Source organism: Bactrocera oleae, chromosome 3 (assembly GCF_042242935.1).
Source record: "Bactrocera oleae isolate idBacOlea1 chromosome 3, idBacOlea1, whole genome shotgun sequence".
In the NCBI taxonomy this organism is placed as follows: domain Eukaryota; kingdom Metazoa; phylum Arthropoda; class Insecta; order Diptera; family Tephritidae; genus Bactrocera; species Bactrocera oleae.
The window spans coordinates 28408190-28552368 of record NC_091537.1 but is presented as its reverse complement, the minus strand read 5'-3'; the positions used below and the strand labels follow the sequence as shown (position 1 = coordinate 28552368).

General features: G+C 34.1%; 1 protein-coding gene across 1 annotated transcript; it reads right to left on the bottom strand.

The window, feature by feature from the left end:
• Positions 1-29248: 29248 nt before the first annotated feature.
• beat-IIIb (beaten path IIIb) lies at positions 29249-102905 on the bottom strand. The gene is made up of 7 exons (XM_036375412.2): positions 101809-102905; positions 93629-94280; positions 61157-61365; positions 54668-54803; positions 36121-36383; positions 33885-34023; positions 29249-33702 (listed from the first exon to the last, which is right to left on the bottom strand). Exons 2-7 carry the CDS (start codon positions 93762-93764, stop codon positions 33419-33421), a joined length of 1167 nt encoding a protein of 388 aa, XP_036231305.2. The 5' UTR covers positions 93765-94280; positions 101809-102905; the 3' UTR covers positions 29249-33418.
• Between the last annotated feature and the right edge of the window lie 41274 nt (positions 102906-144179).

Genomic DNA, 144179 nt, shown 5'->3' with positions numbered 1-144179 from the left:
AAATTTCAAAACCGGATTATAACTTCTCAAGCCCCCAGTTACCGAATATGAAGACCCCGGTGTCTGGAGCTAACTTCTCACCGGAAATAACGGTAAGTATGTGAGATATATTATTTCAGTTCGGAGATGATCACTCTTTGATAGTAGTATATCTGTGTATCAAAAATCGATAGAACCGGGTCAGTATTCCCTTAGCTCCCATATAGCTAATATCAGAATTTTCAAATATCCGGTTGACTTAACTTCTTATATATCGTTGATGATATGTGAGCTACCTTAATAAAACTCAGTTGGCATCCTTTTACGCTAATAATATGTAGTAATGACAAAATCAGGTCAATACTACGCCTATCTCCCTTATAGAAGATTTTCAAATTATAAGGTTGGCCTTATACCGTACAAATCGCTCAATATGTAACATACTTTAACCAAACTAACTGAACGTCTAATATTGGATATATATTTAGTTTAATGCCGAAAATATGTGAAATGATATTATTATAATAAAATTTTGCCAACACTTGAAGGTTTTGATCCAGGCAAGTTGCAAGAGTATGTTATTTTCGGTACACATAAACATTGCCCTTCCTTATTACTACTAACTAACTAACACTAACTAACACGACTTTCTTTTATATATAGATTTATTTCAACCTATTAATATAAATATGTCATTAAACAAGCAAAATTTGTTATTTGCGAAATAATAGACTAGGTCAAGTAGTTCTGTTAAATAGTCCACCATATATATTAGTTTTTTTGGTTACGACCTTTATTACCGAAAATAGACGAAATGGCATAGAGCTAGTTAAATTTTTCCATAAAGAAGTTTGCCCATTCCTTTTGGCTTGCGCTCTTCAAATCCAATAATGCTTGGTATTGAGCCCCCTTGGCATATAGCTTCTTCAATAGAATGCCCCATAGATTTGCTCCTTAGGTCCGGACTTAGTGCCCGCCATTCTAATACATCAATGTTTTTTCTTTCCGAAAATCACCGAGTATACGTAACTCGATAGAATAGTGCGGTAATACTGAAAACCGTCGAAACCATCTAAATTAAACTTTTTTTTTGTCACTTATTATAACTCAATCTAAAAAAGGGTACTTTTCAGCATATTAAAGTCGCGCCAACTTGCGCCTTTGCAAAAGTCTAGATTAAGCACTTCTTTTTTATATAGGGTAGTGCTACATATCTGCCCTCAGGATTTGTTGTTCTTGTCGGGTAGTGACCGGAAGAGATAACTGATATCGAATTTGCGAGGGCCTTACGTTCCTGCAATATTAACCGCCAAACGCTTGATTTGTCGAAATACCCTATCATTTATTAAGGGTGGTTGGTCGAAGTGTTTTATCATAGTTCTTGGGATCTTTTAGAAAATTTTCGATAGTATTCTTATTTCTTTTCATCCTGATCATGAGGACGAATAAGATTAACATAACTATTTGAATATAGAATATGCAATGCAAAATTTATTGCCATTGTAAGTTATTATTTACTCTAAATAAGTTTCATTAGACGATTAACCAGCCCATGCAAAGGTTTTTTATGTCCTTTATCGGAATATTCCTCAGTGCCTTGGTTATGACTGCTGGAATGGTTGAAAAATCATCAAAAATAGTTTTTTTCATGTTGGGTTTCAGTTCTGACACAAAATAATCACATGGTGATAGATAAACCGAATACGGAGAATGGCTATGAGCGATATTCGTTTTCGTAGTTCGCTATGATATTTCTAACACCCGGAAGGAATCGTCAGAAACGCTATAAAATATATATTTATTGTAAATAGTCAGCGTGACGATATGAGTCTATGTAGCCATGCCCGTCGGTCCGTCTGTATATACGCGAACTAGTGCCTATGTTTTTCAGATATCAATCTGAAATTTTGCAAACGTTCTCTTCTTTCTAAGAAGCTGCTCATTTGTCGGAACCGCCGATATCGTACCAAAATAGCATATAGCTGCCATACAAACTAAGCAATCAAAATTAATTCTTGTCTGAAAAACTTTTTTATTTGACAAGATATCTTCAAAATTTCACATAGATTATTTACAACGGTAAAGTCTCCGAAAATATGTTCAGATCAAGCCACTGATCGATCTAAATCAAGTTCATGTCTGGAAACTTCTTTGTTTGTGAAGGGTATTAAGCATCGGTATAATTGAAGTAACATTTTTTTGGGTTTGAGCTTAATATAATTCATGTTTTCTTTTACCCACATCTTCAGCTATTATGATCCAAACAGTGTTTTTACTCATATTAAAGCTCTCAGCCAGCATTTTCATAGTAAAATTTGCCTCGGTCCCAATAACACATACAGACCTTTTCCACCAATCCAGCATCGTTTCATTCTAACGACCATATTTAAATCGTATAAATCACGTATAAACTTGAATGCAACTGACAACTCATACAATCTTTAATAAAAAATTATGTAACCTTTCAATAAATTAAATAATAGGCTCGTAAACTTCTAATGAGCTTATATACAAGTTTTAAAAAATTTCTGATCTGATCTGGAACTGCGAGGTTCATTTTTGTTTCAAAAACACTCGTTTCAGATTTTTTTTGAGCATGTTGCTCCTTTTTGACGATTTTATCAGATTCTAATTAAAGGGTTAGGCGAGTATAGAGTCGGACAAAAAGGGGCTAAGTTGACACCATATTCTGGGAGTATTGAAAATAAAAATCGAATTTCTTGCTTTCTGACTAAACATCAGTTTAAGTGTATAAAAAAATTCATATTGACAGTTTGATACTAAGCAGTTAAAATTTGTGGGACCGAAAATATGCAATAATATGTTTAAAAAAAAGTTGAAGTAAAAAAAAAAAAAATTGTAGGTAATTAACTCGACAATGCTACTGTGAAACTATATTTATTATTGAATTAAAAGTTTTATGTGCTGAAGTTGACTCACTTCAGCCCTTCGACATAACCATTGGTTAGATATTTTTCACTATTCTACCCATTTAGTGATGTCTTGAGGACCTTAAAGTATACTTTAAGCCAAGTTTGTATATTTTTCACAAATTTGACACTGGTCTAACTACTTAAAGTATAAACAGCTGTTCTCCTTTGTTTTTATTTCACCAATGTTGCCATTGTTCTGTTTGTGTGAAAACACATTTAGTTTTTTAGTTATAATATTTCATAATGTAAAAGCTCAAAACTAAGTCTACCTATTTCTAAATAAATGTATTTGACTGTGATTTTGAGTTATTTGAGGAATATTTTAAATATGCTCAAGTTTTTTTTTTTTTAATTACCACAATATATTGAGGCAGGCAGTGCTCTCTCACACTCAGCTAACTCGTTTCTACGGGAAAAATCCAATTTTCGCGGATACCCTACCGTACGGTCTGTGGAAGCGAACGGAAGAAGCGGTGGTGAGTGTTGATTTACATTGCGCTCTCATAAGATAGGTCGTATCAGCTGAAGTACGGAAAGGACGAATGTCGGTGACTGTTTGAGCTATTAGTCCCACCTCAGTCACATCCATAAGACGGAGAACGCTGTGAACCACAAACCTCACTAATTTTCCGCACGTACGATCTGCAACAGCACTTACTCACCGCATCAGCGTGCTTGGGTAATATATTTTGCGTTTAACGTCGCCGCCGTCGCCTCGTTGAAATTTATGGTTACGCATTTTGTTTACTAATTTTCTTTACGATTTCGCCGCTCATGGTTGTCTTCGGCATCGATTCTTCCACATTTATTTGAATCGCTTTTGCGTGCTTTCATTTCGATTGGTCACTTGACCAATCGGCGCATCTGTAAGATTTGCTGGTAGTTGTGTGCCGCAAGGACAATAATTGCTACCTATCTACTCATGCCCTCATCAGGTGTACCGTTTTAGTGGCAATCTTAACAATTATCTGTTATCCATTACAGTTGTATGTGCGTTGTCTGGCTTATCTATCCGAGCCCGTTACGAATGTTGCTCACCTAAGCAATAATAATAAATTATCTGGGCATCGACAAGGACATCCATCTTGTATGGTGCTCCATTTCTACATTCTTGTAAGGCAGCTCGTTGATTCACTTATTTCTGTCTTTTTATTCGCTTCGTTGGCTCACTCCGCGTGCACATTTTCTAGTTTACTGTTAATTTTTAATGCCTTCGCATACACATTTGTTGTTCTCTTAAAATATGTTGGAAATTGGATTGCTTCGTTATTTTATTTAGTGTAAATTGCTTGATTGCCTTCCCAGCTACTCCTCGTAACTGTTGCGTTGGATTCAAGAAAATTAGCATTTTATTTCGATCGTGGGCGAATCATTTGCTTTAACGGTAATTAAAATGCATCAACCACCTTGTTGATTAATTTTTAATTAAAAATTAGCTGGAGGCCACTTACAAGCATGTCTAGTATCTTAACTACAAGTAACTGTCAGAGATAAACAGGAAAGGCTGCAGTGTGTAGGTGGTTATTTCTAAACAAAACCTAAAATAGTAATAAAAAATAAACTTTTATATAGGCGTTCCTTCCATATTTTGTTAATAACATATGTTTTATGTCACAACAGATGCTCAAACAAAATTAAAATTTTCTTGCCAAGTTCTTATTTTGACTGAGAGTGTGATTAAATACTACCCTTCTTCAACAGTTTTGTGTAGAAATAATTAATCTCCTTATTTTTTTCTGCTCTTTTTTACACACCGAAGCAATTTCGAACTCTGAAATTTTGTTAATTGCTACTTTCTGCAGAAATTTTAATCAAAAAGGAGGACTAAAAATATTAAGCGATTGTCATCTGTGGAGCTTTCTTTACTCGCAGTTCATGTGCTATTTAATCTAAGATAATATTAACTAAATTAGTTTGAGGATAGCTGCTAAGTCGATTGTATTTGGCCCGATAAAAACACGTGTATTTCCTAATTCTCATCGCACATGATGTGTTCGAAAAGATTCGTCTACTGTATTTTGGCTTATTCAATATGTAATATATTTGTAGTTGTAAGCTGATAGTCTGTTGAACCTCTCTAAACTGTAGCCCATTTGGTGTTGTAAAAAAAAATTGCTTTGAGTGCTGCCCGACTATCGCAAATTATGACTACTTATAATATTGCGATAATTATGTTGAAGATGAATCCATGAACATCGACTAATTGCGAAAACTACCACTTGAAATATAATTTTTAACTTTGTGAAAGGAGGTCGGCTCTTAAAATTTTAAAATCATTGTTCTCGAAACGCTGTTTCAGAGTCGATAAAAAAACGCGTATACCGATCGACTGAAAACTTTTGCACGACCTTTTTAAATATATTTGGAACGAATAAAAGAATAAAATTTTTGATATCAACTTCGAGTTTCTAAGCCACTCTGAAATGTAAAGTTATGCGCAAAATTCTCAAAGATCGGTAAGGGATCAAGGGAATCAAGAATTTTTCAATATGAATCATCGATTATTAAACTATATTAAATTTTGTAAATGTAAATAGTTTTATTTCTTTATTAAATATAATGCCTCTTAAAAAAATCACAAAAAACGCGTTTCTTCTAACTTTCAGGTGAATATCACTAAACTAAGTAATTTAGATCATAGATTTCTTTATGGGCATAATCTCTTCAACTGATAGTAGTTTCTAGCCTGTAGGGGCATTAGCAGCAGAGCACTTTCTGCCCGATTGCATAACGCTCGGTAGAAGAGGTAGCAAAACCTTCGTACAACCAAAACACTAGTGGAAGAAAATTTGGTAAGGGCAGGGCACGTTAGATTCCAGGTAGCAGTGCAAACTTCCATCACATTTATATTATCATTTTACATAAATAGAATTTTTACGTAGAAGAGATGGTATACATACATAAATATTAATGAAAACGTAATATTCTCCTTTATCCCATAAATTTTAGTTTTTCGAACTCTCGTTAAACTATTGACCGATTGTTTTAATATGCTTAAATTTTGAAACATTAAATTAGATATCATTGGCATAGTGGCGTCTATTCTCCATATACAAATTCTAGGTTTAAGAGAAAATAACTATCTTAAAATATACTATTATTTTTTATATATACATATAGATATTCGTGAATATATACATTAACTATTTTTCTCACAAATACTTATGATATGGCTTACAACACCCATACTGTCAACTAGAACACGGCATTTACTGAAAACAAAAATTCATACCAGCCAAACAATATACTCTCGCACAGTTTGCGAGATACTCTAAATATTTACGTTCAAGGTGTTAGTTATAGGTTAGGTTAAAGAGCCATTAATTTTATGTGCTTATATGTTAAAGGTAAGAAATACAGTATCCAGAGACAGAGGTATCAACTTGAAACCTTTAACTTAACGCGTTACGATGTGCACACCAAAGACTGTCTCAGAAAGAAAATGTGGGTGCGTAAGAGTGTGCGTGTGTGTGGAGGGCAGCTGACCGATGATTCTTATGCATACCTACATATACACAGTTAACAAATTTATTGACCGAGTTATAGGCATTCTTTGGCCACCATGCCTTCAGTCTTTTGAGTGTTCAAGGTTTTGAAGGAGATGTGTGAAGTGCGGAAACTGTGTAGGAATAAGAAAAGTAATAAAATTTTGCCAGGAAGAAAGTTGTAAAATTAAATTCAGCTTAAATCAGCAAAACTTTCTTTTCTGCATTCAACTTTGAAACTTTCTTCTCAACTTACTTAATACTTATGTACTAGTGGGGGCAGATTCATACGCACATGTATGCGCGTCACTACTACAATTGCGCACAGGTTTGCCTTTGATTGCTGTTTCTTTTACAGTTTCTCCAAGTTTTGCAGAGAAATCTTTAAGACATTTTTATATTTCATTTTTATTGCATATGTAATATTTGATTTCAGCCATTACTTGCTCTCCTCGTCGGCGAGTGGACTAGTTTCACTACATATACAAATGCTTATACAACGCATATATAGTATTCCATAAATAAATATACTTGTATATGAAATGATAAAATTGTATCGATGTATGCTCATATCCTCTCTCAATTGTAAATATCCACAGTTTTCTTCTTTTCACAAGCGACTCTGGGTTGTTGTTGCATGAGTGCCAACAAATAGCATATGCATTAAAGTTATAGGAGTACATACATACATACATTTGTATTGGCATCAGACACTTCAATTTCTTACTATTTATTTTCGTTTTTCTTCACGACAAATTTTCGATTACGCTGTCACAAGATTACCTTATTGTGCTGTTGATAGTCTTTGCTGCGTTCGCAAAGAAGAAAGAATTTTATAAATGTTTGAATTTGTCGAAATCTCCTTCGTACAAACATATACAACGTGAAATGTATTCTGTCAGCTTCTTTAAAAATATTATTTTTTTTTATGCAACTTTTAGTATAACGTTTTAAGGTAATGTTAAATTTTTCTAAAAAAAAGCTCCCAAAAGCGCTTGTAGTTTTACCTTATAAATTTAGAAAAACATTACTTGTTAGTTTCTATTGATTAGTCGCAATTTAATGAAATGAAACGCCATTACTTTCTTAGATTAACGAAAATTAGTATATGCAGTATAATATAATTTCATACATTTTCGGCATTAAACTAAGTATGTATATACTACAAGTATTCTACGTTCAGTTAGTTTTACTAAAATATCTTACATATTGAGCGATTTTTACGGTATAATGCTAACCGATATTATTTTTTTTTTGGCATTATTAACAATTATAAAGAGTATCCTTTACTTTCTGAATTTCATTAAGGTGCCTCACATGCCATCACCAATATAAACGGTGTAAAATAAACCGTAACATAGGAATATCAGAATAATATTAGCTACTAAATAGGTTTTCACTTAAATGTGGGCGGTGCCACTCTCATCGTCCAAATGACATCGGCTCCTTTAAGGCCTTCTCATATCATTTCGGGTGTAAAATGTTATGTCTCTTACGCATTTGTTTGTAGATTTACCGCGCTTTTAGTAGTTTTTAACAGTACCGTTATATGGGGAGTGGGAAAGGTTTGCATCCGAATTCACTTCTTCAAAAAGTTTTAAACTGAGATATAACAGTTTTGTATCTATTTGTGAAGCTTAATTATGGCGATTTATTGATTTTCGTTTAAGGTCGTATTGTGGGCGTGGTAACGCTCTGATTACGCCCATCTACAATACCGTAAACCTTATTATGTAACCCTACGTTATATCTATTTTGATTAGTTTAGGGAGACACAAACAACCGTTAGGTGAACCAAACTATTATACTATGTAGCAAAATGTTGCAATAGTATAATAATTTTCTTCCTAAATTTCTTGCTTGGAATTGGAATACTCAATTAAGAGTCCGCAATTGTTGAACAATGCATATAAAGACTACCAGAAATATGGTAAAGTCGTTACAATTATTGCTACAAGAATTACAATATTCAACCATCGTTTGGAGCGAAGCAGAAAAACTAAAATCTATCGTTGCATATTGTACTCTTTACTGCATCCTCGTGCTTACATGGTGTGTGCATGTTGTCTGCTCTTTATTGTGCTATCGTAATGTTGTTTGTGTTTGTTGTCATTGATGTCAGCGCCATTTCTCGTGTGAATGTTATTGTTATGTCATTCTTGTTTTGTATTTTTCCACTTTATTTTTTTTTCATATGGCTTGGTGTGCTACTTCAAAAAAGAAGCGTTGAGTTTTTGTGCATTTTTCAATTATTTCACACGTTGTTCAGCTTTGTGCAACACTATTCATTCAATTATGTGCACATGCTATCATTCATTCGATGTCTGCCGTTGTTTTGTTGGCGTGCCAAAACATTTATCTGTTGTTATTCTTCTTCACCAGGTTTTCCATATTGTCTAGGGTGGGTATATTTCTAAGCAATGAAGTATTTTTTTAGGTATTAAACTTATTAATTATAAGTTTCACTTTCGCCGATTGGTGGAATATTTTTACCATTATACCTTGAACAGGGTATATTAAGTTTGCCACAAAGTTTGTAACACCCAGCAGGAAACGTCGGAAACCCTATAAAGTATATACATATACTCGTATAAAAGATCGACGTGACGAGCAAAGTTAATTTAGCCATGTCTGTCCATCGCTCCGTTTGTTTGTATATATGCATTAGTCTCTCACTTTTTCAGATATCAATCTGAAATTTTGCACACGTCCTTTTCTTCTTTTTCTATTTGACAAGATATTTTCAAGTTCCAATTATTATCTAAGTCCAGTATAGCATATAGCAGGCATACTAATTGAACGATCAAAATCAAATTCTTAATGAGAAGCCTTTTTATCTGTGAATTGTAGTCTGGCTTTCATGCAACCGATCTTAAATTGTTTTATTGTTATGAACTAAACCTAAAGGTCGCGTTATAAAAGGAGGAGGGATGGATGAGGCATCCCGATTGACTTCCAGTAAGCGCCTAGTGAACTAGAGGGAAGAAGCGAACAATATTCTTTGAAAGAGTCCGACACTTAGCATAAAGTAAAAGTGCACATCACTAATATGAACGGTCCAGTTAAGCCTTGGTCAAAATACATCCTTGGGACAATTGCCCGCTTGTCGTAGCTCGCTTTGGAATGGGGTGCATGATTAAGCAGGTAAAGTACGCAGATGGAGGAATGTGGGGACTTGGCAACTGGGGCAGTACTGACTTCTTCTCAGGAGGACAGACTCGTTGAATAGACCAATCTAGATTAACTGTCACTGATGGAACTTGGCGTCCGCAACCCTGGTCGACAGATAAGTAAAAGGTAAGTTTGACATTGCCTTAACTCAGGAGCTTAGTACCTTTGAATGTCGAGTTAATATACTAAGCCCAGTCGATTTAAAGATATTTTATGGCAACGACAAGGCCATTCCAAAGCCCTGCATAATATGCAAAAACCAGTATAACTTCTCTCTTCTATCAAACATGTTGACATGCAGATGTTGTTGATAGCCAAGGTTATAGAGCACTTAAGACAGAAGATTCAATAAACATACTCATTTCCAACAATCTGATGAGAAAAATTACAGTCAATGGTTCATCTAAATTGATTACCAAAAGTTTAAGTAATTTCAAACCTTGTAAAACAACCGGTACATCTGGTATATTTCCCGATATACTGCAGAATACTGCAGATCATCGCATTGTCAGTACATACACGTATAATGCCTGTGTCCGTTTAGCGTAAACACCAATTTTGGCGTCCTGCCAAATTGTCATCATACCGCAACTATGGGAAAGATCTGCGACGACCTCATCAAAAGACAAGTCCCAACCAAACCGTTTGTCCTTCGGTTATCACTAGATTACTTATGGCACCCCGAAAGGAGGCATCTTATCACCCTTGACAGAGAAAACTTTAAGTTAATCTGCTATGCGGACGCACTCGCTTATTTTTGTTCAGGCATGAATTTTGATCGCCTTTCTCAGCTTACGTCCCTTGACATCTCCGCTAACTGAGCGTAGGAAACAGAAATCCGCCTTTTTACAAGAAGGACATAAGTTTTGCTATTCAATCCTCTTATTAAAAGGAGTACAACTATTGCACTCTTGAGTTCTGTCAAAAATTAAGCTGAAGGGAACACAGTCATATAAGAATAGAAGGAAACGGAAAGGAAATAATTTCCCTAAGCTACCCTAGACCATTCAGCTTCTTCCAATATTACTTGAAGCAATGGACCCTAGAGGAAGGTCTAGCAACACAAGGTGTACTACAAAGATACTTTGGGGTAGTGTTGATGGTGGATAGACCAAAAATCTTCTGCTTTTAGGTAAGAGGGTTGGTAACATTTTAGCAGCCAACACCGGGCGGGGTAGGCTACCAAGATTTCACCTTCAGAAAATGGGCGAAGTAGATTCGGCGGAATACAGAGAATGCGCCTAGGATCAACGCTGGAACATAACCTTTGTGAATGTCCCAGAATGAGGGAATCACTTTCTTGCGGAGTTATAACCTAATTTATCACACCGTTCAATAAAATTGCACCATTTCAGGTGTATACCCAGTTAACTTTAGAAGTTTCTGAGTCTCTTACGTTAAAGTTTTTGTTTGGTTGTTAAAGAGAAGTTATCTCCGAAGCAGCATTAATCAACTTGATGGGTTTCTCAAAATCAATTATATTAAGTCTTAGTTCTCGCGATCACACCCAGCTTTCGCACCACATATGGTATGCCCATTCAATCCGCGGTTGTCATCATAACATACATGGTTGGGCACCTAGTTGGTTTAGGAGTTATATTTGATTGTATTAAGAAACAACCGATTTGTCGGTAGAAAAATACTTAGGCCAACTAAGTTTTGCAAAAGGCATTTACTTACTGTATCACTCAACCACTAAGATGCGCAAATGAAATGATTGAAGAATTTAAAAATTTATATTCATATAAAATGCAGTTAGTACAAAGAATATCACCGACCAACATCGCCAAGTTTCATCTGCAATTTTGAATTACTTGACTCCTGTAATGTAAAAAATGAGGCATTAAAAGCTCATACGCGCATATTTCAATGTGACTTCAATGTTATCAGGGAAGAAGGTTGCATGACCGATCCAATATAGTCATCGGTCCACTTTGCCATCGACTTCACCATTTCACCATTTCCGTGTTGCCAGTCCGCTAATGAATGTTCCGTGAAATATTAAATGAAATTTACTCTTACTTTTAAATATTTTCTCCATTTATGTTATATATTTTAATGAATGTTTGTATGTTTCCTAGAGAACACCTGCTGACTGGAATATATTAAGTATGCTAGCTGCATTTTAATTATAATGGACATGTACAAACACCGTCCCACCCCCCATAGATTTCTCCAAGATACTTAGTTACGCAGTATCTGGAAATATTTTTTGTTTGCTAACGCTGTTGATGGGAAATGCTGCAGACCGCAAGTGGTCTTATAATATTAATTTATTTTTCATTCCAGCGCACGTTTCACTGCTCTAACAACACATTTCTGTTCGATGGAATTATCTTTTTTCTGCTGCAAATTTGCATATTACTCTTAGCCAGCTCCTTGACGTTTCTCTACTTTCGCTAAGCTAAATTTAAATTTTTTGCTTATTATGCTCATCTTTTTCCAATTTTTATTTTATTTTTCGAAAATATATTAATATTTATGAAAACATTTCGAAGCCAGCGTAAATAATTGCAAAGTGCTTAAGCACAATATGCGCTTTTCGGTTTGTGGTGGGAGTTCTTTTATCCAGTTATGAATATTTACTTATTTCGTATGGTATAAATTTAAATTATGCAGAACAGGTGCCTACCATATTTTTTCAGACGTCGTAGTTACCATTATACATTTTTTTTTTAATGTTGTACATTTATGGTGGTTCGAATTGTATTTCTGATGAAAGCAGAAACTTTTATCTTTTTTAAACTGTAAATCTTCCATAGTGAAAAGGAACAAGTGACTCAAGAGTGATAAAGGTATGCAATTTTTCCCTTTTTTTTTTAAAACTGAAAGTTTTAAAACTGTTTTGCAAAATAACTTTCTTTCGACAGAAGACTTAAAATAGCATGTTGAATTATTATAATATCAATTCTAGCCCAATTACTTAATTTATAAAAGTTTAAATTAAACGATTTTTCTTCGGACTGTCTCCATTAAAATCAAGCAAATTCTGACTCTTCCGCACATAATTAGGTATATAAAATTTAAAAGTTAGAACATACAAACATTAGGGGATTAAATATTGCCTTGGAATACTAAACTTGTATGAATAATTTGGTTGAACTAAAATTAAAGCAACGTATATAGTATAGTATATATTATATATACTGAGTTGAAATCTGGCATGAAAGAGAAAATTCGGTTATTTCGACATATTCGACTGGTCACTAGCGAATGGCAAGCGTGATGTTTTGCTCCAAGACCTGAAACGAACTGAGATTGTCCGCATAGACTTTAGATTTTACATATCCTCACAGGAAAAAGTCTAAGGTGTGATATCACACGATCTTGGTGGTCAATCGACCGGCCCAAAACGTGAAATTTTCTGATCACCCAAGTCTTGTTGAAACCAAATGTCGCCCAGATTACGAGCTTCAATTTCAGGCATCAAATAGTCGGTTCTCATGGCGCGATAACGGTCGCTTTTGACGATTACGTCCTCACCGGCATCATTTTTGAAGAAATATGATGATTCCAACGGCCCACAAACCACACCAAACCGTTGTTTTTTCTAGATGAAATGGCAGCTTTTGAATCTCTTCAGGTTGTTCTTCGTCCCAAATGCGGCAATTTTGCTTGTTTACATACCCATTGAGCCAAAAAAGTACCTCATAGCTGAACAAAATTTGGCTCAAAAAGGTCGGATCTTTTTGGTACTTTTCAAGAACCCATAACGCGAAGCGATAGCGCTGGGGACTGAAATCAGTTCTTACACAAGCTGTATTTTGTACGAACGGCGCCGAATCGAATCTCCACATTCTCAGCTACGGCGGCTATATTTTATTCACTGCGTGCTGGAGGTGATCTATTCGGTCTAATATAATATTATCCAATAATGAATGCTTGGTTTCAAGATGGGTGATGGTGTTCCGAATAGTACACTCAGTAGGTCGATTATGTTGACCATAAGTTGAGCGAAGCGCGCAAAGCACATTCTTTACTGAACTTGAATTTTCGTAATAAAGTTGAACGAATTGTAAACGTTGTTCAAGCAAAAGTCTTTCCATGAAATGCCAAACAATACTGAACAAAAATAACATGACAGCTTGACACGACTCAAGCGTGATCAGTCGAAAAAAGGCTATCGAAAAAAGTACCTATATTTCGATCATCCGTTATATTTATGTGCAGGCTAGGAAATGCTCGGATAAATGTTAGCTATTTTAACATCAACCTGCATCATGATACGTGTAGCGTTCAGTATAAAGTCAAAAGTATAGTGTATGTGTGCTAGAAGAAGGGATAAACCGTTTTTTCTCATATAATTCTATTAAAACATTCAGTATTTTGACAAAAAAAAAAAATGATAACTTCGATTGCACCAAAACTGTAATACGCTTTACAAGTGCATTTATTGTATCATCTAAATGTAAAACTAAATCTGAAATCGCAACCGGGCAATAGTTTGCATCCTTCGAAAAACATTTCATCATTTATGAAGGTTCGGTCAATTTGAATGTATATGCCTTAATTCTCCGATCATCTATTAACAATTTTTTGGACAATAATCTATGACGAATTTCGTGAAAATATCTTATCAAATAAATATGTTTGAATAAATTATTTTGGTCGATTAGTTATATGGCAGATATATCTTAAAGTATCCCGGTATAGGTTCCGACATATGAGCATCATACTCAGGTGAAAATTGCTAAAAATTATGGATACTTTGTTTAATTATGTTATTTCTTAAAAAAAATTAAAGTCTAAAATTAAATCTTATTAAATTTAAAGAAGCTAATGGAATTTCTACACGCTATCTTTAGAAAGTTGACACTCTTATGATCTATGAAGGTTCGGTCAAAAATGATCATTGTCTAATTTTTAAAGTGAACAGTTTGGAAGACTCACACACATTTTTGTCTAAAAAATTTTATGGCTTTTCTTAATTTTGAACATAACGGTTATGGTGGATGTGGTTATTACCTCAAGCTATATGTACATATATACATATGAATGTGCTTACTTGCAAAGTTAAATTTAAAGAAAACCAATAAACTTATCGAAGTTCTGTTTTTTATATTTTATTATTCATATTAGCAGTCATCTATATATATAAAAATTAAACCCGTTTCCCGTTGTCACGCCATAACTTAAGAACGGCTAGACCGATGTGGCTATTTTTTTTTTGTTTTGTAGTTTTCTTATACTCTGTAGAATATTAAGAAAATGTCTCAGAAAGATTGAAAAAATACATTTAATTTTGCATATTTTAAAAAACGCGCGTAACCAATGTCATCGTCATTCACAGCCATTGACTATATTGAAAGAGCATCGTTTGTTCAGAAATGTGGTTACTTAATTAAATTCTATCGCACTAATGTACTAATTTTTGAAAATTACTCGCCACAATTTAATGTACCGACTTTGATAATAATAAAATAGCATAACCTATTTAGTAATCTGTGGTAATCTGACACACATAATCTAACATAACGCTCACAATAATTTTTTAAGTTTTTGATAAAGTTTGTTTTGTTTTGAAGACTAAATGCCACCAAGCAGACGTACAAACTTAGGCCGCAGAACTCGAAATACTGCAAGTCAAAGATATATAAGAGCAGTGAAGGGAAGTGTTAGCTACAATATTTATAACTTATGAATGGCTTAACCGATTTGGCTTTAAATTGGTGAGAGGATAGCATAGAATCTTTTATTTTAAATAATTTGCTACTGTTGTTAATGTAAATTATCTAGATATACTTGGAATGACATCACATAATCTTTGGTTGAAAATTATTCAGAGCTATTTCAATTCACCTCAATTATGCAAAGGTACAACTTTGATAATCAAAAAGATTACAAGAAATATTATTGTAGCAACTATTTTGAGTGGAAAATTTAATGAAGAAATGGCCTCTTGCCACGTTTTCCAACTGTCAGAACGTACGATCCAAATAGAGCTTAATTAATTGAATTTGAAAATTATTTTATCTTAAAAAACTTGAAATTTTTGTATATTATATATTTTCCTTTTTAAATAATTGTCTGATCTAAACCACATTGAGTTAAGTTGAGAGTTTAGGATAAGTGGACTAATATTATTCTACTCCTGTACTATTGCTTTTTTAACTGTAAGAGGTCTCGAATTGTCACCTATTCTTGTAAATTCTTGCGGAAAATTTACTTCAGATCAATCCAGTAACGTATAATTGTATGAGGTATCAGTTTCACACCGTGGCATACATACTGCATAGTTTCGGTGAGATAACATAAAATAAATCGTTCAAATAGCGGCGTCATGCCTACTTTCCACATTTTCAAAAACACTTTAGAGCTTGAACTTAATTAGTTACGGAAGTTAGGTACTTTTTGTGATTTTAATTGGGTTGTTTATGAAAGCCAGCTGTACTTTTTTGAACACTGTAAAATAAATACAATTTATTAAAATTTTAGATTTTGTTCAAAATCGATTAGTCGATATGATCATCGTATTTAACCCGTGTACTTATTGAATTAAACTGTCTTATAAAATTAATTGTTGTACATTATGAATTTTACTGCTAATCAAAAGCATAATTCCAATTTTATGGTGTACCCATACATATAACGTAAAATCAAAAATCACAGCTCAGAACTCAAGCTTTACTTAGTTGCATGTCAATACTAAATACATATCACCTTTTCTCTTACTCTCTCTCTTGAAAGAATTTATAATTCAACGATATTTTCAGCTTTATGACTGCCACAGTGGAAGTAAACAAACGGATGCAAACGTGAAAGTTTGTTATTGCTGCAGTCTCATATCAACTTTTGCAGGTGTCTACCTCCTAGACACTGCCAAATGCTTGTACTTATATGTGGTATGTGGAGGTACTAGGTAAAATAATATTTTTACAAACAGTAATGTGCATTGCTGTTGTTGTCCCAACTGCATGGACCTATGCAATCGCTTATTGTCACAGATTGTGTCCTCAATTCGAGGGCGGCGCCGATAGTGTGGCATTCAGGCTGACTGCAAGTGCATTGACGTGTCGTCAACCTGATTTCCAGCGACAGCGTTGTGCCTGTCGCTTCATGTGTCACTGCATACAGCGAATATTCTTTTCGTTTTTCAATCGGTATGAGCTCAGTTAGTGCGTTGTTTGTGAGTGGCATACACGTACTCATACTATACGGTACTTTCTTTATTTTGGCATTTTATATACCTTTCTTTTATTACCGACCTGTTATTTTTCTGATTATTATCGTATTTTCAGCATATGCTTTTGTTATTTTCATCTTACTTATTATCAGCTACATGATTTTAATTTTAGGATGCTTTTGATATTTTTACAGAAGAGCTCTGAACCTTAATATTACTTTTAAACATAACTTAATTGAAAGTGTCAGAAACCAAATTCTTCTAAATAAAAATATATTTCTGAAATACTACAGGCACATAAACTAAAAATATAACACCTTTAAACTCTTTTTGTTATTTAACTACCTTAGCCTAGTAATGTAGAAATATCGGAAATATTATTTACTCCGACATGAGCATATTTAGTGTACAACTGAAGACTGATTAGTTGTCAATTGTTAGAGCATTTTTAAAATAAATAAATAATTAGGGTAAATGTGATTAGCGCGCAAAAGTTTGAAACCTAATAATCCTTTTTGTAGCATTTCGGGTATATAAGGGATAAATTAGTCTTTTCATAGAACATGCTCAAACGAAAGGGTATGTGTTCTTTACAAAAAATATTAAAAATGCTATTAGTCAGATGTTCCACTCGCAAGGTGATCTGGAATTGTGCCAGATTACTACCATATCCTTTCACCGATATTCAGGAACTTCAACAAAAATAAAGCTTAAATGTTGTAATCAGAAAATCAATATTTAATTCAACATATATTAATTTATTAGATATAATATTTTGATCGTAAGTGTGTGAACGTCCCAGCCGCCGCCGGGTTCCTATCATTTTTTCAAAACCGTTCAGCTGGCTCTTCAGGTCTTGCAACAATACCATGACTTTAGAGTAGTTTAAAGATTTGGATAGATCAAATGGCATTTACTTTAAGGAAAGAGTAAACTGAGTATTATATTAAGGTTCAAAATGGGCATTTAGCTCTGAGATCTTCCTTTCAGAATTTGGGTAATTTGGAATCAACACAATGCAAAGCATTCACAGAAAATGATGACACAGTGGAGAATCACCTTTAAGTTAGCCCACCCTTCAGCCAGGTGAGACGATATATATTTAAGTGGGATAACTCCCAGGATTTCAATTTAAAAGGGAGTAGGTCATAGTGGAAAAACGATACAATATATCGAGTTGTTGAATGGTAATTAGTTGCTTCAATCTTTAGTTCTTAAAAATGGTGAAGGTTTCTAGAGTTTTGCTCAACCTAAACATTTTTGTTTAATTTTCTTAATATATTTATATTGATATAAGCTTATTATGCTAGCTCATTTTAAAAATCGAGATTTGTTTAATAGTCCCCAACCTATATAAAATACGACGATCTTCGTCCCTACGCTGATGTATAATGGATGTGTCAAATAAGTATTTTTTGTTGGCCACATTATGACCAAAGTGGATATACTTAGTACAAGCCTTTACCTCATCTACATATGTACATATATCAGATGTAATTATTATTTTCTTTGAACCTAAGATACAATTCTCGTTTAGGCAATGCTGTTTATATAACAGATGTTTTTTTAGACGACGAATGACACAATACTTTTTCCGGAGGTGGTCTTTTTGACAGGTGTTACTTGAGTTAGACTCTAGAGATGGCGATAAAATTTTGTTCAGCGTTGAAGCTTACAAGCCATTGTTATGATGCCGTTACATCCTCAAAAGCAACGTGGTGTGTTCTATGAACAGAGGGAATCATTGGTAGTCCAGTCATTTAAGCTTAAATTAGGTAAGAATCTCGGAATTCAGATACCAGCTGTAAGTCTGTAAATACTTGTATATTGACACCCTAAAAGTTGTCTCAAAACCTACATATGGTAGGGTGTACGCAACTATTAAATTTCAAGGTCAAAGGTCACAAAAATCGGTTTTTTGCGCTTTTTTTGTAAATATCTCATTTCCTATAGGCTTTTTGCTATTGGTATTTATTATCAATATTGTAGAATACAAAATTCTCTACAAATTTTTTCATACGGTGAACCGTTTTCGAGATAGAGGGCTTAGAGTGCGCGGTCTAAGCATCACTTCAGATCAACCGGTGCCTCCGATCAAAAACGCGCCATATATAGTTGATGAACAATCGATAAATCAATGATTATAAATATTTGTCAATTTTTATTAACTATTATATTATATTTTATCATTTTCTTCATGCCTTAAATCTTTATCTATTCAATAATACTGATCACCGTTTCCTAAAATTAAAAAATAATGAAGGCAAAAACTTAAATCTTACTATAATTATATTCCCATTAACACTAATGACATTTTAATTAGAAAATAATTAAGTGCATCTTTTTTAAAATCTGTAAATTTGTAAATAATAGGACGAGATATTGATTTACTCATCATTTTAATTGGGCGTACACTGTCTTACGAACAAGAAATTTTCTTTAAAAAAGTTGGGAAAGGCAATGTAAAAACGGAGATATACTCGACTAAAAGTTTTGATAATTATCCTCATTCCAAAACACATATTTTATTTCTGCACGCATTACGTGGATGTGACACAACTTCTGCGTTTTTAAAAAGGAAAAAAAAACATTTTTAAAAGTTTTTGAGAAACTGACCAATTTGGATGAACTAGCTGCATCATTTGAGGTAGAAAATTGTTCGGCCCAGAGATTATTAGAGAGTGGAACTCAAACCTTATTGGCAGTCTATAATGCTGCGAAATCTGTGAAAAGTCTCGATCATCGTCGTTATATGCATTACGTCAAGTCTACAACACTTAATAAACCTGTGCAGCTTTCAAATATTCCACCAACAAGTGAAGCTGCTCATCAACATTTTGAACGTGTATATTATCAAGTTCAAACTTGGTTAGGGCATGATTTGGAACCCCAGATATGGGGTTGGGCAATGCGAAACGATTTGCTGGAGCCTATAATGACAATTTTACCACCTGCTCCAGAACATTTGCTAAATACAATTTTCTACAACTGCAAGAGTGGTTGTGGTTCGCGATGCAGATGCAGGAATGCGGGCTTGCAATGCTCTTTAGCTTGTGGCCAATGTAATGGGCAAGCTTGTCTCAATGCTCTACCATATCAGAGCGACATTAACGAAGATGGAACTTTTGACCCCTAAATCATGGAAGAACTTGAAACAAATGTCGTTGAAGACGATAATGAAGAGCAGTTTGAAATTTACCAGCAGCCGGAAGACGACGATGAAGAGGAAGAAGATGATTAAAATTATAAATTGTAGTTTTTGTACCCTTTATTCCATTTTTTTACTTTTAATAAAAATAAATGTATTGAATGATATTTTTTAATAAATTTTTTTTACTTTTTTTTTATCATGTAAGAAGTTATTAATATTAATAAGGTTTAAATTCAAATATAATTCCTATATTTTCATTAACAATTCTGCAATTTCATGAGCAGGTAAGTGTTGTTAAATAAATTAATACTGAATAAAAAGTGGATAGGTTAGGAAAAAATGATAAAATATAATATAATAGTTAATAAAAATTGACAAATATTTATAATCATTGATTTATCGATAGTTCATCAACTATATATGGCGCGTTTTTGATCGGAGGCACCGGTTGACCTGAAGTGATGCTGTGACCGCGCGCTCTAAGCCCTCTATCTCGAAAACGGTTCACCGTATGAAAAAAAAGAATTTTGTATTCTACAATATTGATAATAAATACCAATTTCAAAAAAAACCCATAGGAAATGAGATATTTACAAAAAAAGCGCAAAAAACCGATTTTTGTGACCTTTGACCTTGAAATTTAATAGTTGCGTACACCCTACCATATGTAGGTTTTGAGACAACTTTTAGGGTGTCAATATACAAGTATTTACAGACTTACAGCTGGGTATCTGAATTCCGAGGTGAACTTACTATAATGACTGGACTATGGCCAATATTTCTTCAAAAATGAGGCCATTCACAGTGATGTATTCAGTCGGAAAGGCTATAGATCCATTTGTCCTCTCGGCTGGAAAAGCAAATTTCTTGTTATTCCAATCGAAGTTACAGTTTGGTGAGGATTTATAAATAAATTATTCAACTTACTGAAATTCGAATAAATAGTTTAGACGCCTCTACCCTGCTTACCAATCAGGTCTTAGATAAATACATATGTACGAAAACTTGTATATGTATAAGAATAGTCATTTCGTCTGCATACATTTAACTGCAAACGCTAGTTGCCTCTGCATGCAGCTAAAATTCTTATACCTTGAACAGGGTATATTCAGTTAGCAACGAAGTTTGTAACACCCATAAAGAAACTTTGGAGACCTTTAAAATATATATAGAAATAATCACCATGACGAGCTTAGTCTGTATATACACGAACTATTCCCTCATTTTTGAGGTATAGTTTTGTAATTTAGCTTCTTTCCCCAAGAAGCTGATCATTTGTCGGAACCGCCAATATCAGACCACTATAGCATACTTGTATAGCTGCATACAAACTGAATGAGGAGAATAAAGTGCTTGTAAGGACAACTTTTTTATTTGACAAGGTATATGCACGAAATTTCGCAAACGTTATTATATTGTATAAACCATAACTACAATATCCGAACAAATTGGTCAGATCAGAACATTGTAGCATATAACTGCCACACAATTCGACAGATCAAAATTAAGTTCTTTTATGGAAATTTTTTGATTTGTGAAGGGTATTTATTCTAGCTTCGGTGCTATCGAATTTAAAAATTTTCTTGTTTTTTACCATCCTTGCCACAAAAAATCTTGTATCCTCAGTTACGTCATATATTTTTGAAGGCAAAATAATTTTGCGAACAAGATTCAAATCAATAAAACTAAGCTCCATATTATTTCACCTCTTTGCGTACATAGAATGAGTTAAAAATTAAAAAAATTATTTTCTTAGTAAATACTGATTTAATTCACAGTTACGCACTTGACAATCTATTTTTGTGATGCAGGCAAAATTTCCCATGAAGACACTCAACTAAGGTTCGTAAAAGTATTGTCTGCTAAGCGTGTATTTTCTTTCGGTCCTGCGGCAAAAGATTTGACAAACACAATTGCCAAACAAATTTAATACAAATAATCAGATATCAATATATGTGTATGTATATGAATATGTTTGTGGCCACCCATAAATACGAAAAAATGCTCTCTGTTAAGCAACCGTAGCACATACGATTGAAAGCAGAGCACACATATGTTAAAAAAGTTCCGTTAACGTGCAGTTTCAGACGATTGACCTTACTTTTGTCTGGCGAGCAGCAAGTGGAGTGTCATTTGCAAGAGGCTGCTGGTGTTTTAAACAAGACGATAGTGTCATTGTCATATCTTAAGCGACAACACGTACAGACGTACAAACAAGACGTACAACACTGGCGGTTATCAGCCTTGCTCAATTATCCCACACTTTGTCCGATCTGCTTTTCATATTACTTCTGTTTTGCTGACAGTGGTGTTTTACTGCTGCGTTTCATGTATTTATCAGCTCAATTGTTTGTAGCACTTTTCGTGGTTCTTTGTGAGTTCGGTCTCTCTTTCTCAGCTTTTTTCAAGAATTACTAATATGTAGCTTAACTGTTGCTACAGAGTATAATAGTTTTGTTCACCTAACGGTTGTGTGTATCACCTAAAACTAATGGAGTTAGATATGGGGTAATGTATATATAAATGATCAGGATGAAGAGACGAGTTGAAATCCAGGTGACTGTATGTCCGTCCGTCCGTCGGTCTGTGCCAGATGTAACTTGAGTAAAAATTGAGATATCTTTATGAAACTTAGTATACATGTTTCTTGGTACCGTAAGACGGTTGGTATTGCAGATGGGTGTAATCGGATCACTGCCACGCTCACAAAGTGCCATTGAAATAAATAAATTGCCATAACTAAGCTCCACAATAAGATACAAGACTGTTATTTGGTATACAAGATCACATTAGGGATGGGCATCAGTTTAAAATATTTCTTAAAAGTAGGCGTGGTCCCGCCCCCTAATAGGTTTAATGTGCTTATCTCATACACCGCTAAAGTTATACTAAGAAATTTCACTAGAAACAAATGTTTTTAGCACCCCTATCGACAGTGTAAAGATGGGTGAATACGGGTGACAACCCCGTCCACTCCCCTCATTTTGAATATTACCCATTCTACATAATTTTATGTTAATAAAATGTTCATAGTTTGAGTTTCTATTGTAGAAAATCGTGCAAAAACGAAAAAGCTTTTTATGATATTGAGCGACTTAAAACAACTCAACTCTATAATATGATTAATTTCAAAATTAATACAATTTTTGCATCTTAATCATCACGTTATTAACCCTCAAATATCCTCAGCTAGTAAAACTATTTTCGAATACATTAAAAATCTTAAAATCTTCCTTATCAAATTCTCAGCATCACCATCTTTTAAATCACATTGAATGATCTTTACTCTTTAACAAACTTTACGCTTTAACGAGATCTTTGTATCGTTAGTTAGTTTTTAATAACAATCAATTAGCTACAAACTAATTTTTAACTAATTGTATTGATCGCAAGCCAAGACTATAGTTCTTTTTACAGTAAACTCATATTTTTTACATGTTGCTGTCTTTGAGATGACAATTGTCTGATCAAAGTCTCTCAATGAATTTGTAACGCTCACATACATATATATATCATAGACAAACCAGTGTCAAACTAGTGCGAAGCAAATACTCAAGTATCTAGTTCAATCAATATTCTAAGGAATAATTTTGAATAAATCTTCCCAGACCTTAAGTTTTTTTTCTGAATAAATTTTACATCAAATTGGTATAACCCACATAATTTTCTGACTAGTGTCATTTTGGTCAGTGAATTCTAACTGCAAACTATTTTCGACTAAAACCTATAACTGCGGGTTATTATGTAATTTATATGTATCTGTTTGTATTAAATGTCAACACATGCAAAATCATATCTCACTTTAATAATTTAATTTAATTAAATTAACTTACTACACTCCACTTATAAATTATGCAATTTACTAATTTTTGTGTGCCTAAACTAACTGCCCGTCCACTCTTTGCATTGTTGGAACCCTAAATTAGGCGTCGGATTCACAGAATTCACTAATGCCGACCAAAAATGAGGTTGTGACGCGCATAGACCACCATAATGGCTAATAACAGCATAAATAAAAACGCGTTTTTCCGACGATTTGCCGCAACAATTTTCCATGGCATATTGCGCTTAAGTGGCCGCATAAATACACAAATCCAACAAGACACACTCACATTCATATAAATATATATATTATTACCAACGCGCAGCAGTGTCGTAAATCCTTTTCGATATACATATAAAATGCATTGCAGAATATTACTATTTGGTAAATTAGCCTTTGTCTATGTGCATAAAATATATATCGAACGCTGTTAATGTTGGCGTGAAGTTGGTTATTAAGCTAACAAAACTTACATGCACTCGCTTATAAAGCGTGATCCATTTCGAGAATCCCTACTTTTTTAAAGAAAAAAACACAGAAACTTCAAATTAAGTAGGACATTTTTTTTATGATTCAAAATAACATTCTTTGGCATTTATTTTTTGAAGATTATATTTTTCAACTGTTAGCGGGATGTTTTGCTCCAAGTCTTGAATGGAAGGTGGATTGTCCACATAGACTTTATACTTTACATATCCTCACAGAAAAAAGTCTAACGGTGTGATATCACATGATCTTTGTGACCAATCGACCGCTCAAATCGAAGCTGTAATTTGTACGCTTTCAATTAAGGATCTCGACGTAATATACGCCAAGTCGTGTCATACGTCAGTCCGAGTTGCTGCGAACGGCGCCGAATCGTGAACTCTCTTAGCTACGGCCGCTAATATCGAATATTATCCAATAATGAATGTTGGGTATCAAAATGGGTAATGGTGTTGCGAATAGTACGTTCAGTGGGCCGATTATGTGGACCATAAAATGAGCGAAGCGCGCGAAACACATTCTTTACAGAACGTGAATTTTCGTAATAATGTTGAACGATTTGTAAAGGTTTCTCAAGTGTAAGTCTTTCCATGATAAAACGTCGAAACAGTACTGGACAAAAGGAACATGACAGCTTGACACGACTCAAGTGTGATCTGTCAAAAGAAGGCCATTGGAAGAAGTACCTCTACTTGGATCACCCGTTATATTTTCTATATGACACAGCGCATATTCAAATATGTATGTATGTATGCATGCGGTGATAACTAACTAATTATCCATAATTAAAACACCAATGCAGCGTTTATAAATGAGAGGCTAATTGATAAAATATTTATGTATAGAGGGCTCATTTTAAATAAGGTACGCAGCTGTTGGTATGATAACAGACAAAGGTATTAGATCGATTTTGCGGCACATTAATGCCACACTAATTACAAATAATAGGTAAGTGGATCTTGTGTGTGCTGGACACCCAATATTTTCGAAAACGTTCAGCCTAAGTTCTACTATTATTCGGATAACGACAATAGGAAAGCCAAAACTTAAAGATAAATACATTCTTAACGTGTATATAAATGTTCATCCTTCTTAGTCAACTTCACTATTACTAAAATAATATTAAGTTCTTTCCTAGTGGTACAGTTTATGAAGAGCACTTGTTAAAGTGAACAAAATGAAGATCGATGGAAAAATTATTGTTGTTTGAATATCGACCTTGGCCATTTGGTCATGGAGATTTTAACCAGCCATTGTCTAATTAATGTGCATGCAATGAGGCCAAAAGTCTTGACAGATGCTAGTTACTGCAATTATTTGCGTATGCGTATGCGTTTTTATGTTTGCTTATTCAAAGTATAGCCGTTCCCGCGACAGTCGGGTCTACGTAACAGGAACAGATCCGGATTTTATCCGCTCAAGGACTGTCAACTCGGCAGAGTTCTGAGACAACTGCAATTATTTTGAATAAAATATTATATTTGGTCGAGTAAAATGAAAACTATTATTTTTGAAATACATAGATGGATCTAGTATACTGCTTATATTGTTATAAAACAAATTATAAAGAAACCGCAAATGACCGAGATATCTCATGTGCAGTAGGCCAAACTTCACAAGAAGCTGCAGCGCCATAATATGGTGATGAGTATGCTGTTCCAATCCGTTAGTATTGATGTCCAAGGTGCTCAAATTGTCGAAAAATAATGAAAATCGTCTATTCTGAAGAAGTGAAACCTCATTAAGGCAAATTGGAAACATTAAATCAATATACGCAACGTGTTTGGCAAATGCAGATTTTTATTTTTATTTTTTTGACAAACAAATTTTTAGTTTTCTCTTTCAGCGGTCGCTGTATTCTTATTAATAATATAATATTTACAAGTGGAGTATGATAGCGAAAATAAGATGTGAAATGTTTAATTTCTATTTTATAAATTTTTCTGGCGAAAATTGCATCAATAGTTTTGCCCCCTTTTGTCGTAGGATCATTCCTACCATTAATCATTTCTAAAGATAACTTATCTTTGAGGAATTGTAGTAATGGTGCAGCTTCTGGCCGTCCAGAGCTTGTGAACCTATATGGCAACAAAGCTTTTGAGATGAATAATTTGATATCCCTGATTGCAGCATTTGGTTATATATAAATATCTATTAGAATTAATTTCTTACTATTGTATCGTTGGGGTTTATTTTGCACTTTACTGCACATAAGTCTCCAATTCTTGCTGAAATTGATACCGTGACGCCAGTCACACTTGAGTAAGAAGCTTTTATTCTCAAATTAGGAGTAACAACTTAATATCTATCCTTTTCATTACGATAAATAGCAACACCTGAAACTCGAATTTCATTACGTTGAAATCTCACAACAAATTCCAATTTTGGTACTTGTACTTGTTCTTCAGCATTCATAAACGATTCTGATAACATCAAAATATTCGTATTTTGAGGACTCGATCACGAAAACTTTAACAATTATATACTATTATTCTTATTTTGTGTTAATAAAGTCAAATACTTGTTTATTTAATGTTCAAAATGGATTTCCCGCAATTTGATCATCACATTTCGCAATGGGCTTTGCTTTTGAAACGTTACTTCTACAGGAATCAACAGTTTCTTGAACATTTTGAAGACGACAGCGACATATTGAACAGCTGATGTACACAATTTCGTTGTTGCTGTACTAAAACCTTTCACGTCAATGAAATTTAAATATTTTGTTCAAAATGATATTTTTTGTGCAAAAAATAAGTAAATAGGTCGATTAAATTATTTTAAATTAGTAATTGTTATTACACATACATATTAGCGGTAACATTACAGCTGCCTGCATTACAGTAGGCAAAATTAGAAATGGTTTTATTTTAGCGACTGGGACAACTTCAAGCCTGCTGCCGTAAAGTCGAGCTGCTGTCTAAAAAAACGATATCCCACTTAATACTAATTTTAATTTATGTAAAGTCTTGTCAAATGCCAAAAGTTTCAATTAAGGGTGTATGATTATGAATCTTGCGTTTGTTAATTAATAATTTGAGGTTTTTCCTGAAATATTGGTTAAAAAAAATGTTTTGCACGAAAAAATGTTTGAATGTAAATTTTGGATGTAATGACACATATACAAAGCAAGCATCAATTCATATGTACATATACAGTCATATTTGGAGAAAAATAAATGAAAATACATAAACATGTGCAACAAGGTACATAGAATACATACAAATATATCTCACCACGGCTGCAAGGACATCCGCAGTCAATATGTGTATATACGACATACCTATACATATGTATGTAAATGAAATGATTTCTACACACTAGGCAGTCTTTGTACGACTTATATTATATTTACTTTTCCTTAGATTGTGCTTCCGTGGGATGAAGACGGTCTTATGAATACAAACCTGTTAAATATTTCTCTGTACACCTTTCGCGCTTGTATGAGTGGGTACATGAAGACTAACCAAACTACCGTGTACCATATATAGTATATAATATTACTCAACAAGACTTTTATCGTTACAAAAGTTGGAGGTCATAGCTACATAGAGTCTAATGGGACTTTTCAGATAGAAATTATCCTTTATTTTATAAGCTCACTGACATTTCCGCTCTTTTAAAAAAGTAGTTAGTGAACTTTATCAAGGCATACAAGAGAAATATTTGTATTTAATACGTATTAAACGTTTAGCATGCAGAAATTATAATCGAGCAGTTTTCAAAATTTTTAGTGCATTCTTTCAAAGTAAGTTATCTTTAGTAAATAAAAAATAAAATTAATATTATTTAAACATTTGGATCAACGCAGGATATATTTATTTTAGGTAATCAAACGTTTTGTTGTAAATTTAACAGTATACTGAAAAATGTTATAGATACCGGGCCATTTACGGAGTCATTTCTTTGATTTGCGAGTAGTCGCTGTTTAGAACACTAATAAAATTAGAACTTAACTATTTGGAATTTTCCAATATTTCCAATAAGCTAAAATCAAGTTCTTGTAGTTTGGGCTCGTAATATGTCGATAATAATTTAGTTTAATACCCCTATTGGAGCCTTATAACCGAAACGAAAATACTGACTTATTTGCAGCGCAAGCGCGAAGTAACAACTTTATAATATATACTTATTGAATACATCAAAATATTGATATTAGCAATAGTTGATTGGTCACTTCTCTGATTGCTATATGTGAGGCCTACTCTCCTGTAAAAAAAAAAAAAAAAAAAACGTTACCAATTTAGCCGATTATCTTTAAGCATTGGTTGCAAAACAATAGTGTCGGCGCCAAGAAGCATTTCCAATTAATTCAAAATATATGAAAAAGAAGCCAAAAAAGTAGAGTCCGAGTCTAAAGAAGCTTTGATATGACCAACGATGACATGATATGAAACTCTTTGATTCTTGAGAGACCGGTCAAAGTTCAGTTCGGTTCTCCAATGGATTCATATCATACCTAATCCCAAATACCTGCATTAATATTATGAATAAATACTAGATCAGTACGTTGATAAATAATTAAAAATTTTCAAAATTCATATAAAAAATTATAATTATAATAATATATACATAACAAAGAAACAACTCATAATATCGCAATTTTATCAAGAACATTTTAAATACAAATAGGTTTTCACATTCACTCAAAAAATTACTAAAATATTTTAGTTGCACATAATTCGCTATTATGAATGACCCATTCATTGAAATTTTATTTCGCACTGATTTAGTCAGATACTTTTAGGGAGTTTATCACTGGCAACTTATTCAGGGAACGCGTTTCAGGGAAAGTTTTAAGAGAGTTTCACATTATGTCAGGCTTGATATGGGTCTCCCGCTGGTCGACTGCTTAACATTAACGTCATTATACTATAGAGTTCAATAACATGGAGAATGCGAATACCTTATTTATATCGTGTAACTTGCTATTATATTTATTAATTTATATTAATTTATGCGATGTATACCAGATTTTTTCGATTTGGTAATTGCCCACGAATTTGTGAATAGCATACATCTATTTTTGTGTTAATACGTTCCGTTACAGTCTTCACCATTCATTTTCATTGAATAATCAGGAGCATACACAAGATCTAGTGTTTAAGATTTTGAAATTTTATTGATTCCAAGTAAACTTTTGTATTTTTCGCATTACATTGTTATTAGTTTAACTATTATAGTCTAATTTTACTTACAATATGTCCCTTAATAAATTAAATTATGCTAGATTAGAACTAATAAATATGTTTCAATTATATCTAGTAGGGTGCTGCTTGTCTGGCCATATTGTAACGTTATGTATGAATATGTTTGTATGTAGATATTATTTAGTTATAGCAAAATTTAATATGTACCTATTTACAGTTAATACATACATAGACATATTTAAATAAATAGTCATTGAAGAAAAATCAGGCGAAAATATAAAATTTTTTCTTCATAAAATTGTAAATAATTAATAAAAGGTAAATGTTTTGATAAACTATTATATGTTAGCAATAGTCTTTATACTCTCGCAACCTGTTGCTATAGAGTATAATAATTTTGTTTACCTATCGGTTGTTTGTATCATCTAAAACTAATCGAGTTAGATATAGGGTAATGTATATATAAATGATCAGGATGAAGAGGCGAGTTGAAATTCAGGTGACTGTATGTCCGTCCGTCCGTCGCTCTGTGCAAGATGTAACTTGAGTAAAAATTGAGATATCTTTATGAAACTTGGTATACATGTTTCTTGGTACCGTAAGACGGTTGGTATTTCAGATGGGTGTAATCGGATCACTGCCACGCCCACAAAGCGCCATTAATCAAAAACAAATAAATTGCCATAACTTAGCTCCACAATAAGATATAAGAGTTATTTGTTATACAGGATCACATTAGTTAGGGGCATCTGCAGATTAAAATCTTTTTAAAAGTGGGCGTGGTCCCGCCTCATAATAGGTTTAATGTGCATATCTCCCCATATAACGGTACTGTTAAAATCTAATAAAAGCGCGATATATCAAGCACTATACATACCAGAGACATTCAATTTTATCTCTGGGATGGTGTGAGATAACTTTATTGGAACCGCGTTCAAAATTAGACAGGTTTAGGTGAAAACCCTTATCTTGGGATCTGCTATATCTAAATTCAGTGGATAACATTCCTCTCATATTTCTATGTTAAAGTGCGAAAATGGGCGAAGTCGGACTACAACCACTCCTACTTCCCATATAACACAATTTTAAATTCCATCTGATTCTTTCACTTTCCAGTATGCAAATCAAGCACCAATAAATGTATCGCGATAAAACTTTGCGTGAATAGAACCTTTGAATGGGCGACCTAATTATTAAAAATTGTCTAAATCGGACTAAAACTACTTAAGCCCCCATATATTGAATATGTGGACCCCAGTTCCTACTGCGAACATTTGATCGTAAATATCGGTCAATATGTGAGATATGTTATAGAAATTCGAAGAGAATCCTTTTCTGATAATTATATGCCTGTAAGTCAAAAATGGGTTGTATCGGGTCAATAATGAATTTAGTCCCCATATACTTAATGGAATGATTTTTGAACTACTGGCTGACTTTATATCGTAAATTTCAGCAAATAAGTTAGATACCTTAGCAAAATTTATTGGAAGTATAATATTGGATATACTATAGTTAAATGCAAAAAATATGTGAAATTGGTTCACAAGTTACCCAAACTATCATATACCACATATCATTGATTTTATTTGTTCTAACAAACCGTGTGCACCTTAATGTATTTCCCTGGCTTTTATCCTGGCAAGCTGCAAGAGTATGAAATGTTCGGTGACACCCGAACTTAGCTTTTCCTTACTTGTTATTGTTAAACGTGTTTGAAAAGGTAAAAATTAAAATGGAATGGACATTCATCTACCCACTTGTTGCGTCATTAATACCAAAGTGGTATTTCAGTCCAACCCCTAACAATATACCAATATATTTAACTAAATAAACATAAATAAATCAAGATACACCAATACGCTATGGCGAAAAAAAGCACTACAATCACATTTACATACATTTATTACTGCCGCGTTTAGACGCAATGCATATACATACGCATATATATATAATTGTTTTTCTCAAAATTGACTTAAACTACATTTTGTTTTATAATAAATTTTTCTATTTACATTTTACAAATTACTCTTAGTTTTAGTAAATGACATAGTCTTTTTTGCTTTGAGTTACATTAGACCACCAAGGAGCAATAACTTTTATATTTCAACACTTAAACTTAAATAGCTTTTCATGCTTTACACTGATAAAATTTTGTACTTTTAAAGTAATTCAAGTGTATGTACATATAATAATTGCACTATTTATAGAAATATGCATTAGTTGTCCGATATGTAATCATATATACATTAAGTTGCCTAGATTCTATACAGAAGTGAACAATTTACTTTAGCATAACGCTGGTTTGCATTGATCGAGATTTTGGGAAAAATAATAATAGTACTAATTAAAACAAGAAGAAATGCCATCTGATGAAATTTGACTCGGAATGGTCCATTTGAATTTCGTAAACATAATCGAAAATAATTTTTTTTTGGTTTGCTATGACCCTATTTTATGATTATGTGAAGTTTGATCACCATATGTCAATAAGTATTGTTGAGCAGCTATTTGATTACGACGCGAAAGGACGCGATTTTTACCATGGGAAAAATTCAACAACGAATTTGCCTAAAATTGTGTGTTTCCAATAGAATTACGGCTAAAATTATAGCATGATATTTGATCAAATACGAAATGAGAGACATCGCTCAGCCATTGCATTTGAAAATTTGGGTATCTATAGCTCTTTTCTGTTTTCGAAACTGAAAAATCAGCGAATGCGCTGAAGGCATTAAGGGCCCTACCAGCCGAGGCTTTTAACAAGTGTATGGGAAACTGATTTAAGCGTTGGTATGCTTGTACTAACTCAGATTTTTTTAAAAGCGATTATGAATATTTGTATTAAAAATTAAGAGAGTTCTTACTAATAACACTAATAAATATTTCCCATCGATACGTTACATTAAATCCAAAGGGCACAAGGGCAACATACCCAAAAACAACCCCAAGGCAGCACTCTAAAATAATGGGATAAAGTAAATTGACACACGTACACCTCTTGACTCCCAAAAAACCATGTCCCTTCTGCAAAGGATTATTATCCACAGATCACCTAATCCACGACTGTAAAAAACTAAAATCCAGGCGAGAAAGAATCTTCAGGAAAGAGATTTACTTACAATCATCACAAAAACAAACATCGAATGAATAAACCAATTTTTCAAGGAACTAGACTTAAGCAAGAAAATATAATAAAAAATATACATAAATCAAAATAAATAAATTGTGCACGTGACAAACACCATAATATAACATAATAATAATAACAATACCATTTCGCATAACTGAGCCGTAGGCCCTGGCAGCCAGTGTTCTCCTTTTTTATATATTATATTATATTTGTATACTATATCTAAATTGAATAAATAAATAAATGTCAAATAATGTCTGCAAAACTTGGCACATTTGCAACACTTTCTATATTTTATATGATATTGGGAAAAAAACCTTACTGGAAGGTAAAATTATTGAATCGAACTTTAAAAAAAAATATTAAGCAAAGTTTATTATTACATGTGGAATAAATAACTTAAAAAAAGAATTTTAAATAAAAAAAAAATTGAACTATTTTTTAATATCTTAAAATTTTGATTTTAAACTTACATCTTTAAACTCTGCTAATTTTTGTGGGCTTTAAATTAATATTCAACGATCTCAGGACTATGTAGAAAAGTGAGACCTTTCAATTAACTCTCCTCAGTTATTCCAAATATCTTTCCATCATTCTAAGCTTCATCTTCAAAATTATATGTTTTAAATTGGCAAGGTTCAGCTAATTAGGTTTTAATTTCATTTCCTCTTTCTCCACTAATTATTTTTCTCTTTTAAAACTAAGTCAATAAAAGTCACAAATGTTTTCCTTCATCTCACTTTCCTTGCCATCATTCTTTCCCATATTCACACAGTTATTAAGAGGTTACGGTGCTAATAATTCTACCCAACTAGAGACGAACATATCAACAATTAATTGACAACGAAAAAAATTATATTAATCTGCAACAATTTATACTAATCAATGACGATGACCGAGCAGTCTCCTTGCTGTCGCTGCCACTGCCACTGCCACTGCAACTGTCATTGCTTGCGGTCCTATTTAATATGCCACAGCTAATTGTCATCTGCCAACGATTCGAAAGCTGTGCGACCAACGCCAGTAGCTGCTGCAGCCGTGACATGCTGGCAATCGATAGCTTGGTTGGCGCACATAAATATTAAATTGCCAATATTGACTCAGAAATGTTATTAACAGTGGCAGCATGGCTGCTAAGTCGGGCAGCGCGAGCAGCAGCAGTGTGGGTGTGATATGCAAAAGTATCGAACTACGTGCCGCTAATGGCAAGAACACTGCCGCCGATGATGTAGCTGCTGATGATGTGCCGGCGTCTTTAAGTTGATTATCTGTAATGAAAAACCGTAAAGGTATAAGTAATTGGCTGGGTAATCAGCATAAGTTTAAATGAAAAGTGAGTGCATAAAATAATGGCAAAAAATGTAAAATCCTGCACTGTTAATTAGTTTAAAATTTTCTAATAAATATACTATATGTAAATGTATACATATGTATGTATTGTAAAACTCACCATCTAATGCTTTGTCACGCAATCGTGACTTCGCCACAACGGTTTCGCGCGATTCTAGTACGGGTATCTTCTGGTGTTTCTCATGTGCCACGCTCTCTTCATTGCTCTGCCAATATACCGATGATATTTTTGCTACACACTAGAGAGCAATACAAGAACAAGTACACAATTATTTAAACAATTGAATAAATAGAAGGATGTGGGAAATATAATATAATTCAATTACGCCGACGCAATCGCGCACTAATATATTTCTGGTCCGATACACATATATACACACACATAAATAAATATTTATTACAGCACATATACACATGCACACAAACGTATACTGTTGTGTATTCCTTCACTTGTTGATATTTACTTATCTAGCATTGCCACTAAACAAAGTTACGAAAATAAATTTCTCCATTTCGACAGCTACTAAGTTACACAAATACCCCCAACATACAGACGATATAAAGTGAAAAACATTCAACGTGGTGTTCACAAATTTCCTTTTATATACTTGCACATTTCACTGGCCCACTTTTATTACTATAGCAAACAAGTGGAAAGTAATAAAAGAAAACTCAGTGTAAACATTGCAGGCATCTCCAACACCACACACATACATATGTACATACATTCATAACATTTATATGCCTAGTGTGCTATTATAAGTAAGTGTTGCGTATATGCCATGCTGACCGGCACGTTCAGCGAGTATGGAGTAGAATGACACATATGTGGACGCTGGGATTTGCCACGCACTTTAATGACTCACAGAATCCTGTTAACACAATTGCCGCCAAGCGTGCGGACAACCGCAATACAAATACAAATATGCGCTGTGCGTTTTAAAGGCAACCTCACGCCTTGGTCATATTCGTTAGCAATTCGTGTGTGTGAGTTTGTATACAAACAAACATTGTATACTCGTATGTTCAAATAAACAGCGTCCTCTGGAACAGAGTACAGTCCGTATTTGTTGTGCGTTGGTAAAACGATTGTTATTTGGGTGTCATTTAGTGAATGCAGGTACATAAGTATGTATTTTTCTGAAGATTGATAATTAAGTTACGTGATAGTGTCTAAGCTAAGCTTTAGTATTTACGATCTCAAATTTAAATGATTTTCGAATAGCAGTTTTTCCGGATTTTACTTACAATAATACAAAAGTATTTAAGAAATTTTCAATTCGACTCGAACTGGGCTATGAATACATTACCAAAACAAAGTAAATATTAATAATATTTTAAATCTTGATATTAATTTTTAGTCGCTATATGTTATAAAAAATAAGTGTTTTACAGAGATTTCGTAAATACATAATACACTAACAGTAAGTATATAACTACAACAGTCAATTCTTAAAATGCCTAGGAATCAGACTATGATTTATGAATGATAAATCTAAAAATTTGGCTTGACTTAAAGTCGACTTTAGAGCCCTAAAGAAATTATTAAATTGCCATAAAATAACAAAAAAAGTGTTCGCGCTACAGTCTCAAAGCGTTTAAGTCAGTCAAATTCAGCAAACGAGTTTTACCGACACCATATTTTTCATTTCAGATGAGAAGGATGAGTTTCTCTTGAAAGTGGAGACTCCGAAGATTAGTTAATAGATAGCGTTTTGTATCAAATGTTTATACAAAAATTTTGTATGTGCTCTCATGCATTAAATTAAAATTGTTAGGGTTAGGCCTTTTTAAAAGCTGTGCGGTATTAAATTAGATAGTTTAAAACATAGAATGGTAGAATATGCCCCTTGTAGCAAACTTTGAAGTAAAATATGTATGTACTTTGAACTACTTTGAAATTTTTTTGAATATGTATTTATTGTAATGCTTTAGCTTTTTTAGAGAATCCGAAGTTTTTTTGTTGCAATTAAGCCAAATTGTTGTATTTTTTATAGCTTATTGAAATCAAATTAAACGTGCTTAACCCGAAATCGACTTGGAGGCTAAGTTATCTGCTTTTCATAATGTACTTTAAGTGCAAGTGGAGCTCTTAAGTAATTGATGGGTAGGTACTATATATCAATTATCAGCTTTGGTAGTTAAATCGCACTGCCTCTGTAAAAGTAATTAGGTTCGTTCACTAATCTGTTTTTGTAATGAATAACATCCAGCAATGGTATCAATTTCTGATATCTGAGTATGCTAGTTAATATTGCTCAGAAAGTCAGTAATTAAAAATAAATTGAATACAACAACTACCATTTGTAAATATATATATATGCTAATTAACTCACTTTCAATTTCATGTCACCATGTTTGAAGAATTTTTTACGCACTCGGAATTCCAATCCCAGTCGCGCCACCTCCAAGCCCTCACGTCCGACAATTATGGGATCGTATGGCCGCAGGAATGTCCGGTTCGCATGTACACCATTAATTAACCAACTGAGATGACATACCGGTTTGGACGGCGCCGATGTACAATTCACGCGCACAATGTCATCAATTTGGTAGCGCGGCTGGCCACCGGTGATTTGCGGTCCATGCTTTGGTGTAACTGCAAAGAGAAGAACATAGCATAAAGTACGGCCGCACGGAGATGGTGCAAACAAGCATGAGGTGCAAAGTTGACAATACCAGAACACGTTGATATATATAGTAGCAGATGCGATACAGACAGTTAGTAATCTCGCTTGGGATTCGGTAGAGGGCCGTATGCTGGAGACTTGTTATACCATGAACAGGGTATATTTAGTTTGCCACGAAGTTTGTAACATCCAGAAGAAAACGTCGGAGATCCTATAAAATATATACAGAAGTGATCAGCATGATGTGCTGACTTGATTCAGTGATCTCCGTCTGTCTGTCCGTCCGTACGTTTGTATATACGCGAACAAGTCTCTCAGTTTTTGAGATATCGATTTTAAATTGAGCATATAACCTTTTCACACCGAGAAGCTCACTTTTCGAAATGGCAGATATCGGACCACAATAGCATATAGCTGCCATAAAAAATGAACAAGTGGAATCAAGTTCTTGTATAGAAAACTTTTTTATTTGACGAGATATCCCCATGAAATTTTGAACGGATCATACGGATCATTATCTAAGGAAATAATAGAAGCTCCCAAGAAATTGTTCAGATCGAATCACTATAGCATATTGCTGTCATGCAAGCTAAATGATCGGAATCAAGTTTTACTATGGAACCTTTTGTATTTGTGAAGGGTATTATAGCTTCGGTGCAACCGAAATTAACGTTTATACTTGTTCTGTTGAAAATTTGTAGTCATAATAAATATCAAAAATCAATAAGTTCTATCTTAAGAAGCTGTAAAATGAGAGCTTTTCACTATTTAACAGTTAAGTTTTCACTTTTTTAATTTTATTATTCCTCGATTTTGGCTTGCCTTAGACGAAAACACATATCCTCCACAGCTTTCCAATTCAGCGGTTAGTTCGTCTCTAGATCAATAGCATGTTGACTGTCTTTCCAGAGCTTTTAATAATTTACTTGCGTCTGTCGTCTGTCTAAAATACGGCACTCTCTCCTGTCAATTTATAAAACTGTCAATATATAACTATGAAGGCACGTACTGTTTGTTCAGTATTAAAGATTTTGAAAAGGCCTCGATATATTTATAGCCAAGTTGCTGAGCATCGTCATCATTATTATAATACTTGGGTCCGTATAAAAGATATTTGACAAAAAATAATGTTACGGTTGCTCATGGAGTACCGAATGAGCTATTTGAAATGTTGTTAAGAGTTTGACAAAATATATAGTAAAATCTACTTATAGTTTGAGAAAAAATTTGACTTTCATGCAATATACGAGCGGACAAGATATGATTTCGATCTAACGTGGTTATATCGATATCTCGTACTTAAAAAACCACAGAAGGAAAGGTTTTTAACTCGATAAGATAGCATGACGAAAAGGCCTCTGGTTAAATTGGAGTTGATTAATACTTGTAGTAATTAGTTAACCCATTACACCTTTTGTGCTTATTTTAACCGTTTAGGCTATTATAAGTACAGATTTGTCTAGATTAGTGGAACTAAGCGTTCATACCTAAGTCTCCAGTAAGCGATTAGTTATCCAGTGATGCAACTAGTGCGTATTTGAAGCTTCAAGGATTCAAAATACCGTACTAATTCTTAAAGTTTTCTACGAAGTAAGTGTTCTCTATTATTTCAAACATTAAGTTACAGCACTTCTGCATTTATATCATTCTTTTAAAAGTATTTAAATTAATTTTATTTCCATGTGCTATTTTTTATAAGTTGTAAGTACATTACACCCTTGCAAATTTTATGCTTCACATTCCGCTGATGAGCTCAGCAACTGTTCTCCCTACTTACGCGTCGTTGTTACTACGCCACATAAAGTATGCGCCATAAAATTTGATAGCCAAACACAGCACAGCGTCCGGCCAATCAGCAAGGGGGCCCAGGAAGACAACGCAACCATAACGGAATATGTAACGCAATGTAACATAATGTCAAATTTCAAAAGCATAAAATGTCCATTGAAATTTATTTACTGTAAAATTTACATGTGCATGTCATAAAAATTAAGTAATTAAAACTCGCCCATACCCACAAGAAGAGAGGGCGAGAGGAGCACAACGGGCTAACTGTCAATGACATTGCTATATGTGTGTATGTGCAAATGTGTGGGTGCTAGGGATTCAACAGTGAGTGTGAGCAGGAATAAGCAAACGGCAAGAACAAACAAACAGATAAGAAAGCATATATGAAGTGAGCTGCAGCAAGGATTGGACGGTTGATTGACCGATTGCAAGCCAACATCGTTTCTCCATTATACCATTTGAAGCAGCTGTGGAGTTTCGGATGTACTCAACTGCAATGTATTATATATAGTGAGCGCAAAAGGCGAATATGACTTTAATGACTTTTTGATAATTGTGAGTAGGTAGACATTTTAATGTTGCAGATTTCATGGGATTCTAAAAACAAACAGCGATGCAGGTGGCAGTCAACCAAATCACCACTTCAAGTTTCGCTTTTAACTACCACTCCATTACAATAGTAATAATATACACCTACAATTTCGTAGCTATTAATAGGTATATCTATGCGGTATGTATATATATGGTATATACATATATATGTATATATTTGTGTTGCATATTTGTGTGCCATTACGGTTAAAATGTCACAGTTGTTATGTTAGTCTTTATTATTAAAACTGGAACCAATAATGGTTTATTTTTGTAATTAAAAATTTTGTGTTTGTCAATGTTTATTTGTGTGTGTTAAAATCTGTACGCATTTGGTTGTTTTGCTAAAACAAACTCATTTTGTGTATGCCATAACTTTTCATGCATAAAACATGTGGCAGGTAGTTATTTGACATTTTGGCCGACTTTCATTCTATTTACGCAAATATTTTTAAAACTTTAGCTGTTCAAAGTATAGTATGTATGTACAAGTATACAGGAGTTTTAGGGTGACATATTTTGCTGCAAAAAATGTAATACGGTGCGTAAGGAATTAACATCAGCTTGAAGCCTAAGAAATAAGTTACAATATTTTTTATATGTGTATAAAGCATGTATAAAAGTTTAATGTTTTTATTTCTTTTGACACTAAGAGATATTATCTATTATTAAACGTTGTTAGAAGAACCTTATTAATATGTTTCACTTAATATACTTGTAAGCTACAGCTTTTGTTAAACGCCAATTGGCAGAAGTTTTCTGAAGAAAAACGAGATGCGAACGGTTTCGGCAGTCTGCCATCGACTACTCAGCATTCGCAGACTGAAATTGGAATATCTTAGGTGTGATATCTGTGGTAAGACTGGAGAACTGACTGGAATCGATAGTACCCTCAAGATTTATACGTCATGCACGTGAACTCCGACGTGATTATATTTCTTGATTTTATATTAGTTCACTACGGGATAAATGTTTATGCGAAGAGTATGTACGATAATCATAGTAAATTTAATCTCGCAACGCGCTAAATTTTGAATTAATATATTCCTTCTTCGTTCATGCCGTGACGAGTTTATATATTATTCTGTCGATTCTACTTAAAGAGAAGTAGAGGGACGAAATTGTTATAACCTCTGGCACTCTTGCAATGTAAACAATTTGCTTGGGGACTCTATGTAATACAACACATGAATGTAATAGTTATATAATTAATCATGTATAAAGCATGTTTTATTGATTACAAAAATAATTTTATCAAGTGAAGTTATAAGGAATTGTTTATGAAGGCTTAGCGAAGCTAGTGATTGAAGCCTCTGGGAAAAAATAAAAGCTTTGTACTGTAGCAATCAAGTAGAGACAATAAATATGCTATGAACACACCATCATCACCATTTTGTCATTTCAGTAGAGCTCATACTGACACAAAACTGTTTCTAACGGCTTTTGTAATAAAACTGTTTACTCCTCGCACAATAAAATATTTACCAGGCAGTAAGCATACCCTAGTAAATCATTTACACGTGAAAAATTTACAAATAAAAAAAGGTTTTTTGAAACGTTTAAGTTATCATATAAGCAAATTTGTTATGCGCCATTAAACTTTTATGCACGAAGGGAAATGCCAGAGTAAATTTCAAAAAATTAACCACTAATGTTAATTAGTGTAATTTAAAGGCATTACTATATTTTTTGAATGAATTTGCCTTTGTAATGTTTTTACAAATTCATTATTGTTTTAGTCTATAGAAATGATGAAAAAATATACAAATCCCATACGTAATAATGTTTGATTAAATCAGAGAATATAGGAACAACAATATTGAGTAATTACCAAAAAATATCGGTATTAACTGCTAATTTATTACATACTCGAATGTGTATTTTTAATTTGATAAGAGCTGTTCCTGAAATACAAATTGAAAAAATAGGATTCACTGAGTATCAGAGTTGCCATATACAACATTGAAAAGGCAATTCAGGCTGTACAAATCACATAAGAATAAGTTAAATGCGCTAATTGTTTGCTTCAAATTAGATGTTAAACTAAAATAAGTTTTTCCCATTTTGAAATTGGCGACCACTTTCTATGGGTTGCAGCGGTGTGTGTTGTCGATGTTTCACAATCAATCTGCTGTCATTGAAAAGTATCCAGCTGGCTTGTGGTTCTGGGAACATATGTTGAATGTATATTTCAAATCAAATTATGAATGTATCATAGTCCAGTCATTATAGTAAGTTCACCTCGAAATTCAGATACCCAGCTGTAAGTCTGTAAATACTTGTATATTGACACCCTAAAAGTTGTCTCAAAACCTACATATGGTAGGGTTGCGCTTTTTTTGTAAATATCTCATTTCCTATGGGTTTTTTGCTATTGGTATTTATTATCAATATTGTAGAATACAAAATTCTCTACAAATTTTGTTTAAAATTTTTTTTCATACGGTGAACCGTTTTCGAGATAGAGGGCTTAGAGCGCGCGGTCACAGCATCACTTCAGGTCAACCGGTGCCTCCGATCAAAAACGCGCCATATATAGTTGATGAACTTTCGATAAATCAATGATTATAAATATTTGTCAATTTTTATTAACTATTATATTATATTTTATCATTTTTTCCTAACCTATCCACTTTTTATTCAGTATTAATTTATTTAACAACACTTACCTGCTCATGAAATTGCAGAATTGTTAATGAAAATATAGGAATTATATTTGAATTTAAACCTTATTAATATTAATAACTTCTTACATGATAAAAAAAAAGTAAAAAAAAAATTATTAAAAAATATCATTCAATACATTTATTTTTATTAAAAGTAAAAAAATGGAATAAAGGGTACAAAAACTACAATTTATAATTTTAATCATCTTCTTCCTCTTCATCGTCGTCTTCCGGCTGCTGGTAAATTTCAAACTGGTCTTCATTATCATCTTCAACGACATTTGTTTCAAGTTTTTCCATGATTTAGGGGTCAAAAGTTCCATCTTCGTTAATGTCGCTCTGATATGGTAGAGCATTGAGACAAGCTTGCCCATTACATTGGCCACAAGCTAAAGAGCATTGCAAGCCCGCATTCCTGCATTCGCATCGCGAACCACAACCACTCTTGCAGTTGTAGAAAATTGTATTTAGCAAATGTTCTGGAGCAGGTGGTAAAATTGTCATTATAGGCTCCAGAAAATCGTTTCGCATTGCCTAACCCCATATCTGGGGTTCCAAATCATGCCCTAACCAAGTTTGAACTTGATAATATACACGTTCGAAATGTTGATGAGCAGCTGCACTTGTTGGTGGAATATTTGAAAGCTGCACAGGTTTATTAAGTGTTGTAGACTTGACGTAATGCATATAACGACGATGATCGAGACTTTTCACAGATTTCGGAGCATTATAGACTGCCAATAAGGTTTGAGTTCCACTCTCTAATAATCTCTGGGCCGAACAATTTTCTTTCTCAAATGATGCAGCTAGTTCATCCAAATTGGTCAGTTTCTCAAAAACTTTTAAAAATGTTTTTTTTTTCCTTTTTAAAAAGCGCAGAAGTTGTGTCACATCCACTTAATGTGTGCAGAAATAAAATATGTGTTTTGGAATGAGGATAATTATCAAAACTTTTAGTCGAGTATATCTCCGTTTTTACATTGCCTTTCCGAACTTTTTTAAAGAAAATTTCTTGTTCGTAAGACAGTGTACGCCCAATTAAAATGATGAGTAAATCAATATCTTGTCCTATTATTTACAAATTTACAGATTTTAAAAAAGATGCACTTAATTATTTTCTAATTAAAATGTCATTAGTGTTAATGGGAATATAATTATAGTAAGATTTAAGTTTTTCCCTTCATTATTTTTTAATTTTAGGAAACGGTGATCAGTATTATTGAATAGATAAAGATTTAAGGCATGAAGAAAATGATAAAATATAATATAATAGTTAATAAAAATTGACAAATATTTATAATCATTGATTTATCGATTGTTCATCAACTATATATGGCGCGTTTTTAATCGGAGGCACCGGTTGACCTGAAGTGATGCTGTGACCGCGCACTCTAAGCCCTCTATCTCGAAAACGGTTCACCGTATGAAAAAAATTTTTAAACAAAATTTGTATTTTACAATATTGATAATAAATACCAATAGCATATTTACAAAAAAAGCGCAAAAAACCGATTTTTGTGACCTTTGACCTTGAAATTTAATAGTTGCGTACACCCTACCATATGTAGGTTTTGAGACAACTTTTAGGGTGTCAATATACAAGTATTTACAGACTTACAGCTGGGTATCTGAATTCCGAGATTCTTACCTAATTTAAGCTTAAATGACTGGACTATTATGGCCGCTAGGGTTTTACCACGTGACCGAAAACTATGAATTAGATGGCCGAAAATTGCTCTATTTCTCAAAATTTAAAGTGGTTAGGTGTATAATATCTTAATGGACAAGGAAACACAGCAACTTCGAGTTAAAATTCAAAAAAAAAAAACCAAAACTAACAAGTAAGGAATGGCTAAGTTGGGATGTAACCGAACATTTTATACTCTCGCAAAGTTAAATGGTATATTCGTTTGAGACTTCTTTATATATTTTAATAATTAGAAGTAGGAACTGTTGTCTTAGTTATTTACTTTTCACTCACAGTGAAAATAATTAGAGCAATTTGTAAACTAAATTTACTCAAATTATGAGAAATCGTTCTTGTGCTTTTTGTATGCTTATAATTGATTTTATATAGAATGCATTACAACTGTATTGAGAAGTATGAAAAGAAATCGTTTTTGGACAATGAATAACATTTTTTATTTATTATATCGATGTTATTATACATGTTTAGCTTAAAAATAATAAATATTAACAACTTTAAAAATGATATAATATTATTATATTAATTTGTATATAATATTTACAATATTAAACATAAATTTTTATAAAGATTCTTATACATATATCCAAATTATATTTTTTTTCCTTATACTATTTAATTTCTATCATATATTTATACAATAATGTCATATATAATAACAAATTATACATATAATTTAAATTTTCTTAATTAGATTATTTACATATTTTTCTTAAATTTGTCTTAAAAACTACTGTCAAAATTGCTATACCATTCCAATTCGATTATATTTGGAAAAAAAAAATGAAGAACTATTGCACTAAGTCTGAAAACTTTAGTTCGAAATAGAGACACAAATACTGTCATGACAGCTGTGTACTGTCTCAAAAGTAATTGCATTTACACGGGAAGGATCCATGTTTGAAAATGCCCAATCAATTTGTGTACCGCAAGGTGTAGTTGAATATTCTGCACCAAGCAAGGAACTAAAGTTTTTTTATTGGAGCAGATTTCTTATTGCAGTCCCTGTAGACATTAAACAAATGTTAAAATCTCCAACAATTAGCACATTTTGATTGCCTAACTTAGAAGTAAGGACTTCCTGAAGTTCTACAATTAATTATCTGACAGAGAAAGCTGAATTTCTATATAGAACCAGAATATTAATATTGAAACATTTAAATAAAACCGCTTCTAAAACTTTGCGGCCTGAATAAATTTTCTTTACAGCTTTTGATTCTATAGAGCAAGCAATACTATGCTTTGCATATATTATAATGCCCCGTTTATTCCTGTTGCTTGTTTCCGTGCTATCTATCCTCAGCTCGTTAATTGGAGTAAATCCTGGTATATCAAAACTTTCGCAAGGATAACTCCAAGTTTCTACAAAACATAAAATATCTGAAGATAGCATCAAACAGTCGCTTTTTATATCACTAATGTGAGCGTGAAGACTCTGAACATTATGGAAAAAAATTTGATGTCCTAATGTTCGGGAAATCATAAAATTGAAACTTGTTGTCAGAGCTTAATTTGTGGTCAATTCCCTCAGTTCCCTAAATACGGGAACCGATTCAGAAAACTTGTTAGGAGGAATAAAATTTCCTATGATGAATAGACCTTCTGCAGAAGTAGCTCGACTACAAGCAACATATATTGAAGCTCTAGGCATTCTGGGTCGAGTATGAACTACAACTTTATTATATGTGGCACCCTGACTTTTATGAATAGTTATTCCCTCAGCCGGAACAACTGGAAACTGATTTCTTTCAATTGAAAGTTGTTCATTTCTTTTACATTGAAAAGATTTTAGAACTTTTTCAATTGGTGTCCAAGAACTTTCTAGAGGATGAGGCTTTTTTGATCGTGCTATCAAACCAACAGAAGGTTCCAAAAATTTAATCCACAGAATTGTTGGAAAAGAACAATGGAAATCAATTTGCATAAGTTGTCCAGCTGCCCCATTAACCAAGCCATCACACATGTTTATGTTCACTGTAAGCATATATTTGGCGGAGGTTTTTAGTTTCAATTCATAGGGCAGTCCCTGCGTTTCAGAAGTTTTGAAAAGTTTAACTCTTTCCAAAATATTACCATTTTCATGTATACCAATTCCTTTAACTGAGTCTTTTGCAATTGAAAGGATAGCTTCAGTTGGGATTCGACTGAGCTTAAGGGCATTGAAATTATTTGTCTCTTCATTGGACCAAAATAAATGTATGGCATCATCGGGAACTTCTTCGAAATTAACTACTCGAGTTTCAATGAGTGATATGTCCTCATTTGTCATAGTACCAGATGCCATATGGTTTAATTCAATTGCAAAAGAGTTTCTTGACCGCCTGGACTTAGCTCTGAAAGTAAAAGACCCGTGGGAATATTATTACCTGAGGGATTATCATGAGAAGTTTGTGCCGCACGAAAAGATTGAACCAATCGGGAATCCTCTGCAGATGCGAAAAATGGAACTTCTTCTTGGTTATTAAATTCTGAAATCCAGTTCTCACTAATATGTATATTGTGCTCACGACACAGAGGGGTATTCACTAAGAATTTCAAAGCTGATTAAAGGACCCCGGTAGAGATGTCACAATATTGTTAACAGAAATTGGTATATTAACAACAGCACCTTTGAGCAAACTCTGACCTTGATATCCTAACGGACGGATTGTCATAAAAGGCAATCTAGGCATTATGAGGCGTTCCTCAATTGGGGTTAAACCTTTCAAACAATCCGGTATTTCAGGAAAGTAAACGTTCTTTTTAACAATCGCATTTTTGCAAGTAGCACAAAAACTGTAATTTCCATCTTCTGAAAGAAATTTTTGCATTAAAAAGAAGGCGGATGCAGCATTCGGGTGACCTTGCGCAATACTTTCGAAATTTTATTTGCGAACTTGGTGTGAAAACCATAAGCCGCCGCAGCAAATACATATTTCAGTAGGGCCCTTATTTATATTTTGGAAATAAATGTTTTTGAAATCTGTTAAATTGCCACGATTATCAGTTTCTATAACATTATTTTCTCTCGTTAATGGGATTCGTTGGGACTGCCTTTGGTTTTCAATTAATCAATTGAGTGGGTTATCTCTACGAAGGCGAACTTGACCTTGTCTAAGACGTCTCTGATTCAAAATTTCTTCCCTCATACCCCTCCTACTAAGCTGTCGACGTTGTGTTTCTCTATCACGCTCCTTATTTCAGGATTTCTTCTTGCATGTTCCCTTTGCATTTGATCACGAATGCGCTCTAAATTCCTATACTCAGGATTTCTTGCGCGAAGTTCTCTATGATCCCTAGTGTTCCTACTTTGTTCATCATAACGTACCTCAGGATTTTCTCGACGAGATCTATGACCTCGAGTATTTCTTATTTGCTCTTCAGAGCGAATTTGTGGATCTTGCCGCCTTGTTCTATGTTGAACAGTATTTGCAATTTGCTCAACAGATCGAACCTCGGGGTCTTCACGCCGAGACCTATAACCTCGAGTATCTCTTATTTGCTCTTCAGAGCGAATTTGCGGATCTTGCGGCCTTTTTCTATGTTGAACAGTATTTGCAATTTGCTCAACAGATCGAACCTCGGGGTCTCCACGCCGAGACCTATGACCTCGAGTATTTCTTATTTGCTCTTCAGAGCGAATTTGGGGATCTTGCCGCTTTGTTCTATGTTGAGCAGTATTTGCAACTTGCTCAACAGATCGAGCCTCGGGGTCTTCACGCCGAGACCTATGACCTCGAGTATCTCTTATTTGCTCTTCAGAGCGAATTTACGGATTTTCCCGCCTGGTTCTGTGTTGATTTGTATAGATAATTTGTTCGGACAGACGTACATCGGAATCTAATCTACGATTAGCGTGACTTACAGTATTTTTTGACTGCTGACTATCTCTTTATAAAAAGTTTGCACGAAGAACTCTCATACGTCTTCTATTCTGACGACGACTTAGTAATATAGATTTTCTACTTAATCTAGGCATGATTAGTTAATAATAAATAGATTAATATATAAAATACTTATAGATAATACTTATATAATTCAGTCCGTCCGGGTGTTAAAAGTTGGATCCTAGGTGCTGCTCTCTTTCACTGTTTCCTTGTAAGTCCTTGTATTGCTATTGCTCGTCACTGTACTGTGTAATGTATATTTTAGAAATTAGTAGTTTATTTCATTGTATTGAAATTAAGTTCTCGAAAAATCCCTCCGTAAATTACTTTTGTTAAACGCTTTCTAAAACAGGGGGATCTATGGTACCTATTTTGAAGGGTCTACCCATGAAGGCTAAATTAACAGAGAATCGGAAATCACTATATGAAGGTGTGAGGTTTAGACTTAGTATATACTAATTTCATTCTAATTCAGCATCAAACTACATAATTTTTAAGAATTCTTGTCCACTTAATTTCGTTCAAATATCACGTTGATCAACCGGAACGGTGTAAAGTCAGGTGGAAAAACGGAAATCATATGTATATTGGGGATAGAGAAATTTATTAACTTTGACATTGCTCAGCTATACTCGAGAACTTATTTTGAAGCAATTTTATATATAAAAAAATGTGGAAAACGGTTGGCCTCAAGGGCCATCCCTGCAACTTCCCTCTACTTTCATACGCTAACGTTCAAATTTCGCTTTTTTCACTGCTTTTGAGCTCTTCGAAATTTTTCGTTTTCGATATCTAGCAAGTAAATCAAAAAAGATTTTTCAAAATTTTTATTTTTGAGATTTCTCGAAATCTACTGGTCCGATTGGGTCCAAACTTACACAAAATTCAAGTGCAATGAAACCCTTTGGAATGCCGTTTAGTTTATTCAAATTGGTTGAGCAGTTTAATAGTTATAAGAGGGTCACATACATCCACACACACACACACACACATACATACAGACATACGGACATCATCGTAGAAATGTTCGGGGAAGCTTCCTCGACCCTCAGAACGTCGAGATCTGTTGAGAACTCGATTTTTGCAAAATGGGGTGAAACCAATATCTTCCCGATTTTTAGAAAAGTTTCCATTTTCTTAGCGGGAAGTTAAAAAATATTAATACTCACTGACCGACATATTCGCCATAAAACTGGTTAGAATAACGAAAAGCATTATAAGTAGTATATGAAATTTGAGGGCAGTATTAACCCGATTTTATTAATTTTTTTCCAATACCACAGACTAATAAAATGCTCCCACTGTTTCATTAAGGTACCTCACATACCATCACCAATCAAATGGAGTAAAGTCAGACGAATGTTCGAAAATCCTGATATAAGTTACATGGGGGCTAAGGAAAATTTTCACCCGATTTGATCTTGTTATGAGTAAAATACGCTCTCTCATTTTCATTGAGATAAGTCACATATGCGGTATAAAGTCACGCGGAAGTTCAAAAATATTTATATTAGATATATGTGGGCTACAAGAACTATTGATCCGATTCAACCCATTTTTGAAACAAAGGCATACTCATTTATTTGATCTATTATATGAATTTCAATTATATATCTTACACAATGGCCGATATTTACGGTAAAATGTCAACTATAGGTACTGGGGTCCACATATTCAGTACCTAGGGGCTTGAACAGTTTGGTGGCATACTTTAAACGTATTATTCACGCAAAGTGTTACGCCGATATAATCATTGTTGTTTGATTTGCATTATGGAAAGTGAAAGAATGAGCTGGAATTTAAAATGGTGTTATATGGGAAATAGGCGTGGTTGTAATCCCATTTCACCCATTTTCGCACTATAACATAGAAATATGAAAAGAATGTTATGCACCAAATTTGGTTTAATCGGTTAAAAAGATCCCAAGATATGGGTTTTCACCTAAAAGTGGGCGGTGTTACGCCCACTGTCTAATTTTGAACGCGGATCCTATAAAGTCAGCTCATACGATCCCTGTGTTAAAATATAATGACTCTGGCGTGTTTAGTGCTTGATTTATCGCGCTTTTAGTAGTTTTTAACAGTACCGTTACATGGGGAGTGGGATGCACGGACGGACAGACGGACAGACGGACGGACGGACAGACGGACGGACGGACAGACAGTCACCCGGATTTCAACTCGTCTCTTCATCCTGATCATTTATATATACATAACCCTATATCTAACTCGATTAGTTTTAGGTGATACAAACAACCGTTAGGTGAACAAAACTATTATACTCTGTAGCAACATGTTGCGAGAGTATAAAAAGTCAAATTTTAAGCGAATATTAAATGTATTACGAAATAGGATCAGCTGTGTGACACATATATATGTATAAGAGTACGAGTAAATTGTTTTTACAAATACTAAATTTTACATATATTTGTAAGATATCTAAAACAAAATAATATCTGTACACGCTTGTTTTTATTGCTCCGTTTGGCAAAATTTGGTTTTTCCTTGGAATTGTAAACATATTCTTCAATATAAATATTAAAATTGTAAAGTCAAAATAAATTACATGTAAAAGAGGAACACGGAGTGTAAGCAAAGCAATCAAACCCACAAGTACATGCTGTATATGTTATTTTACAATATAATAAATCTGCCCATTTTGTAGAAAAGTACATTAAAGACAAGCCGACATAAACTTATGTTGCACATTTTGTGGTTCTTTTTTTCTCGGTTTTTTGCTGACACACTGCGCTCATCTCGTTACAACCGTATTGCGTATACGCCCAGTGGGTCTCGTTCGTACATACCATTCTGCTCAGCTATGTTTATTTTTGCACAAACCATTGGACTGAGTTTCATATGTCACTTCGACATATGGATAGCCGAGCGTACAACTACAACAACTGTCACAAATATGAGCATGTGTATAAGTGAACGCAATTGTATGCGTGTGTGTGTATGCAAGAGGGCAAAAGTAGAAAACTTCAATGATTTTCATTTTGACCTAAATGGCAACCATCCAGGTCAGACAATGCCATCCGTACTTGATGCGAAGTGCTGCGGCATTGCACTGTTCAGCCATGTGCTGAGCTACATTGTCAGTGTGTGTGTGTAGGCGTAGTATTGTTGCACACATACAAACATAGAACACATATCAAGGCATAGTAGCGCCTGGTCGTTGCTACTATTATTGTCACAGCTGTCGTTGTTGTTCTTATTATACTGAGCCACTGAGACTTAGAATTCACAGAGGCTTTTGTTATACGTTGCTAACATTTTTAATGTAGCAACAATTGCATTCTGTCAACCTATATATGCAAATGTAAAAAGTATGTACATTTCCATGTAATTTCTTTGTGTGGTGCTTGGACAAGCAATGCGGTGTAATAATACAAAGCATATGCAATAATAACAAATTCGTGTAAATACATATACATTACAATATTAATGTACAGCAATTTGTATATGCATATACAGGCAAATGTCCTTTTTACATACGTACATATGCGTGTGTATCTAATTTTTAAGTCGAAATCTCTCTACTATACACTCGGTGTTGGTGTACAAGTATGTATATCTTCTCCGTCATGTATTCATTCAGCTGCCATAGATTAAACGCTAGACTAGCTACGAACGTCAACTCGTTCGCTCTTTATGCCGATGTGTGTGCACGTGTACGGAATTTGCATATAATTATCGATTTTTTGTTTCTTACAAAAGATATTGGCAGCTTTTAAATAAGCTAAAGAGTGAAAAACTCTAAATTTCTTAAGGAAATTTAATGCCTTTGGGCCCTTTAATGCAACATTTTTAGAAAGAAAAAGAGCAGAAGCCTATGTCTTTCCGATAATGTAAAGGCAAACGTTATACTCACTTATTTAAGCTGCTCTTAAGACACATGTTGTGTTCTGTGAATAAAATTCAATAATACTATTCATTGTAAACTAATTATCTTCATGATACAACTTGTCGCTCTTTCAATACACTTACACCACTACAAAAGAGAAGAAAGATTTAATTTTGAAGGAGAGCACTAAGTAATTATTAACCAAACTATGTTCATGGTTTAAATCACAATTCTTTTATCATTTGCTAAGATTGTTAAATAGAGGAAATTATGAGCTGAGATTACTGTGTTAAAAAGTAACGAAACTGAAATTGATAAAACGGTTAAGAGCACCATTGCTTAAGAGAAATTCATATTCTTAATACCCTGAACCACGTATTTTTTTCACAAAAGATGAGCTAAAGCAGGTTACATAAAAAGAATAGATACCAAAATAAAAAGAATGAAGAAAAGGCAAATATTTAATATTCTGAGAGATATTTAAAGGTTTTAACCGTTTTATCAAATGGTAAGCGATTCAAGTTCTGTAATGGAGCACAAAATTACCTTAATTAATGTTGGAGGTATATTTCCACCCGGATGAAGAATAACCTTTCTATAGCATATAACGACGAATCACAATCAATTACGAAACTACTGAACTTTAAAATAGTAAATCTGGTAGACTGAATAAATAAAAAATGGATCTGCCGCCAAAGAGAAAAGTAATTTAATTTTTCCGCCGATTTATCAGTACTTCGTAAATTAATTAAACACATATGTACATTTACAGATTGATTTTGTGAAGTTTCACTAAAAAGGAAATAAATATGTAGATAGAAAAATGTATAACATCGATGGACTAGTGTTCATAGCAGGAAAAATATAGCCTTTTTGGCTGATTGTTGTTGTAGCGACAAATAATATTATTTTGACATTATGAAACAGTGTTGACGAGCTATCTTTCCTTACAAAAATAAAAATCTGATACCCTTCCGCCACCGTAGGACACACAGTCGTCTGGCCTGGGAACAGGGTCTTGTCAGGGGATGTGGCTCCACTTGGGGTGTTAATGCACTGTGCTACAGTGAGCAATAGTTTCGCCTCGGTAGGCAATATCTTCATCAGAATTAAAAAAATCTTTATGTTTATCAAATAATATTAAGCAAAAACTCAAAAGTTTAAAACAGCCAGAGTAATTTGATAACCACACAATATAGCAAATAGCTGGCATACAAACTGCACAATCGGAATAAAGGACTTGTATCAGAAACTTTTTTATTTGACGGGATATCTACACGAAATTTGACATGAGTTTTTTTCTAAGGCAAGATCGGATCACTATAGCATATAGCTGTCCAAACTGAACGAACTTAATCAAGTGCTTGCATGGAAGACTTTTTCATTTGACGAAGTATTTCCACGAAATTAGGCACGAGTTGTTTTTTAAGGCAACAATGTATTCTGCGCAGAAATTGTTCAGATCAGATCACTATATCAGATGCCTTACAAATTGTATGGCCTTTGTTTTTGTGAAGGGTTAATGTCTTCGGTGCAACCGAAATTAAGGTTTGGTTTTGCTTTAATATAATTTTATCTGACGTGAACCATAATATAACAATAAAACTAGGTCTAAGTTTATGACCTGCAATATAGGTCAAGAGTATATCAAACTTGATTGTAATATGTTCACGATTTCATCGAATAATGGAAATTTAATTCTTTCGCAACATTTTTTTATTTTAATATAAAGTTTTTCAAGCACCTGGAGGAATTTCCCGGGCTTTGATTCTTGCAAGTTGCAAGAGTATAAAATGTTTGTTACATCCGAACTTAGCCCTTCCTTACTTGTTTTATTACTTTTATTTTCTAAACTTATGTATGGAATGCGCGAAGCTGGCAGCATGTATTTAAAAAAACTGTAGAATTTTTCCAAGTTCTTCGCATATTTTCTCGAAGCACTATATATTCGCTGGCGAATTGTCTGCTGCCAGTTAGTATGTGTGGCGCCGAAACTTAATTGGCTGTGTTACCGCAAATTAATTGAAACATTCATCTGCATGTGCGGTTAAATTTTTAAATTAGAGCGATTTATTGCAATGTTGCTACATTCCTATAATTTCTTATTCTCTGCATTTCTAGCACATTATTTAATAATGATAGATATTTTATAATGTTTCTATAATCATTGTTCCAATATTCCGAATATACGTTATGCATGGAAAGCTACCGCCCTTGTGCGTCTGTTCTAGTATTTGTCTTTCATTCGAAGCGTAAACAACAACAATTTGTTTTTCACCCATATGAGTCGAACTTTGGGCTTTAGAAAGTGTTTTTGAAAGAAGGTTTTCTTCATTACATTAATATGAAGAAAACCTCAACCGAAAATGCCAAAAGTGGTTTACACTATTTAAAAGTGTTGATTTTAGCTTGAAAGACGAAAAACCTCCTGGGCAACTAAGAAAATTTGAAGAGAAGGAACTGAACTAATCAAAGGAGTTTGTTACCAAACAAAAGAAAATCTTCCAGGATCTTTGCGAATCACTCTACAAGCCATTTCAAAACATTCAAAAGCAAGGAAATTGGGTGTTATATAAACTGAAGCCAAGAGACTTTGAAAGACGATTGCATGTCACGTCTAAAAGAAGACGAATTGCAGCGGATTGAGACTGGAGATGAAGTATCGATCGAAATCAACGGCAATCCCGAATATCCCTGACGCCAAGGTAATGCCCTGCATTTTATGGGATCAGAAGAGCTGCAACCATTTACAGGAAACACTACTGACAAAAATTCATCAAAATAAAGCGAGCTATTACCGAAATACCCTTGCGAATTAACTTGCGACCAGACTCGAGGCAATCACTTTCCATCATGACAACGCTCGGCCTCATGTTGTCCTTTCTGACATTTTTCCGGTCGATGCAGGATGCCCTGGAATACGGTTCATATCAGAACAGGGTATCAAAAATTCGTTTGATTTATTCTTGGCCCCAAGCTGGCGCAGTTCTTATGGGATGGAATTTACAAATTGCCCGAAAGATACAAATATGTTATAGCTTCAGATGGGCAATACTTGAATAGTATTGTGCATATTTTTCTTAAACGCACGTTCCAAATAAAAAAAAAACGAACGAATATAGTTATAGTTACCCAATAGTTCACAACCTTTTGTAAAAGGTTGAATATTTCACCTTAAAGTAATAGGGGTGCTCTTAATTGGATCAATGTATGATTTAAAACGTTCAAGTTCTCAATAAAATTGTAATGAAAATTAGTTATTTTGTTCCGCATCACTTATTTACTCAATATGATGAAGAAATCGTTGACCTTATTCTAATTATGTGAACAAGATACCTAAAAGGACGTTTATGTATATTTCATACTTTTCTAGCTACTATAGCTTACTAAACTGCCACCAAATGTATTTCATACTCTCTTCTCTTAGTGTTTTGTATTTACATAAATATTTCATTACACTTAGAAAGATTATCCAAATTTTGAGCTGAAATTAATCTTGCTTAAGAAGTCCAACCATTTTCAGGAAGATCATATCATATCAGAGCAAATGATACGGTTTGAGAAGCACTAGCTTTTTAATACTAATATTTCATGTTACGATATGGCTATCTTGACGGTAGAAATTCCAATCTTGCGTTAATTCACAGGACGGTTTTTTAAATGCAAATAAAGTTTTATGTGTAATTTACTGTTGTTTATTCATACCATATTTTCAAAGACAAAAAATGCAGATTACAATAGGTAAAGCAATGAAAAATATTACAAAATCAATAAACAGGCATTAACTTACCGACAACAATCAAGTCCTCATGCCCCGAAACTGTTTGGAAGGAGGGGGCTTCACCGGAAACTTCACAGCGATAACGTCCTGTTGACTGTAAAGTGACGCGTCGCAACACTACCACATTATCCGTTGAGTTGAGCAGCTGCAAACAAAAAATCAGTAGAATTATTTTATTATTACTAAGGCAAAAATTATTTGAAAACGTAAAATGTATGTAATTTTTTTTTTAAATAAGCTTAACCATATATTGGATCAGAATTGCCTCCCCTTTACAGCGAGAAATTCGATGCCAAGAAATTTCAGCAAAAAATCCATATCCACTCCCACTTAAATGAAAGCAACACTTGTGCCACTTGACAGTTTAGCAAAAAATTGCAGACTTATTTCTTTACTGGTAGTTACGTGCGTTGTAGGTATTGTTGAAAACTTGGGACTGTCAGTAACACTTTTGCCTCCATGGTATTATTGCTTGCATATCTACTCGAACAAACTTAATACAAAAAGTTAAACTTTCTTTATTGTATTAGTGAACTTTCCGTTACATTCTGTCACACCTACTCGAATATGTTGCAACTATGTACATATACATATACAAATGGGAATTCGTTGATTTCTACAGAAAATTCTGCTCTTAAAAAGGAGAAGACTAAATAGGGTAAGGGATTTTCTGGATTGTCACTTTTGATCATATTAAGAGACTTATTTGACGCTACGCTAATCGAAAACAACATATATTATATTTTACTCCATACCATGAGGCTATGATTTACTAACAGTATTAACCATTTGTATTAAATTTTCAATACCAATATTATTTTATACATTAATAGTTAGTCAGAAATTACCGGACCACTACTACCCCAGTGCTAAACAATTTCTGGACTAATCCATTCTTAGCCTATTATACACCTTGGTTTACCGACAATTTCCGCATCATATGTTTACGCGCGTAAACATTTTCTTAAGCAGTCAACTGTTGCAGCTTTCTTGCTTGCCACAACCGCAACCATGTATGTGTTTATGGCTTTCAAGCGGGTGAAAAAAAATTTGTTTGCCTTTAGTTTGGAACTTGACGCAAGCCTTGAAACTGTCGTAAGCTTCAAATACTTTTTTGCGGTATTTAAGAAAGGAGAAATTTGCTTTACTTGACTCAAGCAATGTCTCACTCCGCAAAATTCACGCACAAAGGCACTTCTAAACTTTTCCTTTTAACAACTTTTTCAAGCCACTTTTTCTACAACAGGTTAATACTCGCTACCAGGGTTGCATATTTTATAATTCAAACATTTTCATTTTTTAATTGCGATGTTGGGAAAATCTAATATTTAATCACAACATCGGGATTAAAATATTAAAATTTTATTTTTAATTTTGTATAGGAGAATTTTTTTTTACATTACTCGAATATGTTGCAACTATGTAACATATATATGTACAAATGGGAATTCTTTGATTTCTACGGAAAACTCTGCTCTTAAAAAGGAATAGATGTTGGGGTTAAAAATTAGATGTTTAGTTTTCAATCCGAAACATTAGGGATTAAAAATTAAATGTGTTATTTTTTCAATTTGCATCAAGTACGCCTAAATCTTAGTAATATACTTGGGACTAAAATTTTTCATTTATATTTTTTGAACCGGTAGTTGGGGTTAAAACTTAAATAGTCCGGTTTATGGGATTACAAAAGAAAAAAATTCAAATGTGAATTAAATTATTTTTTAATGCATTATTTGCAACCCTGCTCGCTAGAACGTGGCCACACATTATCGGTTTTTTTATTTTTTCGTGTGGCTCACAATAAAAAGTGATTAAAATGAAATTTCACTAAGGGTATATATTCGGGCAGCTGAGGGATATATTTTGTAAAATTATTCTAATTCTCTAATTTCACTTAGTTCTCTCACATCTAATCGTATGAATTTTGTATGGAAGCGGGATGAAGATATGCGCCGATGTCATTTCTCTTTTTTCTCTTTTGTATATTAAACACAGTACAATAGTTCCCACTTAATGTCACCAAGTTATCTAACATACTGGCCCAAATATAAGGTTGTCAAATATCTCCCTTCCGCTTTTTTGCTCTTCATTCAATGCTTTATAAAAAGTGTTACAGTGATCGGATTTAGTTAAAATATGCGCCGTTTTGTTCGATGATCTGTTTCCATCTAGACGGCAACTTCATAATACCTTCCTCGTAGAAGCCCCCCTCCTTATTTGCGAAGAATTCGGACAGCCACTTTTCACAAGCCTCTTTTGAGTTCAACTTCACACCACCAAGGGCATTCGCCATGGACAGGAACAGGTGGTAATCACTTGGCGCTACGTCCGGGCTATATGGTGGATGCGATAAAACCTCCCATCCGAGCTCCCGTAGCTTCTGACGAGTCATCAACGAAGTGTGTGGTCTGGCGTTGCCCTGGTGGAACACTACACCCTTCCTGTTGGCCAATTCTGGACGCTTCTGGTCGATCGCCTGCTTCAAGCGGTCCAGTTGTTCGCAGTAGATGGTAGAATTAAGCGTCAGCTCATAGTGGATGATTCCCTTCCAATCCCACCAAACACACAGCAAAACCTTCCTGGCCGTCAATCCTGGCTTGGCCACTGTTTGGGACGATTCACCGGCCTTCGACCACGACCGTTTTCGCTTGATATTGTCGTATGTGATCCATTTTTCGTCGCCAGTCAATATCCGCTTCAAGAATGGGACGAGTTCGTTCCGTTTTAGCAGCATATCGCAGGCGTTGATTCGGTCCAGAAGGTTTTTTTGCGTCAAATTATGCTGCACCCAAACATCAAACTTTTTTTTGTATCCAGCCTTCTGCAGATGGTTCAAAATGGTTTTTTGACTAACTCCCATCTCCTGGGCGATGTCACGAGATGCCATATGCCGGTCTAACTCGATGTATTCCATGATTTGATCGGTATTTGTCGTCACAGGTCTTCCGCCGGCTGGCTTATCCATGGTGTCGTTTTCACCGGCTCTGAATCGTCGAAACCATTCCTCCGCGGCTCGAAGTGATAGAGTACCATCCCCCAAAACACCATTAATCTCAGGGAACGTTTCTCTAGCGGATTTGCCTTTACCGAAGGAAAACTTTAAAATAGCGCGAATTTCGGCGTTAGTGAACTCCATGTTTACACGTCTATAACTGTTGAACGCAATATCCAAACTAATCATGCATAGCGTTGTTTTGTAGGTTATGTCAAGACCTTTCACATAGCCGCGAAATTCAAAAGACAAAAAAGCGGAAGGGAGATTATGGATATGTAAGTAAGAAAGCCTCAGTTCGCGTGTAACCGAACATAAAATACTTTTGCAACTTGCAATATTCAAATGCCTTCAGGTGCTGGGAAAACTTTTTTTTAAAAAATGTTGCGAAAGAATTTAACATTCATTATTCGAAGAAATTGTGAATAAACTATAATAAAATTTGGCATCTTCTTGACTTATATTTAAGAACACTAACGTATACTTAATTTTATTATTATATTTTGGTTAGCGTCAACTAAAACTATATCAAAACAAGTAAGGAAGGGCTAAGTTCGGATGTAACCGAACATTTTATACTCTCGCAAAGTCAAATGGTATACTCGTTTGAGATTTCTTTGTGGATTGGTTGATATTTTCGGTAGAGGGTCAACTATAGGCACTGCGGTCCACATATTTAGTACTTAGAGGCTTGAACAGTTTTGGTTCGATTTAGAAAATTTTTGGTCACCAGGTGGCATACATTAAACGTATTATTCATGCAAAGCTTTACTCAGATATAATCATTGTTGCTTGCTATGCATAGTGGAAAGTGAAAGAATCAGATGGAATTGAAAATGGTGTTATATGGGAAATAGACGTGGTTGTAATCCGATTTAGCCCATTTTCGCAATATAACATAGAAATATGAAAAGAACGTTATGCACCGAATTTGGTTGAAATCGGTTAAGCAGATCCCAAGATATGGGGTTTCACCTAAAAGTGGGCTGTGCCACGCCCACTGTCTAATTTTGAACACGGTTCCTATAAAGTCATCTCATACCATACCATAGATAAAATTTAATGTCTCTGGCGTGTTTATTATTGGATTTATCGCGCTTTTAGTAGTTTTTAACAGTACCGTTATATGAGGAGTGGGCGAAATTGCCACCCGATTTCAACTATTTTGACACTGTTGGTAGAAGTTCTAAAAACATTTGCTTCCAGTGAATTTTGTTATTATAGCATTAGCGGTTTAGGCGATATGCACATTAAACCTATTAGAGGCGGGACCACGCCCACTTAAAAACAAACCGGATTTCAACTCGTCTCTTCATCCTGATCATTTATATATATATAATCCTATATCTAACTCGATTAGTTTTAGGTGATACAAACAACCGTTAGGTGAACAAAACTATTATATTCTGTAGCAACAGGTTGCGAGAGTATAAAAAAACCTCAAATGAGATACATGTGATATCATTTTCTGCAACCTGTGGCTACAGAGTATAAATATTTTTTTTCACCTATTGGTTGTTTGTATCACCCAAAACTGAACCAGAAAGATATAGGGTTATATATACATAAAGGGTCAGGATGACGAAAACATCGCAGGTGGCTGCATGTCCGTCCGTCTGCCCATTCAAGCCGTAACTTGAGTAAAAATTAAATCTCTTGATGAAATATGGTACACATGTTCCTTGGAAAGAAAGTGGACGTGTTCGTAGATGGGCGCAATCGGACCACTGATACGCCCACAAAACGGCATTAAAAACGTATAAAGCGCCGTAAACTAAGTTAAAATACAGAACTTTGGCACAACGAATCTTATTAAGTGATGTGTTTTGAAAATTTTTAAAAAGCTATTTTCAAGGTATATTACCAATATTTGGCCAAGACATATCATTTCGACACCTCTTGCGATAACATGAAAACAGATGAAATTGAATGATAAGCCCGCCCACTCCCCATATAACGGTTTTGGTAGAAACTACTAAAATGACTATAAGTCAATAACTGAAAGCGTCAAAGACATTAAATTTTACACCCAGGATGCAAGAGCCGTTGTCAGAATTGGATGATGATCAACCACATTTAGTTTATAACATTATTTGTACATTCCTTGTAACAGTGCAAAAATGAGCAAAATCGGACTACAAGCACGCCTACTTCCCATACAACCCAATTTTAAATTCCATCTGATTCTTTCATTTTCCAGTATACAAATCATGAACCAATCACTGTATTCGAACAACAGTTTGCACAAATAGCGCCTCTGAGGTTTGCCACTGTACAAGCCTCAGGTAACGAATATGTGAACCCCAGTAGATATAGTTGACTTTTAATGAAAATATCAGTCAATGTGTGAGATTCAAATAAAAAATAAATCTAAAATGGGTTAAATCCGGTCAATACTTCCCTTAGCCCTATAATTGTACACCTAATATAAAGATTTGCGAACTTGCGGGTGACTTTGTAATCTTAAAGAATATTACCTCGAACTTCCAAACGATATCTGAAAAACTTACAATACATCAACCAAAGATAATACAGAAACCACTCTAGCGGGTATAAAATCATGTGCAGATAATGCATTAGTTTTATTCGTGATAAAATCAGTTATTCACACAACGCTGAGAAAAAAAAATGTTTCGATTAATATTGTTGACTATAAGTGAAGCGCGAGACATTTAGCATTCACAGTTGTCGTCCTGGAATAAAATGAAATAAACGTTGTTAATCTACATGAGAATACCCTCAGAAGTATGTAGGAAAATCTGAAAATATTTTTTCATTCAAAAATTTTAAGCATTTGAACAGAAAAATTAAGTTTTTAGTTAATAATTTCGTAATGAACTAGCCATAAGAGAAAGTTTTGAATCAATCGTATTTTATCTATGTAATTCTATGCAAAATCCAATTCTAAAGGTATTCTCAAAATTTGAAGTGGATCGGATAAAAATTATCAAAGTTTTTTGTCTCGCCAAAAGTAGTTTTGAGAAAAACGCGTCCAAAGGTTGAGAGGTAGAAGAAGAGGAGAAAAAGGTGGGCTTACTATATATTAACTTGAATCTTATTTTTATGACTATAAATCATAGTTTAAGCAAAATAATCATGTTTTGAAAATTCTACACACAGGTATCGTACGCTTACGTTAAAATTTTCTGGGCTAAAATTGAAATTTACTTGTAGTGATCTTGAAAAAATGTGTATTTAAGTAATTTGTCTCAAATAAAATAAGACTGAAACAGTACAGAATATAATTTTTCGAAATTGAGCATAGCAGAAGTCTCTTGAAAATAATTATATAGATATTATTGAAATCAAACGTTTTTTGTTCAGAGATAATTTTTGGTTATGGAAAACTACTTCTAACTTAAAAAACCTTTCAATTCTCAAATGCACATTTATGTAACCCTTTTTCACTCGGTAGAAGTGAAAATCGAAAGTAAGCGGCGTGTGAACTATATTAAAATGCGGGTAAAATCCGCGCAAATGCAATAAAAACACAGTAACATACGTACATCGACATCAACACCCGGCAGTGGAAACACTTGTCCGGGCGGCATATCCCTCGGCACATAGCGATAAAATTCAAAACCGTCCTTATACCACTTCACCGAGTACAGTGATTCGCCATCCAAATCGTATTTGCAGCCCAACATCGCGTCCTCGTGCCGCATGATGTGTTTCGGTATACGCACTTCCGTCATGGACAAACAGTGGACGCTATCTGTGAAGCAAAAAATATAAACCATGGTAAAAAATCGAGTTAAATTCAAATAAGAAATGGAGAGTCTATAAAAATGTAAGCATTAAATAGAAAAAATAAAACAATAAACGCGCTTTGGACATAGCAAACACAAATCGGCAGTACAGCAATAATAAAAAATCCAACAAATCGAAATACAACAACAATAAATGGCACAAATCCTGTGCGCCATAAAAACTGCACTGCGTTCAAAGCGTTACCGAAGGATAACTGGAACACTCGCAATGGATTACCGGTTCAATAAAAGTCACTCACCAGCCGTTTTTTCCCACACTCTTTCTCCCTTTGTAAAAATCTCATTGCTGTTTTTGCGACTTTCTAGCGCTTTGCCTGAGCTTTTTGAATTTGAGTTTTTAGGATTATTGTTTTCACGACTATCAGTTTCAGAATTCGTTGTCTGCGTTTCAGTGCGGCAGCGACCATATGAAATAAGTCACCAGAGTACGCGGGGTATGTACTTCTGTATAGACGCAGATTAGTACGTTTGTTGTGAAAAGGCAGAGTTCGAAGAATTATTTAATACTTGATTCTTAGCCGATACTTGGAAAGCGATTTTACCACCGCAAACACAAGCGCCAGTTAAGGGAGTTTTATGAAAACCTATTCGTAGCGCCTCAGTTACCATATCTCTGGCCAGATCCGATAGATGCAGTCAATAATGGAGAGCATAAACTAGCACTTTAGATAATAAACTAAGTGACAAGTACAACACTCAAATAGCGTTTGAGTTTAAAACCTTAAAAAGACGATAACTATCTGAACAATAAATTTAAGGTTACTTTATTTTCCATCTCCTAATGATAGCAAGCACGTTCTACATATTAAAAGGTGAACCATTTCGAGGTTCCCTAATTTTTTAAAGAAAAGAACACACAAAATTTTAATTTAATGGGGAATATTCGAAAGAACATTTTTTGGCATTTATTTTTTGAAGATTATCTCTTTCGAATGTAGAGTTTAGTCCAAATTTTGATGACTCGTTCGAGTATTTCGACTCGTAACTGGCGAATGACACGCATGATGTTTTGCACCAAGACCTGACTTGTCCACATAGACTTTAAACTTTACACATCCTCACAGGAAAACGTTTAACAGTGTGATATCATATAATCTCGGTGGCCAATCGACAAGCCCAAAACGTCAAATGATCTGCTTACCGAAGTGTTCTCTCAATAAATCCATGGATTGATGCGATGTGTGGGAAGTGGCGCCGTCTTGTTGAAACCAAATGTCGCCCAGATCACGAGCTTCAATTTCAGCATCAAATAGTCGGTTATCATGGCGCGCTTTTGACGATTACGCTCTCACCGGCATCATTTTTATAGAATTATGGACCAATGATTCCATCGGCTCACAAACCACACCAAAACGGTGTTTTTCTAGATGAAATGGCAGCTCTTTAATCTTTTCAGGTTGCTCTTCGTCCAAACTGCTGAAATTTTGCTTGTTTACATATCCATTGTGCTAGAAATGGGTCTCATCGCTGCACAAAATTTGAAAACGTCGGATCTTTTTGGAGCTCATAGCGCGAAGCGATATCGCTGGGGACGGTCGAGCAGCTTCAGTTCTTCTCCAAGCTGTAGTAGTATTTGAATTCAAGATCTCCACGTAAAATGCGTCACGTCGTTGCATACGTCACACCGAGTTGCTGCCAACGGCGCCGTTTCGACTCTCCACGGTCTTGGTGTACACTCTCAGCTACGGCGGCTATATTTTATTCACTGCGTGCTGGATGTGATCTATTCGGTCTAACACTATCCAATAATGAATGCTTGGTTTCAAGATGGGTGATAGTGTTGCGAATAGTACACTCAGAATGTAAGTTATGTTGACCATAAGTTGAGCGAAGCGCGCGAAGCACATTCTTTACTGAACGTGAATTCCGTAATAAAGTTGAACGAATTGTAAACACTGTTCAAGCGAAAATCTTTCCATGAAATGCCAAATAATACTGAACAAAAATAACATGACAGCTAGACACAACTCACGCGTGATCTTCCAAAAAATGGTGATTGAAAAAAGTAACTATACCTAGATCACCCATTATATGTGAGTAAAAACACGTCAAGTGGACCTTAGTTAAAAAATTAATAATTAGAGAACTATTGGTGATTTTTTAATGAAATTTTCAGCAGTTATAGTTCAATACTTGTGCTTTGAAAAAATATGTATGAATTTAAATAATTTTTTTTTCAAATTGTTAATTAACTTTTAAGTTAAGAAATGAAAATGACTTCTCCCTCAAAAAATTAAAGATTTTTTTTTTAGTATTTTGCAATAAACATTAAAGTAACGAAATCCGCAAAAAAATTTGACTGATCGCGATTAGATTAATCAAAAAAAAAAAACGGGCGGTCAGCGCTGCCGGTATAGCGCGCTTATATTTCATTTTTATGATGGCATGATGGTCTTACTTTTTGCTTGCAATGAATTACCATGAATGTGGTAGAAAAATATGAATAATACCCACTTATTGGTTTCAAAGAAATACTTAAGACGGGAATTCCCTAATCCACCAGAATGTATTGAATACCCGCTACTAATATTTCAAAGCCAGATTATAACTGGAATTTCCTATTCTTTAAGTATTAAAAATCCATAATTTTCTTACCCCATATTTTTTTCTATTCATTATAAAACATAATTGAATTATTTGCAATTCCTGTTTTAAATAAAATGATATTCGAACTAAATCCTAAGCAGATTTAAAGTTATTGAGTAAAAGCTCTTTTTAATCAATTTCACTATTTATATTGTTAATATTATCTTTGAATTTACTCACAACATTTGTTAAAACTTTTTGAATATCTTTATTACTTGAGACTCTCTTGATTTTGATTGGAGGTCAGCCAATTTTCGTTAAAAATGTATTAACCTTATCAATTTTAAATTTGTTATCTACCGGTTTGCAATGAAAAGTAGGATCCTTTTCTTCGTTATCTTCGATCACATTATTTGACTTCTCAGGCTTGTTGGCTTCAGGACATTTATTCACCGATAATTCACCAAGAATTTCAGCTTTTCGGCCTGAATAAATATTCCGTTCATATGATTTGTATATCCCAATAAAATCTTTAAAATCATGAGCGCGGTTTTTTGTTATTAAAACTAAGTTTTTAATGACTTTTTATGATCGTTTTTGTTCAATGGATTGCAGCATTTCTTAACGAGCCTCATGATTAATTATCAACGAAATTACGAATGGCTCAAGATATTCCTTTGTTGTTCAGATATCATAAGCAGGCTGAATACCAGATCCTGAGGATATGTTGAATGACTGGGCACCAAGAAGCAATTTGGTAATGGTTTCCATATATTTGAGATTAGGTCAATCGGTCGATTGTGGATTTTAGCACAGAGTGTTTGCATACCAAAATGTTAATAAAAGAAATATTTTTAGTTATCTTTAGTGCGATAAATATTACAAACCATGATTGGGTTTCATAATATATGTCATGTTCATCAAAAAATATATTGAATACTGATTTGTAGTGTTTTTTTTGTTCTAAAACATGTTATATTTTTTTTTTGTATGTTGGGATGTAATGATGAAGAATAAGCTCCAGAATAAAGGCTTACCATGTTTCTTTAATTTCCTTAAAAAGAATAAAAAGATGGTGTAGATTTTTTCCTAATTTTCGATTTTAATATAAGCTTTCGAGGTATGTGTAATAAAGGTTATGTGATTTAAAAGCTTTCAAAGAGCTTAATGTTAACAAAAATAACCTCGTGAGCCCTTTATGACGCTTTTTGTGGGTAGGAGGTAAAATGATTATCTCACGTTCATTTCCAAATTGTTTCTTCTTGATATCTGCGTAAATAAACCTTAGTTCAAGTTCATTACCCATTTGAGAAACAGCAAGTTAACAAATTTATTATATTATTTTATTGTAAATTGCAAACGTTTTATATTTAGATCTACACAAAAATAAGCGAACATTCAACTGTTCCACCACTAAAGTACCATTGGCAAGACAAGAAACCAGAAAATCTCTTTAAATGACATCAGCTTTTTTAAAAAGCAACAACAATGCATGTTTTTTAACAGCACGCAGTGGCCTCAATACGGACTGACATGAGTGCAATAAGTACTTAAGGAACCTTGGAACAAGCAAAGTAAAAAAGAAAATAGAATGAACAATGACAACAACAACTAAGCCACTAAAGTCTTTTATACTGAGGCCAGCCAACCACCAAGGACTTTGGAAGAAAAAGACCATAGTTATAGTTTAGGATTTCTAGGAGAGTGTGTGTATGTGTGTTTATACACTTGCCAAACAAAACAACAACAATGAAATTACAGCAATAACAATCTACAACAAACAACTAAATAAATAAAAGTATATATATGCAACTACAACAAAACAAGGGGTGGTAACCGCCAAAAGGCGAACATAAAACCGCAACGGAGGAAATCGCATTGCAATGACAATGCAATGTCACATCTGAACAACTCAGAACAACAACAACAATAATAACACAAGACATTGCAAGATAAAAGCGAAGAACGGCAAAAGTGGAATTACTTGAAGTGAACAGTTGAATGCACTTGAGTTTTGCAGCACAGAATATTTTCGTATAAAATAAACTAACTTCAACAATACACAACGAAGCAACAACAAAAACATGTAGGTTTAGCTTATGGTACGACAACTAAAGCGTCAGCAACTCGGTAGAAAGTCAGATGAATAAACAGAGAATTGCAACGCCAACAAAGTTTTACTTGGCTAGGCTTAGCATGGCGCTGATGATAGCGGTTGCCCCGCAACCAAACTTGCAACTGGCATACGCGCGAATGTACCGCTAAAAGCGCTGTCTTTCGCTTAGCGTGTGCTGTCAATTGGTGGGGCGCAGATGTAGCGGCTGCGGTTATCTAATAACCCTGGCTTGCAGTCTCAAGCAGTTTCACATATTTTTTCTTACTGGAAGAATTTTTGAACAGCATGGAGCTTGTGTAGATTTTTGCCAAAGTGAAAGTGGTAGGACGCAGAATTGTTTAACTCTTAAAGAATTAATTTGTTAAAGCCAACAACTTTTAGTTCTGGGTTATATTGATTTTCTACAAAAGCCAACAGCTAATAAATTTTAGCCTTTAAGCTGGCGTTGTTGCCTATTATATAATTAGTTTTAGAGCAAATTAAACGTTTTCAATATTCAAAGCAGAAATTTTTGAAAAACTTTATTACAAAAAATGATTACAAAAGTTATTACAAAAATTAACTTTGTCTTATGACACAGTCCTAAATATTAGTTCAAGTAAAAAGTTCGTTCGGTTTTTATCTAAGAGATGGCGTTATTGTCCATAGTACTAGTGTTACGTGTCGCATCATGTCATACTATACGGCGCTGAAAACGTGTTTATTCGCGCTAAAAGTTTGTCTTTGACAGTTTTTCGATTGATTTACTCAGCTCGTCAAAGATGGACACCAACAAAGAGAAAATTCGCTATATTTTACAATTAATCTTCGATCAAAGTGAAGAAGCAGCCTAAGCGACTGAAAACATTAATTTAGTTTATGGGCCCGATACTGTAAACGAACGTGTAGCACAAAAGTGATTTGCAAGGTTCCGTTCCGGTAATTTCGATGTCAAAGATGCACCACGCGTCGGGAGGCCTGTCGTCGAAAATTGCGATAAAATCATGAAAATAGTGGAAACAGACCGTCACGTGAGCACTTATTTAATTGCTGAGGAACTAAAGATAAGCTAGAATACCGTTTGGAACCATTTGCATAACCTTGGATTCAAAAAGGAGCTCGATGTTTGGGTGTCACACGAACTAACGCAAAAAAACATGATGGACCGAATTTCCATCTGCGAATCGCTGCTGAATCGCAACAAAATCGACCCGTTTCTGAAGCGCATTGTGACTGGCGATAAAAAATGGGTAACCTACGACAAGATCGAGCGCAAACGGTCGTGGTCAAAGCTCGGGGAAGCGGCCCAGACGGTGGCCAAGACCGGATTGACGGTCAGGAAGGTTTTTCTGTGTGTTTGGTGGGATTGGCAAGGAATCTTCTACTACGAGCTGCTCCCCTATGGCCAAACGCTCAATTCGGCTCTCTGCTGTGAACAACTGAACCGCTTGAAGGCAGCATTCATCCAGAAGAGGCCATCTCTGATCAACAGAGGTCGAATTGTGTTCCATCAGGACAACGCCAGGCCACACACGTTTTTAGTGACTCGCCAGAAGCTCCTGGAGCTCGGATGGGAGGTTCTAATGCACCCACCTTATAGTCCGGACCTGGCACCAAGTGATTACCATCTTTGCCTGTGCGAAAATGTGCGAAATCGGACAACAACCACGCCTATTTCCCATATAACACCATTTTAAATTCCATCTGATCCTTTCACTTTCCACTATGCAAATCAGGCAACAATGACTGTATCGGGATAAAACTTTGCGTGAATAATGCGATTAAAGTATGCCACCTTGTGGCCAAAAATTGTCTAAATCGAACCAAATCTGTTTAAGCCCCTAAGTACTAAATATGTGGACCCCAGTGCCTATAGTTGACCATCTCCGAGAATATCAGTCAATCCACAAAGAAATCTCAAACGAGTATACCATTTGACTTTGCAAGAGTAGCAAATGTTCGGTTACATGCGAACTTAGCCCTCCCTTACTTGTTATATATAAAATCTCATATCTAACTCGATTAGTTTTAGGTGATACAAATAACCGTTAGGTGAACAAAACTATTATACTCTGTAGCAACAAGTTGCGAGAGTATAAAAATAAAGTAACAAGTAAAGTATTAGTCCTTGTATAACAATCTTTTTAATTTGATAAGGTATGGAATCTTGTCAATGGCATCACTACAATCTTTAAATATAGTACACATCGGATTATTATATCATATAGCTGTCATATAAACTGACCGATCAAACTCAAGATATTTTTTTGCGAAGGTTGTTCTAGCGGTGCAACTGAAGTTAACGTTTTTTCTTGTTTTTTTATATAAATAGAAGTTAAGTTGAATGAAAACTTGCTACAGGTTAGACTATAACAACTGTTTGATTCTTTCCCTTTAGATGGTTTTTTTCATAGCTGGGAGTAGAATTCTAAAACTTGCGTTTACAGTTTTAAACAAGAAAAATCGTTAACTTCGGTCGCACCGAAGCTATAATACCCTTTAAAATACAAAGTTACCTTACAAGTACTTGATTCTGATCGTTCAGTTTGTTTAGCAGCTATATGATATAGTCATCTGATCTATACAATTTCTTCGGAACATAGCTGCTTTAGAAAATAAATCATGCCAAATTTCGTGAAGATATTACGTCAAATAAAACATTTTCCCATACACGTACTTGATTTCGTTTTGTAACAGCCTTAAAATACGAAACAGCGAAAACTTATTCATAACTTTTCATTTACTCGTCATCCCCACATAATTATTGTTGAATTTCTGCTTTACTAAGCTTATTCAAGGTATAATAAGTTTTTGAAGACATCCATTGCACAGCGGCAGCAATATTAATTCTTAAATGTCCGCATGAAATGCAAATGTTGCCAGCATAAAAAAAAACACACGAAAGAAATACTTAAATATTTTTATACTCTCCCAACTTGTTGCTACAGTGTATAATAGTTTTGTTCACCTAACGGTTGTTTGTATCACCTAAAACTACTCGAGTTAGATATAGGGTTATGTATATATAAATGATCAGAATGAGGAGACGAGTTGAAATCCGGGTGACTGTCCGTCCGTCTGTGCAAGTTGTAACTTGCATCGGCAGCCTAAAGGTTTTTTTAAAGTGGACGTGGTCCCGCCCTCTAATAAGTTTAATGTACATATCTCCTATACCACTGAAGCTATAATAACAAAATCCACTGGGAACAAATGTTTTTAGCGTCCCTATCGACGGTGTAAAAATAGGTCACATCGGGTAACGGTACTGTTAAAATCTACTAAAAGCGCGATAAATATAGCACTAAACAAGCCAGAGTCATTAAATTTTATCTCTGGAATGGTATCAGATGATTTTATAGGAAACATCTATCACAATTAGATAGTGGTCGTGGGACCGCCCACTTTAGGTGAAAACTCATATCTTGAGATGTGCTGAACCTATTTCAACAACATTCGGTACATAATTTTCCTCTCATATTTCTATGTTACAGTACGAAAATGGGCGAAGTCGGATTGCAACCACGCTTATTTCCCATATAACACCATTTTAAATTTCATTTGATTTTTTCACTTTCTAGTATGCAAATCAAGCAACAATGATTGTATCGGCGTGAAGCTTTGCGTGAAAAATGCGTTTAAAGTATGCCACCTTGTGACCAAAAATTGTCTAAATCGAATCAAAACTATTCAAGCTCCTAGGTACTGAATATGTGGACCCCATGCCTACAGCTGACTTTTTACCGAAAATATCGGTCAACAGAGAACAAGAAATCTAAAATGAGTATGCCATTTGACTTTGCGAGAGTATAAAAGGTTCGGTTACATTTGAATTTAGTCCTTCCTTACTTGCTTCTTTTAAATTAATAAAATGATATTTACGTTATTAAATTTAGACCTTCATTTTATCATTTTACAGATATAGCAATATATGTATGTAAGTGGAAATTAAATCAAGAAAATCATAATTGTGAAACATTTCGGGCATTAGGAATGTGACTTTTTGTGACTTTTTTGTAACTGTGAACGCGTTCGCACGAAAGCGTGATGTGATTTATATGCAAAATATATTGGTAACATTTAAATTCCGCGCCATGTTGTGACCTCGCCAACGACCACTCTATGAGCACACATACATGTGTACATTGTGAGCCCATTCAGCTGCACACTCCATTCATCTAGTCGTCATCAGCACGCACTGGCACTTGTCAAACAGCTGTCTGTGCGCTAACGCGTGACTACATTTAGACTGATATAGACATATCCCGGCAGCTGGCGTAACATACCAAACCCCCTAACCCTACATGCGTTGCTGTGTCTTTGTGCATTTACACATATGCTAATATGTTTCGACGCAAGGGCATTTTAGTCTACACTTAAAACTTATCCCCTTATCCCCATTTTCTTTTCAATTTTAAAGGTCTAAAATCTACGCTTGTTCTGCTTTGATTGTGTGCTGTATGGCAGCAAATGGCAAGCAAAATAATACAAATATGAAGAATGTTTTGCATATTTGCGTGCTGTTCGATATTTGAGGCACGCCACCGCATTCATGCATAAAATATTACAAAGCTTAAAGTTTTTCGGTAACAATGCTGCCCGATTTGCCGACAGTGCTACCGCCTTTGCGACATTCCGTTACCATGGCAATCCTATGTGGCTTTCGTTGCGCTGGCTCTTTATTCCATCCGCATTTTACTTATCTTCCTCCTATCTCTTTTTTATTTATTAAAATGTGATTGTAAGTGTGGTGCAAATTCCTTTAATGGGCGAAGCAGCAAAATTGGTCGCATAATTTTCTAGTTTCAACAATTTTGCTGCAGTCGTATTTACTCTGTTGCTCAAACCCAAGACATACATAAATATGTACAAAATGTACTATACAAGTACATTCCGCTCAGAGCGACTTAATAAAAAGTGCTGGGAAATAATTAAGCTTTTTTTTTGCTCTATCTTTCTTGTAATCTATTGTTTATAAAATGTTTAATAGTAGTTTATTATATCATCGCTTTTTCACCCTGCAGTTATAATGCTGTCGCTGGAGCAACCTTAAATGTTTTTTATAAACTGGGTATATGAAGTTTCCTACGAAGTTTTGAACACATAGAGGGAATAAATATCATTATATCAACGAGCCGAGTCGATTTAGCCATGACCATCTGTGCAAAAAGCTACGCATATGTCAGAACCGAAAAAATCAGTATTTAAGGAAATATCTTAACGAAATTTGGCGCGAATTATTGTCCAAAGCAATCTTATAACCTCGAGAGAAACTGTTCAGGTCGGAACACTATCGAATATTTTGTATTTGTGAAGTTTATTATAGCTTCGGTGCAACGGAAGTGAACGTTCCTTCTTGTTTTTAAGTAAAATTTACACGGTTACTACTTCTAAGTATTGGAATAGTAAAATAGTGTGGCAAAAATTTAGTGAATTCAGTGAATATTTAATACATTTGGTAATATGCGAATTCAGAACAAATTTTCCTCAGCACATTCTATGAATGAAAAAACTTTTGATGAAAAGCAGACTGGAAAACTCACTCAAACGATTTTAGTATACATTTCAGTATACATAGTATTCTTACCGTCAAGTGACTTACACGTGGAAGAAAGAAGGACCTGTTTAAATCACTAAATAACAACCAAAAATACCCTAAGTTTACAAGTTATGTAAAAAATGTTGACAGACGACCACAAGAGAATGAGTTCGGATTATAAACAGCCAAGATAATAGTACAAAAAGAGGAATGTTATTGCGATAATTTTTCGTGCGATACCTATATATATCTAAATATAACTAATAGTATTTTTAGTATGCTATGTGTGCGTTATGGCCTTAAATATGTATGTTTAAATAGATAATTTTACAAAGTTAAGAGCTCTGATATAATTAACAAAATAATTTATATGTAAAATTAAATATAATGTTTATAATAGAGTATATATCCTGCGAATGACAGGCACCTTGTAGGTGCATCAGGATCCTTGTGCAGGATCTTAGGTCGCAAGGCATTCTCGGCATCTCCCAACCGAGGTGAAATGTGCTGCCTAGCACCTTTCACACAGGTTGTCAGAAGAATGCGTGCGACAACCAAGAGCTGGCACCTCCTAACGCGACTCCCGTACCCATTGGACGATTTGCAGCCAGGAGGTAAATTCGGGGCTATATGAGTCGCTGTGACCTAGGGGAGGGCACAATAGAACATAGATGGCGGTGCAAACCTCTACCCTTATCTATCTCTATCTATCTATCTATCTATAATAGAGTATTTTTTGCAAAAATCCCCTCACAATTTAAAGAGTAACAGTGACGTAGACATATAGATGTCATCAATATACTTTTGCTAGCTACAAAGCTATAGAATATTTTGTTTGGCTAAAGCTGAAAATAGGGATTTTTTCCTTAACACAATGCTAACATATTTATTAAAGATTTTATCCTTTGCAAACATAAAAGTTTTCTGACGCTAACAGCTGCTCTAAATTACCCATAATTTTTGCACTTTTCCACATTGCTGCCTGTCACGCAGACACCCATACATGTACGCAGTACACGAACTCAACAAAAATGATGAGTCGTCTAAAATTGCATGAAAAGACCACTACACATGGATGATAGAGTAATCCAAAATTAAGCACATCTCAATATAAATAGGTGGTCCTTTTAAATGGCTATGTCTAGGGAAATTACATATCTGCATGACAGCTGAGTACTAAAATTATTCCGCCATGAAGTATGTTCGTAAGTTTACTTTTGAAACTACATTTTAACCTGCAATAAAAGGTAATTTTGTTTATTTTGGCCTTACAACGAAAACGAAAATCGAAACTTGTGTGGTTTTATTAAATTTAATTTACAAAGTTTATCGATTACGATCGTTAATATACGAGCAAAGATCACTGACTTGCTGTTGAGACTGGAATTGGTCTTCTAGTGCTTTACAAGGAAGCGTTTTGCGAAGTACTCCAACATATTACAATATTTTGTTTGGATACGGTGTACTACTTGTAATATCCTCTCATATAGTAATCCGCATATTATATATAGAATATGTAAATGTGTACATATATAAAAACCATAAGTAATATTTAAGTTGTTCAAGATAACAACAATATCAATAGTTGTAAAATTGGAAGCATTTCATCTGAAAATAGACAGTTTTTCTGATCTGTTCTGCTAATAGTCCAAGCAGTGGCGTGACTTTTTTCTTATTTTAATCCAATCATCTCAGTTAGTATCTTAAACATTGCAAAAAAGTTTACGTTTATATTTTCGTAAGTTAAGATATATGTATGTACGTAATCAAACATGAAGTTCTTTCTCACTTTGGAATATTGACCTTGGAAAATTTTTAATTCGCTACTTTACAGTGAAGGAAATAAAACTATTGGTTCCCAATCACCTAGTCGAAAGAAGGTATATTTTTATACCCTGAACACGGTATATTAAGTTTGCCACGAAGTTTGTAACACCCAGAAGGAAACGTCGGAGAGTTTATGAAATATATACATAAATAATCAGCGTGATGAGCTGAGTAGTAGTAGTGATTTAGCCATGTCCGTCTATCTGTCCGTCTCCCTGTATATGTGCAAACTAGCCCCTCAGCTTTTAAGCTATCGATCTGAATTTTTGCAGCTGTCCTTTCCTCACTAAGAAGCTGCTGATTTATCGGAACGGCCGATATCGGACCCCTATAGCATATAGCTGCCATACAAACTGAACAATCGGAAGCAAGTCCTTGTATGGGAAACTTTTTCATTTGACGAGGTATCTTCACGAAATGAAGCATAGAATATTATTTAAAGCAACAATGGAATCTCTGAAGAAAAAGTATAGATCGGATGACTATAGCATATAGCTGACATACAAACTGAACAATCGGAATCAAGTGCTTGTATGGAAAACTCTTTTATTTGACAAAGTATCTTCCCGAAACTTGACATGAGTTATTTTCAAAGAAAAGAATCTCCGAAGAAATTGTTTAGATCGGATCACTATGTCATATAGCTATTATATAAACTGAACGATCGGAGTAAAATGCCTGCATGGAAAAAAATTTCATTTTTTATTGCCGATTCACGAAATTAGATCTCAACCAAGTTATTGTAAAGAACCTTTGTATCTGTGAAGGGTATTATAGCTTCGTTGCAACCTATGTTAACTTTTTTTATTTATTATTTATTTTGTTTAAAGCTTTCCTATAATTATAATATGACCTCTCCATCAGTATTAGTGAAATATATTCAATTATTAATAGAACCCCTTTCAGTTGAATTCACTTACACTGCTTTAATATTCAAGATATAGAATTTAGTCCATGGAACTGACTATATTTGATCTAAAAGTCATCTTCCAATTATGATATCACAGAAGCTCGAAGATAAAAAACAAATATAGAATATTTGCTAATAATTTTAAAGTATCAGAAAGTTGCTCGTAAATAAAAGAAGAACCAAAATAATAAACTTTATATTCATTTCGCATGGTCACATATAGAGTCACAAATACCATCAAAAATGACAAATGAATCTTAGCATTTGCTAACAAAGTCAGAAGTCAATCCAAACCTCCCATGTATATGGCAACTATAGTTGTGATTGTAATACTTAGATGTGTGGTTTAGGCAATTAAAGCTAACTGACTGTTGCATAATGTGCCAGCAAAACATTTTTATATATATTGTATTTAATGTAGCCTAACTTTTTGCTATCGAAGGTAAAAGTTGGGATAGGAAAAGAAGTTTTGCTGGTTTTGTGACTTTTACTTTCCTTTCGGTTATTATACGCATATGCGAGACAATTTCTAATACTCTCTGTGTGACTTTCGCAGTTTACTTGCAAACTTTGCCGAATACTTCCTGCTGGGTAATCAAGTGATGCCGTGGTAAATTATTAATTTTAGGCCCATGTTCGAAATAGCAAAAGTTCAAATGTTGGTATTAATGGAAAGTGGCATACACTTCAAGGCTATTAATATTGCAGAACTAATAAAGTTTGGGAAAGAATTTATAAATTCACATTCATCCTAAACTACACTACACTTGTATCTGTACAATCAGTTAATTTTACTGATCCCTATATACCTTTTCTAACCCGTCGATTGGTTGACTTCTTAAATATAATAAGCACTGACTGAACAATATTAAAAAAAATGTGGAAAACGGTTGGCCTCAAGGGCCATCCCTGCAACTTCCCTCTAATTTCATACGCTAACGTTCAAATTTCGCTTTTTTCACTGCTCTTCGAAATTTTTCGTTTTCGATATCTAGCAAGTAAATCAACCGAATTCGACCCGGTTTGCGGCAAACGATGTGTTTCTTCAAGGTTTAGAACTGATTAGTTTTTGGTGTCGATCGGTCAAGTCGTTTGGAAAACGATTTTTCAAAATTTTTATTTTTGAGATTTCTCGAAATCTACTGGTCCGATTGGGTCCAAACTTACACAAAATTCAAGTGCAATGAAACCCTTTGGAATGCCGTTTAGTTTATTCAAATCGGTTGAGCAGTTTAATAGTTATAAGAGGGTCACATACATCCACACACACACACATACATCCACACATACATACAGACATACGGACATCATCGTAGAAATGTTCGGGGAAGCTTCCTCGACCCTCAGAACGTCGAGATCTGTTGAGAACTCGATTTTTGCAAAATGGGGTGAAACCAATATCTTCCCGATTTTTAGAAAATTTTCCATTTTCTTAGCGGGAAGTTAAAAAAATTGTTTAATGAATCTTATAATCTTCTACTTGAATAATACGTGTATCGTAACGGTCCTCTAACATTTCAGTACCAGTGTGATAGTATGATTCCTTCAATTCTAGGGTAGCTAGACTTCGACTGTGCCTTAACTTAGAAATTCCGTACTTATTCTTGTTAAGCTGGTATTTTGTACTATAAATTGTAAGAATATTCATTTTGATGCACTAGTATGAAAAATGCCTTGCCTCAAGAAAATTTGAACCTATATCACTCATATAATAAAAATAAAATTTAAATTTACTGCTTTTATTATTTACAATTTCCGAAGTCTGAATAATAATGCAGCTTCCGCTTCTGATTGCAGATAGAACACGTTTTATTATTTTTTAACTGCACATACATGCAGCATACAAACTCAAGAATCGTTTGCAGAACTATAGCGGTAGGGTGAAAAATGACAATGATGCTGAAACAGCGACCTTATAAATCGGGTTAGACACATAGTTGCTTACCTACCCACCTTGTGTGACGTACGAGCTCGCGGCTACAAAATAATAGCAAGTGATACAAGATGAATATGTTGCCGCTGCGCATCGATGATGGCTTAAGGGCCTACATCCGGAGTTTTCAAATACTACCAAACACGTCGCCAACCAAGTCATTCTCTACAGATTGGTGCTACAAGCCCTACAACTTATTTGCGCAGCAACATGCCATCTTCACGCCGCGTTACGTTCGGCTCACGCATACCGATAGCCCTTAGCCACTTTTATACTCTGCGTACTTTTATTATATATACATATATAGTGAAACATATGTATTAGTTTGTGGGCCGATGCGCACACTTACCATACTTTCGCTTGTGTCTTGCACTTGAAATGACGTCTACTCACTCGCAATTGTTACGTATACGCCCCCTATCACGACGTTTATTTTGCATTGATTGACTGATATTGAAGTGTGGCTGACGAGTAATTGAATATCCTTAAAGCATGGATTGATTTCTGCAACGTGTAACTGCAACGCTCACACGGTGCCATTGTTACTCCTGCAGTTGGTAGTACATTACCTTTGTAAGATACAATAAATCCCATTTGCCGTTGTCAATCTGGCGTTCTTGTTTACTTTTCTTCGGCTTTGTGCAGTCTTTTCAGTGGGTATGTATGTACCATATATAAGTGGATCTCGTTATTTTACTTTATTTTCCAGTGTTGCAAGTTTCCGCATCTTAAGTCTTTATCAAATTTAAATTGGCACGTATTCCATTTCTCTTCTTTTATCTGAATAAAATTATAAATTGCCTTTCTAGTATATCGTCGTCAGATTGATGGCAGTATAAAGATGATGGAATTAAAGGTCGTAAATTCTTTCATGTTACCATGACCAGCTTGAAGTTAAAGGTACTTTCCGTTTACTCGTTTGGACGTGCAGAGATAACATATTAATAAATTTTGCTGACCCGCAGTAGAAGAACGCGTAGTTCCGATTTGTTTTTGAAGCAATCGAAAGAAATCATTAAATTCGTTGCACATGTTAGAGTACGATTCTGATGAAAATATACCAAGTTCGTAAAGTAAGACAGTACTAAGATGGTTGGAAAAGATTCCGATACTTCAGTTGGGGGAATTTCGAGATATACAAATTAAACAGTAGCGGATAGTGGGCACCATCCTGCGAACACCCAGTTTCCTTATTTTTAACTTATAATTTTGACCTCCAATTATTACGAATGATTGACCGCTTAGATAATTCAGGGTCCATATCTTCAGTCCTTAACGGTGCGTAGATTATTCGACTTCTTCTAGTAGCGTTGTGCAGCTGACTAAGTCAAAAGCTTTTGACAAGTTCAACGATACTAGGATCATCCTCGCACAAGGTGAATTTTTATTACTTCCCGTGTCCTAGTGCTGTGTACTATACGGAAACCATGTTGGTGATCGTGATGTGCTAGGCTTGGATGGTGAGTGAATGTCGGGAATAATAAGGGCTCAAGTGTCTTCGCTCCGGGGAAAAAAAGAGCCGTCCGATGATAAGATTCTCCTAGGTTGGCGGGTTTCCAGGTTTCAGGAATGGGAGAACTTTCCCATATTTCGAATGTGCGAAGAATGGGCATATATGCATTTTAATCCCGCCGAGACCAGGTCCTTTAGCTACAGCGTGTTTATTCCGTCTGGGTTTATGCACTTAGTCGCGTAGCTCGGTGTACCTTCTGAAACTGGTAAAAGTGAAAAGGGGTGTATCTTCCGCCGTCGATTAAAAGCAGATAACTCCGTTGGAGGATATATCGTAGAAAAGGTTGAATTTGTCGAATACTGTTTTATTTTGGATTTCCACTGGATGTTAATTTACCTAATCTCTTCGCTGTCACAATTACAACCGAATAAATAATTTTTATTTGGAGAACATTTATGATATTGCAAGATTCCAATTTCTTTTTCCGAGTTGTTTTGAAAGCAGCTGAGTTTGCTAACGTGCTTCAGAAACTCAGCACATAATCTAGCTTCATCAGAACTCACTTTTAATATCGTGCTTGTTTTCATGGCAAGCAGCTTACTCACCTAGTGGTCTTAAATTTTTTATTCACAAATATGTCTTAATAAAAAATTTTCATAAATCTCCCAAGGACTCGGTCTCTTTATATTGTAACACTTCATACAATAAAACAGTTAAAAGCGATAAGAGCAAGCATCTCTTTTAAATATAAAACAATATATGTAAATATATCTTTGAACTTATTTTATTATACTAAAATTTTAAAATAGGTAGCAGCTCTAGTGAAAATTATTTCTATTTGATTCATGTATTTTAAGCACTTTCAGTTCAAATTGTTTCTTTATCTTAATAGTAATGTATTAAAAACTAGTAGGGAATGGATAAATTTGGGTATAACCGGACATTTATCCTGTTGCAATTTGCGAAAGCATTTAGCCTTCAATATCATATTCGTGGAGTCGAATTTTGTTTCTTCTTTATTTATATTAAGATCAATAGCTTAGGCCTAATTTTATTGCGTCAGCTAAAATTATATTACAAGGATCTTCAAATGAGATACATGTGATATCACCTCAATCGAAGAGGCTTAATTTAATATACATTGAGTGAGAAAACGTCAACCCAAAAATCGGACTTCATGATATTAGAGATATGAGGTTTATATGAAGTTATAAACCAATTTCATTCTATTTCAGCGCTAAGCCACATAATTTTTAAGTTTCAATAAAATATTATATTTTTACAAATTTACATTTAAGGTGAGGTGGAAAGACAGAAATTTCGGATCCATTAATTTGGACATTGAACGTGTTTTGAAGCAATATTAAAAAAAATCTTACAAAATTACCGACATATTCGTCATAAATTTTTTTAGAAAAACAAAAATCATTGCAAGTATTATGTGGGAGTTGGTGGTAGTGTTGACCCGATTTTATAAATTTTTGCCAATACCACATACTATTAACATTCCACAGACTATTAAAATGCTCCCAGGGTTTCATTCAGGTACCTCACATACCATCACTAATCATATGGAGTAAAGGCAGCCGGTTGTTCGAAAATCCTGACTTCAGTTATGTGGGAGCTAGGTCACTTTAAGTACAAAGATACACTGTTATAAGGAAAATACATTCTCTCATTTTTATTGGCCAATATATACGGTATAAACTCACCCAAAAGCTCTAAAATCTTTATATAATATTAGGTATATGGGAGCTTAGGGAAGTATTGACCCGATTCAGCCCATTTCTGATATTCAGACATACCTTTATAATGAAAGGATTCTATCCGAATTTCAATTATTTATTCACACATTGGTCAATATTTTATATAAAAAGTCAACTATACGAACTGAGGTCTACATATTGGGTACCTAGGGCCTTGAATATTTTTGTTTCGATTTGGAAAATTTTTGGACATAAGGTGGCACACTTCGTGCAAAGTTTTATCCCATTATATTAATTGGTTCTTTATTTGTATACTTAAATGTGAAAAATCATATGGAATTTAAAATTGTGTTATATGGGAAGTATGGGTGGTTGCAGAGTGATGTCGGGCTGTATCAGGTTAATGTTAAAATAGTCTCATGTACCAAATTTAATTGAAATTGGTGGAGTAGTTCCGAAAATATGTGATTTCACCTAAATGTGGGCGGGAAGGGTTATCATCCGATTTCACCTATTTTCACACGGTCGTAAAACAGTTCAGCATAATTGCTATTATTATTTTATAAATATTTTGAAATATGAGATTAAAATAGATTGGCATTCTATATACAGTTGCGTGCAACTTACTATTATTAACAACGACATAAGATCAAACAATTGAAAGTTGCTTATTTTTATCTTCCTTTTAAATTTTGAACTTTGCCTTACTCAAACGGAAGGTACGGAAACGTTTAAAATAAAAAAAGGGATACTTGCGCTTCACGTAAAACAGTTCTGTAAAAACTAGAGTTTTTGATAATGGAAAGTCTTAATGGATCGTGCAACTAATTAACAATGATTAATGTGTTTTTTAATAAGGTAAGGTTTTTAATAAGGTAAAAAAAAAACCAAATATTTTTAAACATGACCATTACTAACGATTACCGCACAACATTGACTTCACTAATTTTAAATAGATGAGGAATCCCTTCTCACTTCTTTTATGTTCTTTCGTATATATTGACGAAATCAATTCCATTGTAAGGGCGTTCGTTTTTTTTTCAGGTGAGACCAAGGTTTCTTGATATGATTTAGATCTGGACTGCAACAAGGACAGTCCGAAACAGCCACCAAATTGTCATGAAACCACTGCTTAGTGCGTCGAGCTGTGTTTTGCGGATCGTTATCCTCCTAGTATGTTCATATTAGCGTTGGAAAATTGCAGTAACAACTTTTCCCATCTGAACAAACTCTCTTAAGTAATGGTTTGTAAATCTTTAAAAAGTAGGCGTGGCCGCCCCCAAATAGGTTTAATGTATGTGTATGTATAACTTCCAAACCATTCAAGCTACAATATATTACCCAAATTTGCGAAGGACAAATCTTTTCGACACTTCTTCGAACAGTGTGAAACTAGGTGAAACATAGCTCAGGACCTACTAGATCAATTCAGAGGGTAACACTATCTTGACTTTTTTAGGACTACAACCACTCCTACTTCCTATCTAGCACAATTATATAATCCATATAATTCTTTCACTTTTCAGTGTAATAGGACAAGATGTTGCACAAATAGTGTTTTTGAGGTATACCATCTCAAGTCTAAAAATTGTCAAAATCGGACTATAAATGTTTAAATCTCGGATATCGAAGATGGGGACCCAAGTGCCTATAGTGTGTGAGCCATATAATTGAAATACTTCTCTGATAATACAATACATTGTTTGTCGGAATGTCAAAAATGGTATGTGAGGTACCTTAATAAAATACAGAAAACGTATTTTTCTTTAAATAATAACATGTAGTCAAGCTATTAAATAGATTATACTCAATATGTAGTAAGATATCTTAGATATTGGATATACTATATTTTAGTGCAAAAATATATGAAATTATAATATTATACTTCATGTCATATTTTTCGTTATTCTAACGAACCTTATGCCGAATAACTGACCGTTATACTCGTATGAGTGTGTTATTCAGCTGACTTTTACCCATTTAGGTTTGTCAAAATGTGTGATATTTTCATGAAATTAAGTGTACAAATTTTCCAAAAATTAGTGGTCTAAATCTCATATCCCTAATAGAATGAATTCCGATACTCTCGTTGACGTTTTCCACATTAACTCAATATATTCAATAAATTTTCAATAAAGCCTACAGGATTTCTGATAAGTATTTGACTGCTTTCGAAAGAAGTATTTTCATGTGAAATAAACAAATTAAAACATAAATATATGCCCTCAGTATTTTATAAATAGGTGCATATGTTAATTAGTTCCACGAAACTGTATGTCACATGTTTTATCATAGATATTTACCAACACTCGTAATATCCTCGGGTTGAGTATTATATCTTATATTTTCAAATCAGTACCACTTTTTTTTAGGAAATATGACAACGAATTTTGCGTAGAGCGTTAATTCTTAAAACCACTTCATCCTCATTTCTGACTCAAAACACAGTGTTCTGAATTCAAGCTATTTTAAAATTTTTAGACAAGTTTAAACAGTGATTCTGTTGGCCCCTTCTTACAACTTTACTAGTTTAATTTTACAACACTTAAATGCAAGTCGAATATGCCTTTACAATAGTCGTAGGCCTTAACGACAGACCCGTCAGCGCAGGCTTTTTCAGCCTAGAAAAACCAGACAAAGTACCAGGAGGTCACAAACAAAGATACCTCGCGTCTTGGTAACTACTTCACTTTTGGTAGTTATAAACTTGAAAAACTGAAGTACTTTGTTTATCTCGGAACCAATAATTTAAGCCATGGGTAGAAAACGGAAGCAAAGGTGCCCACGCAGCCATTGGAAGGGCCAAATGTATAGCGACCTGCACTTTGGATAAACAAATGGCGTAACCTCGGCAAAGTTATCTGTTCTCGGTTCAGACCGGCCCACGGTTATGCAAACGAAGGAAAATAAAAGTAATTATATCTCGCAACATCTTTTGTTTTAGTAAAATTATTATACCATATGTACCCATTTAAATCTATTTTAAAATTTTGTGGCATATGAGTATCTCAGAACAATTCATCAGAAGGACAAAAATTAAAGATTATTTTTAAAATGAAACAGTTTATATTTTAAATTAATAAAATATTTCGAAGTTAAAAAATGTAGTAAGGTCACAAGGAAATAAAAATTAAATGAAGACTGAGCGTCGTGAAAAAAGCAAACCAAAAGCCATAATATTTGAGAGCGCAAAAAGTAAAAACAAACAAGTAAGTAACAATGCTTTATGAAAAAGGCGACTGAACTTAAATAGGCAAAGACAATACACACACGCGCTCACAAAATTAACCGTAAATAGATAGGTACGCCTATATCAAGTGGTCGTGATATTGTGACGCTGAAGAGCGCTTTGCTAAGTAATAAAACGAGATAGGCATGTGAGGGGCGGGCCTGTACTTAAGTGGCAAGGCGTTCGCAGAGGGTACACACAGTATAATTTCACTAATTAAAATTGGGTGCTGCGGTCGGCGCTATGTTTGAGCAGCATAGAATAGCCGCCCGCCTCAGCAACGCATTTACTAGTGGGAGTTGACCACATCCTTTGCCCTTTGACCCGTAGGCCCTAGTGATGTTGATGTTGCTGATGATGATGATTGTGGTGTTGTTGATGCTGTGCATCGGTCAGAGTGCCCGCTTTGACCGTGTTAATTATACGTCTGCCGGTCTGTTTATTGTTTGCCAGCGCTTTTGTTTGTATATAGTTAGTTATGCTTAAAATTGGTGATTTTTCCCGTTATATATTATGCCTTCATTCAGACGCTGTAGAGCGGCAATTTAGTAGTCCTGAGCCGCAAGCAAATGCCAAAATTGCAGTGAATTTATATTTGAACAAATAAAAAACCGCAAAAAATTAAGTGCGTGTTTTTTGTGATCATTATGATAATGCTTCTATTCCCTACCCACTAATTTAGGTGAAATATAGCGACCACAGCCTTGAACATTAAGACTGAAGTACCTTATTAAATATGCGCAGAAGTTTCTTTAGCGTTTTAATAAGAAATTAAGATGTTATATTTAAAGCATTCAAAGGTATCAAGCATATACCCGTATTATTATTAGGACATTTTAGCTAAAGCTTTGAACGAAAGCTGCCAGCTAAAGCAGACTTATTAAAATAACAGTTAAAACTTCATTTTAATTCGTTTAGTCGTGGTGAAAGTTCAACAATTTACACTTTGATCAATGCGTTATTTATAAAATTGTAAACTCACAAACCAGAACTTTCGGAAACAGAATTTTTTTGCAACTAAAGTATTATATCTTAGAAGTATTCTGTTAACATTATAATTTTATCCGGCAAATACTTTTCGAGTTATTCGATAAATGGTACAGGGTTTTCGTGCGCTTTCGAACGTACGCGTAAAACTTGTTTTTAAAACTGTGGTGGCTGTTACCTGAAAAACCCGGTCAGCATATTCACATAAATCGAATTTATACACCTGGTTCCTGAGGCCGCCATTTTGTTAATTTTACTTTAATAATTCAGAATTGAAATTGTGGGATGGTTTGCGCTATATATTTATATACCACACTTATATAGAGCATACCACACTTTTCTCACATTAATACAATAAACAAATACAAGTATTTTACAGTTAATATTACTGTCAGTTTATTTAAGGAATTTTTTTTACTTTTTAGTTTGAAATGTTTAAATAACGTGTATTTTAGTTTTTTAAACTTTATTTATTTAATAACGTCTACAAGTGTCCAAAAATTTAAACGCTCCTTTAACTATTTTTATTATTTTTTAATCATTTAGCCCAAATACATATTACCTATTCGGCTCCTCTTAACGAATCAATAATTTAGATTTGCAAGGCATTTTCGAATCAACGACACAAGTGTACACAGATTGCCTTCTTGTCCCTTTTGTAACAATATTTGGCTTCTACAATATAACAATATTATTTCGATACACTTTCAAAATGAGGAAGCAATAGCCACGATACTGTCAATTATATTAATGGAGTTTTGATGGAATAACTTTTTTCAATATCGAAATACCGACACATACGATGTATACTTGTATATATACTGTATGGATATGTATATATTTCTGTATATAATGTATAAGCTTACTTCCGTGTAAAAGAAGCTCACCGCCGCGCTTTGCCCAGAAATTGTAGTCAAGAAATTTCGAAATGTGAACCCCAGAGCCTATGGCTGACTTTTTGCCGAAACTATGAGTCAATCAGTGAGATATATAATTGAAACTCGGGTAAATGTTTTTGTTTTAATACTATACCCATGTGTCAAAAATGGGTTGAATCGGATTCATACTTCGCTTAGCCCCTACATACATAGTATAAAGATTTTCGAACTTCTAATTGACTTTAAACCACATAAACCCGCCAATGTGGAAGTTAATTTAATGAAATTGAGAGAGCGTGTTTTTCTAATAACAGTGTATCTTTGTGAAAATGGATAACATCGGCCAAGAACTTACCTCAGCCCACATATAAATGGTATTCACGATTTGAAAATGTCCGGCTGACTTTACTCCATATATATGTTTATATTTATATATTAATAAAGTTTATTGAAAATAAGTTCCCAAGTATACCTGAGCAATGTCGAAAATTAATGCCATCAATCCATTTTCCTGCGCCTAATATTAAATATCCCATATAATGATTTCCGACTTTCCACCTGAATTTAAACCATTTAAATGTGTAATATTATATTTTAATGAGATGAAGGGTAAACGTGTTCTTAAAAGTCATTAAATTATATTATCTCTAACATTGTGAGTATCAATCAATATATTAAATTTAACATCTTCGGTTGACTTTATATAACATACATCTCATTGCAATAGAATAAAATGTTTGGTTACATTTGAACTTAGCTGTTCCCTACTTGTTTTATTTGTCATTGTTTTAACTGCTAATTTTAAATTTAAAAAATTAATTATTAATAAATATATCACAAAATATGATTGCTTAAAATCATGTCTTATTTTTTTTATTATGGTCAGATCAAACTACAGTTTTCACTTGAATACCTTTGAAATCAATTGAATTATATTGTAGTATTATTATTTTATAACTGAATTTATAATCAAAGATTCGGGGTCCAGTATTGTGCAGGAACGGATTCGAACCGGAAAAGTTTTTCTTCTAATCTATATCTGTGAAATTAAATCAACCAGAAATTTCTTCAAATATTTGATTATAATATTTTGTTCGACAAACAATAGATCTCATATTTTCTTACTTACATATATAGTATATACAAGTAAGTAGTATTATATATAAAATTATTGTATACTAGAAGAGTCGGCTACGTGTTTTTGTGGCTAAGGTATACATTATATTATGTTATGGTAATTTTTCCAATACAGTAATAATATTCTTGCACATAAAGACGAAAACTTTATAGCCAAAATTTAAAATGATTGATATGAATTTTATTAAATCTCTATTAAGGGCAGATCAACATAAAATTATTAATTTTGTATTTTATTAATCCTATATTTGAGTTTGTAACCAATGAGTGAATTACAAACTGGTAAGTTGATTATTTTATATATTAGTTAAAAATTTCGTACGACTAGAATTGCTAACTATTAAAAATTAATACAATGTTTTAGTCTACATTAGTTTTTTAGCCCTTAAAATTGAATGCAAATCCGTTGGAATCATTGGTGTATGCTGGATCAAGGCATCCTTTCCTTTGCATTTTCTATTGATAATCTTAACTTCGATGCCGTTATTCATTGACTTTTACTTATCCTATTTTTAATCACAAATTATGTGGTGGTAGTACAAGCAATTCCAATGTAATTAAAAATTCTGTGGGATAGTTGACTACGTCATTCTGGTTTTAGCTGTATCAACTGGTTTGTAAGTAAAAAACTCTGCTGGAAGGATATTCTGAGAGGTTGCATTGAGATCATCGACATCTTTGTTTTTTGCTGCTTCTATTACTCGGTCACTCAGCCAATTTTTGTTACTACTTGTATATTGTTGTTTTACGATAATTTGTCCATATCTAGTAACTGCTTCGAAAACACAATCGTAGTTTGATCTTGATGCAAAATCACTCGCATGGTGTCGTTAACTGGAGTTTTTTTACGTGTCGCCACAAATTAAATGACTTTAGGCATGCGTTTAATTCGTCAGCAACAGTTGACGCCAGAACGCCAGAACTGGGAGAGTCTCTCATCTGACAACAGAATTATGACTCTTTCAAAGTCCTTTCCAATGCCTTTAGCGACCTCTTGTGCGCCATTGTGCATTCATCCCAACTTATCAATTTGCATATCTGGGAATCTTCGTCACAGCGATATTTTTGGCCATGTTGCAAACTGGTGTTATGTTGAATTGCAGGTTTTTGTGATGCTTCAGTTCATTTAATTGTGGAACAGTTATGGGAACTGTTGCGTCTAGTATTTCAATTTAAATAATTCATCTTGCATAAAACGATTGGGTGCTGTCAGGCCTAAACAGGAAAATATTTTATTTGCCATCAATAAACACATTTCTTCTGTCATGATCAATGTCCCATTGTAAGTTTCCACAGTAATTTATCGTGTAAGAAAGTTTGCAACGCACACGACGTAATACATCCTCAGGCATGTCACCCCTTAGCTCCATCTACAAATCTTCCGGATTCGGGGGTAAACATGTCGCTATTACATTTGCTGTATACAGTACATAGTTGACACGCCCAACGACAGTCGGAAAATTTGAAAATGTTCTCAAATTTAATAACGTTATAATGTTTACCAAATAACAGTTAACTTTATAAGTTTTCGTGTGACGTTCTACAGATGACTAAAGTATAAAAATCTACAGAAAATTATCATTAAATATATTTTTTTATGCCATTAAAAGAGATATTGTGCGTGCGAAGCAGCAAAGTTATTTTTTTTTTACATTTGAATCATGATTCAATTACATACATATATGAAGGCTGCGTTACTTCGAAATCGAACAACAGTCGTCAATGTATTTCAATTCAATGACAAAAATGTCTTAACAACAATTGCAACCTTCAAAATATTAGTAACATGCTTTTTTTTGTAATTTATGTTGTCAACTCAAACAAAATTTTATCTTCCGAGAACGATTACCCTTATATTCGATATATAAGGGATTTCGAGAATCGTGTGCATCTCTTTTATTCACTTTTTTTTCGAACTACATTATTTGAAGCCTAACATTTTCTTTTGTTTTTTAATAGTATTATATCTTAGTATTATATCTTAGAAGTATTCTGTTAACATTATAATTTTATCCGGCAAATACTTTTCGAGTTATTCGATAAATGGTACAGGGTTTTCGTGCGCTTTCGAACGTACGCGTAAAACTTGTTTTTAAAACTGTGGTGGCTGTTACCTGAAAAGCCCGGTCAGCATATTCACATAAATCGAATTTATACACCTGGTTCCTGAGGCCGCCATTTTGTTAATTTTACTTTAATAATTCAGAATTGAAATTGTGGGATGGTTTGCGCTATATATTTATATACCACACTTATATAGAGCATACCACACTTTTCTCACATTAATACAATAAACAAATACAAGTATTTTACAGTTAATATTACTGTCAGTTTATTTAAGGAATTTTTTTTACTTTTTAGTTTGAAATGTTTAAATAACGTGTATTTTAGTTTTTTAAACTTTATTTATTTAATAACGTCTACAAGTGTCCAAAAATTTAAACGCTCCTTTAACTATTTTTATTATTTTTTAATCATTTAGCCCAAATACATATTACCTATTCGGCTCCTCTTAACGAATCAATAATTTAGATTTGCAAGGCATTTTCGAATCAACGACACAAGTGTACACAGATTGCCTTCTTGTCCCTTTTGTAACAATATTTGGCTTCTACAATATAACAATATTATTTCGATACACTTTCAAAATGAGGAAGCAATAGCCACGATACTGTCAATTATATTAATGGAGTTTTGATGGAATAACTTTTTTCAATATCGAAATACCGACACATACGATGTATACTTGTATATATACTGTATGGATATGTATATATTTCTGTATATAATGTATAAGCTTACTTCCGTGTAAAAGAAGCTCACCGCCGCGCTTTGCCCAGAAATTGTAGTCAAGAAATTTCGAAATGTGAACCCCAGAGCCTATGGCTGACTTTTTGCCGAAACTATGAGTCAATCAGTGAGATATATAATTGAAACTCGGGTAAATGTTTTTGTTTTAATACTATACCCATGTGTCAAAAATGGGTTGAATCGGATTCATACTTCGCTTAGCCCCTACATACATAGTATAAAGATTTTCGAACTTCTAATTGACTTTAAACCACATAAACCCGCCAATGTGGAAGTTAATTTAATGAAATTGAGAGAGCGTGTTTTTCTAATAACAGTGTATCTTTGTGAAAATGGATAACATCGGCCAAGAACTTACCTCAGCCCACATATAAATGGTATTCACGATTTGAAAATGTCCGGCTGACTTTACTCCATATATATGTTTATATTTATATATTAATAAAGTTTATTGAAAATAAGTTCCCAAGTATACCTGAGCAATGTCGAAAATTAATGCCATCAATCCATTTTCCTGCGCCTAATATTAAATATCCCATATAATGATTTCCGACTTTCCACCTGAATTTAAACCATTTAAATGTGTAATATTATATTTTAATGAGATGAAGGGTAAACGTGTTCTTAAAAGTCATTAAATTATATTATCTCTAACATTGTGAGTATCAATCAATATATTAAATTTAACATCTTCGGTTGACTTTATATAACATACATCTCATTGCAATAGAATAAAATGTTTGGTTACATTTGAACTTAGCTGTTCCCTACTTGTTTTATTTGTCATTGTTTTAACTGCTAATTTTAAATTTAAAAAATTAATTATTAATAAATATATCACAAAATATGATTGCTTAAAATCATGTCTTATTTTTTTTATTATGGTCAGATCAAACTACAGTTTTCACTTGAATACCTTTGAAATCAATTGAATTATATTGTAGTATTATTATTTTATAACTGAATTTATAATCAAAGATTCGGGGTCCAGTATTGTGCAGGAACGGATTCGAACCGGAAAAGTTTTTCTTCTAATCTATATCTGTGAAATTAAATCAACCAGAAATTTCTTCAAATATTTGATTATAATATTTTGTTCGACAAACAATAGATCTCATATTTTCTTACTTACATATATAGTATATACAAGTAAGTAGTATTATATATAAAATTATTGTATACTAGAAGAGTCGGCTACGTGTTTTTGTGGCTAAGGTATACATTATATTATGTTATGGTAATTTTTCCAATACAGTAATAATATTCTTGCACATAAAGACGAAAACTTTATAGCCAAAATTTAAAATGATTGATATGAATTTTATTAAATCTCTATTAAGGGCAGATCAACATAAAATTATTAATTTTGTATTTTATTAATCCTATATTTGAGTTTGTAACCAATGAGTGAATTACAAACTGGTAAGTTGATTATTTTATATATTAGTTAAAAATTTCGTACGACTAGAATTGCTAACTATTAAAAATTAATACAATGTTTTAGTCTACATTAGTTTTTTAGCCCTTAAAATTGAATGCAAATCCGTTGGAATCATTGGTGTATGCTGGATCAAGGCATCCTTTCCTTTGCATTTTCTATTGATAATCTTAACTTCGATGCCGTTATTCATTGACTTTTACTTATCCTATTTTTAATCACAAATTATGTGGTGGTAGTACAAGCAATTCCAATGTAATTAAAAATTCTGTGGGATAGTTGACTACGTCATTCTGGTTTTAGCTGTATCAACTGGTTTGTAAGTAAAAAACTCTGCTGGAAGGATATTCTGAGAGGTTGCATTGAGATCATCGACATCTTTGTTTTTTGCTGCTTCTATTACTCGGTCACTCAGCCAATTTTTGTTACTACTTGTATATTGTTGTTTTACGATAATTTGTCCATATCTAGTAACTGCTTCGAAAACACAATCGTAGTTTGATCTTGATGCAAAATCACTCGCATGGTGTCGTTAACTGGAGTTTTTTTACGTGTCGCCACAAATTAAATGACTTTAGGCATGCGTTTAATTCGTCAGCAACAGTTGACGCCAGAACGCCAGAACTGGGAGAGTCTCTCATCTGACAACAGAATTATGACTCTTTCAAAGTCCTTTCCAATGCCTTTAGCGACCTCTTGTGCGCCATTGTGCATTCATCCCAACTTATCAATTTGCATATCTGGGAATCTTCGTCACAGCGATATTTTTGGCCATGTTGCAAACTGGTGTTATGTTGAATTGCAGGTTTTTGTGATGCTTCAGTTCATTTAATTGTGGAACAGTTATGGGAACTGTTGCGTCTAGTATTTCAATTTAAATAATTCATCTTGCATAAAACGATTGGGTGCTGTCAGGCCTAAACAGGAAAATATTTTATTTGCCATCAATAAACACATTTCTTCTGTCATGATCAATGTCCCATTGTAAGTTTCCACAGTAATTTATCGTGTAAGAAAGTTTGCAACGCACACGACGTAATACATCCTCAGGCATGTCACCCCTTAGCTCCATCTACAAATCTTCCGGATTCGGGGGTAAACATGTCGCTATTACATTTGCTGTATACAGTACATAGTTGACACGCCCAACGACAGTCGGAAAATTTGAAAATGTTCTCAAATTTAATAACGTTATAATGTTTACCAAATAACAGTTAACTTTATAAGTTTTCGTGTGACGTTCTACAGATGACTAAAGTATAAAAATCTACAGAAAATTATCATTAAATATATTTTTTTATGCCATTAAAAGAGATATTGTGCGTGCGAAGCAGCAAAGTTATTTTTTTTTTACATTTGAATCATGATTCAATTACATACATATATGAAGGCTGCGTTACTTCGAAATCGAACAACAGTCGTCAATGTATTTCAATTCAATGACAAAAATGTCTTAACAACAATTGCAACCTTCAAAATATTAGTAACATGCTTTTTTTTGTAATTTATGTTGTCAACTCAAACAAAATTTTATCTTCCGAGAACGATTACCCTTATATTCGATATATAAGGGATTTCGAGAATCGTGTGCATCTCTTTTATTCACTTTTTTTTTGAACTACATTATTTGAAGCCTAACATTTTCTTTTGTTTTTTAATAGTTATCCCTTCTTAATCCTTTATTTAGGATTTAAAGAGTATATTGGTCATTTAAAATGGATTTCATCCATCATTCATAATCTCGCTTAACTTTAATACACTTAGTCCAATGATCCTCCAATAATTTTATGCCATCCATATAATAATTTTCCGGAAGCTTTGCAAAATACACGTCTACGGCTGCAGTAACTTCTTAGTTCGACAAAAAACTCTTTCCACGAAGAATTGTTTCAGGCCTCTGAAGAGATAGTGGTCGCTGGGAGCCAAATCTGGTGAATGGATGCCCAAGCAATTCGTATTTAAATTCGTTAAATTTTGTCATTGTTAAAACACATTTGTGAGCAGGTGCATTGTCTTGATGAAAAATTATGGTATATCCAAGTGTCATCCATAGTTATAAAAAGACGAACGAAATCGGTTTTATTCTGCTTAAAATGCTAAAAAATTTGCAAAGAAATTTGTTTTCGATTTAGATTTAACTTTTCAAACAACTTTTTCATATATAATTCTCCATGTAAAATATGAAGTACTTATTCGTCTGAGATGGCTATGGCATTAGCAATTTCACGCTTAGTCAAACTTGGATCTTCATGCACAATATTATGAACTTGTTCAATGATTTCTGGTGTGGTTTCGAATTTTGGTCGTCCTTCGCGTGGATCGTCTTCGACGGTGCGTTTTGAAGGTGAGGACTCCTTATATACTTCTAACAATTGTCATAAATTTCGTTTACTTTTAAACCTGTCAAAACAAAGAATCTAATCACTGCGCGAAATTCAATTTTTCCCATATTAAAAAAATTCCCTGGTTGACAGAATGACATGTATCTTTTCATGTGTTCTCACGACAGATGTACCAACTTGAGAAAAAAGATTTGGAGCTGGTAGTGCCATTTCTTGGTAAGACCAACCAACTTTTCAACCAACCTGTAGTTTAAAACTTTTATTAGCAAAACTTAAGCTAAAATAATTTGAATATCACAAAAATTTACCGCAATGTTTGGTAGAATGTCCAATATTCAGTACATTGAGGGCTAGAAAACAAATGTAATGGACGTAATGGAAGTATTTCAAGGCAGATGATGATGTCAGAGGTTGTGCATAATCAACTTTATATAACATTGGCCTCTTTTCAATTCTAATAATTTGAATATTACCGTTAAAAGGGAAGTGGGTGATAAAGCCACGGCGCTTTGAGGTTTACGCCACCAGTCTTCTTATTGGTTTATACATAATTAACAGAAAAATGCTCTAAGGTTAGGCTTGATATCACAATGCTTAAACCGATTACCATATAAAAGGCCTCCCCACACAACTCAATCCGTAAAAAAGCTAAACAAGATATACCATTATTGATACCATTTATTATTATTATTGTCTACGAGCGGTAGCCTGCGAGAAAATTAATAACTTTTTGTCCTTAAAAATACCAATAATTGCATGGTGATTATTTCAAATACAATTACAATTACGTACAAGTATGTATGTGTGTGCAGGACAGTGTATGCAATTACACTATATATTCACCGCTATCGCTGTCGGCAGATTGGCTTATACTGGATAATTGAATTTCCTCAGCGAAGTTTGGAAAAAACAGTTACTTTAACAATACATGAATGAAATTACCATCAGAGAGTAATAATCTTAATGGAAGGATGGTTAGTTAATGGTCTTATTTTTTCATTGACACACATCAAATATCCGTGAGTTATGTTATGCATTTGTTTATATTTGAATCGGTTTATATGTATAGGTGGATACATAGATTTCTTGTCGTGCCGACAGTTATAATTATGCCATACCCATATTTATTCGCCAACATTTTAATATCAGCAATTTACGCGCGTTGAAAACGAAAATAACATAATTCTATAAAAATGTATTAGCTTGATAAAAGAGACAGGTAATCACCATATTAAAATGTGCACACATGCATAAAGTAAAAAAAACATACGGTAGGTATAAGACTACAGATATGCCTACAAGTAATTAAAAATCTAATAAACATTCTAACGAGCAACACATTTTAATTTGTACAAGTATTACATGTTTTTGTAATGAAAAAGAAAAGATTTTAAACTCACCGAACACCGTGAAGCAGGAACATAGGAAAATCCATTTGAGCGAGATAGTCGATACAGCGCAGAAGGACCTTCCGGTGCTAGCGTTGCTGCGTCGAACAACAGTATCCGCTATGCTGAATGCTCTTACTTTCGCCATGAGTGTTGCTGAGCTCTGGATTAAACGAATGCAAAAATCTGTTTTGCAAGCAAACAATTAAAAAAAACTGTTTTTTTTTCTTTTCAAGGCGCGTTTGCCTTTGTTTTATTATTCGGTTGAAAATCGGGCTAAAACAGATTTTCTTCTGTGTGTTGACGATTCGTCTATTTTCGTTTTAACACAGTTTCCGTTCGTACTGGCCTTTATTTTGGTTCTGCATTACATTTTTCCAATTACACACCCATATATGTATATATATATATATGAATGTACATGTTAACAAACATAGTTAATGGATATGTAGATACTTGTATATTTTAACAACAGAGGAGCAATTGCTTTAGTAAATAGTTTTGCCGCCTGAAGACCTTTGCAATTGTTTCTAACTCATTTATTTTTTATTTTGCAAAAGTGTTTCCTTCATTTCCTATTCATAATGATTGCTGTGATTAACATATGCATTAGCTTAGATATGCGTAGTTTATTTCGAAAAACTTACGAAGTAGTTGGAATAATCTGAAACAAAGAAATATTATTTTATTCGAATTAATAAATGCAATAGATTGTACTGTTTATTACTATAACTACAATACAAATATGAACGAAATGTTTCTAACAATTTAAGGTAACTAATTAACTGATTTCAACATTTTTGTGGTCTTGGATCTTGTAAAAATTAAAAAAATACTCTGTTTTTAATTACATTTACAAGAATAATGTTAATTGGAACTATACCCAAGAAAAGACGTTAACGTTGCACCGAAGCCATAATATCCTTCACAAATACAAAATCTCCTGACTAGAACTTGATTCCGATTTCGTGAATATACCTTGTCAATTAAAAAAGTTTTCATTCCAAGCACTTTATTCCGATCGTTCAGTTAGTATGGCAGCTATATGCTTGAGATTTCATTATTGCCTTGGACAATAATACATGCCAAATTTTGTAAAGATACCTCGTCAAATGAAAAAGTTTTCCCTGGAAACACTTGATTCTGATCGTTCAGCTCGTATGACAGCTATATGCTATAGTGGCGTTTCCGACAAATGAGCAATATCTTGCGGAGAAAAGAACGTATACAAAATTTCAGTATATACAGGTGGACAGACAGATTGACCATTTATACATGTATTTTATAGGGTCTACGACGTTTCCTTCTGGGTGTTACAAAGTTCGTGGCAAGCTTAGTATACTTATTCTGGGTATAAAAAAGGAACTGCCGAAATTTAAACCCACTAACGAAAGCGCCGACAGTTTGAAGTTTATACTTTCACCGAAAGAATATCATTATCATTTTGTGAATTAATAATTTATTGGTAACTTACGCTGTCCATAAGCCCCTTGAAAGAAAAATTATAACGTCGCTTTAAAAGCTTTTCTGAGTTGGACGCTCTTTTAGCCACACTTCTGCAAATCCTTTCTCGCTGTTGGAATATGCATAGACATAACGTCACCTTGACCCAGCTAACTTCAAATAAATCAGACTTCATCTTCCCAAGGTAAGACTTCAACAGTCACTTTCGGTCGATGTTACCCTCTCGACGTGAATAGAGAAGAGGTTTAGTGGGAGAGGAGGTAACTACCACTATATATAGGGACGGGTCCAACATGGACTATGAAGTAGGAGCGGTTGTATACTCCAATGCTATTGACATCACTCTCTCTCTCTATCCGCCTCCCAAACTCAGCCACCAGCACCCGGAAGCACCAGATGTAGTGAAGGCCTATGGAGATCTATTCATTCACTACGGGTTATAACAGAGCCTTGTAAGCGCCATAGATTAATTCCAGCGGAGTCAACACATGTAGAAAGGCTGTAAGCTCACTGGTAGATAAACTACACTTGCCCAAATTTTGGGTACGAAAAAGTAAACGAGTAGGCCGAGCTAGTACCATGCCCGCTGGAAACGAAAGAGAGTTTTATATGCTTTTTAAATAAATAGTTCAGAGCAGATGGAAATCTATAACCAAAAACCTTAAAACGAAGCAGATATGGCTCAAGTATGACAAGACTAGAACTAAGGAGTTTTGTAATGTAATATTTCCACGAATAGTATATACAGACTTACAGCTACTACATAACGGACTACTGGCCTTTCGGAGAGCATCAATATTTGTCGCAACAGCAAGCTATAAGAGAATAAGGATACTGGCACCAAACCTTGAAATGGTCCTACGATGGTGAAATAAAAAGGTTCATCTAGTGATGATGAACATGTGGGCCAACCAAAATCCGTGATCACCGAAAATTCCATCGAAACTGTGCGTGAATTCATAAAAAATCAGCCGAAATCATCATTGAAATTCAAGGATATAGAATTGAACATCTCTAAAACATCGATTTATTGCATTTTGACCGAACATTTGGGCTTACAAAAGGTGTGTGCACGGTTTGTTCCGCACAAATTGACGGACGACCAAAAATTACTCAGAATTCAACGTTAGAAGTACGTCGTTAAAGAGGCAAAAAAAGGCCCGAACTTCCGTTACAAGATTGTGACTGGTAACGAAACGTGGTGTTTTCAATATGATCCCGAAACGAAACGCCAGAGTGGTGAATGAAGAATGAAGACGAAACCCAAAAAATCGCGCCTGGAGAAGTCAAAAGTGAAGACAATGCTGATTTGTTTATATGATTCCAAAGGTATTGTCCACAAAGAATTTGTTCCACCCAGCCAAAACGTTAATGAGGTATTCTACCTTGGAGTTTTGAAGCGTTTGGTAGCACGTATTCGACGTGTTCGGCCCGAATACCCGATCCGCTTTAATAGGCCGTACGGTAGGATATCCGCGTAAATTGCTGAAAAATTATAACTAAAAAACTACATGTGTTAAAAATCGTGTATACAAATAGAACAATGGCAACATTGGTGAAATGAGAGCAAAAGAGAACAACTGATTTCTGCGTTACAACTACGGGCATAACTTTTGACAAATTTGGTTTGATACGGGCGGTAAGTACGGAAGGGAGGAATGTCAGTGAATGTTTGTGCTATACAAGTAAGTAGCCAGTCGACATCCTTGGTGTATTATATGTTACAAACATATCAAGGCCAGTTGCCTAGGTACATTAGAGTATATTATAAATTTTGAAGTATGAATACGTTGGATATAAATAAAGAATATATCTTTACCGGATTTTGTTTATATTTACAAACGTTTCCAATCAAGTAATTTACCAAAACATACAACTTAAAAGAGGGTCAAAAAAATTGTAAAATATTTTTTAAGAATTACAATGCCTATAAATTCAACTCGCATAAAAAGAAAAAGTGATTTGTCTATAAAGTTTGCTGGCCCGTTGTAGTAAACTTTAAGACATTCTGATTGCGGTTGACGTGCTATGCTAATCTTCGGTACGGTCAATGGGCTAAGACTTCTCAAAATCAGTGATTTTGTATTATTCTAAATATTACGCTGTTAAATTAAAATCCAAAACCAGGCTTTACAAGATATCACTGTGAACAACTTTTAAGAATTTACAATGTCTATTAATGTCCTTAATCAATATCTACAATGGTAATAAGTGTTCGATTATCTATGCAAACAACTAAAATATGTATGAAGAGAAAAAAATCCAGGTCAAGCAGAGCAGAAGTAATGAACTTGAAAAATAATGAAATAATTAATTTAAGAAAAATGTAACACAAAGTAAGGCATATATTGTATATTCTTCTATAAGAAGTATAAAATATTTTTTATTCAATGTAATGTTTACTTATAGTATATATCTATGTTTACCCCTTAATAAGCGCTACCTTTTAGGTCTTTCACTATGTGAACTTCCGCAAATGTAATTTACGTGTATCAAAAGCACACCACATAAAAATAAATCCGTCAGGATTTCACCGTAACCCTTTGCATGTACTACAGTTTACTATCTCAATTAAAAGCGCCGAAATTACAGTCGGAAACATTTACAAATCGCTTGCACACAACCAAAGAAGTATTATATAATTCATAAAAAGAAGTAATTGAAGGCTTTTACTTCCTTCGCATATAATAACTGAATATTTAGTCGTACCATCTGTGAGAGTTTGGCAAATAACGGCGACAAATATTTATTCATACATAGAGTTTTGCTTGAGGCTTGAAGGATTTGGGTGCACGTGTTGGTTACACGCTTATCATAAATTCAATATTTTATATTGCTTTAGACTAAGAATAAACCAAGGGGGTACCCTGCTATTTTTCTATGCAAAACAAGGTCGATAACATAAAGGCAAACGAAAGGCGTTAAACGTGCATTTTCTCTAGTGTATGGTAAATGGGAGTGCGCAGTGGGCCTGGTGAAAAATCAATGAAAGAGAAATGTGAGTGAAATCGTAAATAATCTTTTACAGCTACAAGGAAGGCCAGTACAACTGAATTCTTTCCCAGGTAACAGTGCGGTGACTGAAGAAGGCACTTAGAAAAACATCTCAACTTGAAAGTGGTAATAAAATGTAAGTACTGCCATATTTTACACCTTTCGTGAAAATTCATAAATTCTACGGAAAATTGTGTTTTTAATAACACAATAAATTGTAAATATATCCTGTACTCTCTTGTAATATACAGTTTTATTTATCAGAAGTTTTTCTTTAACGAACATGTTATTTATTATTTTGTTAATTATGATTAAGAAAGAAACTAATTGCAATTACGTAGACTTCTAAGTGGACACGTATATATCAGTATATATATATATATTTTTTTTGTAAATATTGTACGTACATTTTTTCCAAAAGCTCTTCAAACCTCCATTAAAAGAGTTAAATGTTTGAAAAGTGTTATTCACATGAAGTATTCGATATGAAACTCATTCAATGTTCCTTTCGTATGTATTAGTAATTTAATAAAAGTGTTTCATTTTGTTCCCATTATGGTCAAATATAGTTAAAATCATATAAAGTTATGACACTTGGAGGAAAACTTTCACCTAAAAGCTATCTAAGTTATATTATTAAAAAGTGGAGAGATTTTATACTCTTGCAATATGTTGCTACAGAGTATAATAGTTTTGTTCACCAACGTTGTTTGTATCACCGAAAAAAAATCGAGTTAGATATGAGGTTATATATATATAAATGATCAGGATGACTAAATAAGTTGAAATCCAGGTGAGGTCTGTAACTTGAGTAAAACTTGAGATATCGTAATGAAACTCTGTACACGTGTTCCTTGGTACCATATAAAGTTTTGCATTTTATGGGCGTAATCGAAGCACTCGCACGCCACCAAAACGCCATTAATCGAAAACATTTAAAAAGCCATAACTAAGAACTAAATTAAGATATAAACCTATAATTTGGAACAGAGGATTGCAGTATCAAGGGCACCTGCGTGCTAAAATTTTTTTAAAGTGGGCGTGGCACCACCCACATTAAGGGGGAAATCCATATCTCGGGGCTTAATCGACCGATTTTTACCAAAAATGGTTCATCATATTATCCTGAATATCCTCTGTTACGTTGTGAAAGTGGGCGTAGTCGTTCTACAACCACGCTTACTACTCATATAACACAACCTTGAATTCAATATGATTTATTCACAAATAGTGCCTTCAAGGTATTTCATATTACGCCCAAAAATTTTCCAAATGAGACTATCACTTTTAGGGGCCCCAGGCGTATGGCTGAGTTTTTGCCGAAAATATCGTTCAATCTGTGAAATATAATAAAATATTGTAATAAATCTAAGGCAGGCCTTAAAATAAGTAAATATGATACCAAATTTGTTACCCACAAATCGATTTTATAATATTACAAACACCTGAAGACATTTAGCCGGCTTTGACCCTTTCAAGCTGCAAGAGCATGAAATATTCAGTTACGCTCGAACTTAGCCCTTTCTTACTTGTTCATTTTGTTTTTTTAATAAGCAATTTTTATAGACCTTTTTACTGAAAGTTCCGCAAGAATATTTGATTATAGTATTAAACCTCGGTAACAATATATGGAAGACTTCTGGGGAAATACACTACATGAGAAGATGTTGATGACGATGAGCATCCTGGAGGTGCGACCACGTCAACAAGCAAAGAAAACTTCGACACAGTGAAGATAATTGTGGGAAGTTGCAGAGGATGTTGGCATATCAATTGGCTCATGCCATTCAATTGTCTCGAGTGTATTGGAATGAATGGAAAGCGTTTTGCCACAATTGACGAGATCAAGTCACTTATCGAAGAAAGAGCTGATGGTCATACCGAAAATTGCATTTCAGAAGTGCTTCGAGGATTGGAAAAAGCGTTATATCCGAGGGGGATTACTTTGAAGGAGAAAAAATAGATGTTGATGAATAAATAAGTACTTTTAAATAAGAACCAAAATTCACCTTTTTCTTTGAACATATCCTCAGGGACAGCGACAGCTACTTAGAATAAATCAAACGCAACTATTAAGTCATATATGATCTAATACTTTTATTTTTATAACGGTTGCTCTGTATTTTCTAAATAACCAAAATGTATGGATAGGATTGAAAATTCTAAAATAATAAGGACGACGAAAAAATTTGTATCCGGATATCCTGTGTCCTTCCCTAGATAAAATTTTCCACAAACCAACAAACTTCTATTCGAAAGCGCATAGAAAGTTTTCTCATCAGTAAATGGTTTCATGTACATTTTCCACAGTTGATTAAAAGAAGCATTATTGGTGGTCACCTTCTACATATCGGTATTATAGATAGAAAGATTAATATCTCGTAAAACTAACCTAACTATTTTCGTAAACCTAACCGTTTAAAAGATATTAACATTTAAAAGGAAAACTTAAAAAGAAGAAATGAGAACAAAAAAAAAAACACAGACCATTTTTGTAGAGCAGTAAATTTAGTAAATAGAAGATTATGAGCGTTGCAATTTAAATGATGTTTTCTCATTGAGATACAATTCGTTCGTTTTTTTTTTTGAGCACCCTTATTTGTACGAAAATAGGACGACCAGCATAGTGACGCCAACTTTTGGTTTTGCACCTAACTTTCTTTACACTATTATAATAATGCGTTTTAGTACTATTAGAAAATGGATGATTTTTTTATACATATGTCATATATATATATACATACATATATGGCATATGTTATGTAAATATATCTCATCGTTTTATTTGGCTTCACCCAAGATAATACAAACAACTATGCATACTTTCTTCTAAAATTTGTTGAAATGGGTCGTGTCCTTCAAAGCCATAAATACGCCAATATGCAACCTCTTCCTATTAACTTGTATTTTAGTTTTTTTTTAAAGAACTTAGTTCAGAGTTATACGTACAGAAAAATATTAAAATATATCAATGTCTTCCTAGGGTACGTAAATGTAAGCTAACTTCCATTATGCAAATATTTATAGTACCAATCAATATACTTATGTATATTTTTCAAACCAAATAAGATACGTAAATGGGTGCAGTTGGTTCACTATAAACGAGTATTGACGTATTCTGTTACGTTGTTTCGTTGTAAAATAATTTTTGGAGGCTTTTTGAAGTATTTAACATCTTTGCTCGTAAAAAATTTATGAATATATTCGTAATTTTTTACTTATTAAAAAGTTTTAACTGCTTCGTTCGATCTCCGTCTCGAGTAATATTATGAAAATTGTTTCTTATGCAGGTATTACCATATCAGGCATTGATACCCATCCGGAGATCCGATATTTTTGGCTTATAAAACCTTCATATCAATATATTTTAATAGTTTCGTAGGTGCTCCATTGGCCAAAAATGCGCACATCACATATGGGGGCCATAAGCACGGACAAAACTTGAAATAAATGTAATCACAAATTACTAAGATTTATTAAATATATTTCCAAACTGAAGCAAGTATTGTGGAAATAGTGCGCCTCACCCTCGTTATGCTATATATTACACATTATTACCAGAAAATAAATCCATTTCTTTCTTCTATAATATATCTATAGTAGAACTCACCTAGAGAGCAAGTTGTTGTTGTTGTTAACATTTATTAAAGGTGAAGTCATTAAAAAATAGTCATTTTACTCTCTTTCTCAAAAGGCAAAGTGTAAAAGTCAGGAAATTGTTCGCAAATACTTACTTTAAATTTAATGCTGAATCCTTTGAACTAATTGCTGCCGCACATCACACACGCGCATAGACGTAATGGCGCACAGCAACACCGCTCAATAAGCCGTTTCCGTGTGCTACTCACAGCATAAAATCGTGCCAACCCACGTACGTAAATGGTAAGTACTAAACTCGTGGCACGCACTTGTTGTTAACTAAACACGTACACACGCGCACAAACACAGCCGCGAACGCAAAGCGACAACAATCTGCAATTCGAAGCAACAATTCATAAACGAGCGCACGATAACCGCATACGCAGGCACTTCGATAGTAAGCTGGGACAGTTAGACGAGTTAGCTAGCTAACTGACTGGCTAGCAAACTAACTGCGTGAAATGAGTGTTAGTTGTGCGGTATTAAACCGCTATCGCTGCCGGCACAGACGCCATCAACAATGCCAACGAGCACGACGTACGCGCATCAACCGCAATTGGAACGACCGTCAGCGTTAACGTCAACGCTATCTCCGTTGGAGTTGGCTTAGCCGGAGCCGCCGCCGCCATTACTACAAAGCAATAACAAATTATTTGTTGTCACGCACTTAGCTTTACGAGCGTTGTTTTTGTTATTTTTGCCTTCACTATTTTCATTCATAATTTATACGTTTAAATCTGTCGGGGCCGGCACTTTTCTAACTAAGCTAAGTGAATAAGCCCACACTGGCCAACTTATTGTTGCAGGTAAGTAAGTACTATTTACTTATAATCACCAATTGCATACTTTTGCACTCCTTTAAACAACACATGCACATTTGTACAAAGGTAATTTCAGATGCCACAAACGTACATAAGATAAATTTCACATGACTGCAACTTTTGAGTTTTACTTTTATCCGCGTTTACTTGCTTCTTTGAATGAAGATTTATGTGTTTACATCAAGCGACCGCTAAATCATCCCAGCGAAAGTTAAATGTAATAAAATTATTACACTTCGCTCCGCAGTCGTAAACGGTACCCTTTATTCGCCTCTGTCTTATATTTAAATGTCCTCGTTGACATTTATCGTATTCGCGTTTGCTTAGTTTATACCGTTACTTCGTGTAAACCGTAAACTTAACCACACAGGACTGACAGCTGTAATGAACTAAAAGCTTTGCTCTCCATTCGTAAAATTTCACCTGCGACTGTCTGCCACACACTCAACGAATTGAGCCGAATACAAATAAGGACACGACTCGTGCACAACGAACGACACGATTCGATGGTAGTATGAAATGCGTTCAGTCTACATCGGCTGTACTTCGAGGCAACGTACTATTTCAGCATTCGTGTTCTCTGCATATCGAGGCGCACATATGAAATAGCTTTAATTTTCTCTCATTTACAAAGCTTTAGTGTCCTTCGCTAAACTCCAATCGAAATATGAGCCACTGCGCCTTTTGTCCGCAAATCGTTTGCATTTTAGATGCAGCGAACCTGAAGAAGCTGCTTTTAGAAAAGTTCAAAGTTTGCCGGCATCGTGAGAGCTGAGACAATATTCCAGAGAGAAACGTGTATTTTTGCCATGAAAGGATTTCCAAGTGAAAACTAACATTGCCATAACAGTTTTCTTAACATTTGAAAATATAATTACAGCGCTTGAGTTTTGCACAATAATATAGGGAAATTTTAAACAAAAATTAAAATTTTGCTGCTCCTTGATAAATGCAGTAAATATGGTAACTGTTAAATGATATCAGAGGGTTTGCTGACTTAAATATTATTTTGGGTAAATAAACACTTTGGGTGAAACTATGCGCAGTATATCAAACTTTTATAATTATTTTAGGAGGCTAGGAACACTTATTCGTGAGTGAGAATCATCTTAAATAATTACGAATTATGTCCGCGGATTTAGCTATATTATAAAGATAAGGATTTACCATTATTAACGCGCCGTATATTCTCTTGCAAGGCAGCAATCGTCTCGGGTGGACAAGTCCAACGGTGTTAAAACGCACGATTTTGGAGGCCCACGACGCGAAATATTGCGCTCTCAATTGGATCTGTGGCCTTCACATTTTGGCCTCATTCACCGATCGTGCGACTCGCTTAATGGCCGTTCGGCTTCAATTCTTGCACGAGTTGGATTTTGTAAGCCAGATCACCAAGAACCTTCCACAAAACATTCCATAAAATGGATGACCACACCTAAAATTATTACGCACGATGACGAATGAACTTATTAGGGTCTTCTTCGATACTGTGCTTAATAGCAGCAATAACGTCTTTAGACGAACCAAACCACAAACCGCTATAGAAAATTTGTAAAGTGTTTAAAGAGCAAATATTTTTTTGAAGACCAATTTTGGTAAACTATTCAGTTAGGAACATTTCTAAATACCTTATGTATATACTGTAGGCAACTACTCTTTATCAGTTAATTATAATAAGGGTCGATATTATTAGATAATATGCACAAAATGGAAGATTCAATTTTTGCAGTAAGTAGTCGATATTCACTCGTAAAGTACAATTTGGTATTGTATATACTCACGCAATTATAGATACGTAAGAGGGGTGTAAATGAACGTCATTTGCGGTTACTTCTGAATGTTTTCGGAGGCTTTTATTTTTTAAAGGTGTCTTTCTATCACCTTAACTGTAGTAGTAATTTCAGAATGAGCATTCCGTCATCTGCTTAAAATTCTTAACCTCAGTGTTTTAAACCTACTGGGTACTAGTATTCTGATTATGGCGGAGCGTAAGTGGTTCATCAATTCAGTAGCTCGTATTGAATGGATTTTGAGAAAACTTCTTTAACGATATGTATCAAATCCACTTAAAGCATCTATATTCATGCGGGAAATTTTTTAATTCGAACCGCTATAGCGTATAGGTGCCGTACAAACTAATAGATCACAATCAAGTTCTTGTATGCAAACTTTTTTATTTGTGAGATGCAGCCGAAATTACCGTTTGTTCTTGTTTTAAGCTGAGGTTAATATAACATAAATAAATTATTTAAGAATATTTTTCACCTAAGATTTTTAACAGTTGATATATATAACATGAATAAACTTATATTGTTGGCTTTCAATAAAATTTTTGAGAACTCTACTTCAGAAGTAATATTAATAATAAATAATAAAAATATGTTCGGGCTAAGCTGACAACCTTGTATAAGGAAGAGATATCCACTGAATCGTATAAATTGTCTTGAAATATAACTTTTTATGTTTTTTTACTGATTTTGAAACCAAAAACAAATAACATCGATAGACATACATCATCTCACCTCTCTCCATAAATAAATATGGTATACACCTGCACTGGCTGCACTAAGCAATAAAAAATTTGAATGAGACTTTATGTCAAATTTAAATTTTTATAGTGTATGTCTTCTTTGGTATCCCTCATATTGAATATATAAATATAGCGTGTAGTTATGTTTTCTGTTATAATAACAGGCCCATGAGTAGTTGCTAATAAAGTTTAAAATATTGTTGTTTACGGAATCTATCTGAACACCCATATAATCAAAATGTAAATAATCATTTAACAATAATTTGGATATTTTTAGCATGAAGTGCGATTTATGAAACTAACTGTATATATTTCAAATATATTATAATATCGGCTCCACCAGAACTTATTACTTCTTTTTTACTATTGCTTATTATAAGCTTATTGAAACTTAACCTTAAAGCATAATTAAATTTTATTTTTTTCTCAGTACCGTTAGATTCATGTACTACTTAACCTATACGAATATAATAATCTGGTTATAATAAACTGTTGGAAATTGTGTTCTTTTCATTTACAAATCTATGACAAAGTCACCACAATCAGGGGCCACCATCATTAGCTCTTAAGTTGTTTTACACGTACAAATTGATATAATAGAAATCTCATAGCTCGTTAACGAATTTCATCTGTATTCACTTTTCTTCTTCTCTGCTGACAAGCCACCACATCCTTCTACTCGTTTCGCTTATTTGCTTAAGCATATTATTCATTCTACTTTACACATACAAAAGTTTAACCAAATTTCGTAACAAATTTCCAAAGGAGCACACTTTTACCTAACTGAATTGCGAGGGTTCGATATTTGAATTGAATTGAAATCGACACTGGAAATAAAGTCTCTTGTGACAATTAAAATAAAATAGTATTATTTTCGTGGCATAATAATCTTTTAATTATTTTTAAAACATAATTTAAATAAGTTTATGTTTATAATTATATAATTTATAATTTTGATATTTTTTTCTTTTATGTTATTTTATTTTATGTTATTTTTCTTTCCTTTATGCTTCACGGCGTGTATTTTTTTGAGTGCATATTCTGACTTCATTTGTCTGTATGCCCAGCACAGTTACTTAATTCTCTTTTGTTTTAAGGCGAATTGTTGTGCCAACGTTCGATAAGGATGAAGTTCCTTTTGTCTACTATGGCACTTTTGTCTGCTTATTCACTTTCTTCTCCTTACGCTCTTTATGCTCTTGTTCGTTCATTCATGCATTCTTTCATCTCATTCATGTGAATGTGCCATGCGTGTAATCATTGAAATTGTAAGAGTTGCCAAGAAAATAGTCATAATATTACTTGTGCGTGTGTGCGTGTGCCAATACACACATTGGCAAAGTTTTGTAAAGTTTTTGTTTTCTTACTCGTTTTCTAATTGTTGCTACTTTTGGGGTTTCTGAAGTGACACTCAATGGGTGCAAATTTGCCAGCACACACATGCAGCCACTTACAAGAATGACACAAGAATACGTAGCATGAGCACATGCTCAATCAAATACACAGTTATTTTTATATACTTGAGTCTTGATAGTATTTGTTCTATGTATTCGTGTGCTTATTTACTTTAGAAATTTTGCATCATCAACAAAATTGTTGCTGATTAGATGTTTCTATTGAAATTTGGCAGGGTAAATGTGTGTATGTCAGTTCAGTAAGCATATAGAGTTATATATGCATATATAATATATACATATACAAATATAAATGTACACAACTACACATAAATACGTTTCAGGCCTCAAATTAATATGACATACTTATTTGCATATATTAAATATAAGCAAACACAGGTGAAAACACAGCTCCTTTCGTCAATATAACAAACCTTTATTCAACTTTCGCTGTAATGTAAATTTACATACTAACATTCCCATATGTATGAGTATTATCAATTCAATAACGCCAATGAAAGGGTTAAAGTTAAATATATTTTCAAGTTCACCTGACGCACGTGTCGTATGAGTGACCTTCAATTTAAAGCATTTCGCTACAAATACACACATGTAGATTCAGATATTGTTGCATGCAAAAGTATGCCGTTTATAATTGTGTACATTAATACACGCTTTATTTGTCTAGACAATTTCGTTCAATTATTAAATGAACTTAAAGCAGTCAATTATACTTATTTTACAATTCGTTGATTCTGCGTCATTAAATGTCTATGTATATTGACTATTTCAGTAAACTGTGCAGTTCGATCAATACTTTTTAGCTAGAGTATTGACTCAAAGTGAATAAATATTAACACTTAATTAAATAAGGTAGATAAAAATCGATAACAAATAGTATATAAACTTATATAATTAGTTACCTAGCCGCCCGACAGTTTGGTTCAGCAAAAATTATGCTATTTTCGTACGGATAATTTTTAAGTGTGGATAAATGTACCTAAAATCAAAATTAGGGTAGAAATAATTTTTGGTTTAGGTGCAAATTAAAAAAAAAAACAGTTTTCTATTTTAATTTCGTACAAAACTGTTCTGCTTGATATTTGGATAGCTTTGCTAAATATAATACTAATACGTTTCTTAACCAATTTTCATAATTTTTGGTCCTCTTCATGTCATGTATGAGTATGTATGTAAATCTATATTAAAGCGAAAGTTTAGTGAAGGTCTGGTTATACTGATGAAAGGAGCTGTGTTTTCACCTGCGTTTACTTATATAGTTTGATCTTGTTTATTCCTGTTAGATTGGCACACATTTACGCTGCCAAATTGCAATAGAAACATCTAATTAGCAAACAGTTGTTCAGCATTCAAAACTTTTAAAGTAAATAATCACCGAATACATTGAACAAATACTATATATATTATACAAAAATAGCTGTGTATAGATATTTGCAAAATTTTGTATGCATCGGACAAGATTATTATTTAAGCAGAAGACATCTGTATTTAAATTTTTTTGCGCATATGCGCTTAGAAAGATGCTGAATCCTGCATTCATTTAGTACACAAAAAAATGTATTGTAATGAATGAGTACGCTGAAATAATGTTTGAGTCAAGTCTTTCATCAGACCTTCACTTCAGAAGGCTACAGAGATCCTATAAAGTAAATATGGTAAATGATCAGCGTGACGAGCAAAGTCGATTTAGCCATGTCCGTCTGCCGGACCGTCTGTATATACACGTCCCTTAGTTTAAAGCTACCGATTTGAAATTATGCACCCGTCTTCTTCTCATCCAGAAGCTGCTCATTTTTCGGAACACCCGATATCGAACCACTATAGCATATAGCCTAACACAATGATGCAATCTCCGAAAATATACAGATCGGAACACTATAGCATATAGCTGCGATACAAACTGGCCGATTAAAATCAAGGAATCTTTTGCATTTATGAATAGTGTTATGTATTCGAAGTTAACGTTTTTTTTCTTGTTTTAATGTTTTCTTCTCCACTCCAACGCCAATTTTTATATTCTTGCAAGATATTGTTCCAGAGTATAATAGTTCTGTTCACCTAACGGTTATTTGTATCACCCTTCCCACTCTGCAAGCTGTAAATTAAGTAAAAATTGAGATATCGTAAGGAAACACGTACATACGTGTTTTTTGGCACTGAATAATTGGGGCGCCAACTATATTCCCCTATTGAACTTTCACAAAGAAAAATGACAGCGATTTAGACGTATACACTTTATTTGACTTAATTTTTTTTAAAATTAATTTTACACAAGTAAATGTATCGAGTAAGTGTATAATTGTTCAAAGTAGCGCATCGGTGTCGTATTAAATTGACCGGAGCGCGCGGCATTGTTGTGGTGACGTTTATATCCAAAAATGAAGTTGATGAAGGCGAAGGTTACTCTTACGGTGGAACGATGTCTATCGGAATCGTTGATATGTTGAATAAGGTTGCGGAACAAGTCTGGTTTTGCGAAAAATATCATGTGGTGCTCAGCAACGTGGATCGCTGCATTAGCGGTCTAATAAACGAAAATGAGGTGTTGACGCGGAGCAGTGTACGAAACGAGTCGGATGGGTAGAGTTGCGCGCAGGATCGCTATTCCGTCGAAAGAGGTGAGAAAGCTGCGCTGATCATCCCTTTTGTTAGCTGGTGATGTACACGCGCGGTGTTGTGGTGTGTTGTACTGTCCTATATGGTGTCATCTGGTGTGGTGTATTGGTGAGTATGTGGTGGGCATTATTAGGTTGCGCCAGTTTTTTCCAAGTAGAGTGGTGTACTTGGAGGAGGGAGTTTAAACTCATTTAAACAGGCACCATATGAAGGTTCGTATTGTAGATGGGCGTAATCGGAATACTGCCACGCCCACAAAACTCTATTAATCGAAAACCAATAAATTGTCATAACTAAGCTCCACAATAAGATACAGGACGTTTATTTTGTGCGACGAATCAATTTAGGGAGAAGTATCTGCAGTTTACGAATTTTTCAAAAAGGTATAATAGTCTAATAGATTTAATGTACATATGGCCTAAATTGATTAAGCTATAACAACAAAATTCACTAAGGACAAATGTTTTTAGCATCTCTACCGATATGTGAAAATTGTTGAGATCGGGTGTTAACCTGGCCCACTCCCCATTAATCGTTTTGATAAAAATTTCTTAAAGTTCTTAAGCTTTTTCGGAGACAACACAAAAATTAGACCATGGGCGTGGCACAGCCTATCCTTAGGGGAAAACCCATATCTCGGGATCTACTTGGCCGATTTCAACCAAATTTGGTAAATAACACTACTCTCACATGCCTATGTCACAGTGCAAAAATGGGCTAAATTACAGCCACGCGTACTTCCCATATAACACAATTTTAAATTCCATCTGATTCTTACATTTTCCAGTATACAAATCATGAGCCATCAATGTAGCCAAATTAAATTTTGCACAAATAGTGCCTTTGAGGTGTGCGATTTCACCCATTTTCACACTGTTGATAGAGGTTTTAAAAATATTTGAAAATATTTGGGGGAATTTGATTATAATAGCTTTAGCAGTTTAGGAGATATGCACTTTAAACAATTAGAACGCGGGACCATGCCCACTTCAAAAATAAATTTAAACTTCAGGCGGCCCTCCAAATGTGATTCGTTAAACCAAATAACAGTCTTGTATCTTGTGGTGGGGTTTAGTTATGGTTACTTATTTGTTTTCGATTAATGGCGTTTTGTGGCCTAATGGTCTAATTATGCCCATCTGGAATACCAACCGTCTTACGGGTCCCTGCATATCAGAACTTGTTTAATCGTTAACTTTTGAGCTGAGATCCTTTGATAACTGGTCAACGAAAAATACCTTGTCAAATATGTCGATTCTATTAAAATCAGTTCTTGTGTGATTTAATATTAGAACTTTATTTTCATTTATAAACTTTAACTATTTTTAATAAATTTAAATTCGTTATCATTACAATTATTACTTCTAAATTTTGTTATTTTGATTAAAGCAAAGCATTTTATTTATGTTTTTAACAAAATATTTTTCAATGGTAGAGAGATGGCGTGGGAGAAGAGTTTGGATAGTTTGATAAATGATAATATTATTTTATATTACTTCTTATATTTATAGAAACCTAAGAAAAATTTTCACTTCGATATAGGCAGTGGAGGTATTTTGTATTTTTCTATACAAGATCGACCACTGTGCAGCAGCTTCGTGCTTGTCGCATGCTAGTATTTAGTAGTCTATCTATTATATAAACAGTTCTAAACTTTCCTTTTAGCTGAATGTGGAGATATGTCTACATTCTTTAACCGCTAGCTGTACATTTCGTAGTCAAAGCGTTATACCAAATATTAAAGTCATTGAATTTCATAGATGAGTTGAGCTTGGTTTGAGCTTACCATGGGTTGCTTGGCCCCACCTTATTTTAACCAATTACAATTAGCCCACATTTAAATTAAAGCAAAAAATCAATGAACAATTACTTATGCAAGGAAACAGTTGAAGTGTTTATTAATTAAATTATTCATGCGTAATAGTTTAAGAATTAATCTTTAGGTATACTTGTATATAACTTAATTTCAGGTTGGAGCTTGTGCTATTAAAACTGAGCATATGTAAGAACATAGACACATATTTTCTCAAATAAGTAACAGTAAGCAACTTACAAATACAGAGGTAAATAAATACGAGTACATAGTACTTGAAAACATGTATTTGGGTGTGCAGCGAAGCAAAATGAGTTATTGGCAATTTTAATGATGGCAATGAATACTTGGGCGATATTTATGCGCCAGCGTGTGATTTCGTAAAGATGCCATGAAAACAGCACCGCTTCAACCACAACTTAAATAAGACACAACCGACCGAAACGACATAAAAAATTCCAAAAATATAGGAGCAAAAACCAGGCGAATGGTATGTGTGTGTCTAAACATGCCGCCCATGTAGACCGCAAACCAAGAAAACGTGGTCTCTACCGCGGGTGTATACATTGTGTACGCTGATATGTGTGGTTGTGGTGTAGGTAAATACGCAGTCAACGAGGTGGAAATTTTCTCGCCAAAATAAATGAGGACGTGCGCACGCTAAATCAAGTGGCGCGACTGTAATCGCCCCCAGCAAAGTCCACACCAACCGCCATGCCTATACTCCGCCCCATTCGCTGGCGTATGTCTAAAATTACCCGGCGAGCGGCAACCGCCAACTGCCAACCGTTACCCCTTGTTCATCTAATTATTCACGAGATTTGCCCATTCGGTTGCCGTTGTGGTGGCCACATTGTAGTGGCGACTTATGAAATGTAGAAAGTAGTTGGAGTCAGAGTTGGAATGTGTTTGTACACGAGTATATGTAGATATCTATGTCCACATAATTTAGTTTGTGTATCACATTTTCTTTGCTTTTCTGGTACAAAATACTAAAAGGCAAAAACCAAAGACTTGCGGTGTTAATCCCTTAAAATAAATCACAGGAGTTTTATTGTTTACTTTCGCGGAAATCCACAATTTAAATAAAACAGCGATGAGGTTACACAAGCATAAATTACACATATTTATTAAAGGATATATATATATAGCTTATAGTTATATAAAGACAGTAAGGAAGGGAATTCGGATCTCAAATATGAAATGTTTGATATATTTAATTTTCCATTTATTTTGATAGACACAAGGGATGTAAATTTCACTTAAGATAAGGTTCAAGTATAATTTTGTTTGAAGTGCGATTTTAAATAAGAAAACAGAAGAGTAAATAAAATATGAGTCCGAGTGTAGTCCAACATTACTTCCCGCGAATTTTGTAAGTAATATTTTGATTTACCATATTAAGGGTAGAAATTCGATAGAACGGAAACTTCCTTGAGCATATCAGGGCCAAGTAAAAACAATTCTAAGAAATAAAATAAGTTCAACAAAATTTATTTATGTATCTTAAATATAGTACAAAATATTTTATACTAAAATTTTCGTTGTATATTATGAATTCAAATACTGATGAGATGAAAGGTGGTATAAAGTAGATAGTAGATTTGGTTGTTATTAAATTTTATTTATTTAAAAATTACGTCATATTTATTGTAATCGTCACGTAACAAATTCCATATTATAGTAGGCAAATAGCAATATGTAATGGAAGATATTGAATATGGATGCTATTGTATTCCGTATTTAGACTACCAGATTTAAAAATCAAATCTAAATTAGAAACACTCTCAACCTTTATTTTAATAACTAATTAATATTTGAGTTATTTATAGTAAAGTTACAGTAGATGATTGAATTGAAAATTTTGTAACATTGGACGGAGGCATGTTTCCAAATTCATTTGTCCATTTTGAAATATGCTAGGAGAGCCACCACCTCTCGAAAGTTGTTCATTCATATAACTTAATAAGGTTTTACATTATTTAAAAGTATTGAAAAGAAGTAAGGAAAGCTAAGTTCTGTGTAACAAAACATTTCATTCTCTTGCAAATGGCAATGGCCAAAGCAAGGAAAATACTGTCAGCTATAAGGAAATCTTTATATTGAAGACATTGCGAAAGATTCATTATTCGACCATATTTTACTTCGCATCATCAAATATGATATTAAAATTATCCTCAAGTGAGATATATCTGACATAAACTCAACCGAAGTGGTGAAAATTAATTTAATGAGTTGATGTGCAAAACGTCAACCAGAGTATCGAAATTGATTTTATTAGGAATATGCGATTTCGACCGAAATCTAGAACAATTCCAATCGTATTCAGCGCTAAACAAAATTTTATTACGAAAGCGCGCTCACTTAATTTTATTACATAATAACACATTTTGACCAAACTCAACGGTTTAAAGTCAGGTGGAAAGACGGAAATAACTACACAGGAAGAAAGGTAAGGGTTTGAGCTTTTTGCAGTAACCTTTCATATTGCACAGATATACTTATGAACACAATTTCACGCAATTTTATAAAGAAACCGACATATTCAGCAAAAATCTTATTTATATATCAAATATCAATATATTATATTATATTTAGTATATTGGGGCTGGAGTAATTCGAACATCAATTCCACATATTTTCAGCATTTAACTATAGATAGAATATTTAATATGATACGCTCAATTAAGTTTGCTAAGATATCTTACATATTGATCGACATATACGGTATACAGCCGATCGGAGATTTGTAAGCCTTATATTAGGTATATGGGAGATTGGGTTAATATTGCCCCGATTTTATCTATTTTTGGCACTCCCACATATTATTAACAGAAAAAGATGATCTGTGAGTTTCATCAGGGTACTTCATATACCATCACCAAAGTGAACCGGATATTTGAAAGTTCGGATATTACTAATATTGAGAAAACAGGCTCTCTCCATTTTATTAAGATAAGATATTGACCGATATTGGCGATATAAAGTCAACTGAAAGTTCGAAAATATTTATATTAGGTATGTGGGGGCTAAGTACACATACAGGCAAAATGTTATTAGGAAAGGATTTGTTCCGAATTTCAATCATATATCACATAGGTTGACCGATATCTTCTAAAAAATTTTCGCATTAGAACTGGGGTCCATATTTTCGGTTGTGGTCCGATTTTGACAATTTTTGGTCGTATGGTGGCACAATTAATGCGCACTATTCGTGCAAAGTTTAATCCCAACATACTTGTATTAATTGGTGCTTGATTTGTATACTGGAAAGTGAAAGAGTCAGATGGAATTTAAAATTATGTTATATGGGAATTAGGCATGGTTTCAATTTGATTTCAGCGCATAGTAACATAGGAATGTCAAGGTAATGTTACTTGCCGAACTTTTCACTTTTGACACCGTCTCCTATAAAGCCCTTTTGGGACATCTCGGATATAAATTTAATGTCTCTGACGCATTACGTTATTGATTTATAACAGTTTTAGTAGTTTTCAAAATAACCGTCATATGGGGAGTGGTCGTGGTTATTATTCGATTTCACCTATTTCATTCTGTCGCAAGAGGTGTTGAAATGATATCCCATGTGCAAATTTTGGTAGGTATTGCTTAAATGGGTTAAAAGATATACACACTAAAGTTATTAGGAGTCGGAGCCTTGCTCACTTTTTAGGGACTTTCAAAACAAAAGTGCACCTCGTTATTGTTATTTATTTGATAAATTACAGTTTTGTATCTCAATTTGCGCCTCAGTTACGGCACTTTACACGTTTTCGATTAATGGCATTCAGTGGGTGTCGCAGTCTTCCGATTACGCCCACCTACAATATATGTTTTAATTTAGTTTATTACTAAATTCATTAAATTATTATTAAATTAATTTAATATTATTAGTATAAGTTTCAGAAGTTTGGAACTTTCGTTTAGAATAAAACAGTTTAGAATAAGCAGCTCTTGGATTCCATTTTTCTGTTACAGCTGTTCATATCGTTGTAATTATTGACCAAATAACATACATCAGGAGGGCAATGGTAAGCCCATTTCAGGTAGTATTTTCGTTGCTTACATTAGCGTTTTATGGCTTCTTACACCATGCTGCTTAAACCATTCACGATTCTACCTTTGATATTGCTGTGGGAATATTAGGTGAAGTGAGTTATTATCAGTGATAGCCCCTTAAAAAACAAAGATTGTATAAACACTTGGGGCATGTAAATCCCACCAGAAGTTTAATTTTTCTGCATCGTCGTTGACTGTAAAACGGTGTGCGAAAGGTTCAGAAATTTACGGCAAGGAACGGAAACTGTGGAAAAGAATTTCCACGATTTCTGTACGTTGCTCCGTTGTATTGTATAGAGTAGTTAGTTAGTCGTTTTACAAAATATCTATTTTTAATACAATGTGAGTATACCCTCATAGCCGGTTTGGTAACTCTCGCTCTAGAAAATTGTTAACGACTATATATCCCTTTGAAGAAAATTAACTTCCTCAAATCAAACCCAAGAATATTACTCACAGGGCAAAAACTGTATAGAGGTGTTAAAACTCTGCTTAGAGTGTCAAATCCTACCATGATGGCGTCGAACTAATAGTCACTTACGTTGGCCGCCAGTACCGAGCAAATGTCGCATACTTTAGTAAAAACAAATATAGTTAAGTAGTACAAAAAATAATGCTTTTTCATGCCACTTACTTCAATACGAGCACTGTTATTTAAATAAATATTTTATTGACATAATAAACCGATTTAATTTCAATAATTAACTAGTAATATGTATGTTCATAAATGCAATAATATCCGCAGGAGTCTACACACTTACGATTGTTTATGTAACAATCGGATTTATTTATTCATAAAAATGAGCTTGTGTGTGTAAGCGAAGCCAATTATATTTATGCGTTACTCTAAAATATATCATTGCATCATTGTTCATTAAAATGGATGGAAAACGTAATTAAATGAATTAAATGATGTGAAAATGGCGTCAGATATGGCTTTGCGCTGATGCATTAAATTGTATTTATTTTAGAATTACGGGCTTTCAATTTGAGTACTTTGCAAATGATCCGAGATCAGCTTTGCTGAATTAATATGTATTTATTTAAAATCGTTTAAAATGAGTTATATTTTTTTAACTAGTTTGAATTCTACTTTTTTAAGAGTTATAAAAACTTTCGGAGCGGTGGCATTTTTTAAGAGAAAGAACTATACAATAGTTTAATAAAACCTCTTTTATGAGCTCATCTTTTACAGTTTTCATAATGACAATCTCTTTTTAAGGACCAGCACTAATTTGCCTTCATGTGACGATCTCAACAATCTCCCATCACGTTTACATCTTGGTCTGCTCGTTACAATAATTTCCAAAATTATCCAAAAATGTATCCAGATAATTACGGAAATAGTCGAACTTGATTTACATTGTTACAATTTTCCAGCTTATTTTTGCACAACTTCTTCATAATTTGATACTTAATAGATGCCTAGAAAATTTTCGACTATCAACACACAGGTTTTTCACGATTCACTTTCCAGAAGAGTCATACCTTTAATAAAATGTATGTATATCTTTTACTAATTGCTGTATCAAATATTCCTTTTAACTTTTCCATACTAATTTTGGTTTGCCAAATTGCTTTATCATTCCTAAATTGATCACGTATTAAATCACTGAGTTCATTTTGAGAAAGTACAATAATTGGTAGACTATACAGATATCGGGGTATTTGGCGACATCATTGTTTCTGAATAGTCCAAGCGAATTACTTTTGAAACGAAAGCAAAATTTTTATTAATTAAAATAGGACCATTTGTAGACTGCAATTTTAGATATCCCCACCTTTGATTTTTAGTAAACTCTTATACCGTTTTTAAGTAAGGAGCCGCCTGAGAATAAGGATCACGTGACGCTAGCATGCACAAAAACCGTGCGCAGAACCATAATCATAATAGGAAAACTAAATTTTTATTACCAACAAGTAATAAAGTATATAAATAAATGAGCAGCGTGACGAGCTGAGTCAACTACGCCATGTCCATCAGTCTGTTTGTCTGTATATACGCAAACTAGTCCCTCAGTTTTTAAAATATATCAATCTGAAATGTTGCACGCTGTGTTCTTTTTTCGCCAGGATAGAACTTATATAGTAGCTGCCGTAAAAAAATGCTGTCAATATAAAGATAAAAGTCTTTTTATAACTTTCTGGGCTATAACAAGTGCACCTATGAAAAGTATTGAAGACTCGAAGTTAAATGTTTTTCTTGTTTTTAAGTAATTTGCCTTCTGCAATTTTTTAAAACCAGTTTTTGAATACTAACTCAATAAAATTTTTTTACACCTACATTTGTCACAGCTCTTAATTCTCATCTTGAACACAAGGTTTGTTTTGAACTCCGCATTGATTCGAAATTTGCTGTGGGGCACTTTAAATGTTCAGACAGTCCCACATATAGAAATCAGAAGTGGTTAAATCTGGAGGTCTGTGCGGATAATCAGTGTTACCTCTTTTGGATATTAGACGTACAGAGAACTTTTATTGCAGAGACTGAGTACCTCCATTAACTTGTTAAAATCGGCACACGTCCAAATATTTTTGACTCATCTGCAATAACATCCATCTATACTGATTTTTATTGACTGTCATGTTTTGGTTTAAAACTAAACCCTAAGCAAGGTTTTCAGACTAGCGGAGTCCGAAAAATTCCATTACTTTTTCGGCGATTTTCAATGGATTTTTTATTCCCCCAAACAAAGATGGGAAATATTTCAGGAGGTTGCTCCTGAATTCCACTGAATTGATGTCTAGTGAGCTCACTCGATCAGTAAAACTTCCAACTCTGCAAAGTTTGGACCAAAACGAGTTAATGAATAAACTTTATAAGAAATAAGAGTTAAGGAAATGGGACGCTCGCTTGTAGCCAGTAAAAGTAAGACAAAATTACCGTTAATAAATAGGAGGAAAGCATGAATAGTTTATTTATATTCGTTTAAGAAACTATTTGAAAATAAAAGTGGAAATTATGTAAATGAGCGTACTAAATGCTTGTAAGAAAATTTCTGTATCTATAATATTTGTTTATACCAATTTAAACGGTGAGATATAAATGTCGGTGTGTGCATTGGGGTTATGCCAGGTGCATGTGTTGCATGCGCTCGATTAATGGTGCAACATGTACTATTAATATACACACGCCAATAAAAACGGCACGATCGCACCGGCAGTGTGTGTAAGAACACCAGAAACTGTTTTCGCGTGAATGTCTGCTTCGCAACACACTGCCGTTTCATCGTTAGGAAATGTTTCGACAGACGCACACATATTCGTACAAGCATTTTATATTTTGTTGTACGCTCACCCAGCATAGTTCAAGGCAATTTACTCTCTCAGTAACATTTTTAAAGTACTAAAAGCTTAACGATCAACTTGGGCGTTGTAAATCGTTGCAATTAATTTAATTTATAGTTAAGTTGTTGTTGGTGAATTGTATGCGTATTGGCTACGTGTAAAGCAAAAGTTGTTGCATTCATTGATGTTTCTGGTGTTCGAAATAGTTATTTTTTTCAGCCGCAACGGTCGTCGGCGTATAATATAAGTATTAAAATGAAATACAAAGTAAATCACTTCACACATTCGTTCTTTATTAAATCTGATGTGTAAAGCAATATTTCGAGGTGAAAATCAAAGCACCCAATGGAAGTAGTGAAAATTTGAGTATTCGTGTGGCTGCAAAATGGTCGCCACTTATTCATTACACTATTTGTAGCTTAATAAATATTTTTTTATATTTTCGCAATATGTTGAGTGAAGTATAAACTTTTGTTCAGCTTGCGGTTGTTTGTAACACTTAAAAGTAATAGAACTGGATATAACTAAAAAGGTGGCAACACTTCAAGCTCTTAAGCTGTAATTTTTTAGCTGTGAACTTTTGTGTTTTTATTTTACAAAATTCTTCAAGTTTAATTGATTTTTTTTACTGATTTAATACTATTTTTAGTGATTTAACTCTGAGTTGCAAGATAAGTATCAAATGTTCTTTAGTTTTGTGCAGTATTAAAAAGTTTAAACTTTCGAATTTTTGGTGCCGAGTCAGCTTCTTGTTTCATTTTGTTTTATTTTATTCTATTTCCTCTCTTTATTTATCTCATTTACTTCTTTATTCACAGCTATGTTGCGTGTAGCTTTTTATTTGTTCCAGTGCTTCTAAAACTGCTCGCTATATTGCTTTTGAAAACTGTCTTGATTTTAAACTTTGATAAAAAAATTGCTATTATTTTTGCATTTGTTCTTAATTGAATTTATTATTATTAGTATTTTATTAACACACTAATTTATTCTACATCCATTAAATTTTGTTTTACTTACTCTTTTATTTGATCTTCATTCTTGTTGCTTATTATGTCTTGTAACTTCCCCAATTGTAACATTAACACTAAACCTACCAGCATTGCATGTATAACTATTCCTACCATGAGCGGTCAAATGACGGATTTTGAAATTACTTATATCTCTTAATATAAAATGAAGAAAATAATTATTTCATAATTAAAAATATAGTTTCTTTTATTTAAAAATAAATCATCTACATTTTATTCCTTATATACAACACTTTTTACAAACTATAGGCTTCTCAATCGCACATTTGCCGCATACGTACTTTTTACATTTTAGACAGAATTTGTTTGTCTTATTTTTTTTGCACTATCTTATCTGACATGTTTTCCGATCACTTGTTTGTGCACTAATGTTTCTGGCTGCTTTTGCTGGCTCTTCTTCCTTGCCTGGCTGTTGCTCTTTTTGATATTCGCTTATAAGTTCTTCTCCCAATTGAAATAAAAAGTTTTGCCTTGATATTAGACTTCCCGTTGTTTCTTTATATAATATCCATGCATTTATCCCGGCTAAGTCTAGGATATTGAAAAATACTTGTAGTGGCCATCTCCGAGATTTAGATTTTACAGAGTATTTTCTGGCCATTTGGTCTGTAACATCTACACCGAATTTGGTGTTATTATATAATCTTATTGTCTCGGGTATACAGGCATCATTTTTTTCAATTTTCACCGAATTATGCATTGAGCTAAGAATCAATACCTTTTTATTTTGTTTAGCCTTATAAACTGTCAGAGTACAATTATTTGTCCGATATAATTTTGTTGAGAAACGTGTCATATTGTCTTTTTTCTGTTTTGCCAATTTTGGTAACTCTCTTTTATTTGCTCGAATTGTTCCAACAACCGTAGTTTTTTTTCTAAAAAGTTTAGTCGCTATCGAAATGCTTGTAAAAAAATTGTCCATGGTTATTTTTCTTCCCCGACCTGTATACGGTTCTACTAATTTCAGAGCGACAAACTCCCCAAGGGGAACTGAAGGATCTCTGCTTTCATCTTTTCCCAAATAAGGAAAGCCGTTTATTATATATTTGCTATTTACATCGGACGCTAGCCAGAATTTGATGCCAAATTTGTCGGGTTTATTTGGCATGTACTGGGTAAATCTGCATCTTGACTTTGTTGGAAACAATTGTTCATCTATAGTAATATATGCTCCTGGTTTATAACAGTTTTGGCTATTCTCTACGAATTTGTTCCAAACTTTAGAAATCAAAGCGAATTTATCGGTTTGTAAGCGATGACTTCTTTGATTTCTTTGATCAAACCGAATAAACCTCATAATTTCCGTAAATGCATTTCTGCTCATAGTATTTGAGAAAAATGCTGGTCCCCATTTTTTGTTCCATAGGAGTGAAATATCTAAATTTCTTGCCTCATATGCACCTCGTGCATACAATAATCCGATAAATGCATATAATTTTGCAGTAGATAGATTCCATTTAGTTCCCAACACTCGAAATGCCTCGGCTTCCGTGCAGTTTCTTATATGTTCGATTGTATTATGATCAACAATAAGAGAAAATGCTGTAAAAAATTTATCTTTCATAATAGTTCGTTTAGAATGCCCGGTTGGGCCTGATGTTTCTCTAAAAATATTATGCATCTCTGTTCTTCCAGGATTAGACCCTTCTTTTATTTCTTGCCATTCAGTTCCGTCTATAGCAGTTTCGGTTAGCTCTTCTTCATTCTCACTTTCGGAACTAATTACAAATATCCTTCTCTTTTGTCTTCTACGTATGTTCAAAATGTTTTCTTGGTCACTATCGGTGTCAGAGTCGTTGCCAAATAAATCAAAATCATTTTCCTCTTTGTCATCTTCATTATCAGAAAATTCCCGTTCATCTTCCGAACACTCTTCGTCAATATTATTTATATTCTCTAATAATTTGATATTTATCGAATGCCTTGACATTTTTAGGCTGATATAGATGCACACAAATAATGAAATAAAAACTAAAAAATGTGGTTCGTTGAAAGAGTAATTTATAACATCACTATTTCCACTATTTCTTTGGTACGCTCCAAGTACCATCCAAATCCTTTTACAAACAACTGAACTCAATCTTATGCTAACTTATGCTTATATAGAAAATTAGTATGTAAGAGAACTGACGAAAATAACAAAGTTGTTATTGCCAGGCAAAATGGCCTGACTAAACAATAGTAGAATGGTATGATATGCCAAAGCCAAACGCATCACCTGATAATGGTGATTCCTGTTGTTCTTGTGTGCTTCACAATGGTCTGACCCAAACAACGGTAAAAATGCCGAAGCTAAAGTGCGTCAGCTGATAATGATGATGCCAGATTGCACCTAGAGAATGGTGCTGCCAAATTGTATAGCATAAATCTCTCAAGTTAATGGAACTTATGATGAATCGTTAACAGTATCTATTTTTTAATTTCAGATTTGAGTTTTCGAGAGTATTCTATTACAAAAACATATAAATCGTTCAGTCGGTCAAATGACCGCTCGTGGTAGTTAAAACGGTCTACATAGTTATCTCAAAAATCAAAGAATCGAAAAAGTAGTAAATATTAAAAAAACAATTGTATGCATATTTTAGGAAAAGTCATGAAGTTTAATGGCGGTATAATAACGTGGTGCTTAGAAAATTTTAAAGAAAATTTGAAAACGGTCATTTGACCGCTCGTGGTAGGTTTAGTGTTAAAGGCGAGTCAGATCGCTATGTTTCAGGCTGGCTTTGTGATGGGCTTGCCCATATTAAATGTACTGGACTGACAAGTAGAATCTTAGATTCTATTCTCGACTATAAGGGTTTGCTTTGGTCCTGTTCAAATTGTAGATCTATTGAAATCGATATATTTAAAGTTTATAAGGAGACACGCAATGGCTTTAACGAAATCGGTCAAGATCTTGTAACCCTCACTGAAAATTCAGGCACTATGAAAAATTGTTCGAATCTTTTAAGTGCCTGAATGATTCTCACGAATCCCCTAAACCTGCTCCTGCCAATGGAGTAACACTTAGTTCTTCTGTACAGAAAAGAACGTCTCCTCCAAATGACCTAATAAATTTCTCTTCTCCTTGCCCTCAAGGTGATAAGCCGTCAACTTCCAAAGAGCTCAATTCCCCAAAAGCTCTATCTAATAGTAATAAGTGTCTCACAATTCCAGAGGCCCCCTAATAACTTAGTAGCTTAGTTAATAATGTGATAGTTATTCCACCTAAAAAGTCTATATATATTTCGAGACTTGCCAAAGATACCTTGGTGGAGGATATTAAATCTTACATTTTGTCACGTTTAAAAATCGATGATATCAGTATCCGTAAATTTAACTTCAATTATGATAGGTATATCATCGTTTAAAATAGACGTATCTCTTGAAACATTCAAAAAGATCTTAGATAATTCATTCTGGCCATCTGGGGCTTTTGTACGCGAATTTAAACCTAAACTTAGAAGTCAAACTGAGGAAAATATTGTTAAATTAAAAAACAGAAAAACTCGAGCCTTTAAACATTTAAAAAAAAACTGGTTCACTTGTCGAATATTCTAAATATTCTCTATTGCGTCGACAATATTTTGATCTAAACAAAAAATGTTATAATAATTACTTAAATAAAGTAAAAAAGAAAATTGTAAGTAATCCAAAATCGTTTTATGATTTCGTCAACTCCAAACGCAGGATTTCCAAATTTCCGTCCGCGATGAAACGGAAACTGCTGTAATAATTCTTCCAAAACTTTTTCTTATCAGCAAGTGTTGTGTTCGAATACTTTAATTAACGCTCCAATTATTTCTGAAGAAGACGTCCTATTTAATTTAAATAAGTTAAAACCATCTTTTAGTTATGGCCCAGATATGATACCCTCATGCTTCCTAAAAAATAGTGCCAAATATATTTGCCTGCCTTTGATAAGGATATTTAATTCCTCTCTTAAACACGGTATATTTCCTGCAATATGGAAACAGTCATTTATAATTCCTTTGCATAAAAGTGGATTTAGATCCAACATTGTAAACTATAGAGGTATCGCAAAACTATCAGTTATACCTAAACTTTTTGAAGCTATCATCACTGACTATATAACCTTTTCGATTTCTCCGTTAATTTTCTCATCTCAGCATGGATTTCGTAAAGGGAATTCGACTATAACAAACTTACTTGAATTTGTAAACCATGTATCATTGGGTTTTAGGGAACATAAGCATACGGATGTTATATACACAGACTTTAGCAAAGCTTTCGATAAAGTAAATATCTCGATTCTCATACATAAACTTGATCTGTTCTTGTTGTTTATTAACGATATCTCTTCAGTAATAGAATTCTCAAAAATTTTATTATACGCTGACGACGTAAAGTTTTTTAAATCATACACTTCAACTGAGGAAAGGTGTCTGTTGCAAACAGACTTAAACAATATGGTTGCTTGGTGTGATAGAAATGATTTGGCATTGAATCTGAAAAAATTTAATGTATTCCCGTAGATTTGTCCACCCCTCTTCCTATGTAATAAAGCACCATATTCTGGAGCAAGTTTTTAACTTTGGTGATTTGGGAGTTAATATGGACCCTAATCTTAATTTTTGTCTTCGTATTGACACCATGGTCTTGAAAGCAAAAGCTGTCCTCAGTTTTGTTAAACGTTGGTCTAAAGAATTTAGAGATCCGTATATTACTAAAACACTTTATACAACTTTGGTTATACCTGTATTGGAATATGGCTCTGTTGTATGGAACCCTAGCTACCAAATCCATTCTGACAAGTTAGAGTCTGTTCAAAAACAATTTTTAGTTTTCGCCTTAGCACATTTCCGATGGAATTCTAGGGTAAGTCTAACTCTATACACTAGTCGTTTAAAATTAATCTACCCATACTTTCCACTCGTAGGGAAATGCTTGGCATAATATTCTTAGTGAAAATTTTGAATGGAACAGTTTGCAGTTCTTTTCTCCTGTCTGAAATTAAATTTAATATCCCGGTTCGCCTTTCGCGGCAGTTTAGACCTTTACTGCTAAAATCCTGTAGATTAAATTTTGAACTAAACGAGCCATTCCGCCGTATATGTCATGATTTTAATTCTCATTCCAGCACATTTGACTTATCTGACTCATTTTTCAAAATTAAAAAGACTTTATTGTTTTCTTTTAATAAATGAAAATGTAACAATTTATTATATTGTAACTATAAATCTTGGCTGTTGAAATTTTTGTGTCTGTAGCTGAGAAGTTTTAGATCTCAAGACTTAAAAAACTATCTTGCGTTTTCTGACTCGGCTAATTCCGCACGTATGCGGATTGCGCCCCTCGCGTCGGTTGGCGGGAGGAGGGGAATCGTTGGGTTATTATTATTATAGCGTAATACGTCAATATGATCAAGACGACAAAAAACTAGCTTATTTTTAAAGTAGGCGTATCCCCGTCCCTAACGGGTGTAAAGTAAAGTCTATAACAACCACGCTTGCTGGGAGCAAGGCTTTCTAGTTCCTCCTTATAAAATACGAAAATTGATGAAATTGGATAATAACCACGCCCACGTCCATTAAACAGTTATGTATAAAACTACTACTACGATTACTCACTAAAGAACACGTTAGAGGCACAGCATTTTACAGTAAAACTAGTATGATATAGCATAATAGGCAGCTGAGTTAACAGTCGCATGTCGCTTTACAGAGTATGGCATGAGCGCACCTGCAGAAAAAACCCATATGACTTCTGACTAGATTATAAATCAAAAACGATTAACAACAGTCGAACTCTTTAGAACTAGCCCGATATCTGTGATTTGGAAAACAATATTTAATTATTTATTAGAAACCATTAAAGCCTTAAAGGTATACAACTATAAATTTGAGTATGAATTTAAGAAAAAATTATATTCATTACTAAATGTAAAAAGGAATTTACTAACTTTTATGGGAGTTCAGAAAAGGTTGCGCTAAACGCAACGCGCAGTGGTTAGGGTGTATGTGCAGCATCGTTCCGCTATTCTATTAATATTTGTTAAGGTGTAATTCTTAGCTACTTTAACCAAGTTGTAGTATAAGAGGCTGCTTGTGTCCAGAATACAGTATACTCCGGAGCGAGGCTTATGGCACAAACAGTCATCAACGCAAAACCGTGGACCGAATCAGCTGATACGAACTATCTTATGTGAGCGCAATTAAATGAACAGTCACCACAGCTTCTACCGTCTGCTTCAACAGGCCGTACGGTTATTATAACTAAAAAACTAAATGTGTGAAAATCATGTATACAAATAAAACAATGGCAACATTGGTGAAATGAAAACAACTGATTTCAGCGTTGTAACTACGGTCATAGCTTTTGACAAATTTGGTTTGATATGGGCGGTAAGTAAAGGAAGGAATGTCGGTGACTGTTTGTGCTAATAGCCATTGCATTTCAGCTGAGTTGAGGTTCGCGGTTGTTCGTAATGCGGATAACTCGTAGCTGTAATTTTTGGTAGCCGGGAATGGCGTTCGCGCCGTCCACACTTAGTAATACAATTTGTGTGGTTTTGAGAGAAGAAGAAGACTGCCAAATGAGGGATTTGGTCGACTTATGCGAGTAACTAACGTGAAACAACGATTAATTTTTCTACAACTAACAAGTATTAGGAAATCACCAAGATCAGATCATACCTGAAGTCGTAAACTTCATCTCAGGGTGTGAAAATAATGAGCAATTTAAAGTGCACGTAAAGCTCTTGAAAAGAAAAAATTACCAGCTGACACCGATGGATTACTACAACGATTAACACTCGTCATAAAACAGTATTACATCATAACCACAAATATTGCAGTTGCTGATGGATTAGAAAACGGTGCCATAGGACAATTTATTCACGTTGAAAGGAATGATAATGGAGAGGTTACGCGGGTATGGTAGATAGTTCCCAATAGCGATAAAACTGGGTTAAAAGCTCGTACGCTGGTTTATACATTCGTTACAGCGAACAATATTAATCCTTCAGCTGTTCCCATTGGTCGTCGAAATGCAACAATCTATCTTAATAGACAACAAAATATTTCAGCTAAAAGGAATCTCTTTCAAATCTCAAATGTAGTACTCTCTCTGAAGTAGTTTACTATTATGAAAAAGTTCAATATCAACGCCAATACAGGAATGTTTCTAATACTTAACAAATTTTATTAACTATCTTCCCATTTACTAAAAACAAATTTGTTTTGTACGATTTTGAAAATCTATAATAGGCGTTTTTTATTTGACCGTCATAAGCTAATAGCTAATCGTTCACAAATAAAACACCCTTAATTTATTTCATTGTTTTGGAAACGCGGTCAAGAAGAGTCAGCTGATATGCAATTTATTTCAAAACGTCTGACATGAAGAGAATATTGCTTTAAATTTTTAAATTTGTAAACGAATTATTAAAATATCTAACAAATATATTGATTTTGTCAAAGTAAGGTTTGTTGATATTACCAACAACTATATAATAATAATGGCAATGCCTCTAGTTCAACATACAAGCTAAGGTAACTTTTAATAAGCTATTATAATTATGTTGGCTAAGTCTTCCATACAAAATCAACTAATAGCTTAATACTATGTTCGCACCGACACAAAATTCGTGTTTTCATAGACAAGAGAGGTTTTCAGGAGAAAACTTGTGTTTTCATCCATACAAAATCTGTCAAACGAAAACACAGTTTTCGCTGAAAACCCCTTGAAAACTTACATTCCACTCATTATTATCGGTGCCTGCTCTAGTTTAATCGATATTATTAGAAGACATATTTTGCCAGCCCTAAATGTCAGTTGACAATTTGTTTACATTCCATAATTGGCCTAAACGTAGCCTACAAGAAACTGCTGATGGGTTCACCAATACACTCACATTTGATATGTCAGTACTGTTAATTTACATTTGCATTTTTAAACTCAGAGCTATCCACTGATTGGAGAAAGACGTACGCAGAGCTATTGAGAGGAGGAGACGGCATCAAGTGAAAATTTATTTTTATATTTTCATATTTTATTATATTTTTTGTTGCATTCCTTTTTATATTTAAGTATATTATTATAACTAATTTTGATTAACTGTTTGAAATTTATTAAAGAAATAAAAATTATATTATCTACTGCGCAAAAAATTTTTCAATTCTGATAGTGTTTCAGTCATAACTGAAAATTTTCAGCTATGACGGATTTATGGTCAGCAATGACTCAGAAAAAGACATTAGAGTGAGCAGTATAGATATATAGTGAATCAATTCCGAATACCCATGTGTTAAAGAGAGATGCAAACTCACACACATACGTTTGTTTCCATCAGTTTTTGCACAAGGTTCTTAAGAATATGATAAAAACTTTGTTCTGCGCGCTGACAAAATTTTTTCAGCTATGTTCTTGTAGGGTACATAACAAATGTAAACAAATAGATGTGTGAACTGTCAATGAAAACTCATCGATAATACACAATGTCGGTCAGAACGACTTTGGTTCCACAATCCACAAATTGTGTTTTCAAGAGGATTTCAATTCGGTGCTAACATAGTATAACGTGCTGGTTAAACAAAACACGCCTAATAATTCAATTTTTTAGATATCATAGGTATAGCATTTAGTTGCTGCACAACAACTAAGTCCTACAAGAGTCTATCCCGACTTCGTAATTTTTTTATGGTCACTTGTTGTGATATATGGTTACATATAATTTATGTATTTATTTAAAACACATTGACCTGTTTCGTCTTAAACAATACTCTAAAATCATAAGCTTCTAATTAGGATAAAAAGCGAGACACTATATGCTCAAATAGTTAATAAAGAACAAAATAAATATTTTATGGTAAGTCGACTTACGCTACTTTTACAAGTTAACACATAATATTTGGAGTTATTACTCAACAGTTCACTATTATGCTGTGTGTGAGTAAAATATGTAAATTATTTATCTATTAACATTTATGCTGAAAAAACTAATTATAATTTTCGGAACAAGAATATATACATATGTGCTTTAATATGTGGATAAGTTATAAGGTGTGCGGTTGTTCCAAGCCAGTAATAAAGAATACAGTGTAGAAGAACGACTAATTAATTAATTTTAGTATTCAGGCTATCTGATTAGGCCTAGTGGCTGCTTTTGGTGATTTTATATTGATTATCGAAAATACTTACATTACTGAAAAACACAAAATGTATACTTTTTTTGTCTTTTAATGGCATACTTAGAATCCTATCAGCATATTTAATCATCAGCGAAAAAGTCACTCGAAGAATCATTCAGAAACATTCTTTGTGAAACAGAATATTGGATTATGTACCGATTTTATCACTTTTTGTCACCAAACAATTACTCAACACCAACTTCGGTACGTGGAGTGCAGAAGCAGTGACTTACAACCACTGACTAATTTGGATTGGGAGGTTTGTTACTTCGCCGGTATCACCTTTTGAGGTATCACAGAGGAGAAAACCATAAGCTGCGTGGAGACTTTTTTAGCGCCACAAAACACAATTTATTATATATCTAATGCTATATTTACACTAATAATTGCTATATTCACACGACAATTGAGTTATGGTGTTGCTAATTATTGTTAATATTTTATTGTTTATAGTTTATATGCAAATATATTTATAATATTTATTTATATACTTAAAATAATTTAGTTATGCCAATTATAAATACACTTCCTCCAGAAAAGGTAAATTAAACAAGTACGGAAGGGCTAAGTTCGGATGTAACCGAACATTTTATACTCTCACAGAGTCAAATGGTATACTCGTTTGAGATTTCTTTGTGGATTGGCTGATATTTTCGGTAGAAGGTCAACTATAGGCACTGGGGTCCACATATTTAGTACTTAGGGGTTTGAACAGTTTTGGTTCGATTTAGACAATTTTTGGTCACAAGGTGGCATACTCTAAATGTATTATTCACGCAAAGTTTTATCCCGATATAATCATTGTTGCTTGATATGCATAGTGGAAAGTGAAAGAATCAGATAGAATTTAAAATGGTGTTATATGGGAAATAGGCGTGGTTGTAGTCCGATTTAGCCAATTTTCGCAATATAACATAGAAAAATGAAAAGAACGTTATGCACATATATGGCGGTGCCACGCCCACTGTCTAATTTTGAACGCGGTTCCTATAAAGTCATCTTATACCATCCCAGAGATAAAATTTAATGTCTCTGGCGTGTTTAGTGCTTGATTTATCGCGCTTTTAGTATTTTTTAACAGTACCGTTATATCGGGAGTGGGCTGAGTTGCCACCCGATTTCAACTATTTTCGCACCGTCAATAGAAGTGCTAAAAACGTTTGCTTCCAGTGAATTTTGTTATTATAGCATTAGCGGTTTAGGAGATATGCACATTAAACCTATTAGAGGCGGGACCACGCCCACTTTTTAAAAAAAAGTTTTAACTGCAGATGCCCCTCCCTAATGTGATCCTGTGTACCAAATAACAGTCTTGTATCTTATTGCGGAGCTTAGTTATGGCAAGTTATTTGTTTTTGGTTAATGGCGTTTTGTGGGCGTGGCAGTGGTCTGAATACGCTCATCTGCAATACCAACCGTCACACGGTACCAAGAAACATGTCTACCAAGTTTCATAAAGATATCTCAATTTTTACTCAAGTTAGAGCTTGCACGGACGGACAGACGGACGGACGGACGGACGGACGGACGGACGGACGGACGGACGGACGGACAGACAGTCACCCGGATTTCAACTCGTCTCTTCATCCCGATCATTTATATATGTATAACCCTATATCTAACTCGATTAGTTTTAGGTGATACAAACAACCGTTAGGTGAACAAAACTATTATACTCTGTAGCAACAGGTTGCGAGAGTATAATAAATCAACCAAAACGATGTTACTATTAAAGAATTAACCGAAAACCTTGAGGAAGTGGAACCTATATGTACACAACTATCATTAAAATAAATACTCTAAAAATCGAAATTTTGAAGCTTAAGTCCATCGAAGTGAAATAAATTTTTAATTCGGAAAATAAGGTTAAATTCTCAAGTTCGCGGCCTCCGTCAATTATGTTGTCTGGAGATCAGTTATTTGTATTCTTGACCTCAAATCAACAAAATCAATTTATTTATAAGGTATTTTAATAATTCGTTTAAAAATTCAAACTAATATTCTTTTCATGTCAGACACAACAACACGATTCGAAAATATGAAATAAGCTAAGGGCGTTTTATTTGTGAACGATTTAGCTATTAGCTTATGGCGGTCAAATAAAAAACGCCTATTATACATTTTCAAAATCGTACAAAACAAATTTGTTCCACCCAACATTAAGAAGAAGGCATAAAACACTACGTCGTATTTGATTTATTTTCTAAAAACATTGAAGTAGTAAGTGGGAAGATAGTTAATAAAATTTATTAAGTATTAGAGACAATCCTGTATTGGCGTGAGCACGAAGACTTTGACAATTAAATACTATTATCGAATTGTCTTTTTTTGAGGTAATAAAGTCAAATACTTGTTTATCTAATTCGCAAATTGGATTTTCCGCAATTTGATCATCTCATATCGCAAAGCAACGCACGAGCGATCGTTATTACCGTATCCATGGTAACATAAACTAACTGTTTAGATTGAAATTTTTCATAGTAATAAACTACTTCATTGAAAATACCCCCTTGCGATTTGTGAATTGTCAATCCGCAAGCTGGTGAGATTTGAAAGAGCGTAAAAGATTAAATGCACTGAGTGCTGTAAATAGACTTCAATCTAAAATTAAAACTCTTCTCGGCATGATTTTGCGTTCGAACATAAAAAAGATTTACGAGACCAAAACTACATATAATAAATTCAAGGGTTTCTATTGAAGCGGTAAAACTGTCAACGATGATGTCACAAAGCAAACATTGCCAAACATTTGGCCATGCACAAAACTATTTTTTTGCTACAACAACAGAGAAAAACTTGGCCCAGGGTACAAAAGGTGGGAGTCCACTCCCTACAGGAATGTTTCTAATACTTTATAAATTTTAATAGCTACTACTTTAATGTTTTTGAAGAATAAGTCAAATACGATGTAGTGTTTTGTCTCTCAGCACATCTGCATTAAATTTGCTTTCTTTTTGATGCTTGGTGGAACAAATTTGTTTTATACGATTTTGAAAATCAATAATGTATAAATCGGTTCATACATAAACTTTCAGTCAAAAATATTTTTTCAGATTATACCGGAATATATGAATAAAGGGAAAAAATGGTTCTTTTGAAATCTGTTGACTCACCATGACTAAGATTTTGAACATGAATTTAAAAATCCTCCAATCTTCAATTATTTGGAACTTAGAAGTCAACGTGTCGGCAGCGAATGCGTCGATAATATTCAAGAAATCCAACTGCTTGGCTAATTCTGCTTCTGGACACTGTATAGCTTCTCCTGAATTCATGATCTGTGATGATCATAATGGATGAAAATTTTTGATCCTTGCTAAAGTACTAAACGAACGTTTACGACTTGAAACAGAAACGGGAAAAGTGAAAAATATTCACAAAGCGATGCATATTTTGGAAAATTCGTCCTATTTTTCGATCACGTTTTTCGAAATTTGCATCGTAAACGTGTCTGAGGTGAATAGCTTCACTGTTTCTGTATTTTTTTCTTGCTAATGGCAGCATCCTCTCGACATGCTCTAAATTCTTTGTTACAATTCATTATACATTGCTTTCCACTGGTCTCGCAGAGATTGCAAATCCACAAAAAAGCTATATATAAATTGAACTTTAGGGTCGATGGTGGCATTGATCTCTTGAAGAAACAAGTTTCTTCCATTGATTGACTGATAGATTTTAAGCTATATAAAGACCACCAGTTTTTAAATTATTTCAAAGTGTTATCAATCCGGGAAGATTTATCGCAAATGGCTCGACTTAATCGATTCTGGCAGATAAACAGTAAAGTAAGTATTGTATTTAGGATTTTAGAATTTCCCAAAGTTGGTTTTGACCGACACCAAAAAAAGTTATTGCTCAAGGACAGCATTCTACCGAGTCGACTCCAGCTAAATTCTGTGTGTGAGCAGCACAAGGCAAAAGAGAAAAAATTAAATTTGCTAAAACTACCTCCTCTCGTCGGGCCTGACCATTTTATCATTTCGATTTCTTCTCCGCAATGACAGTTCCTTTGACCTTTTTTTAATTTCGTGGATGGATTGACCTAAAAATATCATCTAGCTTAGAAATCTGTAGCCCAGATAATTGAATTACCATACGGTGAGTTGGAACATTAGTTCAATTGGAGTTTTAACAATACAGTTAGTACTCAGAAATAGATTAATTGCCGTATTCTTAATAAACTCGGTCGACATTCTCGTCTTCACATTCACTGCCAAATTGCAATTATAATATTATTTCCCTTCCTTATAATTAGTATATTCGTTATATATTTATTACTTCAAGCTAAATAATGAATTAATTATCAGCTAAAAAACAATTTTTTGGGTTCATAATTTTGTTTTGGCCCCTGTACTCATAATACAGGATGGCGCACGAATCGTCCTACAATAACAAACCGTAATAACTTTATAAGCTATTGCATAGCTTTTATCGCGTGTTTTGAGCCTGGGGACTGAATCAAGAAATTTCGTAACGGATAAACCTAACACGATCCCAAGGTATGCGCAAAATATTTACCTACTTTTAGGCGTATTTTCGCATATCTCAAGCGGATCAAATCAATTGTAGTCAGTAGAGTTATTCAAAAATAATAATATTTACGATAAAATTATTTTATTGGCAAATAAAAATATGGAATTTAATAAAAAATTAATTAATAACAAGTAAGTAATTCTAAGTTGGAGTGAAACCGAACAGTTTATACTCTCGCAACTTGCAAGGATCAAAGACCGAGAAATTACTTCAGGTATTGGCAAAATTTTATATTAAAGGTAGTACTGATCTGATTGAACCAATTTTTGACACAAAGACATACTATTATATATTATTATATTGTATTATGTTTACTCTTAATGACCTGCCTTAATTGTCGCAGCATAAATCTAATTACCATGGTGTCAAAAAATTGTATAATGCCCAGATAGGGACATGTGTAAAAAGCATAAATCAAATACATAAATTTTCGCTTTGCACAGAATAAAGTACAATTTCTTTAAATGAAACTATGCACAATTAAATCAAGTACCATATTTACAATTGAATATTATATGTATATGTACCTCATTCCGTAAAAATTGAAAAGAATCCATTAGCAGAAACTAAAAGCGTAAATTTGGTTTTCCTGCATTTCAACAATGTGCCTTGACAGCCTACTTAACTTCCGCACGAAGGAAACACACATGTAAATATGGGTATATGCCCCCATCTGAAACTTAGCAATTGTGTTGGCAACGTTTACGTTTTTCGCTCGGTGCCAAACCTACAAAATGCCGGCGAGTCAGCAAAAAATGAACAAATTCTCTACCCAAAAATGCTACAAAAAACAGGCAACATTTTTCCAGAAACATGTAATTACGCATACATACGGGCACTGCATTGAGTTGTGGTGTTTAAATACCCCTAAGCGCACAGCAATAGCAGTTATAGAGTCGTGCAAATACCAGTGTGCCCATTTACCCACTCGAGGTAGGTGTTTGCTAGCTTTATTTCCGCTGCGTCATTTTGTGGCAGATTTCATATGGCTGCCAAAGTGTCGGACTTATAATATACAAGTGTAGTGCCTGTTTAAATAGTAGCCTTGACCTTTGTGCTCTTAATACAGCCATATGTTTCTTTGTATACCATATATGTATATTTGATATTTCGCATGCTTTAAAGCTATTGCACAAAACGTGCACTGTTTAATTTTTTGCAGAAATTCACGCTTATTTCGGAGAAGTTGGTAAATCAGGGCATAAAAAGGTCTGAGGACATGAAGTTCCTAGGTGGAATAACTTATTGCTTAAAATTATTGAATGTCTGGCCTACAGTTGAACTAAAAAAGTTCGCAAACCTCCATTATCAAACATTCGCTTGTAAAATGTGACACATGAAAGAAGACATAAATATTCTAACTATTGAATTTTAATTATCCATTTCTCACCACTGTCAGCACAAATTTATGCAAACAAAAAAATATGCTAACTTCGGTTGCAACGCCCATAAAATTGTTTAATGTAGATATCGTCCAAACTGCTGAAGCTATCTCAACCAAATCTGTTGGAAGGAAGTCTTTTTAGCACTTTTTGATACGCTGTGAAAATGGGTAAAATCCGTTAATAACTACGCCCACTCCTATATAACGGTCCTGGCTATATAACGGTTATGTTGAAAACTACTTAAAGTGCGATACTCACTGAATAAATGCACCATAGGTATACACTAAACTTTACAACCATGATAAAAGGAAGAGTTTTATAGGAGGAGGTGTAAAAATTGAACAATGGGCGTGGCACCGTCTATCATTTGGTGAATTTCTAAATCTCAGGAACTATTCGACCAATTTCAACCCAATTTTTAATGTACAGTTATATAAGTGATAGGAATCACTCATTTGTACAAATGGGCGAATCGGACAACGAGTATAAAACTATGACACCAGAAGCATGAAGGATCCATCTAACTTTCAATGCTTTCATAGTACCAATATTTACTGTGTTTATTTTAGTATTAAAAACTCTTCACTATCGCAATAACTGTTCAGTACTAGTATCTATCATGCTCATTTTAGTACTCAAAACCCGCTTTGTACCAGTACTTACTGTGCTTATTTTAGTACTCAAAAACCTCTCTAACTCAAAAACTGCTCAGTACTAGTAGATACTGTTTTCATTTGAGTACTTAAAATCCACTCAGTAACTCAGTGTGATCTTTATAACAGGTGATCCATTTCAAGGTTCCCTACTTTTTGAAAGAAAAAAACACTGAAAATTCAAATTTTATAAGGAATGTTTATTATCATTTAAAAGAACATTTTTTGGCATTTGTTATTTGAAGATTATCTCTTTCAAATGTTGGCCGCGGCTACGTTTTAGAAGGACCATCCGTTGAGTCCAATTTTCGATGACTCGTTCAAGCATTTCGACTGCTAACTGGCGAATGACACGCGTGATGTTTTGCTCCAAGGCCTGTATCGAAGCGGAATTGTCCACATAGGCTTTAGATTTTACACATCATCACAGGAAAACGTCTAACTTTGTGATATCACACGATCTTGGTGGCCAATCGACCAGCCCGAAAAGTTAAATTATCTGCACCCCGAAGTGTTCTCTCAATAAATCCATTGATTAATTCGATGTGTGGGAAGTGGCGCCATCTTGTTGAAATAAAATTGCGGCAATTTCGCTTGTTCAAATAACCATTGAGCCAGAAATTGGCCTCATCGCTGAACAAAATTTGGCTCGAAAACGTCCGATCTTCTTGGAACTTTTCAAGAGCCCATAGCGCGAAGCGATATTGCTGAGGACGGTCGAGCGGCTTCAGTTGCACAAGCTGTATTTCGTATGCTTTCAATTCAAGATCTCGACATAAAATGCGTCAAGTCGTTCCATAGGTCTGAGCTGTTCGAACAGCGTCGAATCCTCCACGGTCTTCGTGTACACTCTCAGCTACGGCCGCTATATTTTTTTCAATCTTATACAATAATAAATGCTGGGTCTCAAGATGGGTGATGGTGTTGCGAATAGTACACTCAGTAGGCCGGTTATGTTGACCATTAGTTGAGAGAAAATTTAACGATTTGTAAACGTTGTTCACGCGTAGGTCTTTTCACGATAAAATGCCAAACAATACTGAACAAAAATACAAGGAACATTTATATTATTATAAATATTTTTATATTTATTATAAACACTATTATATTTATTATTACAGTTATCTTTTAATATCAATTATTTATTATCAAAATCATATAATTTACTCTAGCCTATTCCTCTAACTCATAGAGTTCATAAGCAAAGCAGAATTTGGACTAGAGCAAAGACACTTTATATAAATATTTCGATAATTGCTTTTAGTGCTGCTCAAACTTTTGATCGCTTTTTTACAGTGTCGCTCAAATATACAGTACTGGCGGTTTAGTGTTACTGAAGAATGTTACATATAAATTAAAGGGTTTTAAAAATTGCACTTAGCGTGTTATCCCTATATAAATCTAAACATCAATTTACTCTAATATTCACACTTAGAAAATATGGAAACTACGAGTATCTTATCTCATTTGTATCGTATTAAATTACATACATATATCATTGCTAAAGTGTCAACTTAATGTTGGGGGTATCATTCGTTTTCGCTTAATCACAATATGCCGACATTTTTGACGGGAGATGAAAATAACAAGGGCGTCCGTTAAATGACCACCGCGTTATTGTGCCACTAATGTTATGGTCTGGTAGACGACTGCTTTCCAAGTTATAGACGAATCGGACCCTTAGTTTTGTTTTGTCCACGTGTGAAAAACGACTAGTCTGCGGATTCTAGAAAAATTGAAAAATGGCAGTATCGGTCGGTCATTTGATTCAAGATTTGGGAAAATAATGTGATAGATATTATCTCATATTGCTAGATTGAAATCGTTCGAGAAGGATGAGACAGCAGGTATGTTAAAGGGCTGCATCGAACTTATAATGCATGGTGCAGGTAGGTAGGTAGCTAGAGTGGCTGTCTGACGACGCACCTAGGCCTATAGAAGGCTCATTGTGATAACACCGGGACTAATGTTCCCTCATTCTGCTGTCTCTTCTCTGAACCAACCTGTGCTTCTTTTGAAGTTCATCAGTATATGTAGTTTTATGGACCCTCGACCGATAGTGCGATTCTTTTCCTATATAGCTTCTACAATAGTCCTGCTAGGATGTCTACCAATTAGACAGTGACCTGTTAGCACTCTTACCAGAGCTCCTATGTCATTCCTTTTGAATTTTAATAGTCGGTTTGTGCGGCCAAGACTCAGCTTTATAATATTTTCGCTGTTTAAATGTTTACATGTGACCAGAGGCATAAAAATTCTGTGGTGCCTGTTCTGGCTAGTTCGTCTGCTTTGCAGTTACCAGGGATATCACTGTGCCCTGGAACCCATTGCAGGTTTACCGTGAAATAGGATGTTAGGTTCTCGAGAGATCAAGCCATTATTTCACTATTTTTAATGAATCAATAGGAGACTTCAGTGATTTAAAATCCGCTAAGTTTTCTATATATATAAATATGCTTCTTGTTGTGAGCACCATTTTTGTGAGAACAACAAGGCTCTCTTTATTTGCTATGATCTTCGCTTGGAAGAGACTGCAGTGGTCTGGTAACCGGAAGGCGATTTTGGTAACTAATTTTGCTGAAAAGACACCACCTATCACTCGAATATCTAGTTTGGACCCATCAGTATAGATGCTAATCCCTGCATTTCTGTCCACCTCATCCCTTCCTCTTTCTTCTCTAGTAGGGAAGGCATTATTGGGAACCGAATTTAGTTTGAGTTCTATTGGATTACGAAAATCCGTAGTAGTGGGTAGAAACGGGAACTTACTAAATATCTTAGAATGCCTCTTATTGCAAGCGACTATTTGGGAGGATTCCCTCAGTCTGAGAACTGACTTCGCTGCCACTTGCTTGCAAAACAATCCTGTTAGCAGTAAATTTAAAATGACGTTCAGTGGCTGACTTGGTGTTATTCTAAGAGCTCCACTGATGAATATACTGGCTGCTCTTTGTATGCTTTCCATACGCCTCACCGCGTATTTCTTTTCCATTATCGGCCACCATATAACGTGTGTCATGATCGGTCTAATAACTACCTGGGAAGTGGATATCCCTTAGTTGGTATTTCCAAGAACATCTTTTTGCTCTCCTAACCTTCTTTTTGTATGACTTTACTTTTGTAATAAATATCCCAATCTACCTCGCGTTGGGATAGCTTAGCTTAATTGCAGTGCATTCTGGAATCTTTCTGTAATTTTTTAAGTTCGAAAGACCACCATGGGGGCCTAATTCTACCCCTACTTCGACAAGCCACCTCCAATGCTTGCCGGCAAGATTCCGATAATCGTTTAGCAATGAAGTAGAAGTCCCTCTTGCGTTTTTACAGCTCGTGCATTTGCACCAGCCAGTTCGTTTTCCTATTATTCTTAAAGCTTTGTCTCTATCTGCCCTTTTCTCAACAATACATTCAATATGTCGGTGATCCGAAAAGCAGTGTTTCTTAAGAACTCTGTATGGGGTTACCCAGTTAAGCAGTTCTTCCAGCACAGGTGTGATATCTAGTACTTCTCGTCGGGTTCTTGTGATAAATGTTGGCATACTACCTTTATTACACAACAGAAGTTTCGTGCCCAGTAAGTAATTAAAGAGACACTCACCTCTGTCATTGTCATCTGTGCTGCCCCAGATTTTATTGTGCCCGTTTGAGTCACATCTAAGTATAGTCATGCACTTGAATGCCTCGCTATCTCATACCAACTCTTTTACCAGCAGAGGTGGCACACGCTCCTCGTCATATAACATATAACTTGCCACCAGCCGGTAACTGCTTGCGCCCGTTTCCCAGCTTACAGCTGCTATTAACTATTGTTATATCTGCATCTTCCTGAGAGTCACTTAAATGCTCTTTATCAGTATAAAGGTTTGAGAGTCTGTCAGCAAGCTCAGACTCGGAAGAACACTCTCCTTGCTCTAAACTTTCAACATCACTCAAGGACTCTCCACGCCAGATTCTGCTAAGAGGTGCTCGAAGGCCTTGACAAATTTCCACCCCTCTCTAGGCAGACTCGAATTGCAGTCTCTTATTAGCGGCATATTCTGCTCCGACTGTGATGGTGTAGTATCCAGATCCGTTATGTCACCATTCATTTTGATCTGGCCCTGGTACCAACCGGCATCTGTGCATGGGTCCGCCCCCCCCCCAAACCAAACTTCGCTCCTGTCCTGTTGCTGGTAGAGCTCGTACCGAATTTTATAAAAACATAAACTCAGTAAATATTATCACAAACATTTCGTTTCAATTCTGATATTTTTATTTTTTATCTTTTTGGTCAAGAATTGTGTTTTTAATAGCCAATTATATGTTGAATTTGTTTCTCGAAATTCTAGTAAATAATTATTAGGTATGACTAGTTTGACTAACCTACATACAATATCATAATTATTCTGGTCCACCACTGTCTACAATAGCGACTAGTATCTAATAATTTAGTTTAGTATGATCAAGTTAAGTCGGATTTTCGACCATCTAAATTTGATTTGATCGGGCTTACTGAAACTACCAATCCAAAGTCAAGCTAAACACTAGTTCAGGTTCAACTTACCGATACCCAAATAACATTTTCCCAATTTTACTCTACGGGCAGAAATGTGAGTAAAACGTGGAGATTATCGCACCGTCTACTTAGTTAACATCCAGACGAATAAAAAAAGTTGGTGATTCGCTGGAAGAAGTGTAGGGAGCTAAATATTATTAATAAAATTATTATTTTTTCAAGATGTTCGTTTTCTTTTGTAGGCTAAGTACCTAATATACTACATAAAGGAAATCTTTACTTCTTTAAGATATCTTCCACGTGGCCTGTGTTTTTTTTTTATACAAACGACGAAAATCAGCACCGACAAACATAAAACAAGTTTCGATGTTACACATGTTGTTGAAACAGATTGTGTATTATTATATTTAATTAAGTGTATAAGTTAGATGCTAATAATCGACTCATTATTATTAGTACATGTCGGTTCGAAAATGACCTTTAAGATTTAAATAAACATAAATGTGTTTTTGCCTGAACCGCTGTGAAGTGGCCACATACATTACTCTACAATACAACTACACTTTTGATTGAATTAATTATCCATTAACTTTTGTCATCATTCAATTAAATCATTTCGGCATCACCTGTGGCAGGTTTAATTCAATTTGCGCATACAATTTTACTATAATGAACTGCTACACATTCCTTTCCACACCTTCGTTCACAGTATTTATTAAATTCATAATTTTATTTGTTGCCTTTTAAATTTGACTATATAATTAACAGGGCATTTTAGTAGTTCCCTGCGAAAGAAACAAAGTTTTAAAGTTCATTAATTCGATTGCCACTGATATGTGCGGCGTGAATTCATTGAAGTGGAAGCAATGAATAGCCGATACTCTTCGTCGACACGAAATCAATTAATGTGTGTCACACGGCGAAGGAAAAGACAATCGAGAGCGTGAATTATATAAAAGTTCGATTGGAAAATAGTGAAATCAGGACGACTATCTGATAATCTGATAATGCAGCACACATAATTACAGTTAAGCTACTGAAAAAAACTAAGGACATTGTATAAATGTAATTATCTATGTCATTGAGGGTGTACTAAAAAAGTCCGATAATTACTCAGCTCATTTAAGTCGTTTAAGGATAAGGCAATTAAGAAGGCGGACAACTGAAATATATAATTCCGCAGAGTGGTAATCGATGCTGTTATTAAATACGGTGGCGTAGATAACTGTTTAATTGAGCACAGGTGAGCAGACTTAAGTTGATATAGCCACGTATATTTCTTCAATTTATTTTGAGTACTCGAAATTTATTAGTCGAGAGTAGTTCTAGACCACAAGACTCGTTGACAATGCATACTACAAATATTATTTATTCATCTATTTATTTAACAGTAAGATTAATATAAAAAATTATATTACATTTTCGTCCGAAACGTCGGAGATCATATAAAATGTATTATAGCTTTGGAGCAACCAAAACTTACGTTTTTATACTCTATCAACATGTTGCTACAGAGTATAATACATTCAAGAATTTTTCAGGGCGGATCCCTCATGGTTTTGGGTACAATGGGGCAACTCCAATTTGTTTTATAACACATAAAATTATTGCGGTGAGTTACATTGATGTATTAGACAACGTTTTAGTAAACTTTTCGAAACGGTTTTGCAAGAAACCATGGAATGCTTTGACATAGCGTTTCTTTTCAGATAGAAATATATCATTAATGGATTTGCCGGCCATTAGCTCCGACTTAAGCCCAATTGAAAATCTATGGGGGAAACTTTCGCAACAAGTTTATTTCAGTGGTCGTCAATTTATTCCTTGAGGGAACTCAGAAAGTGCATTAAAACCGAATTGAAAAATTGCCGCTTTCCACCCTTCGCTCTCTGGTTGAATCCATACCAAGACGTATAAATGCTATTATGTTAACTAACGGTAACCATATAAATTATCTAAATTTTAATTAAGTTTAATTAAAAAGAAATATTTGTTTGTACGCTATACTTTTTTCGTACGAAGAAAATTGTTTTTCTGTTTTTTTTTAATAAGATATAATTTTAATACTCTCGCACCTTGTTGCTACAGAGTATAATAGTTTTGTTGACCTAACGGTTGTTGTATCACCGAAAATTAATCAGTTAGTTATAGGGTTATGTATATATAAATGATCAGAATGAAGAGACGAGTTGAAATCCGTCCGTCTGTCCGTCCCTCCGTGCAAGCTGTAACTTGAGTAAAAATTAAGATATCTATATATTTTAGATATCTATCTTATTTATATTTATGAAACTTGGTACACATGTTTCTTGGAACACTGCCACGTTCACAAAACGCCATTAAAATAAATAAATTATTTAAGTAACTAAGCTCCACAATAAGATACAGGACTGTAATTTGGTATACAGGATCACGTTAAGGAGGGGCATCTGTAGTTAATTTTTTTTTTAAGTGGGCGTGGTCCCGCCCCTAATAGGATTAATGTCCACATCTCCTAAACTGCTGAAGCCCTAATAACAAAATTCACTTGAAGCAAATGTTTTTAGCAACTCTACCTACAGTGTGTAAATCGGTGAAACGGGTGACACCCCCCCACTCCCCATATAACGGTACTGTTAAAAAAATACTAAAAGCGCGATAAACCAAAAAAAGCACTAAACAAGTCAAAGACATTAAATTTTATCTCTAGAATAGTATGAGATGACTTTATAGGAACAGCGTTCAAAATTATCCAGTGGGCGTGGCACCACCCACTTTTAGGTAAAAACCCTTATCTTGGGATCCGCTTAACCGATTTCAACCAAATTCGGTACATAACCTTCTTCATATTTCTATGTTATAGTATGAAAATGGGAGAAATCGGATTACAATCACGCCTATTTCCCATATAACTTCATACTGAATTCCATCTGATTTTTTCACTTTCCAGTACGCAAATCAAGCCACAATGTTTACAAGGGCGTAAGACTTTGCATGAAAAATTCGTTAAAAGTATGCCACCTTGTGACCAAAAATTATCTAAATTGAACCAAAACTGTTCAAGCCCCTAGGTACTATACATGTAGATCCCAGTGCCTAGACTGAATTTTTACCAAAAATATCGGTCAACATAGAACAAGGCGGCAAGATCCACAAAGAAATCTAAAACGAGTATACCATTTGACTTTGCGAGAGTATAAAATGTTCGGTCCGAACTTATCCCTTCCTAACTTGTTTGATTTGGTAAGAATAAATCTTTCGGTTTACTTTATTAAAAAAAATTCATATGAAATATAAAGATTAAAAAAAGTTCTTAGTTTGTACCCTATATTTATTTCGTGGAGTGTAGTTTTGTTCACCCAACGGTTGTATGTAGCGCCTAAAACTATTGAAGATAGGTATAGGGTGATATATATACAAATGATCATTATGACAAGACAATTTGAAATCTGTCTGCAAGTTGTTACATGAGTAAAAATTAAGATATGTTGATCAAATTTGGTAAACATGTTCCTTGGCACCATAAGAAGTTTGGTATTTTAGATGGCCGTAATCTATTAATCATTTACTATGCGCTAAATCAAGATATAAACCTGTCTTTTGGTACAAAGGGGTGCACTGGCCAGGGGCATATACGGTTGAAATTTTTTTTTAAAGTGTGAGTGGCTCCGTCCTCTTACAAGTTTAATGTATATATCTTCTAAGCCAATTGAGTTATGATATGACCCAAATTTGCACAGAATAAATATTTTGAACTCCTCTTTGACAATTTGAAAATGGATGAGGTCGGACGATATAACCACCCACTCCCAATATAAATATTACCTATCAGCGGGACTACATGAAAAATTTCGTACTACTACTACATATTTTAACATTCCCATATTATAATTTGAAAATGGACGAAATCGGACTACAACCTTGTTTACTACCCATATAGCAAAATCTTAAATTTATTGTGATTCTTTCACTTTCCAGTATACAAATCAAGCACCAAAAAATATATTGGGAAAAAATTTTGCACAAATAATGACTTTGAGATATACCCTTTCAAGTTTAAAAATTGTCAAAATCAGACCATGTTCAAGCCCCCAGTTACCGAAGGTGAGACCTCATGTACCTGGCGCTAACTTCTTACCGCAAATAACGATCAATCTGTAAGATATATTATTGTAATTCGGAGAGCGTCTCTTTCCATGTAGTATGCATGTATGTCAAAAATGGATTAAATCAGGTCAATACTTTCCATAGCCCTCATATACAATACATTATTGAAATATTTTCGAGCATTCGGTTTACTTCTTTTCGTAAGAAGATTAAGTAAGCAGATGCATTTTTAAATAATTCATTTTTGGACCTAAAATGAGTAAAATCGGGTGAAAACTTGCCATAGCCCCATATAACTAATCACAGAATTTTCGAACATCCGGTTAATTTTACTTCATATATGTTGGTGATGATATGTGAGGTATCTTAATGAAAATCAGGGAACATTTTAGTCTGTTAATAGTATGTTGTATTGACAAAAATAGATATAATTGTGTCAATACTACCTCCAACTTCCATATACTACTTATAATAATTTTCGGTATTCTAACAAATTTTATGACGGACATGTCGATCAGTAAGTATTATTATACCCTCAACAGGGTATATTAAGTTTGCCACGAAGTTTGTAACACCAAGAAGGAAACTTCGAAGACCCTTTAAAGTATATACA

What these genes read in the sequence shown, in the direction of transcription:
- beat-IIIb (XM_036375412.2), bottom strand. Translation starts at nt 93,764, where the DNA reads ATGGCGAAAGTAAGAGCATTCAGCATAGCGGATACTGTTGTTCGACGC. An exon ending in TGAGGACTTGATTGTTGTCG is followed by an intron (nt 36,384 to 54,667) that starts GTAAGTTAATGC and finishes TTCTCTTTGCAG; the next exon opens with TTACACCAAAGCATGGACCG. An exon ending in ATGGTGACATGAAATTGAAA is followed by an intron (nt 34,024 to 36,120) that starts GTGAGTTAATTA and finishes ATTGCTCTCTAG; the next exon opens with TGTGTAGCAAAAATATCATC.